Below are 121,896 nucleotides of genomic sequence, written 5' to 3'. Positions count from 1 at the left end.
GTGTGCTGTGTGCGTGCTGTATGTGCTGTGTGTGTACTTGTGTGCTGTATGTGCTGTGTGTGTACTGTGTGAGTGCTGTGCGCGTGCTGTGTGTGTGCTGTGTGCGTGCTGTGTGTGTGTGCTGTGTATGCTGTGTGTGTACTGTGTGTGTGCTGTGTGTGTACTGTGTGTGCTGTGTGTGTGCTGTGTGTGTACTGTGTGTGTGTACTGTGTGTGTACTGTGTGTGTGCTGTGTGTGTGCTGTGTGTGTGCTGCGTGCGTGCTGTGTGTGTGCTGTGTGTGTACTGTGTGTGTGCTGTGTGTGTACTGTGTGTGTGCTGTGTGTGTGCTGTGTGTGTGCTGTGTGTGTACTGTGTGTGTGCTGTGTGTGTACTGTGTGTGTGCTGTGCGTGTGTGCTGTGTGTGTGCTGTGTGTGTGCTGTGTGTGTACTGTGTGTGCTGTGTGTGTGCTGTGTGTGTGTGCTCTGTGCGTGAAAATAAAATACCGCCGCCGCCGCCGCTGCTGCTGTTGTCACTACGACTACAACAACAACACCAACATTAAACACGTGGGCTCTACGGCTCCTCCACGGCACCCGAATCTGAGTAAATCTCGCCTCGCAAATTCCTCCGTCCCATTACACCCGGGACGACAACAGCAACAACAACAACAGCAACAACAACAACAACATCAACAACAACAGCAACAACAACAGCAACAATAACAACAACAACAGCAACAACAACAGCAACAATAACAATAACAGCAACAACAACAACACCAGCAACAACAACAACAGCTACAACAACAACACCAGCAACAACAGCTACAACAACAACACCAGCAACAACAACAACAGCAGCAACAACAACAACACCAGCAACAACAGCAACAACAACAGCAACAACAGCAACAACAACAACAACAGCAACAACAGCACCAGCAACAACAACAGCAACAACAGCAACAACAACAACACCAGCAACAACAGCACCAGCAACAACAACAACAGCAACAACAACAACAGCAACAACACCAGCAACAACAATAACAACCACAACAACAACAACACCAACAACAACCATAACAACAACAACGCCAACAACAACAACAACAACCACAACACCAACAACACCAACAACACCAACAACAACAACAACCACAACACCAACAACAACAACAACACCAACAACAACAGTAACAACACCAGCAACACCAACAACAACAACAGTAACAACAACAACCACAACACCAACAACAACAACAACACCAACAACAACAGTAACAACAACACCAACAACCACAACACCAACAACAACAGTAACAACACCAGCGGCAGTGGCGGCCGGTCTCAAATCCTCACCCCCCTCCACTCCTGCAGGATACCTGTGGCCAGCTGGGGGGCGGGGGCATGGGGGGCGGGGGGGGGCCGGGGGGGGATGGGGGGAGGGGGCTCTCAGAACAACGTCGCCCCACCCCCCACCCATAATCCGGCTTGCTCAATCTTTCACTCCACCTGTGTTGGGAGAACGTTGTTGTTGTTGTTGTTTTGTTGTTGTTGTTGTTGTTGTTTTGTTGTTGTTGTGTTGTTTTGTTGTTGTTGTTTTGTTGTTGTTTTGTTGTTGTTGTTTTGTTGTTGTTGTGTTGTGTTTTGTTGTTGTTGTGTTGTTTTGTTGTTGTTGTTGTTTTGTTGTTGTTTGTGCTGCTTTTTGGTTTGGTGTCATTTATTAATTTGTTTATTTTTATTTTTTACTCGGTATTCGTAAGGGGAGGGGGGGGCGGTGATTTACTTGTATAGGGGGCCGTCCATAAATGACGTCACGCACATAGGGGGGGGGTCAGACATTTGTGACGATGTGTGACGATGGGGGGGGGGGGGTTGAGAAATGTGACGTCACATCAAAATGCGCAACTTTAAAGGAATATAGACAACACGTTCTACTTAATTAAATAGACTTTTTAATAAATGTTTTCTCCTACAACATCAGAGTGCAGCGCCACATTAAATACGCACTACAATGACAATAGTTTGAAGCGATTTGAAGCATATTTGAGGGGAGGGGGGGTCTGATTTTTTGTGACGCCGTGTGACGAGGGGGGTGGGGTCAAAAATCGTCCAAAATCGGGTAACGTCATTTATGGACGGCCCCTATGGGCGCCGTGGTGGCTATGAGATGTTAACTACCTCGCCTGGTATACAGGAGGTCGTGGGTTCGATCCCAACCCTGACGTCTGCTGCTGCTGTATATTTGGAGTTTGCGTGTCTCTCTCATCATCATCATCACGGTGGCTATGAGATGTTAACTGCCTCGCCTGGTATACAGGAGGTCGTGGGTTAGATCCCGACCCCTGACGCCTGCTGCTGTATATCTGCATGCATCTCTCTCTCTCTCCCCGTGGTCGCGTGGATTTTTCTCCGGGTCCTCCCGTTTTTCCCCTCCACATATAGCATCGGCATCACGACGCGTTTAGAGTTATTCGGCCGCTGCTAGACATTTCCACGTGATGGCGATGGTGGCGATGGTGATGATGATGATGACGACAAACCACTTGGTCGAGCTTTCATTTGTGATGGCCAGGAGGTCGCTCCTGACAAAATAGCCGCGCAGCTCAGTGGGCCTGACACCTGGTGAAATGAAGAGTAAGTTTATAGCAGCGAGTATGTGTGTCTGTGGGTGTTGGGATTCTCTCGTGCCGTGCGTAGCCAACTGCGTCGGTGAGATTTGGGCCTTTGGTTCGATTCCCGCTCGCGGCCAACAACCAGTGACGATTGTCTAAAGATGGTTCCGGGCCTCCCCTCGGTCGACTCAGCCTCAAATGAGTACCTGGCGCGGATGTGTAGTACACATCGCCACTGGGGGAGACAAAGGCGGCCGGGCGTGGTGCTGGCCACCCACCCCCTCGTGTGCTTTAACCGGCCTTCACAGGTGCTGCTCGCTAACAGCACTTGCCCCAACAGTCTGTTGAAGGCTATGGGGGGATCTTTGTCTTTGCTATTTCCCCGTCGTGACCCCGCGTGATCCCCGTGGTGACCCCGCGTGAACCCCGTGGTGACCCCGCGTGATCCCCGTGGTGACCCCGCGTGAACCCCGTGGTGACCCCGCGTGATCCCCGTGGTGACCCCGCGTGAACCCCGTGGTGACCCCGCGTGAACCCCGTGGTGACCCCGCGTGATCCCCGGCCACGTGGTTCCGGTGAGCACAGCAGTCGCGTTGCAGACTCTATCAACCGGACCATATTTTGTTATGCCGGTATTAGAATTACAAGAAAAATAAATAACGTTACCATTTCCGGCAAATAACACAGGAGTTGTTGATGCTAATTGGAGGATGGGTGAGTGTGTGTGTGAGTGACTATGTGAGTGGGTGAGTGACTATGTGAGTGGGTGAGTGACTATGTGAGTTAGTGACTATGTGAGTGGGTGAGTGACTATGTGAGTGGGTGACTATGTGAGTGGGTGAGTGACTATGTGAGTGGGTGAGTGACTATGTGAGTGGGTGAGTGACTATGTGAGTGGGTGAGTGACTATGTAAGTTAGTGACTATGTGAGTGGGTGAGTGACTATGTGAGTTAGTGACTATATGAGTGGGTGAGTGACTATGTGAGTGGGTGACTATGTGAGTGGGTGAGTGACTATGTGAGTGGGTGAGTGACTATGTGAGTGGGTGAGTGACTATGTGAGTAAGTGACTGTGAGTAGGTGACTATGTGAGTGGGTGAGTGACTATGTGAGTGGGTGAGTGACCATTTGAGTGATTGAGTGACTGTGTGAGTGGGTGAGTGGCTATGTGAGTGGGTGAGTGACTATGTGAGTAGGTGAATGACTATGTGAGTGGGTGAGTGACTATGTGAGTGGGCGAGTGACTGTGTGAGTGGGTGGGTGAGTGACTATGTGAGTGGGTGAGTGACTGTGTGAGTGCGTGGGTGAGTGACTATGTGAGTGAGTGACTATGTGAGTGATTGAGTGACTATGTGAGTGAGTGAGTGACTATGTGAGTGAGTGACTATGTGAGTAAGTGACTGTGAGTAGGTGACTATGTGAGTGGGTGAGTGACTATGTGAGTGGGTGAGTGACCATTTGAGTGATTGAGTGACTGTGTGAGTGGGTGAGTGGCTATGTGAGTGGGTGAGTGACTATGTGAGTAGGTGAATGACTATGTGAGTGGGTGAGTGACTATGTGAGTGGGCGAGTGACTGTGTGAGTGGGTGAGTGACTATGTGAGTGGGTGAGTGACTGTGTGAGTGCGTGGGTGAGTGACTATGTGAGTGAGTGACTATGTGAGTGATTGAGTGACTATGTGAGTGAGTGAGTGACTATGTGAGTGAGTGACTATGTGTGTGGGTGGGTGAGTGACTGAGTGATTGAGTGACTATGTGAGTGAGTGACTATGTGAGTGAGTGACTATGCGAGTCTATGTGTGTACGTTGAACTTCTTTCGCACTGTACGTAGCCAACCGTGCTCATCGGAGGTGCCGGGAACGTACAATCGAACCTAAGCACAACGTGACAAACTAAACACGACAGATGTTCAAACACCAACTTGACACACACCTATGGAGCCGTCCATAAATGACGTCACGCACCAAGGGGGGGGGGGTGGTTAGACATTTGTAACGATGTGTGACGGGGGGGGGGTTGAGAAATGTGACGTCACATCAAAATGCTGCAACTTTAAATAAATATAGACAACACGTTGTACTTAATAAAATTGACTTTTTAATAAATGTTTTCTCCTACAACATCAGAGTGCAGCGCCACATTAAATACGCACTACAATGACAATAGTTTAAAGCGATTTGAAGCATGTTTTTTTGGGGAGGGGGGGGGGGCAGAGCTTTGTGACGTCATATTTGAGGGGGGGGGAGTCTGATTTTTGTGACGCCGTGTGACGATGGGGGGTGGGGGGGGGGTAAAAAATCGTCCAAAATCGCGTGACGTCATTAATGGACGGCCCCTATTATCACTGACGGGGCATAATCGAGCAGTCCGCATTAACCACACACCATGCTTGTGCCATCAACATGCAGACGAACGTGCTCTGACTATGACGTCACGCACCGCCTTTGAAACCGATTGGCCCACAGCAGAGCTACGGCCCACAGCGTCACCACCGGCGTCAGACCAGAGGACAATGGCCGACGGGGCGAACAGCACAAAGGGAATTTCTTTATGAAAGCGTTAATCGCTCGGGCTGAGCAGTTGCATCTACGGGCTGAGCATTCTTTTTTGCGCGCGTCCAATTTGGCGTTTGAACGTCTTCAACAGCCTCCTCGCATTGTCGCCCGAAAGGGTACGAAGCCGCGTTGCATTTTTCATGCGCCTCGAGCTTAATTCGGGGTTTCGTTTCATCCCGCGGCGACGCACAACGGAGGAGTTCGTCCTGGCGTCAGCGGAGGGGAGAGAGGGGAGAGTGGAGGGGAGAGAGGAGGGGAGAGACGGGAGAGAGGGGAGAGTGGAGGGGAGAGAGGATGGGAGAGACGGGAGAGAGGGGAGAGAGGAGGGGAGAGAGGAGGGGAGAGTGGAGGGGAGAGTGGAGGGGAGAGTGGAGGGGAGAGATGTTAGGAGAGAGATGCGAGAGAGGAGAGGTCGTTTAAATTTTGATTTAAAGCTTTCGTGACTAAGAATAAGAGGAGAGGTCGTCATGCCGAGTCGTTATCATTGGTGAGGGGGGGGGGGAGGGGGCGCAACCCCCCCCCCCCTGCTCACTCACCCCCAGTATTCTCAGCTCAGCCAATCGGTGAACTCATAATTTGTTTTGTATTTAGCCACAACGGACGCTGTTGGTGGTGGTCTCCCGGCGCTAGCGAACGATGTCGGTCCGCGTCCCGAGTCGAGTTCGTCACGCTCCGTCACGCTCCGTCACGGTTGTGGTCATCGTCACGCTCGGCAGGGGTCACCGGCACGGCTAGCGGCTTCTGGCGGCGCGCGAGTTCTCCGGGCACTCCCTCCGGCACGGGGGTCCACCGCCAACATCCACCGCCGGCACTGCCACGTAGCCCGGCCGGCACTCGCACCGGGCGGTCCGGCCCTCGGCGCTCACGCGGCACCACGACGTCTCGTCGCACCGCACGGATCGGCACGACTCCGCCTCCTCCTCCGCCTCCTCCTCCGCCTCCTCCGCCTCCTCCGGCTCTGTGCCTGTCGGGAGGGGAGACACTCGGTGACCTCACTCGGTGACCTCACTCGGTGACCTCACTCGGTGACGTCGCTCGGTGACGACGCTCGGTGACCTCACTCGGTGACCTCACTCGGTGAGGACGCTCGGTGACGACGCGCGGTGACCTCACTCGGTGACGTCGCTCGGTGACGTCGCTCGGTAACCTCGCTCGGTGACGACGGGCGGTGACGACGCTCGGTGACCTCACTCGGTGACGACAGGCGGTGACGTCGCTCGGTGACGACAGGCGGTGACCTCACTCGGTGACGTCACTCGGTGACGACAGGCGGTGACGACGCTCGGTGACGTCGCTCGGTGACGGCGGGCGGTGACGACGGGCGGTGACGACGCTCGGTGACCTCACTCGGTGACTTTGCTCGGTGACGTCGCGCAGTGAAGTCGCTCGGTGACGACGTGCGGTGACGACGTGCGGTGACGATGTGTGGTGACGACGGGCGGTGACGACGGGCGGTGAAACTCCGCTTGATCGCACCGGTGCAGACACGTGAAGGAGAGAGCTCGAGATGAGTGGGACAGCACGGAGGGGAGGCAGTTCGAGAGAGTTGTCGGCAGCTCTGGGGAGACTTTTACCCCACAGCGGATAGGTCACGGCTGGCCAACAAATCTAGGCAGAGACCTCAATAGCGCAGTGGCAAATGCAGCCAGGGGGTTGTTTTCGTTCCCCTGCTCAGGCTGCTTTTGTAGCGAATCCATAACAGCAGAGATGCTGACCGCAGCGGTGAGGTGACACTGGGCATCGAACCGGTCACTCGCCACCCATGAGTGACCGGTTCGACTCCATCTCCCGGCACGCCAGTTGAAGCGCAACGGAGCAAGTTTCTTAAATTCTCTCTCCCACCACCACCACCACCAGCACCACCACCAGCACCACCAGCACCACCACCACCAGCACCAGCACCACCACCAGAACCACCACCACCACCACCATCACCACCACCACCACCAGCACCACCAGCACCACCACCACCAGCACCACCACCACCACCATCACCAGCACCACCACCACCACCAGCACCACCACCACCACCAGCACCACCACCACCACCACCATCACCACCACCTCCACCACCGCCGCCACCACCACCACCGCCAGTGCCACCAGACGCGACGTGCCGACCGTCGGCTCAGTGTGGTTGAACCCATTCACGCTGCTGGTTGGACAGAGCAGGTGGTGGTGGTGATGGTGGGGAGGAGGAGGAGGGGATTGAAGAAACTTGCTCCGTCGTGTCGACCGTGCCGCCAAGAGATGGAGTTGAACCCGGCGACCTCTGCGTCTCCACTCTGTGGCAGCAGCGGCGGCAATCTGCAGGGTGCAGCAGCAGCATGGTGCAGCAGTGTGCAGCATGCATGGTGCAGCAGTGTAGAGCGTGCATGGTGCAGCAGGGTGCAGCAGCAGCAGGGTGCAGCAGTGTGCAGCATGCATGGTGCAGCAGGGTGCAGCATGCATGGTGCAGCAGGGTGCAGCGTGCAGCAGTGTAGAGCGTGCATGGTGCAGCAGTGTAGAGCGTGCATGGTGCAGCAGGGTGCAGCAGCAGCAGTGTACAGCAGTGTAGAGCGTGCATTGTGCAGCAGTGTAGATCGTGCATGGTGCAGCAGGGTGCAGCAGGGTGCAGCAGCAGCATGGTGCAGCAGTGTAGAGCGTGCATGGTGCAGCAGGGTGCAGCAGGGTGCAGCAGCAGCAGCGTGCAGCATGCCCGACGACACGGAAACCTTGGCGAACTCACCCCCCCCCGTTGATGAATGGTCGGCGTGGAGAAATCATTCGGCACCATTATAATTATATTTCTTCCTTCCGCTTTTCTCATGAATGCTGCACGAAGTTCATTCGTGACTGTAATTGATGTTGAGCGGATTTAACTCGGCGATTAATACTCCACTGCCTGAGAGGCAGCCAGCCCCCGAACTGGGCAAACCAAGCCGATAAGAGAGCCTCTCAGCGCTCTTTGGTTCTGTTCGGTAAAGTCACGTAGGTAAAAAAAATATAAAACGACAAAAATCACGACGTTTCGGCCACAACACAAGCGGCCTTCATCAGGTGAAGGGACCAGACTGTCTCCAGCGCTGTCCTCGAGAGACAGTCTGGACCCTTCACCTGATGAAGGCCGCTTGTGTTGTGGCCGAAACGTCGTGATTTTTTGTTATTTTATTTTTTTACCTACATGACTTTACCGAATAGAACCAAAGAGTATGGATCCTTGCAGTCACGAAAGCTTCAAATCTTGCCTCTTAGTGCTTCAACTGAACATTTTTATTTTTATTTTACGAGGTGGAAGGCCCCGGCTGAGCTCCGCAGCTTTTTTTTTTATTAGAAGCAACCTGGCCATCACGAATAATAACCCAGCGGAGTTGGGTTGCTCCACATCACCGTGTGGACATTGATAGCAGGAGCCAAATACTCTTAAATGCGTGACGTCGATTTTTAACGTGGAGGGGGGAAAAACCGGAGGAGTCAGAGAAAAATTCCACGCGACCACGGAGAGAGAGAGAGACACGCAGACTCCAAATATACAGCAGCAGGCGTTAGGGTCGGGATCGAACCCACGACCTCCTGTACACCAGGCGAGGTAGTCAACATCTCCTAGCCACCGTGATGAGAGAGAGAGTGACACGCAGACTCCAAATACACAGCAGCAGCAGGCGTCAGGGTCGGGATGGAACCCACGACCTCCTGTACACCAGGCGAGGTAGTTAACATCTCCTAGCCACCGTGATGAGAGAGAGAGTGACACGCAGACTCCAAATACACAGCAGCAGCAGGCGTCAGGGCCGGGATGGAACCCACGACCTCCTGTACACCAGGCGAGGTAGTTAACATCTCCTAGCCACCGTGATGATGAGAGAGAGAGACACGCAAACTCCAAATATAAATGCAGCAGGCGTCAGGGTCGGGATCGAACCCATGACCTCCTGTATACCAGGCGAGGTAGTTAACATCTCCTAGCCACCGTGATGATGATGAGAAAGAGAGAGACACGCAGACTCCAAATATACAGCAGCAGGCGTTAGGGTCGGGATGGAACCCACAACCTTCTGTATACCAGGCGAGGTAGTTAACATCTCCTAGCCACCGTGACGAGAGAGAGAGAGACACGCAGACTCCAAATACACAGCAGCAGCAGGCGTCAGGGTCGGGATGGAACCCACGACCTCCTGTGTACCGGGCGAGGTAGCTGACATCTAGCCGACACAAGGCTTCTCTCCCGCTCCCTGGATGCTCTGCCCCTCGTGCCCCAGCTGCCACGGTGGCTAGGAGATGTTAACTACCTCGCCTGGTACGCAGGAGGGCGTGGGTTCGATCCCGACCCTGGCGCCTGCTGCTGTATATTTGGAGTCTGCGTCTCTCTCTCTCTCCCAGTGGTGGCGTGTATTTTTCTCCGGGTCCTCCGGTTTTCCCCCCTCTACATTAAGTATCGACGCCACGCGCTTAGAGGTATTTGGCTCCTGCTGTGAAGTTCCACGCGAATCTGATGAGCCACTCCGTGGAGCCAATCATTCGTGACTGGCTCGACGGAGTGGCTTCTGAAATGAGAGCTACACGGCTCAGTGGGGGCCTCCCGCCCGGCGAAAGAGAAAGTCGTTGAGTTCGTGAGCTGTAGAGAGAGGTGAAGCGATCACAACGACGATGCCCCAGACCCGGAAGCCCGTAACAAGGACCCAGTCCCTCCGCAAAATCTCCCAGGCCCCATCGCAGGGTACTAGCGGTGTTGCTAGGGTGCTAGCGGTGTTGCTAGGGTACTAGCGGTGTTGCTAGGGTACTAGCGGTGTGGCTAGGGTGCTAGCGGTGCTGCTAGGGTACCAGCGGTGTTGCTAGGATGCTAGCGGTGTTGCTAGGGTGCTAGCGGTGTGGCTAGGGTGCTAGTGGTGTTGCTAGGGTACTAGCAGTGTGGCTAGGGTGCTAGCGGTGCTGCTAGGGTGCTAGCGGTGTTGCTAGGGTACTAGCGGTGCTGCTAGGATGCTAGCGCTGTTGCTAGGGTGCTAGCGGTGTTGCTAGGGTGCTAGTGGTGTTGCTAGGGTTCTAGCGGTGTGGCTAGGGTTCTAGCGGTGTGGTTAGGGTGCTAGCGGTGTGGCTAGGGTGCTAGCGGTGTGGCTAGGGCGCTAGCGGTGTTGCTAGGGTACTAGCGGTGCTGCTAGGATGCTAGCGGTCTGGCTAGGGTGCTAGCGGTGTTGCTAGGGTACTAGCGGTGCGGCTAGGGTGCTAGCGGTGTTGCTAGGGTACTAGTGGTGTTGCTAGGGTACTAGCGGTGTTGCTAGGGTACTAGCGGTGTGGCTAGGGTGCTAGCGGTGTGGCTAGGGTGCTAGCGGTGTTGCTAGGGTACTAGCGGTGCGGCTAGGGTGCTAGCGGTGTTGCTAGGGTACTAGCGGTGTTGCTAGGGTGCTAGCGGTGTTGCTATGGTGCTAGCGGTGTTGCTAGGGTGCTAGCGGTGTTGCTAGGGTGCTAGCGGTGTGGTTAGGGTGCTAGCGGTGTTGCTAGGGTACTAGTGGTGTTGTTAGGGTGCTAGCGGTGTTGCTAGGTTACTAGCGGTGTTGCTAGGGTGCTAGCAGTGTTGCTAGGGTACTAGCGGTGTTGCTTTGGTGCTAGCGGTGTGGCTAGGGTGCTAGCGGTATTGCTAGGGTGCTAGCGGTGTTGCTATGGTGCTAGCGGTGTTGCTAGGGTGCTAGCGGTGTGGCTAGGGTGCTAGCGGTGTTGCTAGGGTACTAGTGGTGTTGTTAGGGTGCTAGCGGTGTTGCTAGGTTACTAGCGGTGTTGCTAGGGTGCTAGCGGTGTTGCTAGGGTACTAGCGGTGTTTTAAGGGTGCTAGCGGTGTTGCTAGGGTGCTAGCGGTGTGGCTAGGGTGCTAGCGGTGTTGCTAGGGTACTAGCGGTGTTGCTAGGGTGTTAGCGGTGTTGCTAGGTTACTAGCGGTGTTGCTAGGGTGCTAGCGGTGTTGCTAGGGTACTAGCGGTGTTGCTAGGGTTCTAGCGGTGTGGCTAGGGTGCTAGCGGTGTTGCTAGGGTACTAGCGGTGTTGCTAGGGTGCTAGCGGTGTTGCTAGGGTACTCGCGGTGTTGCTAGGGTGCTAGCGGTGTGGCTAGGGTGCTAGCGGTGTTGCTAGGGTGCTAGCGGTGTTGCTATGGTGCTAGCGGTGTGGCTAGGGTGCTAGCGGTGTGGCTAGGGTGCTAGCGGTGTGGCTAGGTTGCTAGCGGTGTTGCTATGGTGCTAGCGGTGTTGCTAGGGTGCTAGCGGTGTGGCTAGGGTGCTAGTGGTGTTGCTAGGGTACTAGCGGTGTTGCTAGGGTACTAGCGGTGTGGTTAGGGTGCTAGCGGTGTTGCTAGGGTGCTAGCGGTGTTGCTAGGGTGCTAGCGGTGTTGCTAGGGTACTAGCGGTGTGGTTAGGGTGCTAGCGGTGTTGCTAGGGTGCTAGCGGTGTTGCTAGGGTGCTAGCGGTGTGGCTAGGGTGCTAGCGGTGTTGCTAAGGTGCTAGCGGTGTTGCTAGGGTGCTAGCGGTGTTGCTATGGTGCTAGCGGTGTTGCTAGGGTACTAGTGGTGTTGTTAGGGTGCTAGCGGTGTTGCTAGGTTACTAGCGGTGTTGCTAGGGTGCTAGCGGTGTTGCTAGGGTACTAGCGGTGTTGCAAGGGTGCTAGCGGTGTTGCTAGGGTGCTAGCGGTGTGGCTAGGGTGCTTGTGGTGTTGCTAGGGTACTAGCGGTGTTGCTAGGGTGTTAGCGGTGTTGCTAGGTTACTAGCGGTGTTGCTAGGGTGCTAGCGGTGTTGCTAGGGTACTAGCGGTGTTGCTAGGGTTCTAGCGGTGTGGCTAGGGTGCTAGCGGTGTTGCTAGGGTACTAGCGGTGTTGCTAGGGTGCTAGCGGTGTTGCTAGGGTGCTAGCGGTGTTGCTAGGGTGCTAGCGGTGTTGCTAGGGTACTAGTGGTGTTGCTATGGTGCTAGCGGTGTGGCTAGGGTGCTAGCGGTGTTGCTAAGGTGCTAGCGGTGTTGCTAGGGTGCTAGCGGTGTTGCTATGGTGCTAGCGGTGTTGCTATGGTGCTAGCGGTGTTGCTAGGGTGCTAGCGGTGTGGCTAGGGTGCTAGTGGTGTTGCTATGGTGCTAGCGGTTTTGCTAGGGTACTAGCGGTGTTGCTATGGTGCTAGCGGTGTTGCTATGGTGCTAGCGGTGTTGCTAGGGTGCTAGCGGTGTGGCTATGGTGCTAGCCGTGTTGCTAGGGTGCTAGCGGTTTTGCTAGGGTACTAGTGGTGTTGCTATGGTGCTAGCGGTGTTGCTAGGGTGCTAGCGGTGTTCCTATGGTGCTAGCGGTGTTGCTAGGGTGCTAGCGGTGTGGCTAGGGTGCTAGCGGTGTGCCACCACCTCCGCCGTCGTCATCTCCGCCCACGCCGAGCGAGTTGCGGTCAATGTTGATGTCGGCGCTCGCCGGCGCGGCACTGCACAGCTCCCGCAGCAGCCCCAGCAGAGCGGCACGTGGCGTGGCGGCTGCGCCGGCGCTTTCGTCTCCGTCGCCATCTTGGTGTCGCCGCAGGCGCACGGTCGCGCCGCGCGCCAGCGTGACGCGGCTGAGCACCACCACGCTGCCGCGCTCGAAGCGCACGACCTCCAGCTGCTTGAAGCCCTCCAGTTTGGCGCCGATGTAGGGCACCAGCTGGGGGCGGGAGGGGGGTGGGGCGGGGCCGGAGCCAACGTTGGTGGAGGCGGGGGGTGGCGGAGACGTACGCGGTCGCGCTCACAAACAAGGCGCGTCATCGTCGTCGTCAAGTCCACTGACCTTGCGTCATCATCGTCGTCATCGTCATCATGAAGCCCACTGACCTTGCGTCATCGTCGTCGTCATCGTCGTCAAGCCCACTGACCTTGCGTCATCGTCATCATCGTCGTCATGAAGCCCACTGACCTTGCGTCATCATCGTCATCATCGTCGTCGTCAAGCCCACTGACCTTGCGTCATCATCGTCATCATCGTCGTCATGGAGCCCACTGACCTTGCGTCATCATCGTCGTCATCGTCGTCGTCAAGCCCACTGACCTTGCGTCATCATCGTCGTCATCGTCGTCGTCAAGTCCACTGACCTTGCGTCATCATCGTCATCATCGTCGTCATGGAGCCCACTGACCTTGCGTCATCATCGTCGTCATCGTCCACAACAACAAAGACCCACTGCAGTGGGGTTTTTGCACCGATTGCTATTCTCTTCATCTGCCGCGCGAGGTACACTCCACATCACGGCTACCTCTCGTTTTCCGCGAGGGGTTGTGTTCTTGAAAAACGGCGCCTAACTCAGAATCGCATGGATTAAAACGTAAAGTTTTTGTTCCCAATAAGAAATCAAGGAAACGGTTTGTGGTTAGGGGAGAGCATGCTATCGAAACTCACTCTTACGTCTACATATTTCCTTGCTTACGGTAGCATATATTTACGATACCACCATACGTGCACTAAAGGTAGTAAACAGACGGTTTAAAGAAAACAAAAATTGACAAACTAAATAAGCGTAAATTAATCAAACGTGCGCCCATTTTAAAAATCGCGTAGAACGCGAGCCGGACGGTTTTTAGCTTTTGGCTTTTCTCATCTTTGGTGGAACGCAAACCCCAGGTCGGTGACTCCACTCCAAACGTGACTCTTTCTACCCCCCTCTCATCCTGCTCTCCACCTCCAAAGTTCCCTCGAGCACTCGTGCACCCACCCCCCCCCCCCCCCCCCTCCTGGGGTTTCACAAAACAAAACGGACCCGGACTCGTCCACAACCCTCACCAGGTCCAGGAACTTCTTCTCGAGGTCCCTGTACTCGGCGGACTCCCTGTCGAAGAGCGCCTCGCTGAAGCGCATGTTGGTGACGCGCATGCTGAACAGCACCGACACGTCGCCCCCCGCGGCGGCCGGGGAGCCCCGCGGCTCAGTTGACGCTTCAGGTGCCACGTCTGAATCAGGTGCCACGTCTGAATCAGGTGCCACGTCTGAATCAGGTGCCACGTCTGAATCAGGTGCCACGTCTGAATCAGGTGCCAAGTCCACTTCAGGTGCCACGTCTGAATCAGGTGCCACGTCCACTTCAGGTGCCACGTCTGAATCAGGTGCCACGTCTGAATCAGGTGCCACGTCTGAATCAGGTGCCACGTCTGAATCAGGTGCCACGTCTGAATCAGGTGCCAAGTCCACTTCAGGTGCCACGTCCACTTCAGGTGCCACGTCTGAATCAGGTGCCACGTCTGAATCAGGTGCCAAGTCCACTTCAGGTGCCACGTCTGAATCAGGTGCCACGTCTGAATCAGGTGCCAAGTCCACTTCAGGTGCCACGTCCACTTCAGGTGCCACGTCCACTTCGGGTGCCACGTCTGAATCAGGTGCCATGTTTGGTTTGGGTGCTACATCCGGTTCGGTCGCTACATCCAGTTCAGGTGCCACGTCTGAATCAGGTGCCACGTCTGCTTCAGTCGCTACGTCCGGTCTGCCGCCACCACCGTCAGCACCACCAACACCACCGGCGGCGAGAGGAGGACGAGGAGGTTCAGGAGAGACGCCGAGGCCCTTGATGATGGTGGAACGTTGAGAAGAGGCGTAGAGGTCCACGACGGAGGCAGCAGGTTGAGGACACGCGGCGAGGCCTTCGGGAACTTCTCCTCGTGCTGTGGGTTCGTGTGACGCATCCGGGCCTTCCATCAAGGCTGCAGGTTCAGGAGATGTGTCGGGGTCTTCTACCATGGCTGGAGCTTCAGGCGAAGAGCCCAGATCGTTGATGGCAGTTCCAGATTCAGGTGAGATGTCAATGCCTATATCTGCTGCAGGTTCAGGTGACTCATCTACTCCTGCTTCAGGTTCCAGTGATTCATATATCCCTGCTTCAGCTGCAGGTTCAGATGATTCATTTACTCCTGCTGCAGCTGCAGGTTCAGGTTCAGATGACTCGTCTCCTGCTGCAGCTGCAGGTTCAGGTTCAGGTGATTCATCTACTCCTGCTACAGCTGCAGGTTCAGGTGACTCGTCTCCTGCTGCAGCAGCAGGTTCAGGTGACTCATTTACTCCTGCTTCAGGTTCCAGTGATTCATATATCCCTGTTTCAGCTGCAGGTTCAGGTGACTCATCTACTCCTGCTGCAGCTGCAGGTTCAGGTTCATGTGACTCATCTACTCCTGCTGCAGCTGCAGTTTCAAGTTCAGGTGACTCATCTACTCCTGTTTCAGCTGCAGGTTCAGGTTCAGGTGACTCATCTACTCCTACTGCAGCTGCAGGTTCATGTGACTCACCTGCTCCTGCTGCAGCTGTAGGTTCAGGTTCAGGTGACTCATCTACTCCTGCTGCAGCTGCAGGTTTAGGTTCATGTGACTCACCTGCTCCTGCTTCAGCTGCAGGTTCAGGTTCAGGTGACTTATCTCCTCCTGCTGCAGCTGCAGGTTCAGGTTTAGGTGACTCATCTACTCCTGCTGCAGCTGCAGCTGCAGGTTCAGGTGACTCATCTCCTCCTGCTGCAGCTGCAGGTTCAGGTTCAGGTGACTCATCTCCTGCTGCAGCTGCAGGTTCAGATTCAGGTGACTCGTCTCCTCCTGCTGCAGCTGCAGGTTCAGGTTCATGTGACTCATCTGCTCCTGCTGCAGCTGCAGGTTCAGGTTCAGGTGACTCATCTACTGCTGCAGCTGCAGGTTCAGGTTCAGGTGACTCATCTACTCCTGCTGCAGCTGCAGGTTCCGATTCAGGTGACTCATATACTCCTGCTTCAGCTGCAGGTTCAGGTTCATGTGACTCATCTGCTCCTGCTGCAGCTGCAGGTTCAGATTCAGGTGACTCACCTCCTCCTGCTGCAGCTGCAGGTTCAGGTTCAGGTGACTCATTTACTCCTGCTGCAGCTGCAGGCTCAGATTCAGGTGACTCATCTACTCCTGCTGCAGCTGCAGGTTCAGGTTCAGGTGACTCATCTCCTCCTGCTGCAGCTATAGGTTCAGGTTCAGGTGACTCATCTACCCCTGTTTCAGCTGCAGGTTCTGGTGACTCGTCTGCTCCTGCTTCAGCTGCAGGTTCAGATTCAGGTGACTCATCTACTCCTGCTGCAGGTTCAGGTTCAGGTGACTCATCTACTCCTGCTGCAGGTTCAGGTTCAAGTGACTCATCTACTCCTGCTGCAGCTGCAGGTCCAGGTTTAAGTGACTCGTCTGCTCCTGCTGCAGCTGCAGGTTCAGGTGACTCGTCTCCTCCTGCTGCAGCTGTAGGTTCAGGTTCAGGTGACTCGTCTCCTGCTGCAGCTGCAGGTTCAGGTTTAGGTGACTCGTCTCCTCCTGCTTCTGCTGCAGGTTCAGGTTCATGTGACTCATCTCCTCCTGCTGCAGCTGCAGGTTCAGGTGACTCATCTCCTCCTGCTGCAGCTGCAGGTTCAGGTGACTCATCTGCTCCTGCTGCAGCTGCAGGTTCAGGTGACTCATCTACTCCTGCTGCAGCTGCAGGTTCAGGTTCAGGGGACTCGTCTCCTCCTGCTGCAGCTGCAGGTTCAGGTTCAGGTGACTCATCTCTTCCTGCTGCAGCTGCAGGTTCCGGTGACTCGTCTGCTCCTGCTTCAGCTGCAGGTTCAGATTCAGGTGACTCATCTACTCCTGTTTCAGCTGCAGGTTCAGATTCAGGTGACTCGTGTCCTCCTTCTGCAACTGCAGGTTCAGGTGACTGATCTGCTCCTGCTGCAGGTTCAGGTGACTGATCTGCTCCTGCTGCAGGTTCAGGCGACTGATCTGCTCCTGCTGCAGGTTCAGGTGACTGATCTGCTCCTGCTGCAGGCTCAGGTGACTGATCTGCTCCTGCTGCAGGTTCAGGTGACTGATCTGCTCCTGCTGCATCTTCAGGTGACTGATCTGCTCCTGCTGCAGGTTCAGGTGACTGATCTGCTCCTGCTGCAGGTTCAGGTGACTGATCTGCTCCTGCTGCAGGTTCAGGTGACTGACCTGCTCCTGCTGCAGGTTCAGGTGACTGATCTGCTCCTGCTGCAGGTTCAGGCGACTGATCTGCTCCTGCTGCAGGTTCAGGCGACTGATCTGCTCCTGCTGCAGGTTTAGGAGACTGATCTGCTCCTGCTGCAGGTTCAGGTGACTGATCTGCTCCTGCTGCAGCTTCAGGTGACTGATCTGCTCCTGCTGCAGGTGCAGGTGACTGATCTACTCCTGTTCCAGGTTTAGGTGACTGATCTGCTCCTGCTGCAGCTTCAGGTGACTGATCTACTCCTGCTGCAGCTTCAGGTGACTGATCTGCTCCTGCTGCAGGTTCAGGTGACTGATCTACTCCTGTTCCAGGTTCAGGTGACTGATCTGCTCCTGCTGCAGCTTCAGGTGACTGATCTTCTCCTGCTGCAGCTTCAGGTGACTGATCTGCTCCTGCTGCAGCTTCAGGTGACTGATCTGCTCCTGCTGCAGGTTCAGGTGACTGATCTGCTCCTGCTGCAGCTTCAGGTGACTGATCTGCTCCTGCTGCAAGTTCAGGCGACTGATCTGCTCCTGCTGCAGGTTCAGGTGACTGATCTGCTCCTGCTGCAGGTTCAGGTGACTGATCTGCTCCTGCTGCAGGTTCAGGTGACTGATCTGCTCCTGCTGCAGGTTCAGGCGACTGATCTGCTCCTGCTGCAGGTTCAGGCGACTGATCTGCTCCTGCTGCAGGTTCAGGTGACTGATCTGCTCCTGCTGCAGGCTCAGGTGACTGATCTGCTCCTGCTGCAGGTTCAAGTGACTGATCTGCTCCTGCTGCATCTTCAGGTGACTGATCTGCTCCTGCTGCAGGTTCAGGTGACTGATCTGCTCCTGCTGCAGGTTCAGGTGACTGATCTGCTCCTGCTGCAGGTTCAGGTGACTGACCTGCTCCTGCTGCAGGTTCAGGTGACTGATCTGCTCCTGCTGCAGGTTCAGGTGACTGATCTGCTCCTGCTGCAGGTTCAGGTGACTGATCTGCTCCTGCTGCAGGTTCAGGTGACTGATCTGCTCCTGCTGCAGGTTCAGGCAACTGATCTGCTCCTGCTGCAGGTTCAGGCGACTGATCTGCTCCTGCTGCAGGTTTAGGTGACTGATCTGCTCCTGCTGCAGCTTCAGGTGACTGATCTGCTCCTGCTGCAGGTTCAGGTGACTGATCTACTCCTGTTCCAGGTTCAGGTGACTGATCTGCTCCTGCTGCAGCTTCAGGTGACTGATCTTCTCCTGCTGCAGCTTCAGGTGACTGATCTGCTCCTGCTGCAGCTTCAGGTGACTGATCTGCTCCTGCTGCAGGTTCAGGTGACTGATCTGCTCCTGCTGCAGGTTCAGGTGACTGATCTGCTCCTGCTGCAGCTTCAGGTGACTGATCTGCTCCTGCTGCAAGTTCAGGCGACTGATCTGCTCCTGCTGCAGCTTCAGGTGACTGATCTGCTCCTGCTGCAGGTTCAGGTGACTGATCTGCTCCTGCTGCAGCTTCAGGTGACTGATCTGCTCCTGCTGCAGCTTCAGGTGCTCCGTCAACTCCCGCGTGCGGCCGTCGCGACTCCCCGGCCGCCGCGAGCTCCGTGCTCGTGACGTCGCCGTGAACCTCCTCTTCCTCCAGCCCCTCCTGCCCCACCCCCTCCCCCTCCTCTTCCTCCTCCTCATCCTCCGTCCCTGAGGACGGAGCGAGGGGGACGAGCGCCTCTTCGGGGGGTCCTTCAAGGCCGCGTCCGTCCGGCGAGGAGAGGAGCGGGCCGGGTTTGATGGCCGCTGTCGTGGTCGTGTCGGCGGCCCGAGTCGGCGGACCGTCGGTCGTCCCGGTTCCGGAGGAGAGCGGCGTCCCTGCGGTACGCACCTCGCCCGCCGCCTCCGAGCGAGAGGCGGGCACCGTTGGCGCCACGGGGATGCTCGCGGGCGCGCTTGGGGGCGGAGCGGCGGCCGACGGCGCCCGCTCGTCCAACACCGCGGCTGCCGGAGGACCTGCGGGTAGACTGAAACTATGAACTAAACTATGAACTTAACTATAAAGTAAAGCAATAAACTATAAACTAAACTAGCAAACTATGTATGTTCTTAGCTCTTTCGGTAAAGTCACGTTGAAGGGAAACAATAAAATAATAAAATAGATATAAAAGAATAAAAATTCTCAACGACGTTTCGACCATAACGCAAACGGTCGTCATCAGGTGTGAAAAAACCAACGGCAATATATTTTATTATTTTATTGTTTCCCCTTCAACGTGACTTTACTGAAAGAGCTAAGAATATGAATTACTGCAGTCACGAAAGCTTTAAATCAAAATTTAGCAAACTATGTTATATTTTTTTTTATCAGGTAGAGCCCCACTGAGCTGCGATGAAACTCTTTCTCGGAAGCAACCTGGTCACTAAAAGTTGTAGCTCAACGAAGTGGTTTCTCATCGTTGTGTGATTACAAATCAACCGGTAGGACCCGGCAAAAAATCGCCGGGGCCGGCAAAATGAGGTGAGTCGGCCAACGTACGTCTAGGCCGCTCGCTCGAGTTGGGGAAGCCCCTCCCGCCAGCGGCGGCGGCGTGCGTGAGTGCGCCAGAGATTTCAGGGGCTGCGCCTTTACCCTTGCGTGATGCGGGAGGGTGAGGTGGCGTGGCCGCGTGTCCAGGTGAGAGAGCAGCTGGTTGGCGATTGCGTGCTCCGACAACAGAGGCAAAGTGCTGTTGGCGAGCATCAGGACCTGTGTGGGCAAGCACCACCCCTGACCCGCGTCGTCGTACCTGAGGATATCTGCAGGTCGTAGTGGATGGCGTCCGCGGGGAGGTCCGTGAGGAATTCTGCAGCGCGCACAAACACACCGAAGACAGAGATGCCCCGTATACACAACGCACACTCCACACACTCCACACACTCCACACACTCCACACACGCCACGCACTCCACACACGCCACGCACTCCACACACTCCACACACTCCACACACGCCACACACTCCACACACTCCACACACTCCACACACGCCACACACTCCACACACTCCACACACTCCACACACTCCACACACGCCACACACTCCACACACTCCACACACTCCACACACTCCACACACGCCACACACTCCACACACTCCACACACTCCACACACGCCACACACTCCACACACTCCACACCCTCCACACACTCCACACACGCCACGCAGCGGGGCCCAGCGGGGCCCAGCGGGGCCCAGCGGGGCCCAGCAGGGCCCAGCGGGAAGCAGCGGGACGCACCGCGCGTTAGCTGGAAGGAGTCGGGGTCAATTCCCGTCAGCTGCTGCTCCTTGGGGTGCTGCTGTTGCCGCTGCTGTCTGTGCAGAGCGTCCGAGACCATTTGCGGCAGAGCCTGGATGGACCCTGGCATGGCCCACCCGGCCTCCTCCTCCCGCTCCTCACGGGGGTAATCTCCACCTCGTTCCCCCTTGGCTCCCGGAGCCAAAGCGAGGTCCTCGTCCCGTTCGGACTCGTGGGTCTCCTCCCGCTCCTCCTCAACGCCCAGGTCTTCCTCGGAGTGGGCCAACTCCTCAAGGCCACGGCGATCACCGGAGTCGCCATCGGCCGACCCTGGATTCCTCCCCGAATTGCGGAGGTCATCGGAGTCCACAGCCTCCACCTCCTCCTCCCGCGAGACGTTCGGATGATCCGTCTGTCCATTCGGCTGCGTCTCCTCGGCACGGCCTCCTCCTCCACCAACTCCTCCACCTGCTCCTCCACCACCTCCTCCACCTGTTCCTCCACCACCTCCTCCACCTCCTCCTCCACCAACTCCTCCACCTGCTCCTGCACCACCTCCTCCACCTGCTCCTCCACCACCTCCTCCACCTGCTCCTGCACCACCTCCTCCACCTGCTCCTGCACCACCTCCTCCACCTGCTCCTCCACCACCTCCTCCGCCTGCTGCTCCATCTCCTCCACCTGCTCCCACTCCTCCTGGTCCGAGCTCGTCGCCCGCTTCAGGACGAGGGCTGGCCGACAGCGGCGGTGGAGGTGGAGGAGGGAGGCTGCCACCCGCACCCTCCACCTGGTTGGTCTCCATAGCCACGAGCTTGGCCTCCCCGTTGTTGTTGTTGTTGGTCTGCTGCTGCTGCTGCTGTTGCCCGGGGCGACCGCCCTGGAAGACCGTGGCGTAGTGCACCACCTTGCTGCCACACCTGCGCTCGCATGGACGCACGTGGGACGAGAGGTGGGAGGAGGTGGATGGGTGGTGGGTGGGTGAGTCGGGGTGGGTGGTGCAAGCGGTAATTGACAGGAACGAGCGACGCTATCGGGGTTGGAGTGGCACGGTGGTCAGAGCGCTCGACCCGCACGGTTTACCCAGTGTTCTTGTACAGGTACATTGAGTTTTCAGGTCCACACGGCGTACAGCCGTTTCAATACGGGCAAAGAAATTCGTATTTGTTTATTTGTTTGTGTTTCTCTCCTTGTGATGGGACTTTGTAGGATGAATATTGAGATTTATAAGGGGCACAGGGTGACCAATAATGTCTGAATTGGTCTGTAATAAGGTGGACACTGATAATGGGTGGACAGGTATGGAGTATGTATGTGTGTATGTATGTGTTAAAACGGGATAAATAAAGACGTGTGTACATACGTTGAACTTCTTTCGCGCCGTGCGTAGCCAACCATGCTAATCGGCGGATGGGTGAGTGTGTGGGTGAATGACTACGTGAGCTTCTTCTTTGGTTCTTTCGGTAAAGTCACGTAGAATGAGAATAAAATAATACATTGATAAAATAAAATAACACAATAATATTTATTTTATTTTATCAATTTATTATTTTATTCTCATTCTACGTGACTTTACCGAAAGAACCAAAGAAGATGAATCACTGCAGTCACGAAAGCTTTAAATCGAAACTACGTGAGCTGATGAGTGACTATATGCAGCAGTGGATCGATCGTGGCCGATGATGACGGTGATGATGATGTGTCTTTGTGTAGCGGTGGTGGTGGTTGTGTGCGACGGGGAGGGTGGGGTGAGATTACAAAGTGTGCCCAGACCGCTACAAGTCTCCCCCCCCCCACGCTCCAGTGGGAAATGAGATCGTACGTCTCAGTGGGGGGCACGCGCTCTGTTAAGTGAATGACGCTGAATTTTAAAAGGTTCCCTTACGACGCATCCAGGGCCCCAGAGAGAGACTCAACGCCTCGCTCTCGCTCTCTCTCTGTCTCTCCTCTGTCTCTCTCCCTTGCTCTCTCTCTCTGTTTCTGTCCCCTTGCTCTCTCTGTCTCTCTCGCTTTTGCTCTTCCTTTCTCTCCCTATGTCTCTCTCCCCCCCTCTCTCGCGGAGAATGAAACACATTCTCGGGCTTGCACAATTTGATGACTTCAAAGGCGTCGCCGTTGACATCGCGCGCACGCACGCGCATACACGCACGCACATACACACACGGTCACACACACACGGTCACACACACACGCGTACACACACACACGTACACACACACACGTACACACACACACGTACACACACGCATGCACACACACACGCGTACACGCACGAACGCGCACACACACGTACACGCACGCACGCACGCGCAAACACGCGCACACGCACGCACACACGCGTACACGCGCGCATACGCATGCACGCGCACACACGCGCACACGTACGCACAAACACAAGCACGCACACGCGCACACACGTGCACACGCACACAAACGCGCGCAGGCACGCGCACGCGATGTTTCTTAAATGTGAATTAATCTCTGTCGCGCAAATACCACCTCTCCGCTCCGCGTGGCTGTGTTTTGGCGTTTGCTCAGTGGAGTCACAAGGCTCTTTCTTTACTTTTTATTAAAATAAAAAAGCTAAACACACACGCACACACACGCGCACAAACAACAACATCCGCCATTTGCCACTAAGTGGCGGTGATGTAACCACGACGCTTGTGCCAGGCTATGTACATGTTGAGGCCACGTGAAGTGGCAGGAGGTCACGGGGAAGCCCAAGGTCGACTGACTGAGATGACTGGCTGATGCACCACCTGTGCTCCCTACTGTGCCAACTTGCTGTGCTTTAGCCACCCGGCCCTCCGCTCGTTGTTGCGAGCGTCGCTCCTCCGCCCTCCGTTGTTGCTGGATTACGACTGCCTCCAACTGCCCAGTAGCGTCCTTCACGAGCCTCCTCCACAGAGGCTGATCTTGACACCGCTGATACCAGTCATCAGCAAGTTCACTCAGCTCCACATCCTCCTGTACCACATCACTCCATTTCTTGTTTAGCCCGTGCCATGCCCATTTAGACTCCTCGATTCGGCTAAACAAAAGCTGTTTAGGCATGCGGTGGCTGGGCATGCGGGCTACATGACCCAGCCAACGCAGCCTTGCCTGCCAGAGGAGCTCACCGATGGGACTTTGTCCAGATCTTTCAAGAATTTGTGAGCTCCTCACACCATCCAGTCTGGTTGAACCCAGGATGGGGCGTAGGCAGGCCAGCCTAAATGTTTCTAACCGGCGAAGATGTTGTAGGGGTGGTCCACGTTTCGCAAGCATGGAGAAGGGAGAGAATGACCATGGCCGGGAAGACCTGAAACGTCGTGCGGTGCAACAGACCAGGTCGCTTCCACACAGCGTTATGCAACCGATGAAAAGATAATGCCGCGCGACTGATTCGGAGTGAGACCTCTGCTGTTAAACCGGAGCCGGTCATGAGCACACTACCCATGAATGGGAAAGTCTCCACTCTCTCCACAACTGCCCATCACCAATTGAGAGTTGTGGGGGTGGAGTGTACGATGGAACAAAATACCCAGGAAGGTGCTTAGTTTTGGTGGGGCTGATGGTAAGGCCCCCACCTCTTAGTGGCACGCTCCAGGTTCAGCAGCAGTGCCTCCAACTTCTCCTCTGAGTGAGCGGCATTTTACCAGATCATCGGCATACATAACGTGGTTGACTAATAGGGAGCCATACCTTGACTACACCCAGGCATCGATCAGCCTCTCATTGTATCTGTACCAGATGGAAATTCCTTCGGTACAGCCATCGAAGTCTTCACGAACTACGTGGTCGAAAAATATGTTAAATACTGTGGGAGCCAGAGGAAATCCCTGTCGCACCCCAAGGTGAACAGGGAATGGCTCTGACTCCCGGCCACGTAGTTTTACTTGGGCCCGCTCACCATCATGAAGGTCCTTAATGATCGTGAGCAGAGGGTCAGGGACTCCGAAAACACGACGAATAACCCAGAGCCCAGGCCTACTGATGGTATCATATGCCTTGACTCGGTCAATAAAGCAGGTATGTAGGTTTGTTGGAATTCCCTACACCTCTGCTGTAGCAGACGGAGAGAAAATATGGCATCTGTATAGGACCGCCCTTTCCTGAAACCACATTGAGGCTCTGCAAGCCTCTCCTCAGCGTGCCTGGCAAGGCGATGTTGAATAATCCTTTCGAGGACCTTTCCCGGCACACTGAGGAGTGAGATGCCACTGTAGTTGTTAAAGTCTGTGCGGTCCCGCTTCTAAAAGAGCCGGACCACCAAGGCATCCTTCCAATCCTGCGGAACCCATCCAGTGGTCCAGACGGTTGTTATGATGTCATGTAGGGCAGTCTTGCACAAACGCCACCCTCCCTCAGCATTTCGCTTGGGAGATCACCTTTCCTGGTCTCAGACTCTGGATCGCCTTTAGTACTTCCTCAACAGACAGCACCTCAGCCAGCCACTCACAGGGAGTGACTTATTCTTCCAATATTTAAGACACTGCAGCCTCAGCAGGGTAATCTCCACTTTGTCCCACGAAGTTTTCCATGCCAAGGGATTTCCACACCCCCAGGACTTCACAGAAATGCTCAGAAAATCTGCAAAACCTGTTCCTGGGGGTCGGAGATTGTTTCACCGTCTTTTCCCCTAATTATGGTAATAGGTGTGGCGCTGCAGGTCACTTTTTTGATGGAGTTGAAGAGCGATTTGTGATCGCGGGCCATTGAGGCAGACTCCATCTCCTCAGCAATCCGCGACCACCACCCATCCTTGCAGCGCCTCACAGCTCTCCGAACCTCCGAGCTGAGGCTGCGGTAAGCTTCCTCATTCTCTGACGTGGGATGCTGTAGCCGATGAGAGTGGGCCTGTCGCTTTTTCTCAGCCAGCTTGAAAACCTCCTCTGTCAGCCAGGGTCTCTGGGGAGGTCTGGAACATGTTCTCAAAGCAGCCATTGCAGCTGCATGAGCCACAGTCCTAAACCTCGCCCATTTCCCCTCGACATCTGGAGGAGTGGGGGACGATGCCAACCCCTGCCACAAGCTATAATTAAATTCTCGCTTGCAACTTTCATCAGCTAGCTGAGACCAGGCCACCTTGGGTTTTAATGGGGTCCTGGGTGTACACCCACCACCAGAGTGGAATAATGGCAGGCGCATCTTACAGATGACTAGTCGATGTTCAGTGGGCAGATCAGCTCCATGGTAGGTCCTTGTGTCAAGGACATGGCCACACATCCGCTGTTCCGTCACTATGTAGTCCAGCAGATGTTATTGCTTGGACCCGGCATGCATCCATGATGTTGTGTGGATGCACCGATGCCGGAACAGCGTGTTGGTAATTACAAGCCCATGGCCTACACAAACATCTAGCAGCCTCCTACCGTTGTTATTAAGCTGATCTGGCCCATACCTTCCAATCACTCCAGACCAGGTGCCAGCATCGTGACCAACTCGGGCATTGAAGTCGCCCAACAGGATGACTCGATCTCGAGGGGCCACTTTAGCCAGCACCTGTGACAGGAGGTCATAAAAGGCATCTGAATCATCGGCCTTGCCTGCATCCCTCCACGGATGTTCATCTTTGGTGGGGGCATGAGGAACCACGACTACCACTCCTCGCCTCCGGTTGATGGGAAGGCGAGCCCAAAGTAGCCTGGGGCTTACAGCTTCCCACACCTCACCGCCACCCTCCCATGCCCCCTTCATTATTTTGTTCAGAAGAAGAGCCACTCCCTGTTGTTTGTTGGTCTGCTGCCCCAAGTAGAGGACTGTCCACCCCTCATGGTGGCAGGAGCCAGAGCCGGTCCACCGGGCCTCCTGAATACCACAGAAACCTAGGCAGTACCGGTCCAGCTCCCGACAGAGGAGTGGCAGCCTCTCCTCCGCAGTGAGCGTTCGAACATTCCACGTGGCCATCCGTAGTGGCTTTTCGTTGTTCCTGGAGGAGCCCCGAGGGTAGAGATTCAATCTCCTGGCTCCGCCAATTGTGGTTTGGCCAAGAGACGTCATAGACGCCTGTCCCCCCGGGGCCTCCGGCACAAGCATATTAGTTACATTTTTCAGTTTAACTCGTGGTTTAGTGGTAATTAATTTAAGGTGGAGGGGTTACCAGCCCCTCACACCCGTCCAGAGCCCCCGTTTAGCCACTGTGGTGGACACAGACGCCATGAGGGGAGGAGCCAATCGGAATTGGCCCTCCCCCCACAGCACTGTCCACGACAGAGTTGCCCGACCATGTGCATTTGCACACAAATGCACACACGCGCACACACACACGTACACACACGCACCCACACAGACACACACTTACACACACGTGTATACACACACGGGTTTGTAACCGCGATGGGCCAAAACATCCCAACGCTGAGAAATTGCACGGCAAAATTACTCATCCGGCATCACACAGCAGCAGCGGTAGCAGCACTATCACCCCCTCGACTACTGCGGCAAACTGAAACTTTGTTTTCTTTGACCAGGTGTACGGCCCCACTGAGCTGTTGTGTAGCTCTTTATCAGAAGCGACGAGGCCGTCACAAATCATAGCTCAACGAAGTGGCGGCTTCTCGTCGTCATCATCATCGTCGCGTGGAAATGTATAGCAGCAGCAGCAGCCAAATAACGACGAGTGCGTGACGTTGATTCTCAATGTGGAGGGAAACCGCAGATGGACCCGGAGAAAAAAAATGTATGCGACCACGGGAAGAGAGAGAGAGAGACGTAAACTCCAAATATACAGCAGCAGGCGTCAGGGTCGGGATCGAATCCACGACCTCCTGTGTACCAGGCGAGGTAGTTAACATCTCCTAGCCACCGTGATGATGATGTGAGAGAGAGAGACACGCAAATTCCAAATATACAGCAGCAGGCGTCAGGGTCGGGATTTAACTCACGACCTCCTGCATACCAGGCGAGGTAGTTAACATCTCATAGCCACCGTGATGATGATGAGAGAGAGAGAGAGAGACACGCAAACTCCAAATATACAGTAGCAGGCGTCAGGGACGGGATCGAACCCACGACCTCCTGTACACCAGGCGAGGTAGTTAACATTTCCTAGCCACCGTGATGATGATGAGAGAGAGAGAGACACGCAAACTCCAAATATACAGCAGCAGCAGGCGTCAGGGTCAGGATTGAATCCACGACCTCCTGTACACCAGGCGAGGTAGTTAACATCTCCTAGCCACCGTGATGATGATGAGAGACACGCAAACTCCAAATATACAGCAGCAGCAGGCGTCAGAGTCGGGATCGAACTCACGACCTCCTGCACACCAGGCGAGGCTACCGCGGCACACCTGAGGCAGGACCCTCCTGGGAACAAGTCTTAAACCTCGGTGTGAGGCTCGCCAGGCTGAATGAGGGCAGTAATAACAATACTAATGTCTGTCTGCCTGCCTGTGTGTGTCCTGTGTGTCACTCCTTTGGTGTTGGCCACCCACCCCCTCGCGTACCGCGCCGGTCTTCATAGGTGCTCGCTAACAGCACTTGCCCCAACACTCTGCTACAGGCTATACGGGTGACTTTTGTCTTTGTTGTCACTCAGTTTGCGATGGGCCTCTGCCTGATTACCACCCCCCGCACCTGAAGTCTCCATGACATAATTTTGTAATTGTCCTGCGATCGGTCTGAAAGGTAATCCGCGCGAGACAGGGAATGTATCGCTTCCTGTTGATTGACGTTCGCGCGATTCTCTTCCAATGTCTCACGCGTACACGGCGACAGTTACGTTTGGCCGATGTCTATCTAAATCTTGCTCTTTGTTTTGCCGTGCATAATTTTTTTGTTACAAATTCGGATTTGATTTGAGTTGTTTTTTTTTATCATAGTGGGTAACCCAGGTAACTCTTGCAAATGAGAATCCTGGTTCCTTGCTGCCTCACCTGGTCACACATGAAACATAATAGTCCGCTATGATAATAATAATCAGCATCATCATGATGATGATTATTATTTGCCTTTTGGCGATCTCTGGTCTGACACTGGTGAGACGAGGCCCTAAAGAAGGCTGTCTCTGGTGTAGGCCAGTTTTAAAGACAATGCCATACATATTTAGAGCATTCAAATATGGGACCCTTCTTGCCAGTATCAAAATATAAGAAAAAGGGGTTTTACCCTTTTTGGCAATAAAACAGTAGGTGTTAAGATGTTAAAACACCAAACAGAAACATTTTGCAAGGAGTCCTGTCTGCATTAACCACACACAGTACTGGTGGCGAACACACGAAAAAAACACATTATCTGATAATATATGCATGGTGTGGACCAATCAGTTTCACAGACAATGCAAATATTATTAGAGAAAGTACTGCGTGTCGTTAATGCAGACAGCATTCCTTGCAAAAGGTTTCTATTTAGTTTTTAAACATCTTAATACCTCCTGTTTTGTTGCCAGAAAGAGTAAAACACCTTTTTCTTATCAACATGATGATAACTTCGTACATAATAGAGGATTGTTTTTGTTTTGGGGGCAGGGGGGGGTAGATCGTGTTAATATAAATGTGTCGTCATTACTGCCACTACCACCGCCACCACCACCCCGAGGCGGCCAATCAGCAAGGGGTTTGTCACGGAACACAAAATTTGCCCAATCAGCTACTGGCTCAGCATCTTCGCACTATTTGTTTATTTCCGCCACTTTCCATGGCGGCCGGCCATCTTGTAGGAAGACTTCGCTGTGTTTGACAGACAGGCATGCCTGTAAACTCCGATCAGTGGCCTACAGACCAATTGACACCTTATTGGTCACCCCGTGCCCCTTATAAATATCAAGGTTCATCCTACAAAGTCCCATCAAAAGGGAGAAACACAAATAGATAAAAAAAAAACTTTTTTTGCACGTATTGAAACGGCTGTACGTCGCATGGACCTGAAAACTATTTCCCTGTCCAAGAATACGGGTAAACGGTATGGGTTGACAGGTATGATAGTGTAGTTTATAGAGTAGTGTATAGCAGTGAAGTGTATAATAGTGTATAGAAGTGTAGTGTATAATAGTGTATAGTAGTGTAGTGTATAATAGTGTATAGAAGTGTAGTGTATAATAGTGCATAGTAGTGTAGTGTATCGTGTACTGTATAGTAGGGTATATAAGTGTCCAGTAGTGTGTAAAGTACATACCTGTCAACCCCTTATCAGTGCCTACCTTAATGCAGACCAATTCATATTCATCTCAACGTTCATTCCACAAAGTCCCATCACAAGGGAGACACACAAATAGATTTGTTTTTCCCGTATTGAAACAGCTGTAGGCCGCACGGACCTGAAAACTCAATTTCCCTGTACAAGAATACGGGGTAAACCTCATGGGTTCACAGGTATGGGCAGGTCTAGTCTGGCAGCAACTTGGTGCAATTGTAATATTTGCGCCAGTTTCCATAGCGGCCCGGCCATCATGGGTATAGTCTGCCGATGTAGGGGGCAGCGCGGTAGGTGGTCGGATGGGTGGCTGGCGGTCAGCTGTCGTGAATAGCGAGGATACTCTCCATGTGGGGGGCACTGATAGTTGGGGGGGGGGGTGGTGGGTGTGGTTATGTGGAAGTGGGCAGGGCTAACGGAAAAACTGGGGGCGCTGCGATCCTGTGGTCACGGGACAGACCCAGCAGGTGCCGTGGGTTGACTGACTGAGATGTGCCAACTCGATGCGTTTTAGCCGCCCCGGCGCTCCGTTCGTTGTTGTGAGCGTCGCTCCTCTGCCCTCCGTTGTAGCCGGAGGGCGACTGCCTCCAACTTCCCAGTAGCAGCAGCGTCCTTCACGAGCCCTATCCACAGAGGCCGATCGTGACACCGCTGACCTCCGGTGACTCGGCAAAGTCCCCTCAGCTACACATCCTCCTCCCCCCTGTCCCCCCATCAGCCATGGTGACGTCACCGTCACTCGCTGTCGCGGCACGTGGCGGGCCTCGTCGGCATTGCTCTGCCTGCCCACTGTGTGTGTCACCGCCACCCCGCCACGTTAAGCCTCCTCCGGGTCCCTTCGTTGGCTTACCGGAAACCCAGGACGTGCAGCTTCTTATATCCGGGCATCTTCTCAAACACGGGCAGCATCTGCGCGTGCAAGACGAGGGGCGGGGACAGTCGACGAACGGGGGGGGGGGAGGGGAGGGGGGACTTCAATTCGAGCGAGAATCAACGCGGCGTGCCGTCAACGTCGCCCCGTGCCAACCATGGATTCGCCCATGGCTGGGGGGCCCGAGTCCCGGTGGTGCCACCACAGACGCGTCTTCCACACCCCTCACCCATTTCCTCTCTTTACAATGCCATTAAGATGACCCAAAACTTCCCTCCGTCCCCACTCCGGGCGTAAAACTGGGCCGGCTAAATCGTCACAATCGTCATCATTGTGTTCAGTTTGTTGTTAGCACGGTTGGTTAGGTACGGTGCGAAAGAAGTTCAACATATATACACACACATAGACTCACATAGTCACTCACCCACTCACATGTTCACTCACCCACTCACTCACCCATTCTCCAATTAGCACGATTGGCTACGTACAGTGCGAAAGACGTTCAACGTACATATACACAACTGTACAGTACACTATACACTACACTAATATACACTACACACCACTAAAATACACTATACACCAATCATATACACTACTCCACGATACTACACTAATATACACTACACTATACACGACACTAATATACACTACACTATACACTACAATAATATGTACTACACTACACACTACATTAATATACACTTACATTACGATACTATACGACTATACACTACACTATACACTACACTAACATACACTACACTAATATACACTTACACCACGATACTACACGACTATACATTACACTAATATACACTAGACTATACACTACACTTATATATACTACTATACACTACACTAATATACGCTACACTATACACTATACTAATATACACTTACACCACGATACTACATCGACAACGCTCGCTCTGGCTGAAGGAGTGGCGACGACTTTCGTCATCCCCCCCCACCCGCCCGCCCCCTACGTTCAACATTACACTATTATACTATTTATTATACAACATGCTATAAACCATACCATTGACTGTCGTGTGAAAGGTATTAAGAGGCAGTGCCAGCGAATAGACTGCGGTCTGAAAGTCACCGTAAAATACAATCAATCAAGAACCTAAATGGTTTATAACGTCTTTCCAATGGTTACTAAGCCAGGAACATAAATGGTTTATAACGTCTTTCCAATGGTTACTAAGCCAGGATCGATCTTCTCGGTTGAAATTGTCTCTGTGTTTGGATATGTGGATGGCCTCATGAACGAATCTCTCATGGTAGCCGGATGGCTTGCAGAGAACCTCCGTCGTGGAGAAGTAAATGTCATGTGAGCCCACTGAATTATAACAGTGATCTGCCACGGCTGACATGTTCGTCATACCGTGTTTCAAGTCTGCTTTATGTTCATGGATGCGGTCCGAGATATGTCGTTTGGTTTCTCCAATGTAACTGCTACCACAGAGGCAACTTAGTTTGTAGACGCCCGGGTACTGTATGTCTGGAACCACATCTTTTACAGACGGAACCAGATCACGGATTTGATGTACTGTGTTGAATCGGACCTGGATCTTGTGTTTATTCCCGATTTTGGAGATATTTTTTGTGACTCCCGCAATGTAGGGTAAGGTGATGGTTTTGAATGGCTCCTCAAGAGGATCCTTCTTAATGGTTGGAGCGATAGCTTTGCGGATTGTGTAGTCGGAGTAACCATTAGCCTTGAGAGCTTGGTGTACGTGCTTTAGTTCACAGGCAATGTGTTCCTGGTCGGAAATGCATTGGGCTCTATGGTATAGAGTCTTGAAGAGGGAATTCTTCTGGGATGGATGGTGGTGGGAATCCAGTTTTAAGTAAGGATCCATATGGGTAGCTTTCCTGTAGACAGAGTGGCTCAAGGGTAGCTTGCCATCTTTTTCTACTTCCATGGTAAATCTGATGGCTCGAGGAATTGGTCTAGAGCAGGCCAGCCATGTGGCCAGATGACAAAAGTGTCATCCACGTACCTCTTCCATAAGGTCGGGCGTAGAGTGGCAGTCTGGATGGCGTCAGTCTCAAATTTCTCCATGAAAACGTTGGCTACAACCGGAGATAGGGGGGAGCCCATTGGGGTGCCCTCGGTTTGTTTGTAGAAAGTTCCATTCCAGGTGAAGTATGTTAAGCAGTGTCTCACCAGGGGGGGGGGGGGGTACATCAGTATGCAGTCCTTGATGAACCAAGTCTTCAATGATTGTGATGGTGTCAGGTACATGAACTTTGGTGAATAAGGAAACCACATCAAAACTGACAAGCAGGTCGTCTGGGGACAGGGAAATACCCTTGATTGTCGATACCAGGTGAGTAGAGTTTAGTACCGCAGAGGTGGTTTTTCCTGTAAAATACCGCAGGATTTCAGACAGAAAACGAGCCAGTTTGTAGGTGGGGGAGTTGATAGTAGAGACGATGGGACGAAGGGGTGTATCTTCTTTACGTATCTTTGGAAGGCCATATAATATTGGTGGCCTGGCCGCAGAAGGTTTCAACGAGAACTGTTTGGTTTGATCAATTAATGTTGTTGAATCAGAAATGATTTTGTTGGTTTTATTAACGAGGCTGTTGGTGGGGTCTCTTCTTATTTTTGCATAGCTGCCATCGTTGAGTAGTTCCTGAATTTTGTTGTTATATTCTATTGTGTTCATGATGACAGTGGCATTGCCCTTGTCGGCTGAGAGGATGACAATGTCATCCCTCTTTTTTAATTGAGATAATTCAAAGCGCTCATCTTTGCTGATGTTGCTAGCTGGCATCTTAGCGTTTTTGAGGGTTGCAGCGATTTCAGATCTTGCTACGTCTGCAGCGATGTGACCCAGGCCCTTGAGTGCCACGTCGACATGGGCAATGATATCATTAACTGGTATTTGTCTAGGTGTGACTTTATGTTAATAGCTCAACTTATTGAAGAATATATTGAGTACATTTATTATATTGGTGTAGTTTATACTTAGTTCTTTCACATCGGCTTATTGTATGATAGTTAGGTAGTTGCAGATCTTTAGCGTCAATAATTTAAATGCCTCTTTTGATATGTAAACTCTGACTTTAACATAGCTACTTCCGTGACCAGTTACATGCTCATCCCTCACACTAACATCATGCTAATCTCCCAGTTACATGCTAATTTCTGACTTTAACACCTTGCTAATCCAACACATTAACACAGCTACTTCAATGCTAAATTTTTCTGTTGATATGTAAACTCCTTTGTCAAGGCGCTCTGCTCTTCCCACCCAGCTTAAAAGACGCTGTCAAGCTTAGCAGTGTTCATTGAAGCGCTGTCGTTCCGACAGTTCTGTTCCTTCACCTGAAGAAGGCTATTTGTGTTGTGGCCGAAACATCGTGAGAATTTTATTTTATTATGTTTTATTTTTATTATTTTATTTCCACGAAAGCTTTAAATCGAAATTTAACCCTCTAACCCTCGCTCGCTAACCCTCTAACCCTCGCTCGCTAACCCTCTAACCCTCACTCGCTAACCCTCTAACCCGCGCTCGCTAACCCTCAAACCCTCGCTCGCTAACCCTTTAACCTACGTTCGCTAACCCTCGCTCGCTAACCCTTTATCCTACGGTCGCGAACCCTCTAACCCTTGCTCGCTAATCCTTTAACTTACACTCGCTAACCCACGCTCAACGTTCCCGCGTTGAGCAGACGAACTTCGGGGCGGCCACGATTAAGCTCCTTACGAAGCGCGCGGCCTCTCATCCGCACTCCCATTAATCGGGGACGGGACACGCCACCTCGCTCCCCAGTGACCGTTGCTCCGTCTCGCTAATTGATGCAACCGATCATAACCGCGCGTGCTAGACCGACGTAATTGGACGGGAGTGGCGACGGGCGCATTCGCCAATTTGCAGGCCCCTTAAATTGACGACGCGCCGCTTGGCTACGGCCGCGACGTTCGATGGGGGTGGGTCGCGCAGCGCGTAGCTTCGAAGGCGCAATGATCATTTCCCGTGCGCCGCTTAAGACCTCCCAAATAAAATCAACGGTAATTAGAGCGCGACCCGCCGATGCATCAACCGCCCGCCCGCCCCTGCACTGCCGCATCCGCGTGCACGCGCGCGAACCCGAACGCGACTCGGCAATTGCGTTCGGAGTGACGAGCCTGCCACAGCCACCACCACCACGGTAATAAGCTGCCTCATCGAGCCATCGTTTGTCATGGGCCAGGGTCCCTTCTGAAAGAGGAGGAACAAACAAAAGAGCCGAACAGCTCAGTGTTGCGTGGGCCTCGCCTGGCAAAGGAAACAAAATCAAATCACAGTTCAGTTTGGGTGTCGGTGCTGCGGTGAGAGGTGCGCACCAGATTGCAGCGCAGAATCGGTCCACGGTTCGACTCCATCTCCTCCGGTGGGCAGTTGAAAAACAATAGAGGGAAGTTTTATAAAATCACCCGCACCCCCTCCCCCCCCCCCACCACGCTCAGCCGCCACTGCTTCTGTCCACCACCCAGCAGGCGCGGCCCACCGCGGTTAGTCAACGGTGTGCAGGTTCGCGTGCGGCGGCGTCCGGCGGCGTCCGGTGGCACCGGTGGCGTAAAACGTGGGTACCCTCTAAGCGGCGCCTCCGCTAGAGCGGCCCTCCCTCGGAGGCCACCTTCTGACTGGCGGTGGCGAGAGCAAAGCGCTTGCAGCGGAGGGGAGGGGGAGCTGCGCCTTTACCTTCCTCCAAAAAATGAATGTTGAATAAAACGCCTCCTCAATTCGACCTCCGCTGGAATGTAGACGTGAATCCGCGGCGCGAAAAACCCGACATATAATTTATTCCGCTCTCCGCAACCGCTGACTAACGACCACCCCTTCGCACGCGACCTTCGCCGTGACCTTTCCGCCGCCGCTGGGGGGGGGGGAGCGGGGGGGTAGTGGCAGGCGGTTTTCGGGGCCGGGGAGGTTGGCCGTGGCCGGTGGAAAGTTGTCGAGTTCCATGTACGCATTTCGCACCAAGCGGAGGACTCCGGACGCCAGGGGTTTGTCGGGTCGTCCCCCGTGTGGGCGCGTGAGGGTGATCAAGCCGCGGCGGTCACCGGATGCACCGGTAGAGAACGTGGAGATCGAATCGAATCAAAGCAGGGTAAAGCGGTGACGTACGTTGAGCTTCTTTGGCACCGTACGTAGCCAACCGTGCTAATCGAAGGACGGGTGAGTGTGGGTGAGTGACTGTGTGAGTGGGCGAGTGACTGTGTGAGTGGGTGAGTGTCTGTGTGAGTGGGCGAGTGACTGTGTGAGCGGGCGAGTGACTGTGTGAGTGGGTGAGTGACTATGTGAGTGGGTGAGTGACTGTGTGAGTGGGTGAGTGACTATGTGAGTGGGTGAGTGACTGTGTGAGTGGGTGAATGACTGTGTGAGTGGGTGAGTAACTGTGTGAGTGGGTGAGTGACTATGTGAGTGGGTGAATGACTATGTGAGTGGGTGAGTGACTGTGTGAGTGGGTGAGTGACTGTGTGAGTGGGTGAGTGATTGTGTGAGTGGGTGAGTGACTGTGTGAGTGGGTGAGTGACTATGTGAGTGGGTGAGTGATTATGTGAGTGGGTGAGTGATTGTGTGAGTGGGTGAGTGACTATGTGAGTGGGTGAATGACTATGTGAGTGGGTGAGTGACTGTGTGAGTGGGTGAGTGATTATGTGAGTGGGTGAGTGACTGTGTGAGTGGGTGAGTGACTATGTGAGTGGGTGAGTGACTATGTGAGTGGGTGAGTGACTATGTGAGTGGGTGAGTGTCTGTGTCAGTGGGTGAGTGACTGAGTAGGTGAGTGACTATGTGAGTGGGTGAGTGACTATGTCTATGTATGTATGTTGAACTTCTTTCGCACCGTACATAGCCAACCGTGCTAATTGGAGGCACTGTTACCACGGCAGTAGTATAGCGGTCGGTATCGCACTGGACTCGCCATCCAAAGGTCACCCGTTCGATTCCCTGGCGAGGTGTTCCCTCCCTCGCCTGATACGCAGGAGGTCGTGGATTCGGTCCCGACCTTGACGCCTGCTGTATATTTGGAGTTTGCGTCTCTCTCTCACCATCATCACGGCGGCTTGAAGATGTTAACTACCTTGACAGGTATACAGGAGGTCGTGGGTTCGATCTCTCTCCGTGGTCGCGTTGATTTTCTGTGGGTCTTCCGGTTTTTCCCTCCACATTTGGAATCAACGTCACGCGTTTAAGTAACTTGGTTGCTAGATATAAATGTCCACATGATGATGATGAGGAACACAGCTCAGTGGACCTTACACCTATTAATTAAAATAGTAGTTCGTTTTCCTCGAGTGCTACGTTTCTGAATCGATGTTTTCCGCGATGCTGCAAGGCTGGCTCAGAGTAGAGATTATCGGCATGAGGCACTACCACTAGAGTTACAAGCAATACATATCCATAATATTCCTACGTTATTCTCCCTCTAGTCCTATTAATGGGTGGTTTGTAACCAGCCACAAGGGTAGATGGATGCAGCCGGGTGCCAAAATAATTCTCGGAACGGTGTTCTGGCGTTTCGGCGTTCCGGACGGTTCCGGATCGTTTTGGCGTTCCGGACCATTCCCGGACCGTACCGGCGTTCCAGACCGTTCTAGCATGCTGGACTGTTCTGGCGTTCCGGACTGCCGCCGGCGTTCCGAACCGTTGCGGACCGCTCCGGCGTTTGGGACCATTCTGACATTCCGGAACGTTCGGGACCATTCCGACGTTCCGGACCACTCCGACGTTCCAGACTATTCTGGACCATGCCGATGTTCCGACGTTCCAGACTGTTCCGGACCATGCCGATGCTCCGACATTCTGGATTGTTCCGATGTTCCGACGTTCGGGACCATTTCGATGTTCCGGACCGCTCCGGACCGTGCCGACGTTCCGGACCGTTCCAGACCGTGCCGACGCTGCGACGTTCCGAACCATTCCGACGTTCCGAGCCATTCCGGTCCGCGCCGACTGTTCCGACGTTCCGATGTTCCGGACCGTTCCAGGCCGTTCCAGGCCGTTTCGGCTGCAATCAATCTCTTTTTGACACCGCAGGCCGCGCGCGCGCGCACGCACGCTGTGGCGGCGGTGGAGGTGGTGGTGGCGGCGGCGCGGTAAAGCGTGCGTACTCGCGGCCGCGAGCGCACCTTGCGTCGGAGTTGTTCGGTGATCCGGTGGAGCTGCATGGAGTTGGGCGGAGCCACGCAGGGCACGGGCTGGGTCACGCGCACGCTGAACTCCACCACCTGCACCAGGGGGTGCTCCGGGACGGCGTTGGGAAGGGCCGGCTCCTGCGGGACGCCACCGCCGGCCCCCACGTTGCCCAAACACAACGCCACACAGCGCGAGCGAGGCTCCGGTCACTAAGAGTGTTTTTCTTTTCTTTAACAGAGATCAAATGTTGATTTTGCAGTTTAACACGTAGCAACGGTAGTAGTAGGTTATGGCTTTCGCAACCAAATGTTATCCATAATAGAGGTTATTATGTTTTTCCGGTTAGATCACGTAAATATATATAAATCTGGTCGTTCAATCGGCCACCACCGATTGGTAAGGTTTGTCACGGAAACAAAAAGTGCCCAATTCGTTACTAGTTCAGCACTAAGCGGTTGTGTGTCGGAGAGAAAACCCACAACATCGTTAACAATTCGAGTAGTCATGAAGTTTCGCCGGTAATTACAACAACCAGCATCATCAGGCGACAGCCAGAATTGTGGACATATGTTTTGGTTGCGCCTGCAAATTGTTGAAGCTATCACTCTTCCACTTTTTGACGACTATGACCCCGCTTGCAGACCAGCTACTGATTCATCGCTAAACATACTAAAGGCGTATTCTTAGCTCTTTCGGTAAAGTCACGTTGAAGGGAAACAATAAAATACTAAAATATATATAAAACAATAAAAATTCTCACGACGTTTCGACCATAACACAAACGGTCGTCATCAGGTGTGAAAAAAGAAGTCTTCTTTCAAATGTTTGTTGCTGCTGCTTTTCACACCTGATGACGACCGTTTGTGTTATGGTCGAAACGTCGTGAGAATTTTTATTGTTTTATATATATTTTATTATTTTATTTTTTCCCTTCAACGTGACTTTACCGAAAGAGCTAAGAATATGAATTACTGCAGTCACGAAAGCTTTAAATCAAAATTTTATGCTAAAGGCGCTTCACCATTCTGCTCTGTGCTTTGCACTGGATGTACCGTACAGGACCCAGCATTGTGACCTCTACTTAAAATACGACCTCACATCACTTGGTGCAAGAAGAAATCTGCATTGGGCCCTGCTCATCCATAACATCAGTGTTGGCTAATCTGCTCGATACTTAGCTAATTCAAACCCAAGAAGCCCATGACGTCGTGATTTTTGTTATTTTATTTTTTCCCTACGTGACTTTACCGAATAGAACCAAAGAGTATGTCCATCTCATTGCTTTTCATCTATCCATTGCCTGGTATACAGGAGGTCGTGGGTTCGATCCCGACCCTGATGCCTGCATATTTGGAGTTTCCGTGTCTCTCTCTCTCTCCCCGCGGTCGCGTGGATTTTTCTAACGGTCCTCCGTTTTTTTCGCCCCACGTTTAGAATCAACGTCACGTGATTGGTGTTGAGCCACTTCGTTGAGCTCTCATTTGCGATGGCCTGGTCGCTTCTGAAAGAGAGCTACACAGCGCAGTGGGCCTTAGCTTTATATTTACACGGCATACAAAGCTGCAGGTGCCGGCATTATGCAATGGTCAGCACACTGTACTCAACCTTCCGGCCCGGCAGTTGATAGCAGGGACACGTTTTGTTAAAGCCTATCCCACCTGAGCGGCTGCCCACACTGCAGTCGGGTCGTCTACGCGGGGTGAAGCGACGGATTCAACCTCGCGTGCGGATGGAGTGTCACGGCATTTGCCGCGAGGGATGGCCACGCCTGGAGGAGGCCTTCTTCCAGCAGTGGATAGACCATGGCTGGTGGTGGTGGTATTGGGGGGGGGGGGGGCGAGCGTGTTTTACCGTGCCAGGTCCGGCCGCGCTGCCGATGATCTCGTTGGAGGAAGAGGCGTTGCCACTGCCACCGACATCACCCTTCCCCAACACCGACGCCTCGCCTGCGATACCGCCTTCTTCAGCGGCGCTGCTGCCCTCTTCAGCTACACTACCGTCCTCTTCAGCTGTACTACCATCCTCTTCAGCTGCGCTACTGCCCTCTTCAGATGCACTACCGACCTCTTCAGCCGCACTACCACCCTCTTTAATGGCGCTACCGCCCTCTTCAGCTGCATTACCGCCCTCTTCAGCTGTACTACTGCCCTCTTCAGATGCACTACCGCCCTCTTCAGCTGCACTACTGCCCTCTTCAGCTACACTACTGCCTTCAGCTGCACTACTGCCCTCATCAGCTGCGGAGCCACCCTCTTCAGCTGCACTAACGCCCTCTTCAGCTGCACTACCACCCTGTTCAGCTGCGGTACCACCCTCTCCAACTGTGCTGCTGCCCTCTCCAGCTGCGCTACTGTCCTGTTCAGCTGCACTACCGCCCTCTTCAGCTGTGCTACTGCCGTCTTCAGCTGTGGCACCACCCTCTTTAGGTGTACTATTTCCCTCTTCAGCGGTGCTACCACCCTCTTCAGCTGCACTACCGACCTCTTCAGTAGCGCTACTGCCCTCTCCAACTACACTAACACCATCTTCAACGGCGCTACCACCCTCTTCAGCAACAGTACTCCCCTCAGCTTCAGAACCACCCTCTTCAGCTGCGGAACCACTCTCTTCAGCTGCGGCACGAATCTCTTCAGCGGTGCTACTGCCCTCTTCAGCTGTAGCACCACCCTCTTCAGCTGTAACAGCACCCTCTTCAGCTGTGGCACCACCCTCTTCAGCTGTACTTGCGCCCTCTTCAGCGACAGCACCGCCCTCTTCAGCTACGGCACCACCCTCTTCAGATTCTTCTGCTGCGGCACCACCCTCTTCAGCTGCACTACTGCCCTCTTCAGCTGCACTACTACCCTCTTCATCTGCACTACCGCCCTCTCCATCTGCACTACCGCCCCCTTCAGCCGCACTACCGCCCTCGGCAGCTGCACTACCGCCCTCTTCAACTGCACTACTGCTCCCTTCAGCCGCACTACCGCCCTCTTCAGCTGCACTACCACGCTCTTCAGCGGCGGCACCACCCTCTTCAGCTTCTTCGGCCGCGGCATCACCCTGTTCAGCTGCGGCACCGGTGACCTCGGGCGGCGCTGGCGTCCCGGCGTTCCCAACACCGGCGGGCGCCACCACCGTCGGCGTTTGTATCGTCGTGGCGAAAAACCCGGCAAATGCGGAGGTCACGACCCTCACGGCGGTCGAGAGGACAGAGCCGGCGACCCCCGGGGGGGTCGTGGTTTCGGTCAAGGTCGCCGGTGGCGGCGGCGGTGTCGTGAGTTTACCGGCTTCGGGGGCAGCTGGGGGCGGCCCGGTGAGATATGGAGGCGATTCTCGTGCAGTTCCTGCGGGGAGGATGAGACGGGAGGTTAATATCGCGAGGGGTTAAGTGTGGGCAGCCTACGGGGCCACAGGGCACCCAGGGTCGGTCGATAACAACGATCTCTCAGCAGTCATCATCATTATCATCACAATAATCAGTCGTTATCATCATCATCATTATTATTATCATAATTTGTTTTCATTCCCATCCTTTTATTGCTAAACCTCGCTCATCATCGTTTGCATAGAAATCATCAAGATCATAATTTTTTCATCATCATCATTTTCACGATCCTCATCATCATCACCGTCGCCGTTGTCGTTATCGTCACCATCACCACTGATATCATCATCATTGCCGTTCATCATCGCGTCTCTGTGATTGGTTAAGCCGGCATCACCCGGGGGACGCAACACTCTCGTTGTCAGGCCCACGTGGTCAAGTAATCGTCACCCTATGGACAGACATTCCACTTTGCCTTGCCATGAGCACGTGGAATTGCCTCTCTGGCGTCAGCCAGGCGAAGGAGACGGAGCAACGGTCCCATTTGGAAGGCGCCCCTGAGGCCTGGGGTGAGTTGGCAACCAACAATAACAAGTGGAGACATTTTCCCTGGAATTCGGTAAAACAAGAAACTCAAAGACCACTCAACATTTCAAGAGCCGCACCGCAGCACCCGCGGTGAATTCCCCGGAAACGGTGGGGCCCTTAATGAGCAACGTCAAGACGCAGTCCCTTAAAGGGTCAATGGGCAATGTAAGTCTATGGGTAATGTAAGTCTATGGGTAATGTTAGTCTATGGGTAATGTTAGTCTATGGGCAATGTAAGTCTATGGGTAATGTAAGTCTATGGGCAATGTAAATCTATGGGTAATGTAAGTCTATGGGCAATGTAAGTCTATGGGTAATGTAAGTCTATGGGCAATGTAAGTCTATGGGCAATGTGAGTCTATGGGCAATGTGAGTCTATGGGATACGTGAGTCTATGGGCAATGTGAGTCTATAGGCAATGTGAGTCTATGGGTAATGTGAGTCTATGGGTAATGTAAGTCTATGGGCAATGTGAGTCTATGGGTAATGTAAGTCTATGGGCAATGTGAGTCTATGGGTAACGTAAGTCTATGGGATACGTGAGTCTATGGGCAATGTGAGTCTATGGGCAATGTGAGTCAATGGGTAATGTTAGTCTATGGGTAATGTAAGTCTATGGGCAATGTAAGTCTATGGGCAATGTAAGTCAATGGGTAATGTAAGTCTATGGGCAATATGAGTCTATGGGCAATGTAAGTCTATGGGCAATGTAAGTCTATGGGCAATATGAGTCTATGGGCAATGTAAGTCTATGGGCAATGCAAGTCTATGGGCAATGTAAGTCTATGGGCAATGTTAGTCTATGGGCAATGTAAGTCTATGGGCAATGTTAGTCTATGGGCAATGTAAGTCTATGGGCAATGTTAGTCTATGGGCAATGTAAGTCTATGGGCAATGCACGTTCATTGGTCGTAGAGTAAATCCACTGCGGTCTGTCTGCTGAAGCCCTCTCGTCGTGACAGCAGCAGCAAGACCTCGACATTGGCATCGACCTCCTCGGCAAATTTTCCATCGTGCAGAACGTGCCGCACCTCCTGTATGCCAGGCAAGGGAGTTAACATCTGCTCACCACCGCAGCGCCCCTTTGCTTTGAATGGGAGGCCCCCACACACGGCTCGGGGCGGCATTCAGATCCTCGGGGAGGCCCTTCGTCCAGCAGTGGATTGAGCAAGGCACGGGGGCAATATGATGCGTGACGGAAGCCGGCGGGGCGAGATCGTAACTCCCAGAGGATTTGGAAGAAAGACGAAAGAAAATAAGAATAAAATAAGTAAATATAGGGATTCATATTCTTGGTTCTGTCGGTAAAGTCACGGAGAAGGGAAATAATAAGATGATAAAAATAAAACAATAAAATGTTATCATTTCCCTTCTACGTGACTTTACCGAAAGAACCAAGAATATGAATCCCTGCAGTCACGAAAGCTTTAAAACGAAATATAGGGATGTCAATGTAAAAAGAAAAAAAACCCGCTAAAATTGACAAACTATAAAAATAATCATAAAAATATCGCGTAAAAATAAAAAGGTTAAAATAAAAAAAGAAGTCTCCAATCGAAAAAGATCGCGAACGTAAAGCAAACGGCGTTGGAGGGATTTGTGACGCGGCTCTGCGCATCAACACCAAGGGCTGGAGTTAGAGGACAAACAATAACGAGTGGGTCGAGAGCAGAGCAATCATTCACGCTGCGCTCTCAAGCCCCATCGGAGCTCCCGCATGCCACCACCACCACTACTGCCACTACTACCGCCACCACCGCTATCACCATCACCAGCGCCACCATCATCGCCACCGCCTCTGCCAACACCACCATGGCCGCTACAACCACCGCCACCACTAGCACCACAGCTACTGCCACCACCACCGCCACCACCGCCACGACCACCGGCACCGTCTCCACCGCCACCAACACCGCCACCACTGCCACTACTACCACCGCCACCACCACTGCTACCACCACTACCGCCACTACCACCATTGCCGCAATCACCGCTACCACTACCACCACCACCATCACCACCACCGCCACCACCACCACCGCCACCGCCCACACCACCGCCACCGCCACCACCACCGCCACCGCCGCCACCGCCACCACCACCGCCACCACCACCACCGCCACAACCACCACCACCGCCACCACCGCCACCGCCCACACCACCGCCACCGCCACCACCACCGCCACCGCCGCCACCACCACCTCCACCACCACCGCCACCGCCACAACCACCACCACCGCCACCACCACCACCACCGCCACCGCCACCGCCACCACCACCGCCACCGCCACCACCGCCACCACCGCCGCTATAATCCGTCTCGTCAAGCCGCCCGGAGGCCACCTGGGGACGCCGGCGGATTTCTCGCGCGACGGCAATGGTGGCGGTGACGGCGGCGAGAGATTCATCATCGGCCGTCGCACGAGATGTAAGGCTCCTTCCCCCCAGCGAGGAAGCAAGGTGTCAAAACCTCGATTTTTTTTCATCTTTGGTTGTGGTGGGGAGGGGAGGGAGGTGGGGTGAGTGGGTGGGAGGGGGCCCAGATCTTAACGGAGTTAGGGTTTGTGGAAGAGTGCCAAGGGGCGCGACGAGGCATGAGGTCGACCCAGAGGTCACCCCGCCGGACGATATTTTTTTCTGCCCTTCCATCGCCGTGACGGCGGTCACGGCTCCCGTGAACGTCACTCGCCGGACTCCTCCTCCAGCCGTGTGGGAGGCGGCTCGGCCTGTGCCACACACGGACTCTTTTGCCTCGATCACCACCACCACCACCACAATCATCACCACCACATCCCTGTGTTCAACCACCACCGCCGCCGCCACCACCACCACCACACTGCAGGTCACAATAGCTCACTCACTCACCCACCCAATCACTTCGCGAGGGCCTGGCTGAAATGAAGAAAGGCAAAGTCTGCTGGCAGAGATGGTATCCCACCAGAATCGCCTCCATCACTTAGGCCCTAGGGGACTCGAGTGGCTGGCAAACCTGGACACCAACACCATGTAAAAAGGATGCGTCCCAAATGCACGCCAGGAGGCGATGAGAATTGCAATACCCAAACCGGACTATTGGCCAATGTCACTACTGTGCACGACCTATAAACTCCTGGAAAGCATCATCATCATCCTCCGGAGAATCAGCCCCCTCGTCGAGTCGGTGATCCCTGAAGAACGAGAGCAAGATTCCGGCCTGGACGCAGCAGCTGCTGTGACCAAGTTTTGGCTCCGTGCGACCCACATCGAGGCCGGGATTCTAGAATAAATTCAAAACCCGCGCGGCCTTTGTGCACTTGTCATCGGCCTACGGCACCGTCTGGATTAACGAATTGATATTGAAGCTCGCAAGGACCATTCCTTGCCTCAAAACGATGCACTTGATATTAACGATGCCGAGAAATAGGCGACCGCGTGTCTAAATGGGCGACGAAACCGGCTCACCCCGGGTCCTCAACAGTGGATTTGCCGCAAGGCTCAGTACTCACCCCAACGCTCTTCTTCAATGTCTAGACGAGCGACATGCCGCCAACCGGGTCATGCAAACTTGTACACGCGGATGACCTTGCCCTGGCAACGCAAGCAACAACTTTCGAGGAACTCGAATCCACTCTGAACCAAGACCTAAACAGATCCTGCATTTAATCTTGATAGTAAGAGCCCCAAGCACACTGTGGAAGTAACCTTCTGCGGTAGCACCGTGCGACACGACCCCGCTCCGACCTTTCTCGCCGTGAAGCTGGACCCGACGCCAACCTTCCGTGACCACCTGAAAAAGGAGGCCGCCAAGACCAAAACAAAGGTCGGCCTGGTCCAGAAACTGGCGAGCACCCTCAGTGCTAGGGGCATCAACGATGGCGCTTGTGTAGCCAAATACTGTGCACCAGCATGGACCAGAGGTAGTCACCACTTGACTCGATGATGTCCAACTGAACCCTGCAATGCGGTCTATCACTGGTACCCTCAAGTCGACCCCAACACCCTGGGGCTGCCCGTGCTCTCACCGAATCTCTCACCCACCCACCCGCCGCAACGCTGCAACCCACCGGGAAGCCCCGCGAATCGAGGAAAACAGTCGCCCCTTCTCAATCATCGGGACCTCAACAACGTCCCTCGTCATCGCTTGAAGTCGCGCGGCAAGCCCTTTTGGACCCACGGCGCTTCACCTTCAACGATGCGACTTCAACCCCCACGAATCTTAGACAGCTGAATGGAGTTCAAGAGAACCAACAAACACCTTGTTGAGAAAGACCCAACACAGAACTCCCCTGGGTTTGCCGTTCCAAGAAGCTCATGGTCCACCCTGAATCGCATCCACCGCACAAACCGTGGCAGCGGATGCGGATAGCTGATGCACAAATGGAACATCAAAACACTCGCCAATAGTGGCGCGACTGTGGTCATCCAGAACGGATCTCACAACGTGTGACGCAACATCCAATCCACAAATGTACGAAAGAGACATCGCAGCGATGATAACACTCCGCCGCTCCTGATGCAGTTGAGCTGGCTTACTCGCAATCACTCACCCACTCGCCCGCTCACTCGCTCGCAGTCACTCACCCACTCACCCAACCCATCCACTGAAGCCACAACGCTGCTAACGGTGAGTCTGCGCGTCCCTCGTAGCCGCCACGCACTCCGTGCACGTGCAGAGGGGCAACAGCGCAAACTGCTGCTGCTGCTGCTGGGTGAAAGTTGACCCCGCCTGGGTCAACTGGCTGGAGGAGTGGAGGGTGTGTGTGGGGGGGAGGGGGGTGTGGGAGGGTGGATTAAGGGGTCGTGACGACGGCAGTGTGTGCGTGTCACTAACGACCCGTCAAGACGTCTTCAGTGAGACGCGATGATGACCCCCCCCCCCCCGTGAGTGGTCAGGGAGATGGATGGCGCGGGGTTCCCCACAGCTGATGACCCCCCCTGACCCCCCCCACCTTTGCCTCCCACCTCCTCCCCCCCACCTCCTGCCCCACCTCCCCCCCACCTCCCCCCCACCTCCCGCCCCACCTCCCACACCCCACCTCGTTCCCACCACCCCTCCCACCTACCCCCCAACCTCCACCTCTGCCCCCCACCTCTCCCCCCACCTCTGCCCCCCACCTCTCCACCCACCTCCCCCCCTCACCTCACCCCCACCTCCCCCCCCCCCACCTCTCCCCCCACCGTCTCCTGTTCAGTCTGGACGCCACGCAACATTTAGTCCTGATAATAGTAAAAATAATTGATAATGATACTACTACTACTACATTCCAGCCTAATTAGGCTGCCAAATCGCAAACCGTGAACAGTTTTTTACCCTCTTAAAAGTGTCGGCGGTAAACCAAAAATCCGTGGCCCGCGAAGTCATTTGAAGTAATTTGATGCGACGATCACGATGATTATAATTACACCGCACTATCAGGATTATAATACGAACTGTGTTCGCATGTACATTTTAAATGTAAAGTTGGAGTGCGAGTCTTATCGTGGTGTGTGTGTGTGTGTGCTTCTGTGTGTGGGAGCGGTGGTGCAGCATTTAGCGCTGCGCTGCGCTATGAACCCGGCGACCCGAGTTCGAATCCCGCTCACGGCCAACACCGGTGACGATTATCTGAACCGGTCCTGGGCCTCCCCCGGGTCGACTCAGCCTCAGATGAGTACCCGGTGCGGTGTGTAGTAAACATTGCCAATGGGGAGACAAAGGCGGCCGGGCGTGGTGTTGGCCACCCACCCCCTCGTGTGCCGTGCCCGACTTCATAGGTGCTCGCTAACAGCACTTGCCCCTACAGTCTGTTAAGGCTATACAGGGGATCTTTGTCTTTGTATGTTTCTGTGTGTCTGTCTGCGTGTGGATATGTTTCTGCGTGTGTGTCTGCGTGTGTGTGTGTGTATGTTTCTGCGTGTATGTTTCTGTGTGTGTGTGTCTCTGTCTGTGTGTGTGCGTGTGTCGATTTTAGGGGAGCGGTGGTGCAGCGGTTAGCGCGCTGCGCTACGAACGCAGCCGCTCGAGTTCGACTCCCGGTGACGATCATCTCCACCGGTCCCGGGTCTCTCCGAGGTCGACTCAGCCTTGAATGAGAGTCGGTGTGTGAACATCGCCACCGGGGAGACAAAGGCCCGCTGTAGGAGGTTACCTGCTCGATGCGGGAGGCCACCTGCTGACGTCTGAGCGGAGGCGTCCCTGTGTCCACACTCCACCTCCTTGCCGTCCCTGAGTGCAGACACAGCAGGCGGGGCAATGCGCGGGGTCCGTGCCGTGATGAACCGGCATGCGCCGACCGCTGGGTGGACAGGGGCGACGGCGGTGGTGGTGGCGGTGGTGGTGGGGATTTTGGAAAGTTGGCACCCTCGCTTGAACTTCCGTTTACCGGGAGCCGGAGTCGAACCGGCGAACCTCTGGGTCGCTGGTCGAGCGCGATGCTGACGCGTCGCTGACGCGTCGTGCCCACGTGTCCAGACGCGACGTGTGAACGGGGCGGCTGGGGCTCCTAGCCCAGTGTGACGCTCACCGTCACAGTCACACCGTCACACCTCTACACCGTCACAGTCACACCGTCACAGTCACACCGTCACACCTCTACACCGTCACACCTCTACACCGTCACACCTCTACACCGTCACACCTCTACACCGTCACACCTCTACACCGTCACACCTCCACACCGTCACACCGTCACAGTCACACCGTCACAGTCACACTGTCACACCTCCACACCGTCACACCTCTACACCGTCACACCACTACACCGTCACAGTCACACCTCTACACCGTCACAGTCACACCGTCACAGTCACACCGTCACACCTTTACACCGTCACACCGCTACACCATCACACATCTACACCGTCACAGTCACACCGTCACAGTCACACCATCACACCTCCACACCGTCACACCTCTACACCGTCACACCTCTACACCGTCACACCGTCACAGTCACACCGTCACAGTCACACTGTCACACCTCCACACCGTCACACCTCTACACCGTCACACCACTACACCGTCACAGTCACACCTCTACACCGTCACAGTCACACCGTCACACCTCTACACCGTCACACCGCTACACCATCACACATCTACACCGTCACAGTCACACCGTCACAGTCACACCGTCACACCTCCACACCGTCACACCTCTACACCGTCACACCTCTACACCGTCACAGTCACACCGTCACACCTCCACACCGTCACAGTCACACCGTCACACCTACCCACCGTCACACCACTACACCGTCACACCTACCCACCGTCACACCACTACACCGTCACACCACTACACCGTCACACCGCTACACCGTCACACCTCACACCGTCACACCTCTACACCGTCACAGTCACACCGTCACACCTCCCCACCGTCACACCGCTACACCGTCACAGTCACACCTCCACACCGTCACACCTCCACACCGTCACACCTCTACACCATCACACCTCCACACCGTCACAGTCACACCGTCACACCGCTACACCGTCACAGTCACACCTCCACACCGTCACAGTCACACCGTCACACCTCTACACCGTCACAGTCACACCGTCACACCTCTACACCGTCACACCACCACACCGTCACAGTCACACCGTCACACCTACCCACCATCACACCTCCACACCGTCACAGTCACACCATCACACCGTCACACCGTCACAGTCACACCGTCACACCAACACACCATCACACCGTCACACCACCACACCGTCACACCTCCACACCTCTACACCGCTACACCGTCACACTGCCGCATCCTCTCGCGCGGCGGTGCGCGACGATTCATCTACGCTAACGAGCCGGTCGATGTCACCGGATTACGTCCCAACATCCTACGCTATTAAACTGTAAACCTTCTCCTCTGGCAGGTCCCTCCGTACACCGGTGCCGCCCTTCTAAGGCAGCACGGAAATTAAATTTCTTTTAATTTGACTAGACGAGGTCCCCACTGAGCTTTGTGGCTCTTTTTCAGAAGCGACCTGGCCATGACAAATGATAGGTCAACCAAGTGGCGGCTATCATCATCATCATCGTCGTGTGGGAAATGTATAGCATCAACCAAATACTCTAAACGCGTGGCCGTCGATTCTTAATGTGGAGGGGGAAAAAAACTGGAGGACACGGAGAAAAATCCACGCACCCATGGGGAGAGAGAGAGAGACACGCAAACTCCAAATATACAGCAGCGGCTGCGTACGTGCTTGTGTAGCGGTCGAAACGTCGTGAGAATTTTATTGTTTTATATTTTTTATTATTTTATTGTTTCCCTTCTACGTGACTTTACCGAAAGAACCAAGAATATGAATCCCTGCAGTCACGAAAGCTTTAAATCAAAATTGTATCCTCCTGTTTTCGGTCATATACAGGTAGTCCCCGACTTACGATACAGGTAGTCCCCGACTTACGATGGAGATGCGTTACGACGGCCCCATCGTAAGTCGAAAATATCGTAAGTCGGGGACTACCTGTATATTATATATATAAAAATCTGTTATGGAGAGTTATCACCTGGTGACACAAAAGCAAAACTTACGCGACTGGCAGCTACTTTTTAGCGCTCACCTGGGTGGCTCCTCGTGGATTGTAGAAATCTGTCAAGACGGGAGAATGAATGCGTTAAACATTAGCGGGATCATTCGCGGGACTTAAACACACACACACGTGGTTCTAGAGGTATCCGGGTGGGTCAGAGGTCATCGGCGCTAAGCCGGCACCGCTGAGGTCCTGGGGTTTGACTCCAGGTTACAGCCACTGCCCAGTCACCAGTGACTTATAGACCCGTTGGCTCAAAACACAGGTCCATAGACTCAGCCAGAGACCCATAGACTCACAATTAAAACTAAACTAATTTTTTTTATTTAGACCAGGTAAGGCTCCACTGTTCAGAAGCGACCTGGCTATCACAAATTATTGCTCAACAAAGTGGGGGTCGTCATCATCATCATACAGCGGCTAAAACACTCTGAACGCGTGATATTGATTCTTAATGTGGAGGGAATAACCGGAGGAGCCGGAGAAATATCCACCCGATTACAGGGAGAGAGAAAGACACGCAAACTCCAAATATACAGCAGCAGACGTCAGGGTTGGGATTGAACTCATGCGCTCCTGTATACCAGGCGAGGTAGTTAACATCTATCCACTCTGTCACCCCATAGGCTGGGTTGTGATTAGTGAGCTGATGTTCTCTGCACGGTCACCTATTAGGAAGCCACTGGAGCGTTGTCAATTTTAATCATCTAGATTGGAAACTAATTTCTTTATAACTGTTTTTTTGTGTTTAGTTTGTTGTCCTTCCGGCCACACCTCCAGTTAGCACGGTCGGCTACGTGCGGTAACACAGAAGTTCAACGTACACACGTAGACTCACATAGTCACTCACCCACTCACATAGTCACTCACTCACCCGCTCACATAGCCATTCACCCACTCACATAGCCACTCACTCACACAGTCACTCACCAACTCACATAATCACTCACTCACCCACTCACATAGTCACTCACTCACCCGCTCACTTAGCCACTCACCCACTCACATAGCTACTCACCCACTCACATAGTCACTCACCCACTCACATAGTCACTCACCCGCTCACATAGCCATTCACCCACTCACATAGTCACGCACTCACTCACACAGTCACTCACCAACTCACATAGTCACTCACTCACCCACTCACATAGTCACTCACTCACCCACTCACATAGTCACTCACTCACCCACTCACATAGTCACTCACCTAGTCACTCACTCACCCACTCACATAGTCACTCACCCACTCACATAGCCACTCACCCACTCACATAGCCACTCACTCACTCAGACAGTCACTCACCCACTCACATAGTCACTCACTCACCCACTCACATAGTGACTCACTCACCCACTCACATAGTCACTCACCTAGTCACTCACTCACCCACTCACATAGTCACTCACCCACTCACATAGCCACTCACCCACTCACATAGCCACTCACTCACTCAGACAGTCACTCACCCACTCACATAGTCACTCACTCACCCACTCACATAGTCACTCACCCACTCACATAGTTACTCACTCACATAGTCACTCACTCACTCACATAGTCATTCACCCACTCACATAGTCACTCACTCACTCACATAGTCACTCACTCACTCACTCACATAGTCACTCACCCACTCACATAGTCACCCTCTCACCCACTCACATAGTCACTCACCCACTCACATAGTCACTCACTCATCCACTCATATAGTCACTCACCCACTCACATAGCCACCCACTCACATAGTCACCCTCTCACCCACTCACATAGTCACTCACCCACTCACATAGTCACCCACTCACATAGTCACTCACCCACTCACATAGTAACTCACCCACTCAACCAAAATCCGATTAGCATGGTTGGCTATGTGCAGTGCAAAAGAAGTTCAACGTACACACATGCATACGCCTGAGAGCGCGCGGCGCGGTGACCACCGTCTTTAGTTCGACGGTTCGACAAACGCAGCCTGACGACGCCGACGACGCCGATGACGACGACGCCGATGACGACGCCGCAGACCACGTCGATGACGACGCCGACGACGCCGACGACGCCGATGACGACGCCAACCACGCCGATGACGACGCTGATGACGACGCCGACGACACCGATGACGACGCCGATGACGACGCCGATGACAACGCCGACGACGCCGATGACGACGCCGACGACGCCGATGATGACGCCGACGACGCCGATGACGCCGATGACGCCGCCGCTACAGAGCTACCTCCCAGACGCCTCCCTGCGAGTGACCTCACAGAGCCCACAGCCTTGGAGGGAGCGGAAACTTTGCCACTCGCCTCCGCGGTTCCTGTGGACGCGCTGTGCCCCCCCCACCACCCCCTCCCCCTCGCTGTGCCCCCCCCACCCCCTCCCTCTCGCTGTGCCCCCCCCACCACCACCCCCTCCCCCCTTAGAGAAACGACCGAAGGTGGATGGGCCAGCGAGAGAAGGGGGAGACATAGCGGGGTCGTGACGTCTCGCTTCCACGACTCCCCTCCCCCCCACCCACCTCTCGGTGTAGTCGGCACTTTGCTGCGTTCATCATTTTAGTTTTTTTTTTCAAAGCTCTGCTTTAAGTTAACCCTCCCCTTTTTAAATGAAAGATTTCACAAAATATTTCACGCTCTGCTCTCCTTACCCCCCCGCTCTCTCTGCCCCCCCTCTCTCTCTACCCCCTCTCTCTCTCTACCCCCCCCCCTCTCTACCCCCCTCTCTCTCTACCCCCCTCTCTCTCTCTCTACCGCCCTCTCTCTCTCTACCCCCCCTCTCTGTCTACCCCCCTCTCTCTCTACCCCCCTCTCTCTCTACCCCCCCGCTCTCTCTCTGCCCCCCCTCTCTCTCTACCCCCTCTCTCTCTACCCCCCCCCTCTCTCTACCCCCCTCTCTCTCTCTCTACCCCCCTCTCTCTCTCTCTACCGCCCTCTCTCTCTCTACCCCCCTCTCTGTCTACCCCCCTCTCTCTCTACCCCCCTCTCTCTCTACCCCCCCGCTCTCTCTCTACCCCCCCGCTCTCTCTCTACCCCCCTCTCTCTCTACCCCCCCTCTCCCTCTCTACCCCCTCTCTCTCTACCCCCCCTCTCTCTCTACCCCCCCTCTCCCTCTCTACCCCCTCTCTCTCTACCCCCCCTCTCTCCCTACTCTATGTCTATGTCCCCCCCCCCTGTTTTCTCTCCACCCGAATCAAACGCAAACGTCGCGCGTGGCAACGCGCCGCCGTCTCTTGTTAATGGGTCGCGTTCCCCTACGGCGCGCCGAGCATTATTAATAATAAACCAACCACGCCAAGGGCTCCCGCAGTGATGGATCGCCGCTATGATCGCGTTTTAATGCCTCTCAAATGGGCGGCGGGATTCATCTTAAGTTTCTCGGCGCTCCTCACCCACCTCCCCCTCCCCCCTTCGCCTTCCCCCCCCCCACTCCCCTCCCCTCCTTGATGGACGCCCAACCCGGCACACCACGTCCGTTGTGCCCCCCAGGCTGTGGCCACGACGAGTACCATTGGCCTGCTGCTGCACAGCTCCGGACGACGTCTCTGTAGGCCGCTCGGTTGAGCTGTCGCCTGTGATGGCCCGGGGGGGGGGGGGGGGGGCTATGGGGGGGGGGGGGGGGCTATGGGGGGGGGGGTCTTCCCCTGGGAAAATAAAACGATAGTAGTTGAGGTCGCTCAGCCTTTACGAACTGAGACTCTTCCTCTACCTGCTGACCTCTTCTCACGCTGGTCACACAAAATTAACCTCGAGGGAGTCCCGTTGGCCGGGTCGCTTCAGATATTAAAAAACTAATTCTCCAACTTGTGTTAATAAGAATAATAATAGTATTGGGGGGGGGTGGGGGTGGGGGTGGGGGGGGAGTTATTAGACCAAACTTCACCACGCTGTAAGAGCATCGACGAGGCTCGATAATCATTGCAACTCACCACTCTACGGAACGTCTGGCAAGCAAAAAAAAACAACCCAAAAACGTTAGCAATCTGCGGCGTGTACAAAATCGTCTGGCGCGTTGGTCGTGGCGGGGTGCTGCAAGCTTCAAGTTTAATTGATTAAGTGTAGCCCTTCGAGGCATGCGGGTGCAACAGCACCGAACAAAATATGAACAGAGAAACATCTTAAAGTGACGACGCGAAACAGAAACATCCTGGGATAAACCAGCAAATCTTCCAGAAAAAAAAAACAACAACAACAACAACAACCCCACCAAAGACCCGGCCGTGTCTGTCCGGTACCCGCTGAACTGCCGGTTGCCGAACAAACACATTGAAAAGGTTAAACTCATTACGCACCAAGCGCTCGCCACGAATGAACCACCACACCTCGCTGATCTTGTCAAGGAGCGCGAGCCATCGTCACGCGAGCTGCGGGTCGTCCGCGCGTACAGATGCGCTTGCTGCGGCCGTCTGGAACGCTCTCGCTTCCGATATCAGGAAGGCACTGGGAGCTGTGGTGCACTGTGATATCGTCTAGATTGCGTTTTGTGTGTTCAGTTCGTTGTCCTTTACAGCGCCTCAATTAGCGCGGTTGGCTACGCGCGGTGCGAAAGAAGTTCAGCAAACATACATACGTAGATTCACATAGTCACTCACCCACTCACATAGTCTCTCATCCACTCACGTAGTCAATCAACCACTCACATAGTCACTCATCCACTCACGTAGTCACTCATCCACTAACATAGCCACTCATCCACTAACATAGCCACTCATCCACTCACACAGTCACTCATCCACTCACGTAGTCACTCACCCACTCACTTAGTCACTCACCCACTCACATAGTCACTCATCCACTCACGTAGTCACTCACCTACTCACATAGTCACTCACCCACTCACATAGCCACTCACCCACTCACATAGTCACTCACTCACCCACTCACATAGCCACTCATCCACTCACATAGTCACTCACTCACCCACTCACATAGCCACTCACGCACTCACATAGTCACTCACTCACACACTCACATAGTCACTCACCCATTCACACAGCCACTCACCCACACATTGACACATCCTCCGATTATCAACGGCTAGGCTAACTCACATTGAGAAAGAATTTCAACGCGCGTGCGTGCACGCACGCACGCACGCATCCAAAAGTTGTCCCTCTATGCGACGACGGGCGGAGAGAGGAAAGTCAAAACTTCTCCTCCCGTCGCATATAGGGGGGGGGGGTGGGGGTGGGGAGGAAACGGAGCGCCGTGAACGAAACTTTGACGGACGTCGTTCCCCGTCGCGCCTGAACCAGCGTCGAGAGAGCCGCGCCCTAATTGCGGCTCGTTAATGCGGCCTCCGAGGCCCCGGCTCGGACGATTACTGTCGCCCGCCGACGAGACGGATGCACGCGGGAAAGGTTAGGGGCAGCGAGCGTGCGAGCGCGCGCGCGCGCGTGTGCGCGTGTGTGTGTGCGTGCGTGTGCGCGTGTGTGTGTGCGCGTGTGCGAGTGTGCGTGCGTGTGTGTGTGCGCGTGTGTGCGTGCGTCTGTGTGCGCGTACGTGTGCGAGTGTGCGCGCGCGTGCGTTTGTGTGTGTGTGCGCGCGTGTGTGCGTGGGGAGCGGTAGTGTAGCGGTTAGCGCTGCGCTGCGCTACGAACCCGGCGACCCGAGTTCGATTCCCGGCTCACGGCCGACATCGGTGACGATCGTCTGAACCGGTCCCGGGCCTCCCCTAGGTCAACTCAGCCTGAAATGAGTACCTGGTGCGGTGCGTAAACATCGCCACTGGGGAGACAAAGGCGGCCGGGCGTGGTGCTGGCCACCCACCCCCTCGTGCGCCGCTGCCGGCCTTCACAGGTGCCGCTCGCTAACAGCCCTTGCCCCTACAGTCTGTTAGAGGCTACGGGGGGGCGGAGATCTTTGTCTTTGTGTGCGCTGCCGAAATTGTCGCGAAATGTCACCAAGAGCGGCCGCGCTGTTATTGGCAAACAAAGCAACGGAGAAAAAAATATAAACAACATCGCCGGTGGATTTATTTTTGCGGCGGTGGTGATTGGGGTGGTAGCGGTGGTGGCGGTGGTTGTGGTGGTGATGGTAGCGGTGGTGGTGGTGATGGTAGCGGTGGTGGTGGTGATGGTAGCGGTGGCGGTGGTGATGGTAGCGGTGGTGGCGGTGGTGGTTGTAGAGGTGGTGGTGTTCGTGATTGAGGTGGTAGAGGTGGCGGCGGTGGTGGTGGTGGTGGTAGTGGTGGTGGCGGTGGTGGTGGAAGAGGTAGTGGCGGTGGTAGAGGTGGTGGTGGTGGTAGAGGTGGTGGCGGTGGTAGAGGTGGTGGTGGTAGAGGTGGTGGCGGTAGTGGTGGTAGAGGTGGTGGTTGTGGAAGAGGTGGTGGCGGTGGTGGTGGTAGAGGTTGCGGCGGTGGTGGTGGCGGTGGTGAAGGCGTTGGTAGAGGTGGTGGTGAAGGTTGTGAAGGTGGCGGTGGTGGAGGTGGTGGTATAGGTGATGGCGGTGGTGGTGGTAGAGGTGGTGGCGGTGGTAGTGGAATAGTTGGTGGCGATGGTGGTAGAGGTTGTGGCGGTGATGGTGGCGGTGGTGAAGGCGTTGGTGATGGTGGTGGTGAAGGTTGTGAAGGTGGCGGTGGTGGAGGTGGTGGTAGAGGTTGTGGCGGTGGTGGTGGCGGTGGTGAAGGCGTTGGTGGTGGAGGTGCTGGAGGTGGCGGCGGTGGCAGTGGTGGAGGTGGTAGCGGTGGCGTGGTTAACAAATGTGCTGCATAATTCAGGGCGAATGGGAACATTAACCGGCTCACGGAGCTCAAACTAAACAGGCGGGTGCGATGCGCGGCCGCGGAGAATTGGGGCCAAACGTTGGCCGTGAACCCCCCCGGAGTTTCCGTCAGCGTCCTTGGAATTTTTGGTGGCTTATCATTTTTACCCCCGAAATGCATCCGCGAAGATCGCGATGGCACTTCTACCCCGTGTCATCGCCGTCGTCGCTGCGACGAAGAATCCGCTCGGGAATCTCGCAGAGCCGCACGATCCTTTATGTGTGCGTTAGAGAACGTCCCGCGGAAGTGGACATCGCAGAGCCACCTCTGAGATCCCTTGTTTCAGTGACACTCTGGCTAACACACGGAACGGTCCGTGGAAGCGGATATCACAGAGCCACCTCTGAGATCCCTTGTTTCAGTGACACTCTGGCTAACACACGGAACGGTCCGTGGAAGCGGATATCACAGAGCCACCTCTGAGATCCCTTGTTCAAGTGACACTCTGGTTCACACACGGAACTGTCTCTGGAAGCGGATATCAAAGAGTTACCTCTAAGAAATTAAGTGAAAAATCAAATTTAAATGTCATGTTTTTGTTGTTGTTGTTGTTGCAATCACTGGTGACTGGGCTTTGACCTTCACCGCGCGAGAATTGAGAACCCGGTTATGGGTCTGTATGTAAGTCTATAGGTATCTGCACGTCAATATGTAGATGTCTATGCATATCTGTGTGAGTTCAAGGGTCTCCGTGAGTCTCGGTTTGTATGTGATTATTTGAGTCTCTGTGAGTCTCTATTTGAGCTTATGGATCTCTGTGTTAATCTATGGGACACACAGGTGCGTGCGTGAATGAGTGCACGTGCGTGTGTCAGTGAGTGTGTGAGTTTGTGAGCACATGCGTGAGTGCGTGCGTGAGCGCGTGAGTCCATGAGTGCGTGAGTGAGCGCGTGAGTGTGTTAGTGAGTGCGTGAGTGAGTGAGTGTGTGAGTTTGTGAGCACATGCGTGAGCGCGTGAGTGAGCGCGTGAGTGAGTGCGTGAGTGCATGAGTGAGTGCGTGAGTGAGTATGTGAGTGAGTGCGTGAGTGCGTGAGTGAGTGTGTACGTGAGTGCGTGAGTGAGTGCGTGAGTGAGTGTGTGAGTGCGTGAGTGAGTATGTGAGTGAGTGCGTGAGTGCGTGAGTGAGTGTGTACGTGAGTGCGTGAGTGAGTGCGTGAGTGAGTGCGTGAGCGCGTGAGTGAGTGCGTGAGTGCGTGAGTGAGTGTGTACGTGAGTACGTGAGTGAGTGCGTGAGCGCGTGAGTCCGTGAGTACGTGAGTGCATGAGTGAGCGCGTGAGTGAGCGCATGAGTGAGTGCGTGCGTGAGCGCGTGAGTGTGTGAGTGAGTGTGTGAGTGAGTGAGTCCGTGAGTGCGTGAGTACGTGAGCGTGTCCGTGAGTGTGTGAGCGCCCCACCTTGTCGAGAAACTGCGCGTGCTCGGCGGAGGCGCTGAAGGCGGCGCCGATCCCCGCAGCGCCGGTGCGGCCGTGCAGGCACGCCGCCAGCCAGGAGCGGTACTCGGCACGCTCCGGCACGCGGTCCCAGAACACTCGGAACGCCTCCCACACCGCGTCCTGGCACGCTGTGGCCAGGGGTCAGCCGCCGCAACCAGCTTTCTCAAATCGACATTCGACTTCGGCGAGGCGAGAAGACTCGCCGGATTGGCACCAACGCCAATCCGCTCGGACAACGCGTCTCGGTACACGGTGCGTAATTCGTTCCACGCGACAGCCCGGAAGGCCTTCCGCGTGGCCAAGTTGGGATTCAAGAATAACACTGGGAACGTAGAAACTATAATCAATGTTGATTTGAAGCTTTCGTGACTGCAAGTATCCGTACCCTTTGGTTCTTTCGGTAAAGTCACGTGGGTATGAACATAATAGATCACGACGTTTCGATCGCAGCACGACTTCAGCAGTTTTTTTTCTTGCCGTGGTTGTCCCACCTGACGACGATCGCTTGTGTTGCGATCGAAACGTCGTGATATATACATTTTCCACCTGCGTGACTTTTACAATGTTTCACGTCACCAAGTGAAAGGGCCCAACTGAGCTGTGTAGCTCTTTTATCAGAAGCGAACCTGGCTATCACAAACGATAGCTCAACGAAGTGGACGCATCGTCGTCGTTGTCATGTGGGAAACTTGTGGCAGCAGCCAAATACTCCGAATGCGTGATGGTGATTCTAAATGTGGAGAGGAAGACTGATGGATGCGGAGAAAAATCTACACTACCACAGTGAGACAGAGAGAGAGAGACACGCATACTCAAAATATACAGGGGGAGGCCGGGTTGGGATCGAACCGACAAACCTCCCGTATACCAGCAAGGTAGTTCATATCTCCTAGCCAGCGTGATGATGATGATGATGAGAAAGAGACACGGAGGGAGCCCACCCACCACTACCCTTACTGACCTCACCCACCACTAACCTTACTGACCCCACCCACCACTAACCTTACTGACCCCACCCACCACTACCTCTACAGACCTCAACCACCACTACCCCTACTGCTGCTCACACTCCCCTTCCCCGTCGACAACCCCTACCACTACCCATACCAGCCCAACCCCCGCGTGTGTGCCGGGGAGGGGTGGGGCCTAAACACAGACAGGCGGGGCCTAAATAGGAAGGGGCAGGGCCTAACTATCAAGGGGTGGAGCCTAAAGAGGAAGGTGTGGGGCCTAAAGAGGAAGGTGCAGGGCCTGTGGAAGTTGGACTTGCCTGTTGATCGAAGGCAATAAAAGCGTGCAATTTTTTTTTTTATATAAAAAGCAGAAGCACAGCTTTACTGCTGCCAGATGCGGCCACATGCCGTCTAATTACATTTGTATTATGATTACTCCGAGGCTCGTTTACCCAGGGGAGCGTTGATGGGTCTCAAGACTCAGGAGGGTCCTCCTACGTTACATTAAATTCCTAACGTCGTGAAAACAACACGCAGCGTTATCGGAGAACAGACTGTACACAAGCAGCTGTGTCGGGAATCGAACTCGGGGACCCTCTCCTTGCTGTGAGGGCGCGGGGCGTCGCCGGGGCATGCCGACTCGTCCGGAGGCGGCTAAAACGAAAAACTAAAAAACGAGCCATGGGAAATCGCGGCTCGCCACTCAACTGCGCAGCTTGTAGTGGGCGAGGTGGGTCTTCCTGATCTCCTGGAGCGACTGCTGAGGGCACACCCTGAGGCCCGACGGCAGCATCACAGCCTGCTTCCGCCTGACGCACGGCTGTGGGAGGGCAAAAACAACGTTCGCCCCAGTCCGGTGGATAACAACAACAATGAAACAGTGGTTTCACATGTAGTTAATGCGTTCGCGAACAATATATTCCATAATAAAGGAGTTTTTTGGGTTAGATCGCGAAAGTGTAAATGTGTCGTTAAACCCGCCACCACCACCAACTGACACAGCCAATTAGTAAGGTGTGTCGTGTAAATAATAAAATTTGGCCAATTCGTTACTAGTACAGCACACACCAGGTTGTGTGTTTGAGATTAAACCCACTACAACATTAACAATTCGTTATTAGTTCAGCACTAACCGGTTGTGTGTTGGAGAAGTAAACCCATTACAACATTTACAATTTGAGTACCGTGACATATTGTGTAGTATACTAGTTCATCACTAACCGGTTAGTAGTGTATAGTGTAGTATACTAGTTCAGCACTAACCGGTATTATGTTGGAGAGGTAGTGTATTGTATAGTGTAGTGTATAGTAGTTGAGTGTGTAGTGCAGCGTACAGTGTAGTATACTAGTTGAGCACTAACTGGTTGTGTGTTGGAGAGTAAACCCACTACAGCATTTACAATTCGAGTACCGTGATCTTTCGCCGGTAATTACAACAACAACCAGCATCATCAGGCGACAGCCAGAGTTGTGGAGGAATCCTCCTCCTGTTCCATACACAGTGCACGGCACAGTCCCTCCTGCTATAACGCCGCTTATTATTAAAACAAAAAAAATGTGAATCGGACATGACGCGACGCATGTATGAGGGAACGCGGATGGCAATCGGATGTGTAACGCGATCGAGTCAACAGAGCTACGCGTCCTTCCTTATTTAATTAGCGAAGTCGACCGGAGACCGCTGGCGGAGAGCGCGGAGGTTCCCAATCGGACCCTCATCGCGGAGGTTCCCAATCGGATGCTCATCGACGAGCCCCGCACGGCTTGGATCTCCCGAGGAAACTGGCGCGGTGCTTGCGCCCATCAACCTCTCTTTAGAATCAGCAGCCAACACCGGCCGCAGGCGGCCCACGCCTCCCTCCTTCCACCACGAGCGGCAAATTGACGACCGCCCAGCCTGGCACGGCGCGGCGTGACCGCGCGGGCCCACCGCAAGCGGGCAATGGGAACCCACCCACCCCACCTCCCTCCCCAGCGTGTCGCGAACGACTGCGTCCCCTACGCGGCCCCCTGCTATTCCACCTTCTCACGTGCTTGGTCGTCGGGCGTGGCTTGCGCGACGACGACGACCGCCGCGTGACGTTTTTGTGGTGGGTGTGGCGCGTCGAGCAACACGTGCTGCGGCGCGTGCCTTTTTTTTTTAATTGTGTATGGTTATTTGTCGCTGCTGTGTTTCGTATCGAAATCGGCTCCGGCGCTGTTTTTTTTTTTATGGCAGCAATAAAAATGGTTTCAAAGTCAAAATTCTTCGGCCGGCCAAGGCGGTATTGAGTCGCGGATTGACTCCCAAAAGCTGTCGTGTGGTTTGCGGACTAAAACAAACTAAGGCGTGCGGTTTTGCAACAACGGACTTTGCCGTACGCCGGGAGAACGAGCGACGCACATTGTCAAACTGAAAACACGGCGATTGCAAAAAGGAACGTGTGCAAATCGACAGCAATCCAACAAGTTAGCGCGCACAAAAAAATGTGGAGTCACGTTGGTGTTTTCAAAACCTACTTACTCCTTAATTCCCCCATCAAATCGACGGTTATTAGAACGCGATCGCCCCCCCCCCCCCTCAACATAACGGCAGTGTTTTTTCGTGAACGCGCCTACCACGGCGGGGTTATAGCCTGACACTGACCGCAAACGCGCGTCACATGTAAGCCCAAGAGGTCTCTCTGCTGCGGTTCATCGCCTGAATGTTTGCGCTTCTGTGGCCGTCTGGAATGCTCTTCCTTACCGATATTAGGAAGCCACTGGGAGCTACGGTGCATTTTAAATCATCTCGATTGACAAACTCGTTTCTTTACAATTGCTCGTTGTTGTTGTGTTTAGTTTGTTTGCTTCCCCCAGCACCTCCGATCAGCATGGTTGGCTACGTACTGTGCGAACGAAGTTCAATGTATGGTAGGTACACAAACACACACACAAACACACATACATACATGCAAACATACACACACAAACACACATACACGCAAACACACACACAGACAAACACGCATACACACAAACACACACGAACACACAAACACACATACACGCAAACACACAAACACACATACACAAACAACAACCGCCATTCGCCACTAAGTGGCGGTGACGTCACCACGACGCGTGTGCTAGGCCATGTGCACCTTGAGGCCACGTGAAGTGTCGAACACCCGCTGGCAGGAGGTCACGGGGCAGACCCAGGTGCCACGGGTCGACTGACTGAGATGACTGGCTGATGCACCACCTGTGCCCCCTGCTGTGCCAACTTGCTGTGCTTTCGCCACCCGGCGCTCCGCTCGTTGTTGTGAGCGTCGCTCCTCCGCCCTCTGTTGTTGTTGGAGGGCGACTGCCTTCAACTGCCTAGTAGCGTTCTTCACGAGCCTCCTCCACAGAGGCCGATCTTGACAGCGCTGGTACCAGTCATCGGCAAGTCCACTCAGCTCCACATCCTCCTGTACCACGTCACTCCATCTCTTCTCTAGCCCATGCCGCGCCCGTTTAGCCCCCTCGATCCGGCCGAACAAAAACTCTTTGGGCATGCGGTGATTGGGCATGCGGGCTACATGGCCCAGCCAATGCAGCTTGCCTGCCGGAGGAGCTCACCGATGGGACTTGTCCAGATCTTTCGAGGTTTTTCGAGTTCCTCACAAAATCCAGACTGGTTAAACCCAGGATTGATCGAAGGCAGGCCAGCCTAAAAGTTTCTAACCGGCGATGATGTTCCATTAGGGGGGTCCATGTTTCGTAAGCGTAGAGAAGGGAAGGAATTACTGTGGCCGAGAAGACCTGAAGCTTCGTGCGTAGCTTCCACACAGTGTTACGCAACCGATGAAAAGATAATACCGACTGACTGATTCGGAGTGATACCTCTGCTGTTAAACCGGAGCTGCGCATGAGCACACTGACCAAGTATGGGAAACTCTCCACTCTCTCCACAACTGCCCCATCACCGATTTGGAGTTGTGGGGGTGGAGTGCCTGATGGTACAAAATACCCAGGTGCTTCGTTTTGGTGGCGCTGATGGTAAAGCCCCACCTCTTGAGTGGCACACTCCAGTTTCAGCAGCAGCTGCAATTACCAGGTCGTCGGCATACATAACGTGGTTGACCAATAGGGAACCATCCCTTGACCACACCCGGGCATCGATCAGCCTCCCATTGTATCTGTACCAAATGGAAATTCCTCCGGTACAGCTACTGAAGGCTTCACAAAGTACGTGGTCGAAATAGATGTTTAATAATGTTGGAGCCAGAGGACATCCTGTCGGATCCCAAGGTGCACAGGGAATGGCTCAGACTCCAGGCCACGTAGTATTACCCGGGCCTGCTCACCATCATGAAGGTCCGTAATGAGCGTGAGCAGAGGGCCAGGGACTCCGAAAGCACGAAGAACAACCCAGAGCCCAGGCCTACTGATGGTGTCATAGGCCTTGATCAGGTCAATGAAGCAGAGATGTAGATCTTGTTGGAATTCCCTACACCTCTGCTGTAGCAGACGGACTGAAAATATTGCATCTGTGTAGGACCGCCCTTTCCTGAAACCGCATTGGGGCTCCGCAAGCCTCTCCTCAGCGTGCCTAGCAAGGCGATGTTGAATAATCCTTGCCAGCACCTTTCCCGGCACACTGAGGAGTGAGATGCCCCTGTAGTTGTTACAGCCTGTGCGGTCCCCTTCTTAAAGAGGGGGGCACCAGGGCATCCTCCCAAGCCTGCGGAACCCGTCCAGTGGCCTAGACACAAAAACACACAGACACATACACACAAACACACCGTCGTCTTCCTTGGCAGCCTTCAGAGGTGCTGCTGGCTAACTTGCCCCCAACAGCCTGCAAAGGCTATACGGGGGATCTTTGCCTTTGTGTGTGCAGTGATTATCTGAACTGGCCCTGGGCCTCCCTTAGGTAGACTCAGCCTCGAATGAGTACCTGGTTGCGGTGCGTGAAACATCGCCACGTGGGAGACAAAGGCGGCCGGGCGTGGTGCTGGCCACCCACCCGCTCGAGTGCCACGGTGCCGGCCTTCATAGGTGGCTATTACTCGCTGTCAGCCCTTGCCCCAACATTCTGCCGAGGCTACACGGGGGATCTTTCGTCTTGCAGTCTTCACCGCCACTGGTGCTGGCCACCCACCCCACCCCTTCTACTGCACCGTTGGACCGGCTTTCATAGGTGCTCGCTCACAGCTCTTGCTCCTGCAGCCTATCAAGGCCACACGGTGGAGCGGGCGGGCTGGAGTGGAGGGAATGTTTGTCATCGCCTTATTTTAGTTGTTGTTGCAAATCTTCAAGGACCGCAGAATTACAGCCAGCGGTAGAATGGCCACTGGAAGGTTACGGGGGGGGGGGGGTGGCAATGGAAAAAGGAGGAGGGGTCGGTGAAAGGGGGGGCCCCCCCGTCCCCCCTTTTTTTGGAAGTCTTGACGGACCTGCGGTAATGTGAGCGGGGTGTGCGCGACGCATTTACCTCGGTGGCGTAACGGATCGCGCGCGAGATGTCAAAAGACCTCACAGCACAGGGGAGAGGCGAGAGAGGGGAAAGAGAGAGAGAGAGAGGAGAGATGGGAGGAGGGATGGAGAGAGAGAGAGGATAGAGGTGAGAGAGAGGGGACAGAGAGAATTGAGGGGAGAGAGAGGAGCGAGGGGAGAGCGCTCACAAAACGTGTTGTTCCCAGCTTTTGTAAGCCGCCACTCATCTCTCTCTCTCTTTCTCTCTTCGTTGTCCGAGGGGGAGGGGTGGTTATTTCTTATTTCTTGGCGTTTGCGCTGTAACAGGATACAAATGAACCCGCGACAGAATGAATGATAAATTATGTTAACGTAAAAGGAAGCAAACAAATCAAGCAAAGTTATGATATTTTTAATACCTTCACCTGATGAAGGCCGCTTGTGTTGTGGCCGAAACGTCGTGAGAATTTCATTGTGTTATTTTATTTTATCAATTTATTATTTTATTCTCATTCTACGTGACTTTACCGAAAGAACCAAAGAAGATTTTGAATACCGGTGCCCATGTATTCGAGCATGGATCAAGCACGGCTATGATATTTTACATACCTGTGCCTATGTGTTCGAACATGGATCAAGCATGGATCAAGCTTTGTATCGTAAAACAATCGGCCGATTCCCGTTGAATCGACCATTTTGAGCGTTAAACACATGTCGAATCCCGTTACAGTATTCCTAATATGGGTAAAGTCACGCTGAGCTACTCTATATATGGGCCTTAAGCATTAACACAATTTATCATTCGTTCTGTCGCGGATTCATTTGATCCTGTTGCAGCTGCTACTTTACTGCTGCTACTTGCTTCTGGTAGCTGCTACTACTGCTGCTGTTGCTACTTGCTTCTTGCTACTGCTGCTGCTTGTCACTTGCTGGTGCTTGCTGCTGTTTGTTACTTGCTGCTGCTACTGCTGCTGCTTGTTCCTTGCTGCTTGCAACTGCTGCTGCTTGCTACTTGCTGCTGCTACTGTTGCTGTTGCTACTTGCTTCTTGCTACTGCTGCTTGCTGCTGGTGCTTGCTGCTGCTTGCTACTTGCTGCATGCTACTGCTGCTGTTACTTTCTCCTGCTTGCTACTTGCTGCTGCTACTGCTGCTGCTTGCTACTGCTGCTGCTTGTTACTTGCTACTTGTTACTTGCTACTGCTGCTGCTTGCTGCTACTTGCTGCTGCTACTTGCTACTTGCTGCTGCTGCTACTTGCTGCTGCTTGCTGATTCTACTGCTTGCTGTTGCTTGCTGATGCTACTGCTGCTGCCTGCTGCTGCCGCTGCTGCTTACTTGCTGCGACCGACGCTGCTGCTACTGCTGCTTGCTGCTATTGGTGCCGCTACAGCAAGTGTAATGGTGAGCGCACCCCGAACCGCGAGATCCAGAGGTCGCCGGTTCGACCCCCATCTCGCAAGCGCGGCAAGTGACATCGGTACTCGAATCGCCGATGTTGTGTGGTGGGGTTTGCTCTCCGGCACACAACCGGTGTGTGTGCTCAACTGCTCACGAATTGGCCTCGTTTTGTGTCACGTGGTGGCGGATTTCACGGCCGCAATTCTATTGAACTGCGCGATCTAACACCCACCCCACTCCCCCACCCCCCGGAGAAGTCCCTCTATTATAGATTTGTTAAATCCCCATCGCCCTCCCAATCACCACCATCAAGTAGAACATTAAGGGGCCGTCCATACATGACGTCACGCACCTAGCGGTGGGGGGGGGGGGTCAGACACTTGTGACGATGTGTGACGAGGGGAGAGGGGGGGTTTGAGAAACGTGACGTCACATCAAAATGCGCAACTTTAAATAAATAAAGACAACACGTTCTAACTTAATTAAATTGACTTTGTAATAAATGTTTTCTCCTACAACATCAGAGTGCAGCGCCACATTAAACACGCGCTACAATGACAATAGTTTAAAGCGATTTGAAGCATGTTTTGTTTTTTTGGGGGGGGGGGGGGCAAAGCTTTGTGACGTCATATTTGAGGGGGGGGGAGTCTGATTTTTGTGACGCCGTGTGACGAGGCGGGGCGGGGGGGGGGATCAAAAATCGTCAAAAATCGCGTGACGTCATTTATGGACGGCCACCAACCACGCGCGTTACTTGTGCAAACGAACACGCTCTGATGATAAACAACGTGCGCATTGTCTTTGAAACTGATTGGCCCTCTACACCGCCACTGACGGCCTTCTCTGTCGCCTCGTCTCACTCCCAGTGTCAGATAAGAGGAGGCCAAAAGGGTGGGCAAACCGCAAAAAAAAAAAATGCAAGCTGGGGTCATTTGTCGGTCCTTCACACAACAATTGGAGTATTTAATAGCTCGTGGCGAGCTGTTACATCAATGGGACACTTTTGTTTTGTGCCGGTATCGCGAATGGTGAATCGATAATGATCGTCGTGCGCTTTTGTTCGTTTTGCTTAACCCTTTCCGGCAACAAAGCAGGCCACGTGGTCAGATGTTCAAGGGGTCAAATCGACGACGGCACCACCGCCACCGCACCTTTCGCAAGGCGCCCAGTACCGAAATGAAGCGCCCACGCGTTCAATGCCGGGCGAAACGTGCGAGACGGACGCGGCTCCGATTGGCCGAGTCGCCGACGAACGGAATGGTGATAACGGTGGCGATGGTGCAGGAGTATTTGCACGCTTTCACTTAACTCACTCTGTCTGGTTGTCGTCGTTGTTGTTGTCGTTGTCGTTGTTGTCGTTGTTGTTGTATCCTCAAACCTTGTAACTCAATTGTAACCCACTTCCCAATGTGGTATCGACTGCAAACTTGGTATGCTTATGTCAAACTGATGACAATACGATATTCTGTCATTAAATTAAAAAAAAATCTATATTTTTAAACATTGTTTGTTATGCTCTTTGGTTCTATTCGGTAAAGTCACGTAAAAGTATAAAACAACAAAAAATAAAAAAAATAAAAAAATTCACGACGTTTCGGCCACAACACAAGTGGCCTTCATCAGGTGAAGGGACCAGACTGTCTCAAGGACAGCGCTGGAGTGAACACAGCCAAGCTCAGACCGCGACATTTAAGCTTGTGTGAGAGGAATTAAGGTGCTTTGACAAAGGAATTAGCATAAAAATTAGCATTTAATTGGCGGACTTAGCATGGTGAACGGTGTAGAGGGGGTGAACATGTGCAGACCGGCGAGGGGGGGAGGGGGAGTTTACATATTGATGGTGTGAAAAGGGAATTTAAGCAGCTGCGAAAGTTTGGGGTACCACTACTTGAAAAAATATACTGTACCATTGAAAATTAGTTTACCTGATGAAGGCCACTTGCGTTGTGGCCGAAACGTCGTGAATTTTTTATTTTTTGCTGTTTTATACTTTTACGTGACTTTACCGAATAGAACCAAAGAGTATGGATCCTTGCAGTCACGAAAGCTTCAAATCTAGAATTGTTTTTTATATGTCATGTTTCGGCTTGGGTCTAATTGTCCACGTTAAACTGACGTTGGCTGTAATTGACCACGGTCCCCTTACGTTGTGGCAAGCTTCGGGGCCACTTCCTGGAGTCGTGGAGTTCTTCCATTACTAGTGCGGTACATCTCATAAAAGCGTGTTTAAAAAAAAAAAGTTATTTAAAAAATATTTTACTTATTTTACAATAAGAAAAATAACGAAACACATCTCGGGTCAACCATCGAACGAGCGGGTTTCGAATCACGAGCTAGACAAACATGCGTCTCGCCGGGATCCCCAGAGGGTTAAATAAAGGAACCCCAAATCAATTTGCGGCACGTGCAGAGTGCGGGTTGCTCGTGTGGTGTGGACCGGGAACACACTTTTCTTGACTTAAAGCTTTCGTGACTGCAGGAATTCATATTCTTGGGTCATGTCTGTAAAGTCACGTAGATGGGTTCAAGGAAAATGACAAGAAAAATAAGAAAAAACGTCGACGTTTCGATCGCAACGCAAGCGAAACATTGTGCCTCAGCAGCTTTCCCGCAATTGTTTTCTCCTGATGACGATTGCTTGTGTTGCGATTGAAACGTCGTGGTTTTTTCTAATTTCTTTTATATATTTTCCACAATGGAGGGTTTTTTAATTACTGGGAGAGATTGCGTGAATATAAATTTGTCATTAAACCCTCCTCCACCCCGACACAGTCAATTAGTAAACAATTCTAGCTGTCGCCTGAGGATGCTGGTTGTCTTTGTTGTTGTAATTACCGGTGAAATGTCACGGTTACTCCTCGTATTGTCAATGTTGTTGTGAGATTACTTCTCCAACACACAACCGGTTAGTGCTGATCTAGTATATACTACACTACTATACACTACACTATAAACTATACTACCTCTCCAACACACAACCGGTTAGTGCTGATCTAGTATATACTACACTACTATACACTACACTATACATTATACTCTACACTATAATTGTAAATGTTGTAGTGGGTTTACTCCTCCAACACACAACCGGTTAGTACTGTACTAGTATACACTACACTACTAAACACTACACTATCAACTATACTACCTCTCCAACACACAACCGGTTAGTGCTGAACTAGTATATACTACACTACTATACACTACACTATACATTATACTCTACACTATAATTGTAAATGTTGTAGTGGGTTTACTCCTCCAACACACAACCGGTTAGTGCTGAACTAGTAACGAATTGTAAATGTTGTAGTGAGTTTACTCTCCAACACACAACCGGTTAGTGATGTACTAGTAACGAATTGTAAATGTTGTAGTGGGTTTACTCTCCAACACACAACCGGTTAGTGATGTACTAGTAACGAATTGTAAATGTTGTAGTGGGTTTACTCTCCAACACACAACCGGTTAGTGATGTACTAGTAACGAATTGTCAATGTTGTAGTGGGTTTAACTCTCCAGCACACAACCGGTTAGTGCTGTACTAGTAACGAATTGTAAATGTTGTAGTGGGTTTACTCTCCAACACACAACCGGTTAGTGATGTACTAGTAACGAATTGTAAATGTTGTAGTGGGTTTACTCTCCAACACACAACCGGTTAGTGATGTACTAGTAACGAATTGTCAATGTTGTAGTGGGTTTAACTCTCCAGCACACAACCGGTTAGTGCTGTACTAGTAACGAATTGTAAATGTTGTAGTGGGTTTACTCTCCAACACACAACCGGTTAGTGATGTACTAGTAACGAATTGTAAATGTTGTAGTGGGTTTACTCTCCAACACACAACCGGTTAGTGATGTACTAGTAACGAATTGTAAATGTTGTAGTGGGTTTACTCTCCAACACACAACCGGTTAGTGATGTACTAGTAACGAATTGTCAATGTTGTAGTGTTTACATGACAACCCATGACTAATTGGCCGGATCGCGGTGGTGGTGGCGGCGGCTTTAACGACCACATTTATATTTGCTACGCGATTGAACCCCCCAAAAAACACTCTCTCGCGGATAAAATTGGCCGCGAAAGCCTGTGGCGTTCGACTCGACAATTTAAGAGTTGCACAGCTCCAGTGGCGAGCATTCCAGACGGCCGTGACAGTAGCGGCTTCGGTTGGAGGGGTGGGGGGGGGGGGCTTAATCCAGCTGCAGATTGAGCATGGCTGCCGATTATTGCGACATCAGTTTTGTGGATCGTGGAAACCCTCGGTTATGGATGGGATTTAGTCGCGAGAGCCTACGCGTTAAGCCCGCATCTATCGTTGTAAGTAAATACACGTATTGCCATGCAAACACCTGCTCTGGTTTAATTTGGTTCACGCCGATGAGAAAATGTACCCCCCCTTTGGACTTCGCTTTTTGTTGTCGTTGTTTATTGTTGTTGTTGCCACTTGCTTTGTTCATCCGGAAGTGGTCAAGGCTGTTCATCATCGGAGATCTTCTTCGCAAAAAGTTTGGACCTTAATGTGTCATTGTTTGTTTGCCTGTCTGTCTCTCGCTCGAGGGAGGAAATCTGAACAACCCGCTGGGCACGGCGCAGTATCATGTTCAAAGTGTTGCAGAGAGGAATTTTCAGCGAGCCGGGGAGACGCAGCAATGGAATCGGCTGGCGTGCGGGCTGGATCGTTACGTCGCGACGATTGTTAAGAGGTCACGAACGTCGCGACGATTGTTAAGAGGTCACGAACGTCGCGACGATTGTTAAGAGGTCACGAACGTCGCGACGATTGTTAAGAGGTCACGAACGTCGCGACGATTGTTAAGAGGTCACGAACGTCGCGACGATTGTTAAGAGGTCACGAACGTCGCGACGATTGTTAAGAGGTCACGAACGTCGTGACAATTGTGAGAGGTCACGAATGTCGCGAAGATTGTTAAGAGGTCACGAACGTCGCGACGATTGTTAAGAGGTCACGAACGTCGCGACGATTGTGAGAGGTCACGAACGTTGCGACGATTGTGAGAGGTCACGAACGTCGCGACGATTGTTAAGAGGTCACGAACGTCGCGACGATTGTTAAGAGGTCACGAACGTCGTGACAATTGTGAGAGGTCACGAACGTCGCGAAGATTGTTAAGAGGTCACGAACGTCGCGACGATTGTTAAGAGGTCACAAACGTCGCGACGATTGTTAAGAGGTCGCGAATGTCGCGACGATTGTGAGAGGTCACGAACATCGCAACGATTGTTAAGAGGTCACAAACGTCGCGACGATTGTTAAGAGGTCACGAACGTCGTGACGATTGTTAAGAGGTCACGAACGTCGTGACAATTGTGAGAGGTCACGAACGTCGCGACGATTGTTAAGAGGTCATGAACGTCGCGACGATTGTTAAGAAGTCACGAACGTCGCGACGATTGTGAGAGGTCACAAACGTCGCGACGATTGTGAGAGGTCACGAACGTCGCGACAATTGTTAAGAGGTCACGAACGTCGCGACGATTGTGAGAGGTCATGGACGTCGCGACGATTGTGAGAGGTCACGAACGTAGCGACGATTGTGAGAGGTCACGAACGTCGCGACGATTGTTAAGAGGTCAAGAACGTCGCGACGATTGTTAAGAGGTCACGAACGTCGCGACGATTGTTAAGAGGTCACGAACGTCACGACGATTGTTAAGAGGTCACGAATGTCGCGACGATTGTGAGAGGTCACAAACGTCGCGATGGTTGTTAAGAGGTCACGAACGCCGCGATGATTATGACGAGGTCACGAACGTCGCGACGATTGTTAAGAGGTCACAAACGTCATGACGATTGTTAAGAGGTCACGAACGTCGTGACAATTGTGAGAGGTCACGAACGTCGCGAAGATTGTTAAGAGGTCACGAACGTCGTCACGATTGTTAAGAGGTCACGAACGTCGCGCCGATTGTTAAGAGGTCGCGAACGTCGCGACGATTGTGAGAGGTCACGAACGTCGCGACGATTGTTAAGAGGTCACGAACGTCGCGACGATTGTTAAGAGGTCATGAACGTCGCGACGATTGTTAAGAGGTCACGAACGTCGTGACAATTGTGAGAGCTCACGAACGTCGCGACGATTGTTAAGAGGTCACGAACGTCGCGACGATTGTGAGAGGTCACGGACGTCGCGACGATTGTGAGAGGTCACGAACGTCGCGACGATTGTTAAGAGGTCACGAACGTCGCGACGATTGTTGAGAGGTCACGAACGTCGCGACGATTGTTAAGAGGTCACGAATGTCGCGACGATTGTGAGAGGTCACAAACGTCGCGATGGTTGTTAAGAGGTCACGAACGCCGCGATGATTATGACGAGGTCACGAACGTCGCGACGATTGTTAAGAGGTCACGAACGTCGCGATGATTGTGAGAGGTCACGAACGTCGCGACGATTGTTAAGAGTTCACGAACGTCGCGACGATTGTGAGAGGTCACGAACGTCGCAGAGCAGTGTGTAGGGTGGTGAACGGTGTACCGTAGGGTAGTGTAGCATGTAGTGTATAGTAGCATGTGTGCATGTGCATTGAACTCCGCTCGCATTGTCCGTAGCCAATCGTGCTCATCGGAGGTGCGGGGGGAGAAGGACAAGAAACTGAACACGAAAAGCAGTTCTCAAGAAATTAGTTTGTCAATCTAGATGATTTAAGAAAGGTTTATTGGGCTAGATCGCGTAAATATCACTGTGACGTTGAATATGTGCCGTTGGAGTACTCGAATTGTAAATGTTGTGGGTTTACACGGCAACACACGACCGGTGTGTGCTGAGCTAGTAACTAATTGGGTACAGTTTTGTTGAAGTGACAAACCCTTACGAATAAGTTCAGCACTAACTGGTTGTGTGCTGGATAAGTAAACCCACTACCACATTTACAATTATAGTGTAGTGTATAGTAGTGTAGTGTATAGTGTAGTGTATAGTGTAGTGTATAGTGTAGTGTATAGTGTAGTATATAGGTGTATAGTGTAGTGTATCGTGTTGTGTATAGTAGTGTATCGTGTAGTGTATAGTAGTGTAAAGTGTAGTGTATAGTGTAGTCCGTAGTGTATAATGTGGTGTATCGTGTAATATATAGTAGTGAGGTGTATAATGTAGTGTATAGATGCAGTGTATAGTGTAGTGTATAGTGAAGTGTATAGTGTGTTGGAGAGTTAACTCACTACAACATTTACAATTCGAGCACTGTAACCTTTCGCCGGTAATTACAACAACAACAACCAGCATCATAAGGCGACATCTATTGTTGTAATTAGCTGTGTCAGGGTGGTGGCGGGTTTAACAACACGTTTATATTTGCGTGATCTAACCCCCAAAAAACCCTCTAATTATGGATAATATTGGTCGCGAAAGCCTTCGAAGTTAAACAAGATGATTTCAAAGTGCACAGCGCCAGTGGCTTCCTAATATCGGAAAGGAAGAGTGTTCCAGACGGCCGTGACGGCAACTTGGGGGGGTGGGGTGCTTAATCCAGCTGCGGATTGAGCGGAGGTGGAGGTGGTGGAGGTGGCGGTGCAGGTGGCGGTGGAGGTGGTGGAGGTGGAGGTGGTGGGGGGTGGCGGTGGAGGTGGTGGAGGTGGCGGTGGAGGTGGTGGAGGTGGCGGTGGCGGTGGAGGTGGTGGAGGTGGCGTTGGAGGTGGTGGAGGTGGCGGTGGTGCAGGTGGAGGTGGCGGTGGAGGTGGCGGTGGAGGTGGCGGTAGAGGTGGCGGAGATGGAGGTGGCGGTGGCGGAGGTGGAGGTGGCGGAGGTGGAGGTGGTAGAGGTGGCAATGGAGGTGGTAGAGGTGGCGGTGGAGGTGGCGGAGGTGGCGGTGGAGGTGGCGGAGGTGGAGGTGGCGGTGGAGGTGGTGGTGGAGGTGGTGGGGGGTGGCGGTGGAGGTGGCGGAGGTGGAGGTGGCGGAGGGGAAGTTTCGCCTTCGCGAAGGTGAAAGGAAAATATTATTTTGCATAAAACATGACAACTTTAATAATGTATGCGTTTATACATTCACAGTCGGGATTAATCTGTTGTTGTTGTTGTTGTCGTTGTTTGGGTCACATTCAGCCATGGCCCTCGGGTCACGAACATTTTTAGCGAATTTTTTTTTTTTGAAACTCTCTCAGTATTTTCTTTTTCTTCTACTTTTCTTTCTTACTTCATTCATTGTGCGAGACCCCATGAGACCGACAAGACAGTCCCCGCCCCCGCCCCCCACCCCAACACCGCCCAGGGGGGGGTCCAGCATCCTGAACGATCGGTTCGCGTCAACCGAAAGCGCCGCCGGGGCAGCCGCGCGCAACTCAATGACCGTCGCTCCCCGCGGCCCCCTTTCGCCGACGCGCGAGCGCGGGAGCCCTCGGAAGCGACGAGGGCCCGTCTAGGGGGCCCCCGTGGCAATGGCGCGTCGTCCGGCCCACGCATCCGCATTTCCGGCCAACTCGAAAGCCGGGTGGCAGGTACGAAGGCCACGTTCTTCACGTCGTAGCACGAGTCGGTGGCCAATCGGCAGCCCCCCCCCCCCCCCCCACTTCCACCACCACCACCACCACCGCCGTATCGACGAGCCCACGGTTAACGAAAAAAATGCAAAGAAATGAAACGCGTCCGTGTCGTGAGCGTACCGGGCGTTGAATCGGCCACTTTTGTTGCCCCTGTCGTTGTTTTGTCCGCGGTGATTTGACGGCGCCGCGCCGGCCACCCTGGTTAATACCGTGGCTTGTTCTGGCACGAGAACCCCTACGCGAGCCCTCTCGCTTCGCTGGTGGACGTCGCGGATGCCGTGGACGTCACCCGCAAGGTCGGTGGCCGCTCTCCGCCGTACACAAATTGCCGGATTATGCTCGCCTCTAATGCGAGAACGTACGACGTGCATGTTTCAAAACAACCACGTGTTTGACGATCGCCAGACTGACGCGGCAGCCTCGGCGCTCTGGCGGACGCCGAATGACGCGAAGGCAGCGTTCGCCGGATCGCACCTCGTATATTTTATGTTTTTATTCCATGCTGTGTCAACCCACACGGTTTAACCCCGTATTCTTTTACGGGGGAATTGAGTTTGCAGGTCCATACGGCGTACAGCCGTTTCAATACGGGCAAAAGGCCAATCAAACAGTTTTTGTTTAGTGACGTAACTTTTGTCAATTTTGTTTGTGTTTCTCCCTTGTGATGGGACCTCGTAGGATGAACGTTGAGATTCATAAGGGCACGGGGTGACCAATACGGTCTGAGTTGGTATGTAATAATAGGGGCACTGATAAGGCATTGACTGTACGTTATTCGCTATTAGTCATGCAAAAGGTACACACGTGCAGTATTTTCATCGTTTAAGTTGTATGTATGTAGTGTAAAATGTACGGTATATATCATATTTTACACTGAAATCAAGCGTAGCTATTTGTATATGTCACGTCACACGGTGCCCATCGCCGGACTGGGTTACAGTCTTTGGAGCGGTTTTGCCGGATCGGCCCGGCACCGGGACCGCCGGATAACGTCGGAAGCCGGATAATCGATTATCAACTGCAATAATGGTAAGCAGCAAGATTGTGAACGTGAAGGAATTTGTATGGAGTACTTGGGAGGTCTCCTGACAAATGACGAAATGTGCAGTGGACACCAACGGGCTAGCTGCCCATGCTATGTGCGAATTACGACGATGATGACGACGATGATGACGATGATGACGACGATGATGACGATGATGACGACGATGATGACGACGATGACGACGACGATGACGATGATGACGACGATGATGACGACGGTGATGACAATGACGACGATGACGGCGATGACGACGATGATGACGACGATGATGACAGAGATTTTTTTTTACAACCATTATTATTCCCAGGGTCGAAATTCATATTTGGTGACTTTATGTTTTACACCTTTGTTTCCTGCTTTCATGGAGCGTGACGCATTCGGGTGCCGATCGCCGGACTGGGTTACAGTCTTTGGAGCGGTTTTGCCGGATCGGCCCGGCACCGGGACCGCCGGATAACGTCGGAAGCCGGATAATCTGGATTATTATGGTGTTTACGAAAGTGTTTCTCGCAAAATGTGCTAAAGATGCCCTCCGTAGTTACGTACTTGCTGGGGACGTGTTCGCGTTTTTGAGGATAGTTCTGGAAAACCACCTTAACACTTTTATTATCTCTGGGTTTAATAAAGAGAAGTTAAGTCTTGACACTCGCAAAAACCGAGGGACCTCGAAGAAGTTCAAACATCGTATTGTTGGTGCCGCGTCATCAAACCGATCCCTGATAGCTGCGTCGCATCACGTACGCGCGTCCGGAGGAGGGGTTAATAATCCCAAATCCAGAACACGTAAGCAGAACGTGCCAATCCGTTACGAGTACAGCAGTACGAAATAGCACGTTCTACTTACGTGACAAACCTTACTAATTGGCTGTGTCGGGTGGTGGCGGGTTTAACGGCACACATTTATATTTACGCGATCTAACCCCTCCCCCCAAAAAAAGCCATATTACGTATGATATTGGTCGCGAAAGCCTATTGCGTGTTCAACTAACAACCAGAATCATCAGGCGACAGCCAGTCCAAAATTCTCGCCCCCCCCCCCCCGTTACCTGCGCCGCCTGGGCACTGGCAGCGATCGCCGAGACCCGGGGGAGCCTCGGAGGGGGCAGCAGCTCCCTCGGGGGTCTCTCCGTCGCCGGGGCCTTGGACCCCCGGAGACCCCCCTCGGGGCTGGACGGCGCCAGCAGTGGCTGCCCGGGCGACACCGTGGGGTCCGTGCGGCCGTGCACGCTGGCTGTGGGGTGCGGGGGGGGGCGACAGGCAAGCGCACGTGGGCAAGAAACGGAAGTTGTTTTATTTCGTTAAGGCCACCCCCCCCCCACCACCACCACTACCACCACCCACCCATCGAGCTGCTTACTGTGTGTAGCTCTTTTTTTGGGGTCTTTTTCAGAAGCGACCTGGGCCCCCCCCGCAAGTGATAGCTCAGCCAAGCAGCTTACGGTCGTCGTCGTCGTTGTCGCGTGCAAATTTACTCCGTACAGGCCCGTCGCTTGCAAATGTTCGAGGAGAAAGAAGACCCACGCGGCCATGGGGAGAGAGACGCCACGAAACTCCAAATATACAGCAGCAGGCGTCAGGGTCGGGATGGAACCCACGACCTCCTGTATACCAGGCGAGGTCGTTAACATCTAGCCACCGCGATGATGATGAGAGAGACACGCACACTCCAAATATACAGCAGCGGGCATCAGGGTCGGGATCGAACCCACGACCTCTTGTGCACCAGGCGAGGTAGTTAACATCTCCTAGCCACCGTGATGATGATGAGAGAGAGAGAGACACGCAAACTCCAAATATACAGCAGCAGGCGTCAGGGCCGGGATCGAACCCACGACCTCCTGTACACCAGGCGAGGTAGTTAACATCTCCTAGCCACCGTGGCGCCCCAAGTGATCGCTCAGCGTAGCGGCTTCACCTCGCCGTGACCACATGGATATCGCAGCCAGATACTCCGCAAACGCGACGCTTGCTCCCACGGTGGATGATTCACGTGGCCACCACCGCGGGCCGTTCGAGATGAAGCCACGGGCCGCGCGTCCGGCCACGTGGGCCCGTGGCTTCCCATATTTGGTTGAAAGCGGTTCCTGGGCAAGTGGTGATCGGGGGGTAGGGGTGGGGGGGGGGAGTTATCTCGGAGCTTTTTCATCTCGCGATAAGCGAATTCGTGTTTTTTTTGGTTGCCCGAAGAAGCTCCTGCGTGCACGTGCGGCGAAACGTCGGACATCGTCGCGCCGAATCGCGTGGCCGCCGCGGGCCGTACGAGGTGAAGCCGTGGGCCCCTGTGTCTGGCCCCCGTGGGCCCGTGGTTTCTCGTATTCGGCTTCAGGCGGTCTCTGGGACGTTTGGCGCTCCAACGCGTTTACTCACGCGTCTTGTCTGACGCGGGGGTGGGGGGAGGAGAAGTGGGGGGGGGGAGGGGTGGGGGGGATGGATGGGGGGGAGTGGGGGGAGGGAAGGGTGGGGGGAGGGTTAGGAGGGGAAGGGGAGTGGGGGGGGAGCTTCTTCGGCAAACCGAGGTGAAGTCAAGCGCTCCAATAATTGCCCTCCTTAAAAACATCCGAAATTCCCCGGGCACTTTCAACTCGTGACATTTCAAGTCCGGCACCGAGGCCACGCGCTCCACCGGCGGGCGTGCGGCGGGAACCGTCGGACTTCGCCTCGCCTCCGAGGCATCTGGGCAGCGTGACGGCCTCAAAGTGCACCTAGCCTGGCACAGGCGGTGACGTCACCGCCACTTAGTGGCTGCTGCGGCTGTTGTTTGTTCTGTTGGTGTTTTCCTGTTGTTGTTGTTGCTGTTGCTGACGCTCGATTTCACCTCTTCTTGTTGTGCGCTAGTTTGTTGTTGTTTGGCCAGCGAGAGTGATTGAATTCACCCTTGAGTTGCCACACTCCGTCTTGCGCGGATCGATTCACCCCCCCCCCCCGCGCCGCCCCCTGGGCCCCCATTGTAAATTATCCAAATGCCTCGGCCACCCCCCCCCCCCGCAGAGCCCCCCAGGACTTTAAGCCTCACAAACTGCAGGCGTCCCCCCCCCCTCCTCCTCTCTCTCTCTCGACTCGCGAACGCGACGCTGTGTTCAGCCGTCTGCGCACCTCTCTCCCGGCAGTCGTCCATCAACACTGCAGCCGCTGTGATCTCATTTGATGTCGATGTGGGGGGTGGGAGGGGGGTGAGATACACACGGTAAGATGGGGGCGCCGCGGTGCTGCGATGTTAACTACCTCGCCTGGTGTACAGGAGGTCGTGGGTTCAATCCCCGACGCCTGCTGCTGTAGATTTGGAGTTTGCGTGTCTCTCTCTCATCATCATCGTCACGGTGGCTTGGAGATGTTGACTACCTCGCCTGGTGTACAGGAGGTCGTGGGTTCAATCCCGACTCTGACGCCTGCTGCTGTATAGTTGGAGTTTGCGTGTCTCTCTCTCTCTCATCATCATCATCACGGTGGCTAGGAGATGTTAACTACCTCGCCTGGTGTACAGGAGGTCGTGGGTTCAATCCCCGACGCCTGCTGCTGTAGATTTGGAGTTTGCGTGTCTCTCTCTCATCATCATCGTCACGGTGGCTTGGAGATGTTGACTACTTCGCCTGGTATACAGGAGGTCGTGGATTCAATCCCGACGCCTGCAGCTGTATATTTGGAGTTTGCGAGTCTCTCTCTCACCGTTGTCACGTTGATTTTTCTCTGGGTCCTCCGGTTTTTCCCCTCCACATTTCGAATCAACACGATGATGAGCCACTTTGTGATAGCTTCTGAAGAAGAACTGTATAGCTCAGTGGGCCTTACCTGGTAAAAAAATAGTTAAATTTATAGTTTCGTTTAGATCTTTTAAACGTGTTTGGTGCACACAAATTAAGCCCTGGTCCTGGGTTTAACGCGGACTCGATCGTGTGAGGAGCTCTCAGATCCTTGAAAGTTGTGGTCACAGTCCACCCAATTAGCTCCTCCTTTGGCTGGGTCACGTAGCCTGCATGCCCAGCCCATTGCACGGGTGAGCGGGTGGGTGAGTGAGTGGGTGAGTGAGTGGGTGAGCGGGTGGGTGAGTGAGTGGGTGAGTGGGTGAGTGATTGGGTGAGTGAGTGAGTGGGTGGGTGAGTGAGTGGGTGGGTGAGTGTGTGTGTGTATCACACGTTGGCTGGGTCGTGTAGTCTGCATGTCCAACCACGGCATGGGTGAGTGAGTGGGTGAGTGAATGGGTGAGTGGGTGTGTATGTGTGTGACATGTTCCTATTAATGATCTCCTCGGGCAGGCGAGGCTGCGTTGGCTGGGTCACGTAGCCTGCATGCCCAAGATGGCATGGGCGAGTGGGTTTAGTGGCTGGGTGAGGTAATGGGTGAGTGAATGATGAGTGGGTGGGTTATCGGGTGTCTGTGTGTGTGTGACGCGGTCCGATTAATGATCTCCACCGGCAGGCGAGGCTGCGTTGGCTGGGTCACGTAGCTAGTATGCCCAACAATGCCATGGGTGAGTGGGTTTAGTGGGTGGGTGAGTGAATGGGTGAGTGAATGATGAGTGGGTGAGTGTGTGTGTGACACGGTCCCATTAATAATTATCTTCTCCGGCAGGCGAGGCCGCATTGGCTGGGCCACGTAGCCCGTATGCCCAGGTCATGGCATGGGTGAGTAGGTGGGTGAGTGGGTATATGTGTGCGTGTTTGGACGGATATGAGTTTGCTTGCACTGAATTACTGCTTAAGTTATGGGCTTGACAAAAGGCAGTGGTGAGGCCGGTATCGTTGTGTGCGTCAGTGAAAAAAAAACCCCAACCCTTTTTATATTTTACGTGGAGAGACGCAGAGGAATGGAGACATCGATTGCTCATCTATATCTCGCGTAACTAACCCTTTGCTTCGCGTGTGTATGTTCATTTATTTTATTTTACCAGGTAAGGCCCGCTGAATTATATATCACTATATATATTTGCAGAAGCGACCTTGCAATCGCAAATGACAGCTCAGCGAGGTGGGCTTATCGTCATCGCTGTAAGAAATACTTTAAACGCGCGGCGTTGATTCTAAATGTGAGAGAGAGAGAAAAAACTTTTGAACGCTTCTGAGAATTTCCAACAATACCACCAGAAATGTGCTGCCGCCTTTCGGGTTCCGGAGGCCACCTGGAGTAGATTCCAGGCACAACGATGGCGAGCAAGTGGAGGCTCTTTGACTTTTTGAAGCTATTAACATTACAACTGTTACCCTGTATTATCCGTTTATTAAAAAAAATAATCAAAAACGATAGACCCATACGCGTGTTAGCAAAAATTTTTTTGAAGCACCCTGTACAGCAGGCGTCAGCCAAGGTCCGGATCGAACCCCACGAACCTCCTGCAGTTCCACTTTCGCACAGATTCATAGCAGCAGATGAAAGATATCGATTAAGATTCGTCATCCACTCAATTGGCTGCTCCGACGCAGAGTGGCTGCCCGCCCCGCTGCCTCACCGCAGCTGACGGGCGGCACGTGGGGCGAGTGGTACAGCAGAGCGCTGAGCGTGACGCACCACCACCACCACCACCGCGACCGCGACCACCACCACCGCCGCCGGCGGCAGCAGCAGCAGCAGGAGGAGGAGTAGCGCCACTGCATCCTTCTCCGCCCGTCGGTTTTCTTTTCCGCCGCCGCAACGCCTCCTCTGCAGAGAGAGGAGAGCCGCACAGAGAAGCAACGCGGATCACGCGTGGCCCCGGTAGGTGGCTTGTCTCATCGTTAGGCTGGGGTGACGGCTCCAGACAGTCTCGTCCCTTCACCTGATGAAGGCCGCTTGTGTTGTGGCCCAAGCGTCGTGAGAATATCATTGTGTTATTTTATTTTATCAATGTATTATTTTATTCTCATTCTACGTGACTTTACCGAAAGAACCAAAGAAGAATAACCATATAGGTTGAGACACCAAACATAATCCTTTTTTGCAAGGAGCCCCCCTGCCTGTGTTAACCGCACGCACTTGTGGTGAACACGCAAGCAAAAACACGCTGCGATCAAGTTTGACTTCAAACTTTCGTGACTTGCAGGAATTAACATTCATCGGTTCTTTCGGTAAAGTCACGTAGATAGAAAAATGATAATAATAGAAAAGAAAGTTAATAAAAATAGGGAATACAATGAAAATTAAATAAAAAACAGAAACCACGACGTTTCGATCGCAACGCAAGCAGTCGTTATCAGGAAAAGCGGTGGGGGGGGGGGGGGTTTAGCCTCTAAAGTAAAACTCTTTGTAAAAGTTTAGAGATGGGCGTAGCCCAAGTGTGTCAACAGCATGGGCGGGGCAACTTATGTTAATGTGGCCCAAGTGTGTCAGCAGCATGGGCGGGGCAGCTTATGTTAATGTAGCCCAAGTGTGTCAGCAGCATGGGTGGGGCAGCTTATGTTAATGTAGCCCAAGTGTGTCAGCAGCATGGGCGGGGCAACTTATGTTAATGTGGCCCAAGTGTGTCAGCAGCATGGGCGGGGCAGCTTATGTTAATGTACCTCAAGTGTGTCAGCAGCATGGGCGGGGCAACTTATGTTAATGTTGCCCAAGTGAGTCAGCAGCATGGGCGGGGCAGCTTATGTTAATGTTGCCCAAATGTGTCAGCAGCATGGGCGGGGCAATTTATGTTAATGTTGCCCAAGTGTGTCAGCAGCATGGGCGGGGCAGCTCATGTTAATGTAGCCCAAGTGTGTCAGCAGCATGGGCGGGGCAGCTTATGCTAATGTAGCCCAGGTGTGTCAGCAGCATGGGCGGGGCAGCTTATGTTAATGTGGCGAGGCAGTGGGTCTCCACCAAAAGGGCCTCTGGGCAATTATTGCACCTCGCTCCCACACCCACACTGCTGACGGTGGAGGTTGACAAGACAACACAAATCAAGTCAAGAATATGCTCTGATCATATATGCATTGTCTTTGAAACAATACAATGCATATGAAGGGTAAAACCTGGTCTTATTCATCACCAACAATAAGAATCTCAAAAATACAGGAAGAGGGCCGACCTAAATGTGGACGCATCGTCTTGAGCGATGCATCATCATCATCAGTACAGAACTGACTAAAGCCGGGATCTTTAACGCTTCCAAAAAGAGTCTCAAGATGCAGTGGCGACTCGTGACGTGTCCGCGAGGTTGGGGCTGTTGCGAGTGACCTCTAAAAAGATGGAATTCTCATTAAGAAAAAAAAACCTCGTCGTGTTTTTGGCCTTCCCGTGAAAGTGATATGCCCGTCTTGTCTACCAGCGGCAGGCATTCATAAACAATACGAAACACAACAACAGAGCACTCAAATGCTGTCCCCACGACCCTCAAGTCCACACTCCACAACCCCCTTTTGACACTGCCGAAAGCCGTGAGCTGCCGCATTCGCGCAGTGCGACCTCGCGTCGTGACATCGTCTCATCGCAGCCACGGGCGACTTTTTTTCCCCACCGCGCTGAAGAGGTCTGAAACGGCGTGGCTGCAGCGCTAGAGGCGAATCGCAACGAACGAAGGGGAAATCTCTCACTCGGACGCATTCACAGCCGCCCCGAGACCTCCGCGAGGCACAAATCAGGCCGCGGGACGTTGCAGCGGTTTCTAATATTGTACCTTCATTGGGTACAATATTAATATCGTACCTTCATTGGGTACAATATTAATATCGTACCTTCATTGGGTACAATATTAATATCGTACCTTCATTGGGTACAATATTAATATCGTACCTTCATTGGGTACAATATTAATATCGTACCTTCATTGGGTACAATATTAATATCGTACCTTCATTGGGTACAATATTAATATCGTACCTTCATTGGGTACAATATTAATATCGTACCTTCATTGGGTACAATATTAATATTGTACCTTCATTGGGTACAATATTAATATCGTACCTTCATTGGGTACAATATTAATATCGTACCTTCATTGGGTACAATATTAATATCGTACCTTCATTGGGTACAATATTAATATTGTACCTTCATTGGGTACAATATTAATATCGTACCTTCATTGGGTACAATATTAATATCGTACCTTCATTGGATACAATATTAATATTGTACCTTCATTGGTTACAATATTAATATCGTACCTTCATTGGGTACAATATTAATATCGTACCTTCATTGGGTACAATATTAGAAACCTTCATTGGGCAAAATTCACGCTGAAATAATCATTGCATATTACATATATGATAATTGAACACAACAAAACTATTTATTAGAAAAAAATGTTTTTTTTCCGCAAAAACAATTTCTCATCTACCCATTTGGTGGGGCGGCGCCTCCAGCTCCCCTAGTGGACGAACCGCTCCAGCTGCCCCGGTTGGCGTGAGTTGCCGATTTGCAGGCGGTGGTGGTGGTGGTGGAGATCGGGAGGGTGATGGGGATTTAACAAAACTATAATAGAAGGGGTTTTTTTTGAAGGGGGTTGGGGGGGGTGTTAAACCCCCGCCACCAACCCGACACAGCCGATTAGTAAGGGTTTGTAAATGGAATGTAATTGTTGTGGATTTGCTCTCCAACACACTGACAAACCGTAATCATTGACTGTGTCGGGTGGTGGCGGGTTTAACGACACACATTCGTATTTACGCGATCTAACCCCCCCCCCCCCACAAAATAACACCTGTATTATGGATGACATTGGTCGCGAACGCCTACTGCGTTAAACTAATCAGGGTTTTTTCACGTGACACAAAACGTGGCCAATTCGTAAACCAGTTCAACACTGCACTGTTACGTGTCGCTGGTGATTACAACACCACCACCGACAACAACCAAGCTTCGTCAGGCGATAAGCCAGAGGGAATTTGATGCCATTGCCGTGAAGCTGTCAGCTGTGAAGACCGGAGGTGGTGGTTTTTTATGTAGCCACAGACATTGCGATGGATTACGTCGATCTGAGAATGTGCAGTAGTAATGATTGAAATGTATAACGCTCATTCCATCCTAGGATCCCAATGCGCGATGCATGAAAAGCAGGAAACTAAAAGAGAACCAGGGGCAAGCGACCCAAGCTAGAGAGGGAATGCCACTTTAAAGAGATGGGTTGTCAAAGCAGATTTAAGTACCTATTGCATTGGTTGGGTTAATCACAGTTACTCAACACACCGTGGATTATGTTAATCTACGAATACGCGGTATCGATTACCCGTTGGGTTAATCATAGTTAATCGACACACCGTGGATTATGTTAATCTGACGATGCAGTCCACGTGACCGCTTGGGTTAGTCAGAGTTAGACCCCCTCCAGCTGTTACGTAAACTTCGCCTCGTTGCTCTCTCGACGTTCTCAATCTTTGCTCTCTCTCTCTCTGTTCCTCCGTCTCCTCCTTGTGCTCAACGCACGCTTTCTCCCTTCTCGCACCCCTCCCCATCTCCCCACCGTCTTCACCTTCCACGTTAAGCGGTCACCATCGCTCACTAAAGTTTCCGCTCCTCACTTTGCAAGCCGCTTCTTGAAAAAAAAAATCGCAAGCACCGCACGTGGCTAATGCAGTAAACTTGATTCCTCGCAACAGCACAAGTTTACATTTGATGTTTGAATATAATTACACCAAATTTATTGTTTTTCATTATTTGATGCTTACTGGTAAAAAAGGTCCCCATGATATAACTCACGGATTGTTACTCCCGCTACTCTTCCCTCCGCATCTTCTTACTCATTCACCCCCATTAATTTAATCAATTCATCATCATTTACAATCACAATGTTAATTGTAATCATACAAATTATTGTATGTTATATTATTATAATGATGCTTATACTAATCATAATTCTCATTGCATGGCTACAATGGTGGAGCCAGGATTCTCAGGTAGGGGGGGGCAACCCCTCCAGCAATGAAAAATGATAGAGGAGTTGTTAGTAAGTAAGGAGTTGTTAGTAAGCAAGGAGTTGTTAGTAAGGACTTGTTAGTAAGGAGTTGTTAGTAAGGAGGTAGTAAGTAAGGAGTTGTTAGTAAATAAGGAGTTGTTAGTAAGTAAGGAGTTGTTAGTAAGTAAGGAGTTGTTAGTAAGGAGTTGTTAGTAAGTAAGGAGTTGTTAGTGAGTAAGGAGTTGTTAGTAAGTAAGGGGTTGTTAGTAAGGAGTTGTTAGTAAGGAGTTGTTAGTAAGGAGTTGTTAGTAAGGAGTTGTTAGTAAGCAAGGAGTTGTTAGTAAGGAGTTGTTAGTAAGCAAGGAGTTGTTAGTAAGTAAGGACTTGTTAGTAAGTAAGGAGTTGTCAGTAAGGAGTTGTTAGTAAGTAAGGACTTGCTAGTAAGCAAGGACTTGTTAGTAAGGAGTTGTTAGTAAGTAAGGCCTTGTTAGTAAGGAGTTGTTAGTAAGTAAGGACTTGTTAGTAAGGAGTTGTTAGTAAGCAAGGAGTTGTTAGTAAGGAGTTGTTAGTAAGTAAGGAGTTGTTAGTAAATAAGGAGTTGTTAGTAAGTAAGGAGTTGTTAGTAAGCAAGGAATTGTTAGTAAGGAGTTGTTAGTAAGTAAGGAGTTGTTAGTGAGCAAGGAGTTGTTAGTAAGGAGGTAGTAAGTAAGGAGTTGTTAGTAAGTAAGGAGTTGTTAGTAAGGAGTTAGTAAGTAAGGAGTTGTTAGTAAGTAAGGATTTTTTAGTGAGTAAGGAGTTGTTAGCAAGGAGGTAGTAAGTAATGAGTTGTTAGTAAGTAAGGACTTGTTAGTAAGTAAGGAGTTGTCAGTAAGGATTTGTTAGTAAGTAAGGAGTTGTTAGTGAGCAAAGAGTTGTTAGTAAGGAGTTAGTAAATAAGGAGTTGTTAGTAAGGAGTTGTTAGTTAGTGAGGAGTTGTTAGTGAGTAAGGAGTTGTTAATAAGGAGGTAATAAGTAAGGAGTTGTTGGTAAGTAAGGAGTTGATAGTAAGGAGTTAGTAAGTAAGGAGCTGCTAGTAAGCAAGGAGTTGTTAGTAAGTAAGGAGTTGTTAGTAAGGAGTTAGTAAGTAAGGAGTTGTTAGTAAGTAAGGAGTTGATAGTATGTAAGGAGTTGTTAGTGAGTAAGGAGTTGTTAGTAAGTAAGGAGTTGTTAGTAAGGAGTGGCTAATAAGTAAGGAGCTGTTAGTAAGGAGTTGTTAGTAAGTAAGGAGTTGTTAGTAAGTAAGGCCTTGTCCCTTGCTTTTTACTCGACGAGTGTGTGGCGATGACGCACCCATCGATCGAGGGTCGAGTTCGAACCGCGTTGTTAGTGATCGGCATCACGCTCGCTGAAGGTGTCGATGTCTTCAGGGAAGTCGTGGACTCGATACGCAACTGCGCACAATTCTGAGTCACTTACAACTGCTTTGCCGTTACTTACTGCAAATTATGGATCCATAGAGTCCCTGGCACGTGATAAAACGCTACACAGTGGCAGTGTGGGTCGCAAAATGCCGATTTATCACTAATAAACCCCAATGATCCGATAGAAATAAGGGATTTAGATCGGATCATTGGGGGGGCACGTGCCACCCCACCCCCCCTCCCCCCAACTGGCTCCACCATCCATGGCTATCACTCATTCACCCCCATTAATTTAATCCATTCATCATCATTACTTACAAAATTATAATTGTAATACAATATAAAAAGATATTCTATTATAATTAGAATAATATTTATACAAATTATTTATTCTCATTGCATGGCTATCACTCATTCACCCCCATGCATTCACTTTATTTAACATCATTTACTATCAGAATGATAATTACAATAATTATAATATGTATAAGTATAATTACTATAATATATTATAATATAATAAGTATAATAATCATTACACTAATTATTATGGTAATTATTATCATTGCATTGCTATTACGCATTCACACCATTCATTAAATTAATTCATCATCATCATTTACTATCAGAATGATCATTCTCATCATTAAGCACTCTTTCGTTCTTTCGGTAAAGTCACGTGGGTTAAAAGATTAAACATATTTATATAAAAATAATAAATCACGACGTTTCGATCGCAGCACAAGCGGTCGGCCTCGGGCGGAAAACAGAATCCAGCAGTGTAACCGCTGAACCAGCGAGAGAGCTGTTTACTACAAGGAGGTCATTTACGTGGCGATGGGCAAGCTGGCGGGGTCCGAGCTGGAAAGGAATTCCATCCACGGACGCAAGCACGTCAGTTGTGTTCATGGGGGAGATTAGGGAGAGAGAGATTAGGGAGAGAAAGATTAGGGAGAGAGAGATTAGGGAGAGAGAGAGATTAGGGAGAGAGAGATTAGGGAGAGAGAGATTAGGGAGAGAAAGATTAGGGAGAGAAAGATTAGGGAGAGAGAGATTAGGGAGAGAGAGATTAGGGAGAGAGAGATTAGGGAGAGAAAGATTAGGGAGAGAAAGATTAGGGAGAGGGAGATTAGGGAGAGGGAGATTAGGGAGAGAGAGATTAGGGAGAGAAAGATTAGGGAGAGAAAGATTAGGGAAAGAAAGATTAGGGAGAGAAAGATTAGGGAGAGAGAGATTAGGGAGAGAAAGATTAGGGAGAAAGATTAGGGAGAGAGAGATTAGGGAGAGAGAGATTAGGGAGAGAAAGATTAGGGAGAGAGAGATTAGGGAGAGGGAGATTAGGGAGAGAGAGATTAGAGAGAGATTAGGGAGAGAGAGATTAGGGAGAGAAAGATTAGGGAGAGGGAGATTAGGGAGAGAGATTAGGGAGAGAGAGATTAGGGAGAGAGAGATTAGGGAGAGGGAGATTAGCCGCATAAGAGTAGCATCCCCGCATATGCGCACAACAGCAGTGTTAATGGGAGATTGTCACTATGTTGACGGGAGAGATTAGGCAGGGAGATTAGGGGGATTAGCAAGTTCACGTCACGGCTATGTGAGACACAAGCTGCTACGGCGCTGCCAACCGCGCTGTGAGAGGCGAGCGAGTCCAAGCAAGGGTGGTCGCGCCACTCACCGACACACGTGTGGCTGTTGCCTGATGAAGCTAGTTGTACTCGGGTTGTTCATGTTGTGGCTCTGCTCTCCAACGCCACCCTCTCGTCATCACCTCCATCTCATCATCATCACCACCACCATCCTTTCATCATCAAAACCACCCTCTCACCACCACTCTCACTATCACCATCAACACCTTCTCACCATCATGATCACCATTCTCACATCATCACCACCCTCATCACCATTACCACCCTCTCATCATCACCATCACCTCCCAATGTGGCTTATCATCATCATCAAGTGGAAATGTCTAGCAGCACCCAAAATAACTCTAAACGCGTGATGTCGATTATAAATGTGGAAGAGAAAAAGCGGAGGACCCGGCGAAAAATTCACGCCACCACGGAGAGAGAGAGAGACACGCAACTCCAAATATGCAGCAGGCATCGTCAGTGTCTGGATCGAATCCACGTCATCCCGTATACCTGGCGAGGTAGTTAATATCTCGCCACCGTGGCACAGGTGGTGCATCTACAAGTCATCTCAGTCAGCCAACCCATGGCACCTGCTGGGTCTATGCCGTGACTTGCTCCTGCACCTAGCCTGGCACAGTAGGGGAGTACAGCTGGTGGTGCATCTACCAGTCATCTCAGTCAGCCAACTCATGGCACCTGCTGGGTCTATGCCGTTACCTCCTCCTGCACCTAGCCTGGCACAGTAGGGAGTGCAGCTGGTGATTAATCTACCAGTCCTCTCAGTCAGCCAACCCATGGCACCTACTGAGTCTGTACCGTGACCTCCTTCTGCACCTAGCTTGGCACAGTAGGGGGTACAGCTGGTGCATCTACAAGTCATCTCAGTCAGCCAACCCATGGCACCTGCTGGGTCTGTCCCGTAAGCTCCTCCTGCCAACGGGCGTTTGACAATTCACGTGGCCTTAAAGGTGAAAGTACACCTAGCCTGGCACAAGCGCCGTGGTGACGTCACCGCCTTTTTAGGGGCGAATGGCGGCTGTTGTTGTTGTTGGTGCATTGCCTACGCGTGCACGGGCGCGTGAACGCGATAATCTCGTTAGGTGGTGGAGGGTTCACGGTGAGCACGGTTGGCGAGGTACGGTGCGAAATAAGTTCAACAGACACACATAGACTCACACAGTCACTCACCCACTCACACAGTCACTCACCCACTCACACAGTCACTCACCCACTCACATAACAACAACCGCCATTTGCCACTAAGTGGCGGTGACGTCACCACGACGCTTGTGCCAGGCCATGTGCACCTTGAGGCCACGTGAAGTGTCGAAAGCCCGCTGGCAGGAGGTCACGGGGCAGACCCAGGTGCCACGGGTCGACTGAGATGACTGAGATGACTGACTGATGCACCACCTGTGCCCCCAACTGTGCCAACCTGCTGTGCTCTAGCCACCCGGCGCTCCGCTCGTTGTTGTGAGCGTCGCTCCTCCGCTGGTACCAGTCATCGGCAAGTCCACTCAACTCCACGTCCTCCTGTACCACATCACTCCATCTCTTCTCTAGCCCGTGCCGCGCCCGTTTATCCCCCTCGATCCGGCCGAACAAAAGCTGTTTCAGCATGCGGTGGCTGGGCGTGCGGGCTACATGACCCAGCCAACGCAGCCTTGCCTGCTGGAGGAGCTCAGCGATGTGACCTTGCCCAGATCTTTCAAGGATTAGTGAGCTCCTCACTCAATCCAGCCTGGTTAAACTCAGGATGGATCGTAGGCATGGCTAGCCTAAATGTTTCTAACCGGCGAAGATGTTCCATTAAGGGGGTCTAAGTTTCGCAAGCGTAGAGAAGGGAGGGAATGACCGTGGCCGAGAAGACCTGAAGCTTAGCGCGGAGCGACAGACCAGGTAGCTTCCATACAGCATTACGCAACCGATGAAAAGATATTGCCGCTCGACTGATTTGGAGTGAGACCTCTGCTGTTAAACTGGAGCCGATCATAAGCACACTTCCCAGGTATGGGAAACTCTCTACTCTCTCCACAACTGCCCCATAACCGATTGGGAGTTGTGGGGGTGGAGTGTCCGATGGTACAAAATATACAGGCAGGTGCTTAGTTTTGGTGGGGCTGATGGTTAGGCCCCATCTCTTAGTGGCACGCTCCATTCTCAGCAGCAGCATCTCTAACTCCTCGTCTGAATGAGCAGCTATTACCAAATCATCGGCATACATAACGTAGTTGAGCAATAGGGAGCCATCCCTAGTCCGCACCCAGGCATCGATCAGCCTCCCATTATATCTGTACCATTTGGAGATTCCCCCAGTACAGCTATTGAAGGCTTCACGAACTATGTAGTCAAAATAGATGTTAAATAATGTGGGAGCCAGAGGACATCCCTGTCGCACCCCAAGGTGTACAGGGAATGGCTATGACTCCCGGCCACGTAGTTTTACCCGGGCCCGCTCACCATCATGAAGGTCCTTAATGATCATGAGCAGAGGGTCAGGGACTCCAAAAGCACGAAGAACAACCCAGAACCCAGTGCCTACTGATGGTGTCATAGGCCTTGACCAGGTCAATAATGCAGAGATGTAGGTCTTGTTGGAATTCCCTACACCTCTGCTGTAGCAGACGGACAGAAAATATGGCATCTGTGCAGGACCGCCCTTTCATGAAACCGGATTGGGTCTCCGCAAGCCTATCCTCAGCGTGCCTGGCAAGGCGATGTTGAATAATCCTTGCCAGGACCTTTCCCGGCATACTGAGGAATGAGATGCCCCTGTAGTTGTTACAGTCTGTGCGGTCCCCCTTCTCAAAGAGAGGGACCACCAGGGCATCGTTCCAATCCTGCGGAACCCGTCCAGTGGTCCAGACTGTTGTTATGATGTTATATAGGGCAGTCTGTGCACAAACGCCACCCTTCCTCAGCATTTCGCTTGGGAGATCATCTTTGCCCGGTGCTCTTTCTGGTTTCAGACTCCGGATCGTCTTCAATACTTCCTCAACAGATGGCACCTCAGCCAGCCACTAACAGGGGGTGACTTCTTCCTATATTTGAGGCACTGCAGCCTCAGCAGGGTCATCCCCACTTTGTGCCACGATGTTTTCCTGGCTGAGGGGTTTCTCCTCCCCCAGGACTTCACAGAAATGCTCAGCAAATCTGCAAACCTGTTCCTGGGGGTCGGAGATTGTTGCACCGTTTTTTCCCCTAATGATGGTAATAGGTGTAGTGCTGCAGGTTACTTTTTTATGGAGTTAAATAGAGATTTGTGCTCACAGGCCACTGAGGCAGACTCCATCTCCTCAGCAACCCGCGACCACCACCCATCCTTGCAGCGCCTCACGGCTCTCCGAACCTCCGAGCGAAGGCTGCGGTAAGCCTCCTCATTCTCTGACTTGGGATTCTGTATCCGATGACAGTGGGCCTGTTGCTTTTTCTCAACCATCCTGAACACCTCCTCTGTCAGCAAGGGTCTCTGGGGAGGTCTGGACCGCATACCCAAAGCAGCCATTGCAGCTGCATGAGTCACAGTCCTAAATCTCACCCATTTACCCTCGACATCAGGAGGAGTGGGGGACGATGCCAACCCCAGCCGCAAGCGATGATGAAATTATTGCTTGCAACTTTCATCAGCTAACTGAGACCAGGCCACTTTAGGTTGGAATCGGGTCCTGGGTGTACACCCACCACCGGAGTGGAAGAATGGCAGGCGCATCTTACAGATGACAAGTCGATGGTCAGAGGGCAGATCAGCTCCACGGTAGGTCCTGGTGTCAAGGACATGGGCTCGCATCCGCTGGTCCGTCACTATGTAGTCCAGCAGATGTTCTTGCTTGGACCCGGCATACATCGATGATGTTGTGTGGATGTGCCGATGCCGGAACAGCGTGTTGGTAATTACAAGCCCATGAATTGCACAAAAATCTTGCAGCCTCCTACCGTTGTTATTGAGCTGATCTGGCCCATGCCCTTCAATCACTATAGACCAGGTGCCAGTATCATTACCAACACGGGCATTGAAGTCACCCAACAAGATGACTCTATCCCGAGGGGCCACTTTAGCCAGCACCTGTGACAGGAGGTCATAGAAGGCATCTGAGTCATCGGCTTTGCCTGCATCCGTCCATGGATGTTCGTCTTCGGTGGGGGAATAAGTAACCACGACCACCACTCCTCGCCTCCGGTTGATGGGAAGGCAGCCCAAAGTAGCCTGGGGCTTACCGCTTCCCACACCTCTCCGCCACGCTCCTACGCACCCTTCATTCTTTTGTTCAAAAGAAGAGTCACACCCTGTTGATTGGCAGTCTGCTGCCCAGAGTAGAGAACTATCCACCCCTCATGGTGGCAAGAGCCAGAACCGGTCCATCGGACCTCCTGAATGCCACAGAGATCCAGACGGTACCAGTCCAGCTCCCGACAGAGGAGTGGCAGCCTCTCCTCCGCAGTGAGCGTTCGAACATTCCACGTGGCCACACGAAGTGGCTTTTCGTTGTTTCTGGAAGAGCCCCGAGGGTAGAGATTCAATCTCCTGGCTCTGCCAATTGGGGTTTGGCCAGGAGACGTCATAGACGCCTGTCCCCCCGGGGCCTCCGGCACAAGCTTATTAGTTATATATTCAAGTCGTGGTTTCGTTGTAATTTATTGAAGGTGGAGGGGTTACCAGCCCCTCGCACCCATCCAGAGCCCCCGTTTAGCCACTGTGGTGGTCACAGACGCCATGAGGGGAGAGGCCAATCAGAATTGGCCCTCCCCCCACAGCACTGTCCACGACAGAGTTGCCCGTCCGGCACCGCGAGGAGGTAAAGGGCTGTTTTTGCTGGACTCACATAGTCACTCACCCACTCACACAGTCACTCACCCACTCACATAGTCACTCATCCACTCACACAGTCACTCACACAGTCACTCACCCACTCACATAGTCACTCATCCACTCACATAGTCACTCATCTACGCACAGTCACTCACCCACTCACTTAGTCACTCACCCACGCACAGTCACTCACCCACTCACTTAGTCACTCTCCCACTCACATAGTCACTCACCCACTCACATAGTCACTCACCCACACACTCACCCATTCTCCGATTAGCACGGTTGGCTAGGTACGGTGCGAAAAAAATTTCACACCTAGTCACTCACACTGTTACTCACGCACTCACATTGTCACTCACCAACACACGCTACTATACATTACACTATAATTGTAAATGTTACATTGGGTTAACTCTCCTAATAGACAACCGGTTAGTGCTGAACTAGTAACGAATTGTAAATGTTGTAGTGGGTTTACTCTCCAACACACAACAGGTTAGTGATGTACTAGTAACGAATTGTAAATGGTGTAGTGGGTTTACTTTTCAACACACAACCGGTTAGTGCTGTTCTAGTAACGAATTGTCAATGTTGTAGTGGGTTTACTCTCCAGCACACAACCGGTTAGTGCTGTACTAGTAACGAATTGTAAATGTTGTAGTGGGTTTACTCTGCAACACACAACCGGTTAGTGCTGAACTCGTAACGAATTGTAAATGTTGTAGTGGGTTTACTCTCCAACACACAACCGGTTAGTGATGTACTAGTAACGAATTGTAAATGGTGTAGTGTGTTTACTTTTCAACACACAACCGGTTAGTGCTGAACTAGTAACGAATTGTCAATGTTGTAGTGGGTTTACTCTCCAGCACACAACCGGTTAGTGCTGTACTAGTAACGAATTGTAAATGTTGTAGTGGGTTTACTCTCCAACACACAACCGGTTAGTGATGTACTAGTAACGAATTGTAAATGTTGTAGTGGGTTTACTCTCCAACACACAACCGGTTAGTGCTGTACTAGTAACGAATTGTAAATGTTGTAGTGGGTTTACTCTCCAACACACAACCGGTTAGTGCTGTACTAGTAACGAATTGTAAATGTTGTAGTGGGTTTACTTTTCAACACACAACCGGTTAGTGCTGTACTAGTAACGAATTGTAAATGTTGTAGTGGGTTTACTCTCCAACACACAACCGGTTAGTGCTGTACTAGTAACGAATTGTAAATGTTGTAGTGGGTTTACTTTTCAACACACAACCGGTTAGTGCTGTACTAGTAACGAATTGTAAATGTTGTAGTGGGTTTACTTTTCAACACACAACCGGTTAGTGCTGTACTAGTAACGAATTGTAAATGTTGTAGTGGGTTTACTCTCCAACACACAACCGGTTAGTGATGTACTAGTAACGAATTGTAAATGTTGTAGTGGGTTTACTCTCCAACACACAACCGGTTAGTGCTGAACTAGTAACGAATTGTAAATGTTGTAGTGGGTTTACTCTCCAACACACAACCGGTTAGTGATGTACTAGTAACGAATTGTAAATGTTGTAGTGGGTTTACTCTCCAACACACAACCGGTTAGTGATGTACTAGTAACGAATTGTAAATGTTGTAGTGGGTTTACTTTCCAACACACAACCAGTTAGTGCTGTACTAGTATAATACACTATACACCACACTATAAACTACACTATACACTACACTATACACTACACTAAAATTGTAAATGTTGTAGTGGGTTTACTCTCCAACACACAACCTGTTAGTGATGTACTAGTAACGAATTGTAAATGTTGTAGTGGGTTTACTCTCCAACACACAACCGGTTAGTGTTGTACTAGTAACGAATTGTAAATGTTGTAGTGGGTTTACTCTCCAACACACAACCGGTTAGTGTTGTACTAGTAACGAATTGTAATGTTGTAGTGGGTTTACTTTTCAACACACAACCGGTTAGTGCTGAACTAGTAACGAATTGACACGTTTTGTGTCGCGTGACAAACCTTTCTCAGTGGCTGTGTCAGGTGGTGGCAGGTTTTTAACGACACATTTATATTTACGCGATCTCACCCAGAAAAGAAAATCTCGCCTCGAATATGTATAAATATATATTTACTAATAATGTTAGTAATAATAATATAATTCCATTCATTTTTCGTGCTCTTCATCAAGGATCTCAAAGCGCTGTACAGGACACAGCAGCAGCAGCAGCCACTCAGCACGAACACAATTATATTACAGCACCGTTTAAAAAATCAATTGACTCAATTAACTGAAAGTTTAACAAGCGAAAGCGTTTCCAAAGAGGTTTCAAAGACGCATCTTTAAAAAAACAAAAAGTGTCCGCAGACTCGTAAGAGATCTCTGGATGCCTCGCGGTAGAGCGTTCCATAGCCTGGGGGCTACACGAGAAGAACACAATCTCGGTCACCCACAGATCTTAGGGGAGGACCTCGTGGGTGACATGTGGGTTGCAGGCATGTCAATGATGTAGGCTAGGGCAAGACGCTTCACCGCTTTGTTAGGCTAACGAGAGGGGATTTCAAACTGGTGTGTGTGTGAGGCTGGTATAAGCCGGGGCAGGGATTCTAACGCAATAATAATAATAAAAACTCTTATGGACGATACTATAATGTTGGTATTTAACCACTACCACCATTTTACTACCACCACCACCAGCACCATCACCATTTTACCACCACCACCACCACCATTTAACCACCAGCACCACCATTTAACCACCAGCACCACCACCACCACTGTGTTGGGGGCCCCCAAAACATAAAACAACCCTCACGAATAACTTTCTTTGTTTTGTCCTCTTGTAGGGAGAGGAGAAGGAGGAGGTGGTGTGGGGGGTGGGGGGAGTAATAAAAAATCATCGATGCCGGCTTCTTTATTTTAAGCCGTTGCACCGGCGGTGGTGGTGGAAGGTGGTGGCGGTGGTGGTGGCGGTGGTGGTGGCCGCGGTGGTGCCGGTGGCGGTGGCGGAGGTGGCCCTCTCAACTCCACCCCACGCTCGCCTCACCGCGGATGCCGCCGTCAGGTCTTGTGGCTCGCGATCCGTCTCCCCGAGGCTCGCCAAGGCCACGCGGCTGTCTCGCCGTGGGCTCGCCGCGAGCGATTCGGCCCCTTCGCAGCGTCTGGAGGAAGATGGAGAGCGGCCGTGATATGTTAGCGGTGTTGTTGCTGCTGCTGCTGTTGTTGTTGTTGTTTAGTTTTTGGGTTCTGTCACGGTTTGTTCGATGTGTGACGGATGGCGCTCAGTGTCCGGCGAGTGATTAAACATGTGGGGATGGTCGATTAGAAAACCACCAGCACCACCACCACCACCAGAGATAAAGACAAAGATCGCCCGTATAGCCACCACCACTGCCAGCAACCCAGCAACAACTATTTCTTGTATGTGTGTATGTCCGTTGAACTTCTTTCGCACCGTACATAGCCAACTGCGCTAATCAGAGGTACGGTGGGGGGGGGGGGGGGGGTGAGCACAACAAACTAAACACAACAACAACGACAACAACGACAAGAACGAGCACTTCTAAAGAAACGAGTTTGTCAATCTCGACGACGACGATTTAAAAGTGCGCCACAGCTCCCGGTGGCTTGCTAACATCGGGTAAGGAAGAGAGCATTCCAGACGGGCGCGCGATGACGCGGTGGCCACCGCTGCCACCGCCGTCGTCGTTGTCCGACGGTTTAGCCAGCAGGATGATGGCCGGAGTTGGATTGATGGTTTATTGCTCCTCGTTGTTGCTGTTTGTTTGTTAGTTTGTTGTTGCTGAAACGTGTTACTGTTTGTTGATGTTGTTGTTGTTGGTGTTGTCTTGTTGTTATAGTCAGTTTCCTGTTTTGCCGTTGGTTGTTGTTTGTTGTGTGTGTAGTTGTTGTTTATGTTGCTGTTGATGTTATTTGTTGTTTGTCGTTGGTGTTGTTTGTTGTTCTTTCGCGATGTGCTTAGCAAGCCGCCTTCATGGGATTTGGCCCTTCCACACTCACAAGTAAAATGAAAGTTTTTGTTGTTGTTGTTGTTGATAAAATGGAAGTTTTATTTTCGTTACTAAAAAGCACAAGTCTGAGAATGTTCTTGAAGCCTGAACCGATGGGACTCGCTCGGGGGTTGATTTTGTGCGGCCAGAGTGAGACGCAATGGGGAGTTGTCACAATGGAGGAGGATTCTCAAGGCTGAGTGACCTCCACTCAAACTACACTTCATTCAATATTTAATGGCCACGTGGACAGAAAAAAAAACACTAAAATAATACAAATAAAGTGAAACAAGCGGTCGATCTCTTGTCTTGCGATCGATTCGTCGTGGTATTTTTACTCACTTTATTTTTTTATTATTTTATTGTTATGTTTTTCCATCGACGTGGCTTCACCGAAAGAACCACAGAATATGAATTCCTGCAGCCGCCAAAGTTTTAAGTCGAAACTTTATTTTATTTTTACGAGGCTTCAGGGCCCCCACTGAGCTGTAAGGCAACTCTTTTTTTGACCTCCTGGCCATCGCAAATGATAGCTCAACCCAAGTGGCAGCTCACCACCACCATCATCATCATCATTGTCGCGTGGAAATTGATAGCAGTATCCAAGTAACTCTGAACGCGCGACGTTGATTCTGCACGTGGAGGGGAAAAAATAGAACCGGACGACCCGGAGAAAAATCCACGCGAACACGGAGAGAGAGAGAGACCCAAACTCCTAATGTACAGCAGATGGTGTCAGGGTCAGGATCGAACCCACGACCTCCTGTATACCTGGCGAGGGAGTTAACACCGTTTCGCCTATCTCCCGGCACGGCAGCTTAAACAACGGTGTTGTCTAAGCGGGTATTTTCGTGGCCATTTATAGCAGCCAAATACTCTAAACGCGTGTTGTTGATTTTAAACGGGGATGGAAAAACCGGACGACCTGGAGAAAAATCCACGCAACCACGGGGGGAGAGAGAGAGACACGCGGACTTCAAATATACAGCAGCAGGCGTCAGGGTCGGGATCGAACCCACGACCTCCTGTACACCAGGCGAGGTAGTTAACATCTCATAGCCACCGTGATGATGATGAGAGAGAGAGAGACACGCAAACTCTAAATATACAGCAGGCGTCAGAGTCGGGATGGAACCCACGACCTCCTGTATACCAAGCGAGGTAGTTAACATCTCCTAGCCACCGTAATGATGATGATGATGATGGGAGAGAGACACCCAAACTCCAAATATACAGCAGGCGTCAGGGTCGGGATCGAACTCACGACCTCCTGTACACCAGGCGAGGTAGTTAACATCTCCTAGCCAACGCGATGATTATGATGAGAGGGAAGACACGCAAACTCCAAATATACAGCAGCAGGCGTCAGGGTCGGGATCGAACCCACGACCTCCTGTACACCAGGCGAGGTAGTTAACATCTCCTCGCCACCGCGACCCTCCTGGGTCACCCAACGTGACGCAGACAGTCGACTCGAGTGGAGCAACAGAGCCAAGATAAATCGGAGCACAAAGCTATGGAATATAAATTGGAGCATCACACACAAAACAACGGCAATTTAAACAAAACGAGCGAGTGGAAATTCGTTGGCATGTGACTGGGTGGGTGAATGGTTGGGCGAATTAGTGGGCGAGCGAGTGCGTTAACTAGTGAGTCTTAAGTGAGCGGATGACTGAGTGGACGAGTGCCTGAAGTGAGTGAGTGGGCGATTAGGTGAGCGAGTGAGTTGGCGAAGTCGGTGCGTGGGTGGGGTGAGTGAGTGAGTGAGCGAGTGAGTGGGCGAGTGAGTGGTCGTGTGAGTGAGTGGGCGAGTAAGCGGGTGAAGCCAGCGAGTGAGTGGGCGAGTGAGTTGGCGATGCCGGTGCGTGGGTGGGGTGCGTGAGTGAGTGGGCGAGTGAGCGGGTGAAGCCAGCGAGTGTGTGGGGTGAGTGAGTGAGCGAGTGAGCGGGCGAGTGAGTGGTCGAGTGAGTGAGTGGGCGAGTGAGCGGGTGAAGCCAGCGAGTGAGCGGGCGAGTGAGTGGACGAGTGAGTGGGCGAGTGAGCGGGCGAGTGAGTGGGTGAAGTCAGCGAATGAGTGAGCAAATGAGTGAGCAAGTGAGTGTGCGAGTGAGCGGGCGTGCGAGTGAGCGGGCGAATGAGTGGGTGAAGTCAGCGAATGAGTGAGCAAGTGAGTGAGCAAGCGAGTGAGCGTGCGAGTGAGCGGGCGGGCGAGCGGGTGAAGTCAAACGCGACTGCAGGGCGAGGTGACGGATCCAGTGAGTGAAGTCGAGTCCCCAGCAGGAGCTCAGCCTGTCGTCTGTCGCTACGCTCGCAGCGGACCTCTCGGTCGACGAGACGGAGGTGTTCCACGCGCGCTCCTGGCTCCCTCTGTGCCTCTCGCGTGCCCGTGGCCGGGCCGGGTGGGGGGTGGGGGTGTGGTGGTGAGGGTTCACGAAACTTTGTGGAGCTGTAGGCGACCCGCCTCGTTCCGTTGCGTTTAGCGAGGTCGCGCGCTCCGCGATGATTAAGGAGGAATTTTGCATTCCTGTGTGGCCTCGTGTGAGCGTCGTTGGGGATTTGTCGAGAGCGTTAAGAACCGTGGGCGCACACGTTCACTCGCTCTCTCACTCGGCCGCAGGGACAAAGGTCTCGCTTGTAGCCCGCGCAACAATGTTGGGGGCAGAGGTTCCAGATTTGAAGCGTTCGTGGCTGCAAGGAACCATACTCTTTCGTTCTATTCGGTAAAATCACGTAGGTAAAAAAATAAAAAAAATAAACAAACAAAAATCACCTGATGAAGGCCACTTGTGTTGTGGCCGAAACGTCGTGATTTTTGTTTATTTTTTTACCTACGTAAAATTTACCCAATAGAACCAAAGAGTATGGCAGAGGTTCCGTTCGCGAGCAGCAGCAGCAGCCGCCGCCTACGAAGGGCCCCGTCACTGTGGGACACGAGGAGGGGCCTCGGCCGGGCCTTCTGCTGTCTCCCACAGAGGCTCAGCAGACCGAGGGGAGGCCCCCGGGGATCACGCTGAGATGATCGTCGCCGTGGGCGGGGATCGAACTCGGGTCGCCGGGTTTGGAATTCGGCAAGGGTCGTGCAAGCGCGCTCGGCACGACTCCACTGCCACTCCGCACACGCGCGCGTACAACGTGCGCGCGCGTGTCACTGTATGTGCGTGTGTGTGTCTGTGTGTGTCTGTGTGTGTGTGTGTGTGTCTGCGACACTTCACGTGGCCTCAGGGTGCACATAGCCTGGCACAAGCGTCGTGGTGACGTCACCGCCACTTAGTGGTGAATGGCGGTTGTTGTTGTTGTTGCGTGTCTGCGTGTGTGTGTAAGTCATCTCAGTCAGTCGACCCTTGGCACCTGGGTCTGCCCCGTGACCTCCTGCCAGCGGGCGTTCGACACTTCACGTGGCCTCAAGGTGCACATGGCCTGGCACAAGCGTCGTGGTGACGTCACCGTCACTTAGTGGCGAATGGCGGTTGTTGTTGTTGTAAGGGGGAGCGGTGGTGTAGCGGTTAGCGCTACCCTGCGCTATGAACCCGGACACCCGAGTTCGATTCCATCTCACGGCCAACACCCGGTGACGATTATCTGAACCGGTCGCGGGCCTTCACCTAGGTCGACTCAGCCTCAAATGAGTACCCGGTGCGGTGTGTAGTAAAACATCGCCACTGGGGAAACAAAGGCGGCCGGGCGTGGTGCTGGCCACCCACCCCGTCGTGTACCATCGCTGCCTTCATTAGGTGCTACTCGCTGACATCACTTGCCCCAACAGTCTGTTAAGGCTATACAGGGGATCTTTGTCTTTTGCATGCGCGTGTGCGTGTGGGCGAATGTGCATGCGTGTGTGTGTGTGGTCACGGTAATTATTTATTCTCTTTGGGGGGTGATTAGCGCACAAGCGCCTCTCCATCCAGTCGCGTCTTAGCGCCGCGGCTTAAGGGTTGATTGGGCGCGGTCACGCGGGGGCGAGTGAGGGATTTGGAGTCGTCCCGCGCCAGGCGCTGAGGCCACGGGCGCGTCTCAAGAGGCCCTCCCGTGACCCCGAAGGCAGTCTACGGAACGACATCGCCGCCGTCGTCATAATCATTATCATCATCGTCATCATCACCACCGTCATCATCATCACCACCGTCATCATCATCACCCCCGCCACCATCATCATCGCCATCATCATCACCACCGTTATCATCAAGACCGTCATCATCAACATCATCACCACCACCATCACCATCATCATCACCACCACCATCATCACCACCGTCATCATCATCATCATCATCAAGACCGTCATCATCATCATCACCACCGTCTTCATCATTACCCCCACCGCCATCATCATCGCCATCATCATCACCACCGTTATCATCATCATCAAGACCGTCATCATCAACATCACCATCATCATCGCCACGACCATCATCATCGCCATCATCATCACCGCCGCTGTTGCTGCTGCTACTGTTGCTGCTGATGCTGCTGTTGCTGCTACTTCTTACTGCTGCTGTTGCTGCTGTTGTTGCTGCTGCTGTTGCTGCTGTTTACTGTTGTTGTTGCTGCTTACTGCTGCTGTTGCTGTTGCTGCTGTTGTTGCTGCTGCTGCTGCTGTTGCTGCTGCTTGCTTCTGCCTGCTGCGGCTATCAGGGGCGAGGGTAGAGACGAGTAGGCGATCGATCATCTTTCACCGGTCTCCAGCGCCTCGTTCACCGGTCCAAACCGGCACCGACCAGCGTGGTGAAGTATGGCCAAACAACCCTCGTGATCCAACATGGCCTTCCTCTGGCACGAGAGTCCCCCATCTATCCCAGGACGCTTTTCCACCGACGACGATGATAATGATGATGATGGCGATACGAGCAACGATGGGTCATGATGATGATGATTGTGATGACGGTGAGGATGAAGACGGTCATGATGATGGCCATGACGATATTGGTAGTGATGATGACGGTGGTGGTGGTGATGATGATGGCGATGATGATGGTGGTGGTGGTGATGATGACGATGAAGGTGGTGGTGGTGATGATGATGATGAAGGTGGTGGTGATGATGATGGCGATGATGATAGTGGTGGTGGTAGTGATGATGATGGTGATGATGACGGTGGTGATGATAAAAATGGTGGTGATGATGATGATGACGGTGGTGATGATGATGATGGCGATCATGGTGGTGGTCATGATGATGATGACGGTGGTGATGATGATGGTTATGATGATGGTGGTGATGATGATGGTGATGATGACGGTGTTGATGTTAATGATGATAATGGTGGTGGTGATGATGATGACGGTGGTGATGATGATGACGATGGCGATGATGATGATGATAACGATGGCGATGATGATCATGGCGGTTGATGTTGTTCCGCCGGTGTTGGCGGTCATCATTATCACGCCGGTGTCTCCGACGAAGAGGAACACGCCACAGCCAGGCGGAGGCGCTGCGATGTTTGGGTCCTCCGTCGATGGCGTCGATGAAGATCACCGTCTGAACCCCGTTCGCCGGGGGTCCTTCGCCAGCGCCACGTGCACAGCGGCGTCAGCATCCGTGGCCTGGGAACCACATTGGGTGGTCGCCCTTCGCTCACGTGACTTGTGCGAACCCCTCCAAGACGAACCCCTCGCCATCCCGGGCAACGATTTGAACTCCCCCCCCCCACTCCCTACCCCCCACGAGACTTCGACGGGTTGCATGGAACTGAAACGCGGTGGAAGTTGGCTCGAGTCTCAGCTTCGCCAAGATGGTGTTGTCGCTTGTTGGGCGATCGTTGAAATGATGATTCTGGTAATTGCGATGTTGTTCATATAATTCATTGCGGCCGGTAACTGCGGTGCATGTAATATAATCACAATGATATGTATAGGTAACACTATTGTAATGTTAATAACAATTGTAATTATTACAAGCGTTATAGCTATGATAATTCAGTATATTATTAACGTCATTGTGCATAATAATAAGATTACAATAAATTGCAACGAGTGTTATGATAATGCTTATGATAATTATTATAATGCGTCTTTTGTAATAAGTATTATTAATTATAATATTCATATGAATTACAATGATAATATTTGTATATTAACGTATCATTGTTATATCACGATTTCAATGCGGAACGCATCGCACGGTGCTCGCTCGCTCTGGGAGAGACAGCGAGAGGCGTCGCGGTGGCTAGGAGATGTTAACTACCTCGCCGGGTATACAGGAGGTCGTGGGTTCCATCCCGACCCTGACGCCTTCTGCTGTATATTTGGAGTCTGCGTGTCTCTCTCATCATCATCATCATCACGGTGGCTAGGAGATGTTAACTACCTCGCCTGGTGTACAGGAAGTCGTGGGTTTGATCCCGACCCTGACGCCTGCTGCTGTAAATTTGGAGTCTGCGTGTCTCTCTCTCTCTCATCATCATCATCATCACGGTGGCTAGGAGATGTTAACTACCTCGCCTGGTATACAGGAGGTCGTGGGTTTGATCCCGACCCTGACGCCTGCTGCTGTATAGTTGGAGTCTGCGTGTCTCTCTCTCTCATCATCATCATCACGGTGGCTAGGAGATGTTAACTACTTCGCCTGGTATACAGGAGGTCGTGGGTTTGATCCCGACCCTGGCGCCTGCTGCTGTATATTTGGAGTTTGCGTGTCTCTCTCTCATCATCATCATCACGGTGGCTAGGAGATGTTAACTACCTCGCCTGGTATACAGGAGGTCGTGGGTTTGATCCCGACCCTGACGCCTGCTGCTGTATATTTGAAATTTGCGTTTCTCTCTATCTCCCCGTGGTCGTGTGGATTTTTCTCCAGGTCCTCCGGTATTTTTTCTTCGTCCACGTGTACTACTATATTTACCCAAGAATGTCAGTGTGTAACGCGCGTGACGTCACTTCACGTCGACCAGCTCCCCTCATTAATCATCATGAACAGGTTATGTCCTCCACATGGACCCGCCCCTCATTAATAATCATGAGCGGGTGACGTCACACCTGAAGAAGGACGCTTGTGTTGCGCCCGAAACTTCGTAATTTAATGTAATTTTTTTTTTTTATTTTTTACCTACGTGATGTCACTCCGCATGGAGAACCCCGTCCCCTCATTAATAATCATGAGCAGGTGACGTTCTCCAAATGGGAACCCCCCCCCCACCACTAACACTAATTAGTGGCTGACGTCACTCAGTTCAGTTGAGTTTATTTTGGTATAGCCCTGTGAGCCATTCGGCTCTTGAATCGGGTGCAACCACAACAAACAAAAAAACACGAACAAGAAAAACATCTTAAAGTGACTTTGTGTGACTGTGCAAACAGAAAATCCATGGGAAAAAAAAAACAGCAAAAATATTCCTGAAAAAATCACCGTACACCAACGCTGTGTGCAAAATAATCCCAGTGGGATGCAAGTCAAACAACAACAACAACCACAAGAAACTTAGATTAAGGCCATCAGTCTAACTCCGTACTACAACAAACAAACAAACATGTCCAAACCCAAAAAACTTTTCCAAATCACCAAAAATAAAGCCATAATTGCAACGTAACAGTGATCACAAGGACTGTGACCGAATTTTTACAATAAACTACATAAATAACATGTAACACCAAATCTTAGAGCCATAGCTGGCTGCATGAGTTACTCCACAACAACAGAAGCATCGGTCGGAGTATCAAATTTTTCAATGCACCTTTAAGATCAGCACGCTAAATCAAAATTCAGATAATACTTTGCAGCGTCATCCTGAGCGAAACATTTTATTTTATTTTACGCCAATGAATAGCAGTGGCAGCTAGGGGTGTACAACTCCTCTAGAGCAGTTTTGAGAGAAGATCTCATAGGTAATGATTCAAGTTGCAGTTTATTGGCAATATCATTCCAGACCCTGGGGCATCAATAGCAAAGGCCCTTCCTCCAGTTTTTGTACGGCAAAAGGGAATGTGAAGCTGGTAAATGAGCGAAGACCCGAGGTCAAATTTGTTCTTTGAAACAGAGAGGAGATCCAGCAGCAGGTAAGTCTGCGGATTTTTTTTGTAAGTACATCGTGAATAAATAAGATCTGGTGCACAAGCCGTCGAACATTAAGATATGTTAAGTTTGACCCAATGTAGAGATCACAGTGGTGAGTCCTATATGGGCAGTTCAATGTAAATCTTAAGGCCGCGTGATAGATGGAATCAAGCTTCGCTCTTGAGACATCGAAGTAAAAAGGACGTCATGATGATAACCTTAAGATGCAATAGGTCTGTGTCACCGCGGCCTTACAAATCGCACACGAATGGATGCAATGGACATCGCGTCGCGCTCTGCTTTTCGCTTGCAAGTTTCACATTTACTGCAATACACCCGTCTGATTTGAATTTTATTTCTACATACGTGACTTTACCGAAATAATTACTATACTATGAGTATAATAATTCCTGCAGTCACGAAAGCTTCAATCCTAGATCAATACACCCGTCCTTGGGCGGGCAAAAGGCTCGTTGAGAATAAACATCACACGTTTAGAGTTATCTGGCTCCTGCTAAAACTGTCCACGAGACGATGATGTTGATGGTGATACGGAAACTTCGTTGAGCTAACATTTGTGGTAGCCAGGAGGTCGCTTCTAAAACAAAGAGCCACAGTGCCGAAAATTAGTTTGTGATCCCCATAGTTTTACCACGATAGTCTTCTTGAATCAAAACCGACCCTTTCTCATATATCCAAAAGGGTTCATATAAAGCCATCCCACGTCATGACTTGAAGCTTTCGTGACTGCAGGAATTAATATTCGATGGTTATTTCGGTCAAGTCACGTAGATAGGTTAAAAGAAAAAAACAAAAACTACGACGTTTCAGATCGCAACGCAAGCGGTCGCCGTGGCTGTGTCGGGTGGTGGAGGGTTTTAACGACACATTTATACATTTACACGATCTAACCTAAGAAAACTCCCTCTATTGTGGATGATATTTGGTCGCGAAAGCCTACGTGTTAAACTGGCTAACCCAGTAATTAAGGTGCAGGGTATGTCACAAAACGTGAGTGAAACCCTGGTTTCATTAGCTCAATTAAGGAAATAATTAGAATCGGGTGTTTAAATAATAATCTAGATCTTCGGGGAGAGTTTTGGAGGCCCCCCACCCAGGAAAAAGATAAAAAAAACTTCGTGAGTTTGGTCTTCAGCATACTGGTGCGATCAAATTACATCTCCGAGTACCTCATGAACATTGTTATTGATGCTCATCAGTCCGGAGAGGCTCACAAAACAATGTCTAAGGATCTGGGGCTCCACCAATCGACTGTCAGATAGACGACAAACATCACTTGCCCCAACAGTCTGCTAAAATCCATAATACGGGTGATACGGGATCTTCGTCTTTTGATTTGTCTCTGTGTGTGTGTATACGCCTGAGTGTGTGGACGCGCCTGAGTGTGTACACGCCTGAGTGTGTGTACGTGCCTGAGTGTGTGTACACACCTGAGTTTGTGTACACACCTGAGTGTGTACGTACGTGCCTGAGTGTTTGTACACGCCTGAGTGTGTGTACGTGCCTGAGTGTGTGTACACACCTGAGTGTGTGTACGTGCCTGTGTGTGTGTATGTGCCTCTATTGTGACCACGTATTTCGTGAAGCCTTCAATAGCTATACCGGGGGAATCTCCATTTGGTACAGATATAATGGGAGGCTGATCGATGCCCGGGTGCGGTAAAGGGATGGCTCCCTATTGCTCAACCAGGTTATGTATGCCGATGATTTGGTAATAGCTGCTCATTCAGAGGAGGAGTTGGAGACGCTGCTGCTGAGACTGGAGCGTGCCACTAAGAGATGGGGCCTTACCATCAGTACTCTTTGGTTCCATTGGGTAAAGTCACGTAGGTGAAAATAAAATAACAAAAAATCACGACGTTTCGGCCACAACACAAGCGGCCTTCATCAGGTGAAGGGACGAGACTGTCTGGAGGAAGGCCGCTTGTGTAGTGGCCGAAACGTCGTGATTTTTTGTTATTTTATTTTCACCTACGTGACTTTACCCAATAGAACCAAAGTGTATGGATCCTAGCAGTCACGAAAGCTTTAAATCTAGAATTGCCTTACCATCAGCCCCACCAAAACTAAGCACCTGCCTGTGTATTTTGTACCATCAGACACTCCATCCCCACAACTCCCAATCGGTGATGGGGCAGTTGTGGAGTGGAGAGTTTCCCATACCTGGGCAGTGTGCTTATGACCGGCTCCAGTTTAACAGCAGAGGTCTTACTCCGAATCAGTCGAGCGGCAATATCTTTTCATCGGTTGCGTAACGCTGTGTGGAAGCTACCTGGTCTGCTGCTCCGCACTAAGCTTCAGGTCTTCCCAAGCCACTGTCATTCCGTCCCTTCTCTACGCTTGCGAAACGTGGACCCCCTAATGGAACATCTTCGCTGGTTAGAAACATTTAGGCTAGCCTGCCTACGATCCATCCTGGGTTTAACCAGGCTGGATTGTGTGAGGAACTCACAAATCCTTGAAAGATCTGGGCAAGGTCCCATCGGTGAGCTCCTCCGGCAGGCAAGGCTGCGTTGGCTGGGTCATGTAGCCCGCATGCCCAGCCACCGCATGCCGAAACAGCTTTTGTTTGGCCGGATCGAGGGGGCTAAACGGGCGCGGCACGGGCTAGAGAAGAGATGGAGTGATGTGGTACAGGAGGACGTGGAGCTGAGTGGACTTGCCGATGACTGGTACCAGCGGTGTCAAGATCGGCCTCTGTGGAGGAGGCTCGCGAAGGACGCTACTGGGCAGTTGGAGGTAGTCGCCCTCCAACAACAACGGAGGGCGGAGGAGCGACGCTCATAACAACGAGCAGAGCGCCGGGTGGCTAAAGCACAGCAGGCTGGCACAATAGGGGGCACAGGTGGTGCATCAGCCAGTCATCTCAGTCATCTTAGTAAGTCGACCCGTGGCACTTGGGTCTGCCCCGTGACCTCCTGCCATCGGGCGTTCGACACTTCACATGGCCTCAAGGTGCACATGGCCTGGCACAAGCGTCGTGGTGACGTCACCGCCACTTAGTGACGAATGGCGGTTATTGTTGTTGAGTGTGTGTGCACACCTGAGTGTGTGTACGTGCCTGAGTGTGCGTACACGCCTGTGTCTGTGTACGCACCTGAGTGTGTGTACGCGCCTGTGTGTGGAGAGCGGTGGTGTAGCGGTTAGCGCTACGCTGGGCTATGAACCCGGCGATCCGGGTTCGATTCCGGCTAACGGCCAACATCGGTGACGATTATCTGAACCGGTTCTGAGCTCCCATAGGTCGACTCAGCCTCAAATGAGTACCTGGTGCGGTGTAGTAAACATCGCCACTGGGGAGACAAAGGCGGTCGGGCATGGTGCCAGCCCACCCACCCCCTCGTGTACCGTTCCGGCCTTTATAGTTTCTCTCTAACAGCACTTGCGCCCCACAATCTGTCAAAGCTATACGGGGGATCTTAGCCTTTGTACACGCCTGAAGTGTGTGTACACGATGTGTAAAGATCGCACCACGCGGGAGACAAAGGCGGCCGGGTCGTCGCCTGCTGCAAGTCGGCGCCATCCGCACACTGAACGCGGCCGCCCTCTCACAGGCGCCGCTCGCGAACAGGACGAGATCCTGGGAACCCGTGAAAGAAGAAAGATGTTTAAATAAAACCGCTCTTGCGAGGGACTGCTCTGTCGTCTGCGTCCGTGGTGCCCGGGTGCTCTCACCGAGTGAGCCATCGCCGAGACAATGCACGGGAACGCGCCGACCCTTGACGCCCACCCTCCTCCCTGCCGGCTCACCATAGCGGAGAGAAAGAGAGAGAAAGAGAGAGAGAGAGGAGGGGGGTCGCGAACCGGAGCGGGGCACCAGTCGGAGGACCTCGTTCGAGTCGAGTCGGTCACGCGGCCTCATCACGCGGCTCAGTCGACTGCAGTCCGTGGCGCTGACCTCCCACGGGGGGGGGGGGGGGGGGGGGGGTTCGCGGTGTCACTGGAGGGGGGGGGGCTAGGGGGGGGGCTAGGGGGGGGGCTTACCGGCTGCATCATCAGCGCCCAGCCCTAGGGGCCGTCCATAAATGACGTCACGCGATTTGGGACGATTTTTGACCCCCCCCCCTCCATGCCGTCACACGGCGTCTCAAAAAGTCAGACCCCCCCCCCCACTCAAATATGACGTCACAAAGCTCTGCCCCCCACCCAAAACCATATTTCCATTTTGAAAATAAAAACATGCTTCAAATCGCTTTAAACTATCGTCATCGTGGTGCGTATTTAATGTGGCGCTGCACTCCGATGTTTGCATGAGTGTTGTTATAACAATTCTATATTTATTTAAAGTTGGCGCATTTTGATGTGACGTCACATTTCTCAACTCCCCCCCCCCTTCCCCAGGTACGTGACGTCATTTATGGACGGTCCCCCTACCCGCACGAGCGCACGAAGCGTCCCAGGAGGATGCGCAGGGCCCAAGCCAGGGACGACGATTGTCTGAACCGGGTCCTGGGCCATCAGCGAGGTCGACTCAGCCTCGAAATGAGTTGCCTGGTGCGGTGTGGGTGGGGGCCCGTCCATAAATGACGTCACGTACCTGGGGGGGCGTTGAGGAATGTGACGTCACATCAAAAGGCGCCAACTTTAAAAAATATAGGCAACACGTTCTCCTTGATTAAATGGACTTTTTTAAATAAATGTTTTCTCCTACAACATCAGAGTGCAGCGCCACATTAAATACGCACTACTACAATGACGATAGTTTAAAGCGATTTTAAGCATTTTTTTTTAGGGGGGGGAGGCAGAGCTTTGTGACGTCCTATTTGAGGGGGGGGGGTCTGACTTATGTATGGCCCCGTGTGTAAACATCGCCACTGGGGAGACAAAGGCGGCCGGGGCGCGACGCTGTCCTTCATCGGTGGACATGTGTGAATAAGAGCGTCACGCCTCCAGCGGATACCTCCGGTAACAAATTGAATGTTTAGATTGTAAAAATAAATATTCTGAAGGGCTACTTGCTTCACTTTATAGGCCGTGGATGCTACACTCGGGGATCTTTGTCTTTGTACACACACACACGTAAATATATCTTATATATATCTTATATATACGTGCGCATGTGTGTGTGTGTAATGCACGTGCGTTGTACCGTATGGGGAAAAAATCGTGTGAATGATGCATTGCGCGCGTGTGTGCGTGCGTGTGTGTGTGACTGTGTCTGTGTGTGTGTCTCTGTGTGTGTGTCTGTGTGTGTGTGTGGGGGGAGCGGTAGTTTAGCGGTTAGCGCGCTGCGCTATGAACCTGGCGACCCTAGTTCGATTCCCGCTCACGGCCAACACCAGTGACGATTATCTGAACCTGTCCTGGGCCTCCCTAGGTCGACTCAGCCTCAAATGAGTACCTGGTGCGGTGAGTGAATATCGCCACCGGGGAGACAAAGGCGGCCGGGCGTGGTGCTGGCCACCCACCCCCTCGTTTACCGTTCTGGCCTTCATAGGTGCTCGCTAACAGCACTTGCCCCTACAGTCTGTTAAGGCTATACGGGGCCCTTCGTTGTGCGCGTGCGTGTCCCCTTCCACAGATAATCGTCACCGGTGACGATTATCTGAACCGGTCCTGGGCCTCCCCCAGGTCGACTCAGCCTCAAATGAGTACCTGGTGTAGCGGTGTGTAGTAAAAACATCGCTACTCGGGCGACAAAGGCGGCCGGGCGTGGTGCTGGCCACCCACCCCCTCGTGTGCCGTTCCGGCCTTCACAGGTGCTGATCGCCAACAGCACTTGCCCCTACAGTCTGTGAAGGCTGTCTGTGTATGTGTCTGTGTGTGTGTGGGGAGCGGTAGTGTAGCGGTTAGCACTTGCCCCTACAGTCTGTGAAGGCTGTCTGTGTCTGTGTGTGTCTGTGTATGTGTCTCTGTGTGTGTGGGGAGCGGTAGTGTAGCGGTTAGCACTTGCCCCTACAGTCTGTCAAGGCTATACGGGGGATCTTTGTCTTTGTGTGCGTCTGTGCGTGTGTGTGTGTCTGCATGTTCTAATTTGCGGGCATGGATTTCCCCTCTGCTGCTCTGTCTGATTTTGTTTGGCTAATTAAAGTCGCGCCTTGTCTCGCGGGTTCTTAAGTAAAGGATGAAGCGGAATGAATCAAGCGGCGCTCAAGTCTCTGTTGGTGGTGGTGCTCGCTGCATCTCAAATATTGGGACATTCATAGATACACTGCTGTATGAAGGCCGCTTCGTTAATGGAGGCGGGGGGAGGGGGCTATTGACCATACTTCACCACGCTGGTGAGCGTGGTCTGGTGAGAGTGTGTGAGTGACTATTGTGAGTGTGTGAGTGACTACGTGAGTGGGTGAGTGACTATGTGAGTGGGTGAGTGACTATTGTGAGTGTGTGAGTGACTACGTGAGTGTGTGAGTGACTATGTGAGTGGGTGAGTGACTACGTGAGTGACTACGTGAGTGTGTGAGTGACTGTGTGAGTGAGTGACTATGTGAGTGGGTGAGTGACTACGTGAGTGAGTGACTACGTGAGTGTGTGAGTGACTACGTGAGTGGGTGAGTGACTATGTGAGTGAGTGACTACGTGAGTGGGTGAGTGACTATGTGAGTGAGTAACTATGTGAGTGGGTGAGTGACTACGTGAGTGAGTGACTACGTGAGTGTCTATGTGAGTGAGTGACTACGTGAGTGGGTGAGTGACTATGTGAGTGTGTGAGTGACTATGTGAGTGGGTGAGTGACTGTGTGAGTGAGTGACTATGTGAGTGGGTGAGTGACTACGTGAGTGAGTGACTACGTGAGTGTGTGAGTGACTACGTGAGTGGGTGAGTGACTATGTGAGTGAGTGACTACGTGAGTGGGTGAGTGACTATGTGAGTGAGTAACTATGTGAGTGGGTGAGTGACTACGTGAGTGAGTGACTACGTGAGTGTCTATGTGAGTGAGTGACTACGTGAGTGGGTGAGTGACTATGTGAGTGTGTGAGTGACTATGTGAGTGTGTGAGTGACTGCGTGAGTGAGTGAGTGACTCTGTGAGTGTGTAAGTGACTATGTGAGTGACTATGTGAGTGGGTAAGTGACTGTGTGAGTCTGTGCATGTAGGTGGTGGTGGTGGTGAGGACAAACAAACTCAAACCGATGGTCGGCCGTGAGTTTCGGGGGAATGTAAAAAACAAAGAAGAGAAACCGGCCCGAGCTTCACGTCGCCTCGCGGCGCGCTAACCGCAGCGCCACCGCTCCCCGTCGACGCGACCCGCAGGCCCCGTGTAGCCGCAGAGCGGTGTGGGGGGAGAGGGGGCGGGGGGGCAACAGTGACGTGATCGCGTGTGTGTGTACGTGCGTGTGTGTGTATGTGTGTGTACGTGTAGCGGTTAGCGCGCTGCGCTATGAACCTGGCGACTCGGGTTCGATTCCCGCTCACGGCCAAAACCAGTGACGATTATCTGAACCGGTCCCGGGCCTCCCCTAGGTCGACTCAGCCTCAAATGAGTACTTGGTGCGGTGTGTAAACATTGCCACTAGGGAGACAAAGGCGGTCGGGCGTGGTGCTGGCCACCCACCCCCTCGTGTACCGTTCCGGCCTTCATAGGTGCTCGCTAACAGCACTTGCCCCTACAGTCTGTTAAGGCTATACGGGGGATCTTTGTTTTTTGTACGTGTGTGTACGTGTGTGCGTGCGTGTATGTACGTGTCGTGCGTGTACGTGCGTGTGTGTACGTGTATTGTGTACGTGCGTGTGTGTACGTGCGTGTGTGTACGCGTGTGTGTGTGTACGTGTGTGTGTGTCCGGCAAAACAACCCCCTACCTCCTCGCGGTGCCGGACGGGCAACTCTGTCGTGGACAGTGCTGTGGGGGGAGATCCAATTTTGATTGGCTCCTCCCCTCATGGCATATGTGTCCACCACAGGGGCTAAACGGGGGCTCTGGACGGGTGCGAGGGGCTGGTAACCCCTCCACCTTCAATGAATTACCACGAAACCACGAATTAAACTGAAAAATGTAACTAATAAGCTTGTGCCGGATGCCCCGGGGGGCCAGGCGTCTATGACGTCTCCTGGCCAAACCCCAATTGGCGGAGCCAGGAGATTGAATACCTACCCTCGGGGCTACTCCAGAAACAACGAAAAGCCACTACGGGTGGCCACGTGGAATGTTCGAACGCTCACTGCAGAGGAGAGGCTGCCACTCCTCTGTCGGGAGCTGGACCGGTACCGCCTGGATCTATGCGGCATTCAGGAGGTCCGGTGGACCGGCTCTGGCTCCTGCCACCATGAGGGGTGGACAGTCCTCTACTCGGGGCAGCAGACTGCCAAACAACAGGGTGTGGGTCTTCTTTTTAACAAAAGAATGAAGGGGGCGTGGGAGCGTGGCGGTGAGGTGTGGGAAGCTGTAAGCCCCACGCTACTTTGGGCTCGCCTTCCCATCAACCGGAGGCGAGGAATGGTGGTCGTGGTTACTTATGCCCCCACCGAAGATGAACATCCGTGGAGGGATGCAGGCAAAGCCGATGAGTCAGATGCCTTCTATGACCTCCTGTCACAGGTGCTGGCTAAAGTGGCCCCACGGGATAGAGTCATCATGTTGGGTGACTTCAATGCCCGAGTTGGTCATGATACTGGCACCTGGTCTGGAGTGATTGGAGGGCATGGGCCAGATCAGCTCAATAACAACGGTAGGAGGCTGCTAGATTTTTGTGCAGCCCATGGGCTTGTAATTACCAACACGCTGTTCCGGCATCGGCGCATCCACACAACATCATGGATGCATGCCGGGTCCAAGCAAGAACATCTGCTGGACTACATAGTGACGGACCAGCGAATGCGAGCCCATGTCCTTGACACCAGGACCTACCGTGGAGCTGATCTGCCCTCTGACCATCGACTAGTCATCTGTAAGATGCGCCTGCCATTCTTCCACTCCGGTGGTGGGTGTACACCCAGGACCCCATTCCAACATAAAGTGGCCTGGTCTCAGTTATCTGATGAAAGTTGCAAGCGAGAATTTCATCATCGCTTGCGGCTGGGATTGGCATCGTCCCCGACTCCTCCTGATGTCGAGGGTAAATGGGCGATGTTTAGGACTGTGACTCATGCAGCTGCAATGGCTGCTTTGGGTATGCGGTCCAGACCTCCCCAGAGACCCTGGCTGACAGAGGAGGTGTTCAGGATGGTTGAGAAAAAGCGACAGGCCCACTGTCATCGGCTACAGAATCCCACGTCACAGAATGAGGAGGCTTACCGCAGCCTTCGCTCGGAGGTTCGGAGAGCCGTGAGGCGCTGCAAGGATGGGTGGTGGTCGCGGGTTGCTGAGGAGATGGAGTCTGCCTCAGTGGCCCGTCATCATAAATCTCTATTTAACTCCATCAAAAAAGTAACCTGCAGCGCCACACCTATTACCATCATTAGGGGAAAAAACGGTGATCCAATCTCCGACCCCCAGGAACAGGTTCGCAGATTTGCTGAGCATTTCTGTGAGGTCCTGGGGGAGGGAAAATCCCTCAGCCAGGAAAACATCGTGGCACAAAGTGAGGATGACCCTGCTGAGGCTGCGGTGCCTCAAATATTGGAAGAAGTCACCCGCTGTGAGTGGCTGGCTGAGGTGCCATCTGCTGAGGAAGTATTGAAGGTGATCAGGAGTCTGAGACCAGGAAAGGCAGCGGGCAGAGATGATCTCCCAAGCGAAATGCTGAGGGAGGGTGGCGTTTGTGCTCAGACTACCCTATATGACATCATAACAACAGTCTGGACCACTGGACGGGTTCCGCAGGATTGGAAGGATGCCCTGGTGGTCCCCCTTTTTAAGAAGGGGGACCGCACAGACTGTAACAACTACAGGGGCATCTCACTCCTCAGTGTGCCGGGAAAGGTCCTGGCAAGGATTATTCAGCATCGCCTTGCCAGGCACGCTGAGGAGAGGCTTGCGGAGCCCCAATGCGGTTTCAGGAAAGGGCGGTCCTGCACAGATGCCATATTTTCTGTCCGTCTGCTACAGCAGAGGTGTAGGGAATTCCAACAAGACCTACATCTCTGCTTTATTGACCTGGTCAAGGCCTATGATACCATCAGTAGGCCTGGGCTCTGGGTCGTTCTTCGTACTTTTGGAGTACCCGACCCTCTGCTCACGATCATTAAGGACCTTCATGATGGTGAGCGGGCCCGGGTAAAACTACGTGGCCGGGAGTCAGAGCCGTTCCCTGTACACCTTGGGGTGCGACAGGGATGTCCTCTGGCTCCCACATTATTTAACATCTATTTTGACCACGTAGTTCGTGAAGCCTTCAATAGCTGTACCGGGGGAATCTCCATATGGTACAGATATAATGGGAGGCTTATCGATGCCCGGGTGCGGTCAAGGGATGGCTCCCTATTGCTCAACCACGTTATGTATGCTGATGATTTGGTAATAGCTGCTCAGTCAGAGGAGGAGTTGGAGACGCTGCTGCTGAGACTGGAGCGTGCCACTAAGAGGTGGGGCCTTACCATCAGCCCCACCAAAACTAAGCACCTGCCTGGGTATGTTGTACCATCGGACACTCCACCCCCACAACTCCCAATCGGTGATGGGGCAGTTTTGGAGAGAGTGGAGAGTTTCCCATACCTGGGCATTGTGCTTATGACTGGCTCCAGTTTAACAGCAGAGGTCTCACTCCGAATCAGTCGAGCGGCAATATATTTTCATCGGTTGCGTAACACTGTGTGGAAACTACCTGGTCTATCGCTCCGCACTAAGCTTCAGGTCTTCTCGGCCACGGTCATTCCCTCCCTTCTCTATTCTTGCGAAACGTGGACCCCCCTAATGGAACATCTTCGCCGGTTAGAAACATTTAGGCTGGCCTGCCTACGATCCATCCTGGGTTTAACCAGACTGGATTGTGTGAGGAGCTCACAAATCCTTGAAAGATCTGGGCAGAGTCCCATCGGTGATCTCCTCCGGCAGGCAAGGCTGCGATGGCTGGGTCATGTAGCCCGCATGCCCAGCCACCGCATGCCGAAACAGCTTTTGTTTGGCCGGATTGAGGGGGCTAAGCGGGCGCGGCACGGGCTAGAGAAGAGATGGAGTGATGTGGTACAGGAGGACGTGGAGCTGAGTGGACTTGCCGATGACTGGTACCAGCGGTGTCAAGATCGGCCTCTGTGGAGGAGGCTCGTGAAGGATGCTACTGGGCAGTTGGAGGCAGTCGCCCTCCAACAACAACGGAGGGCGGAGGAGCGACGCTCACAACAACGAGCGGAGCGCCGGGTGGCTAAAGCACAGCAGGTTGGCACAGTAGGGGGCACAGGTGGTGCATCAGCCAGTCATCTCAGTCAGTCGACCCGTGGCACCTGGGTCTGCCCCGTGACCTCCTGCCAGCGGTCGTTCGACACTTCACGTGGCCTCACGGTGCACATGGCCTGGCACAAGCGTCGTGGTGACGTCACCGCCACTTAGTGGCGAATGGCGGTTGTTGTTGTTGTATACACGAGAGAGGCACAGGGGATCTGTGTCTGTGTGTCTGTGTGTATACACGAGAGAGACACAGGGGATCTGTGTCTGTGTGTCTGTGTGTGTGTTCACACGAGAGAGACACACGGGGGATCTGTGTCTGTGTGTCTGTGTGTGTGTACACACGAGATAAACACACACACACACACGGGGATCTGTGTCTGTGTGTCTGTGTGTGTGTACACACGAGAGAGACACACGGGGGTATATTTGCCTGTGTCTGTGTGTGTATACACGAGAGAGACACAGGGGATCTGTGTCTGTGTGTCTGTGTGTGTATACACGAGAGACACACACGGGGGATCTGTGTCTGTGTGTCTGTGTGTGTATACACGAGAGAGACACAGGGGATCTGTGTCTGTGTGTCTGTGTGTGTATACACGAGAGAGAGACAGGGGATCTGTGTCTGTGTGTCTGTGTGTGTATACACGAGAGACACACACACGGGGATCTGTGTCTGTGTGTCTGTGTGTGTGTACACACGAGAGAGACACAGAGGATCTGTGTCTGTGTGTCTGTGTGTGTGTACACACGAGAGAGACACACGGGGGGTATATTTGTCTGTGTGTCTGTGTGTGTATACACGAGAGAGACACACGGGGGATCTGTGTCTGTGTGTCTGTGTGTGTATACACGAGAGACACACACACGGGGATCTGTGTCTGTGTGTCTGTGTGTGTATACACGAGAGAGACACAGGGGATCTGTGTCTGTGTGTCTGTGTGTGTGTACACACGAGAGAGACACACGGGGGGTATATTTGTCTGTGTGTCTGTGTGTGTATACACGAGAGAGAGACAGGGGATCTGTGTCTGTGTGTCTGTGTGTGTGTACACACGAGAGAGACACACAGGGGATCTGTGTCTGTGTGTCTGTGTGTGTATACACGAGAGACACACACGGGGGATCTGTGTCTGTGTGTCTGTGTGTGTGTACACACGAGAGACACACACACGGGGATCTGTGTCTGTGTGTCTGTGTGTGTGTACACACGAGAGAGACACACGGGGGTATATTTGCCTGTGTCTGTGTGTGTATACACGAGAGAGACACAGGGGATCTGTGTCTGTGTGTCTGTGTGTGTGTACACACGAGAGAGACACACGGGGGATCTGTGTCTGTGTGTCTGTGTGTGTATACACGAGAGAGACACACGGGATCTGTGTCTGTGTGTCTGTGTGTGTATACACGAGAGAGACACGGGGGATCTGTGTCTGTGTGTCTGTGTGTGTGTGTATATACGAGAGAGAGAGACACACGGGGGATATATGTGTCTGTGTGTCTGTGTGTGTATACACGAGAGAGAGACAGGGGATCTGTGTCTGTGTGTCTGTGTGTGTATACACGAGAGAGAGACAGGGGATCTGTGTCTGTGTGTCTGTGTGTGTGTACACACGAGAGAGACACACGGGGGGTATATTTGTCTGTGTGTCTGTGTGTGTATACACGAGAGAGAGACAGGGGATCTGTGTCTGTGTGTCTGTGTGTGTATACACGAGAGACACACACGGGGGATCTGTGTCTGTGTGTCTGTGTGTGTGTACACACGAGAGACACACACACGGGGATCTGTGTCTGTGTGTCTGTGTGTGTATACAGGAGAGAGACACACGGGGGATCTGTGTCTGTGTGTCTGTGTGTGTATACACGAGATACACACACGGGGGATCTGTGTCTGTGTGTCTGTGTGTGTGTACACACGAGAGACACACACACGGGGATCTGTGTCTGTGTGTCTGTGTGTGTATACACGAGAGAGACACACGGGGGATCTGTGTCTGTGTGTCTGTGTGTGTGTACACGAGAGACACACACGGGGGATCTGTTTCTGTGTGTCTGTGTACACACGAGAGAGACACACGGGGGATCTGTGTCTGTGTGTCTGTGTGTGTATACACGAGAGACACACACGGGGGATCTGTGTCTGTGTGTCTGTGTGTGTGTACACGAGAGAGACACGGGGGATCTGTGTCTGTGTGTCTGTGTGTGTGTATACACGAGAGAGACACAGGGGATCTGTGTCTGTGTGTCTGTGTGTGTGTACACACGAGAGAGACACACAGGGATCTGTGTCTGTGTGTCTGTGTGTGTGTACACACGAGAGAGACACACAGGGATCTGTGTCTGTGTGTCTGTGTGTGTGTACACACGAGAGAGACACAGGGGATCTGTGTCTGTGTGTCTGTGTGTGTATACACGAGAGACACACACGGGGGATCTTTGTCTGTGTGTCTGTGTGTGTGTATACACGAGAGAGACACAGGGGATCTGTGTCTGTGTGTCTGTGTGTGTGTACACACGAGAGAGACACACAGGGATCTGTGTCTGTGTGTCTGTGTGTCTGTGTGTGTGTACACACGAGAGAGACACAGGGGATCTGTGTCTGTGTGTCTGTGTGTGTGTATACACGAGAGAGACACACAGGGGATCTGTGTCTGTGTGTCTGTGTGTCTGTGTGTGTGTACACACGAGAGAGACACACAGGGATCTGTGTCTGTGTGTCTGTGTGTGTATACACGAGAGAGACACAGGGGATCTGTGTCTGTGTGTCTGTGTGTGTGTACACGAGAGACACACACGGGATCTGTGTCTGTGTGTCTGTGTGTGTGTACACGAGAGACACACACACGGGGATCTGTGTCTGTGTGTCTGTGTGTGTATACACGAGAGAGACACAGGGGATCTGTGTCTGTTTGTCTGTGTGTGTATACACGAGAGAGACACACAGGGGATCTGTGTATGTGTGTCTGTGTGTGTGTACACACGAGAGACAGGGGATCTGTGTCTGTGTGTCTGTGTGTGTGTACACACGAGAGAGACACACGGGGGATCTGTGTCTGTGTGTCTGTGTGTGTGTACACGAGAGACACACACGGGGATCTGTGTCTGTGTGTCTGTGTGTGTACACACGAGAGAGACACAGGGGATCTGTGTCTGTGTGTCTGTGTGTGTATACACGAGAGAGACACATAGGGATCTGTGTCTGTGTGTGTGTGTATACACGAGAGACACACACGGGGGATCTGTGTCTGTGTGTCTGTGTGTGTATACACGAGAGACACACACGGGAGATCTGTGTCTGTGTGTCTGTGTGTGTGTACACACGAGAGAGACACACGGGGGGTATATTTGTCTGTGTGTCTGTGTGTGTGTACACGAGAGAGAGAGAGACACAGGGGATCTGTGTCTGTGTGTCTGTGTGTGTACACACGAGAGAGACACACAGGGGATCTGTGTCTGTGTGTCTGTGTGTGTACACACGAGAGAGACACAGGGGATCTGTGTCTGTGTGTCTGTGTGTGTACACACGAGAGAGACACACAGGGATCTGTGTCTGTGTGTCTGTGTGTGTACACACGAGAGAGACACAGGGGATCTGTGTCTGTGTGTCTGTGTGTGTACACACGAGAGAGAGAGACACACGCCAGGGCGTTTCTCGATATTTTTTTTATCTTGATTTTTTTCGCTCGCCTTTTTCATTTTGTCTCCCGGAAATTGGATTCCTCTCTCTCTCTCGTGTGTGTGAGAGAGAGAGAGGAGTTTGTGGTGGCTGGCTGGTGGTGGTGGTGGAGAGAGCCCAGGATCACGGGGGGAGTGGGGGGGACCTTCAAGGGCTCTGACGGTGGCCCAGGGGGAGGAAGATAAGGGGTCGAGTCGGTGTCTAAGCACAGGCATAAGCTGCCCTCCTCCTAGACCACGCAAGGAAAGACACTCATGTGCACGCACACACGTGTCTACACACACACACAAAACAAAGAGAAAGACCGCCCGTATAGCCTTAACAGACTATTTGGGCAAGTGCTGTTAGCGAGCACCTGTGAAGGTCGGCACGGCACACGAGGGGGTGGGTGGCCAACACCACGCCCGGCCGCCTTTGTCTCCCCTGTGGCGATGTTTACTACGCACCGCACCGTGTACTAATTTGAGGCCGAGTCGACCTAGGGGGAGGCCCACGATCGGTTCAGATAATCGTCACCGGTGTTGGCCGTGAGCGGGAATCGAACCCGTGTTGCCGGATTCCTAGCGGAGCGCGCTAACCACTACACCACCACTCCCCCATATATACACACACGTGTACACACACACACACGTGTACACACACACACACGTGTACACACACACACACGTGTACACACACACACACGTGTACACACACACGTGTACACACACACACACGTGTACACACACACACACGTGTACACACACACGTGTACACACACACGTGTACACACACACGTGTACACACACACGTGTACACACACACGTGTGTTGGTCGCAGGTTGCCCTGCTACCTTCAACAGGAACTGTAATGCCGTCCGTTCTCCTAACGAATTCGTTAAGTGGGGGGCTTCTCTTGAAGTAGCTTTGATTTCGCATGGAAAATAAAAGACGTGATTAAAGCAGAATATTTATAGAGTGATTGGGTGGTTAAATCTTGACTTGAAGCATTCGTGACTGCAGGAATTCTTATTCTTTGGGTCTTTCGTTGGGGGTTGGGTGGGGAAAGGTGTTATAGGGCAGAACCTTAAATCGTTCCGATAGCATCGAAAGTTACGAACAATATTTGAAACACGTAACGTTCAAAGAAACAGGGTTGATAAATTCATTAATTCATCTTCTGGGTTATTTCGGTAAAGTCACGTGACTTTACCGAAAGAATCCGTCATTAACAGGGCTCTATGGAGGCACTGCACTACTATAAACTACATCACTATACACTACACTACATTATACACTACTACACACTACACTACTATACACTACACTATACACTACTATACACTACACTATACACTACTACACTATACACTACTATACACTACACTGTACACTACACTACTATAAACTACACCACTATACACTACACTACATTATACACTACTACACACTACACTACTATACACTACACTATACACTACTATACTACACACTACTACACTATACACTACTACACACTACTATACACTACACTATACACTACACTATACAATCCACTATACACTACACTATACACTACTATAAACTACACTAGACACTCCACTATACACTGCACTACTATATACTACACTACTATACACTACACTATATACGACACTACTATACACTACACTATACACTACACGACTATACAATATAATACAGTAAACTATGCACTACTATACACTACGCTATACACTACTATACACAACAGTATACACTACACTACTATTCACTACACTACGATACACTACACTACTATACACTACTATACACTACACTATACACTACGATACACTACACTACTATACACTACTATACACTACTATACACTACACTATACACTACACTATACACTACACTACGATACATTATACACTACAATACACTACACTATACACTACTATACACTACACTATACACTACGATACACTATACACTACAATACACTACACTATAAACCACACTACACTATACACTACTATACACTACTATACACTACACTACTATACACTACTATACAC

At 52.3% G+C, this 121,896-nt stretch overlaps 1 protein-coding gene across 1 annotated transcript; it reads right to left on the bottom strand.

The window, feature by feature from the left end:
• Positions 1 to 1,942: 1,942 nt before the first annotated feature.
• LOC116955519 (uncharacterized) lies at positions 1,943 to 96,113 on the bottom strand. The gene is made up of 16 exons (XM_076053209.1): positions 96,004 to 96,113; positions 80,785 to 80,975; positions 76,391 to 76,575; positions 59,684 to 59,795; positions 57,984 to 58,150; positions 49,856 to 49,884; positions 47,426 to 47,502; positions 39,275 to 40,749; positions 37,417 to 37,560; positions 30,258 to 30,316; positions 20,786 to 21,210; positions 20,294 to 20,623; positions 19,805 to 19,861; positions 13,891 to 19,031; positions 12,492 to 12,780; positions 1,943 to 6,118 (listed from the first exon to the last, which is right to left on the bottom strand). Exons 2-16 carry the CDS (start codon positions 80,927 to 80,929, stop codon positions 5,886 to 5,888), a joined length of 8,868 nt encoding a protein of 2,955 aa, XP_075909324.1. The 5' UTR covers positions 80,930 to 80,975; positions 96,004 to 96,113; the 3' UTR covers positions 1,943 to 5,885.
• Between the last annotated feature and the right edge of the window lie 25,783 nt (positions 96,114 to 121,896).

Source organism: Petromyzon marinus, chromosome 60, assembly GCF_048934315.1.
Source record: "Petromyzon marinus isolate PM22_M1 ecotype Great Lakes invasive population chromosome 60, UKy_Petmar_22M1.pri1.0, whole genome shotgun sequence".
In the NCBI taxonomy this organism is placed as follows: Eukaryota; Metazoa; Chordata; class Hyperoartia; order Petromyzontiformes; family Petromyzontidae; genus Petromyzon; species Petromyzon marinus.
The sequence above is the reverse complement of the archived record's forward strand: the minus strand, read 5'-3'. Positions and strand labels throughout refer to the sequence as shown.

Coding starts and splice junctions, on each gene's coding strand:
- LOC116955519 (XM_076053209.1), bottom strand. CDS start 80,929: ATGCAGTGGCGCTACTCCTCCTCCTGCTGCTGCTGCTGCCGCCGGCGG. Junction 59,796..76,390: donor CCAGTGCCCAGGCGGCGCAG/GTAACGGGGGGG, acceptor GCCCTCCCACAG/CCGTGCGTCAGGCGGAAGCA. Junction 47,503..49,855: donor ATCCACGAGGAGCCACCCAG/GTGAGCGCTAAA, acceptor GTCTGCACTCAG/GGACGGCAAGGAGGTGGAGT.